The 134,760-nt window shown below is 31.5% G+C and overlaps 5 protein-coding genes across 5 annotated transcripts; 1 reads left to right on the plus strand and 4 right to left on the minus strand.

The window, feature by feature from the left end:
• The first annotated feature begins 16,752 nt into the window (after positions 1-16,752).
• On the plus strand, positions 16,753-38,856 carry LOC134720180 (uncharacterized). Its single transcript, XM_063582817.1, has 4 exons — positions 16,753-17,092; positions 26,301-26,517; positions 28,590-28,700; positions 36,944-38,856. The coding sequence occupies exons 1-4, from the start codon at positions 17,015-17,017 to the stop codon at positions 37,378-37,380; spliced, it is 843 nt and encodes a 280-aa protein (XP_063438887.1). The 5' UTR covers positions 16,753-17,014; the 3' UTR covers positions 37,381-38,856.
• A 5,038-nt stretch (positions 38,857-43,894) lies between these two features.
• LOC134706881 (plexin-B-like) lies at positions 43,895-88,737 on the minus strand. Its single transcript, XM_063566263.1, has 36 exons — positions 88,647-88,737; positions 85,346-86,777; positions 83,329-83,526; positions 81,877-82,008; positions 79,848-79,948; positions 78,971-79,094; positions 77,875-78,034; positions 77,277-77,373; positions 76,641-76,749; positions 74,907-74,954; positions 73,075-73,212; positions 72,347-72,457; positions 71,567-71,660; positions 70,721-70,899; positions 67,919-68,070; positions 65,855-65,951; positions 64,759-64,895; positions 61,971-62,144; positions 61,081-61,177; positions 59,910-60,170; positions 58,474-58,641; positions 56,382-56,625; positions 55,134-55,255; positions 54,646-54,779; positions 54,057-54,116; positions 53,535-53,612; positions 52,770-52,833; positions 52,362-52,535; positions 51,523-51,670; positions 50,390-50,610; positions 48,229-48,303; positions 47,123-47,283; positions 46,463-46,610; positions 45,806-45,943; positions 45,391-45,471; positions 43,895-44,912 (listed from the first exon to the last, which is right to left on the minus strand). The coding sequence occupies exons 2-36, from the start codon at positions 86,519-86,521 to the stop codon at positions 44,811-44,813; spliced, it is 5,703 nt and encodes a 1,900-aa protein (XP_063422333.1). The 5' UTR covers positions 86,522-86,777; positions 88,647-88,737; the 3' UTR covers positions 43,895-44,810.
• Positions 88,738-94,037: 5,300 nt separating this feature from the next.
• On the minus strand, positions 94,038-107,406 carry LOC134720164 (plexin-B-like). The gene is made up of 17 exons (XM_063582816.1): positions 107,245-107,406; positions 106,635-106,878; positions 106,260-106,381; positions 105,325-105,458; positions 104,959-105,018; positions 103,945-104,019; positions 103,658-103,724; positions 103,229-103,381; positions 102,508-102,655; positions 101,226-101,390; positions 99,910-99,998; positions 99,462-99,536; positions 98,461-98,621; positions 97,795-97,942; positions 96,864-97,004; positions 96,463-96,537; positions 94,038-95,857 (listed from the first exon to the last, which is right to left on the minus strand). The coding sequence occupies exons 1-17, from the start codon at positions 107,398-107,400 to the stop codon at positions 95,756-95,758; spliced, it is 2,115 nt and encodes a 704-aa protein (XP_063438886.1). The 5' UTR covers positions 107,401-107,406; the 3' UTR covers positions 94,038-95,755.
• Positions 107,407-107,653: 247 nt separating this feature from the next.
• On the minus strand, positions 107,654-118,057 carry LOC134706958 (plexin-A4-like). The gene is made up of 12 exons (XM_063566389.1): positions 118,040-118,057; positions 117,348-117,485; positions 116,649-116,759; positions 116,080-116,173; positions 114,881-115,059; positions 114,259-114,410; positions 113,890-113,986; positions 110,214-110,350; positions 109,304-109,477; positions 108,770-108,866; positions 107,937-108,197; positions 107,654-107,683 (listed from the first exon to the last, which is right to left on the minus strand). Exons 1-12 carry the CDS (start codon positions 118,055-118,057, stop codon positions 107,654-107,656), a joined length of 1,488 nt encoding a protein of 495 aa, XP_063422459.1.
• Positions 118,058-126,836: 8,779 nt separating this feature from the next.
• On the minus strand, positions 126,837-132,867 carry LOC134707015 (plexin-A4-like). Its single transcript, XM_063566522.1, has 4 exons — positions 131,593-132,867; positions 130,753-130,950; positions 129,519-129,650; positions 126,837-126,980 (listed from the first exon to the last, which is right to left on the minus strand). The coding sequence occupies exons 1-4, from the start codon at positions 132,802-132,804 to the stop codon at positions 126,837-126,839; spliced, it is 1,686 nt and encodes a 561-aa protein (XP_063422592.1). The 5' UTR covers positions 132,805-132,867.
• Positions 132,868-134,760: the final 1,893 nt, after the last annotated feature.

The following is a 134,760-nucleotide window of genomic DNA, read 5'->3' on the forward strand; positions in this document are numbered from 1 at the left end:
TTATTTTAAGGTCTTACTTTGCTGTACATTGTTGCTTTTTACAGTTTATCTCTATCTATAATAATATTCAAGATAATAACAAAAAAAGGCAAAATTTCCTTAAAATGACTAATTCAGGGGCAGCAATCTAACAGCACTTTGTCCGATCCATCTGAAAATTTCATGGCAGATAGATCTTGACCTGATAAACAATTTTATTCCCTGTTAGATTTGCTCTAAATGAATTGGTTTTTGAGTTATAAGCCAAAAACTGCATTTAACCCCTATGTTCTATTTTTAGCCATGGCGGCCATCTAGGTTGGTTGGCCGGGTCACGCCACAATATTTTTTTTAACTAGATACCCCAATGATGATTGAGGCCAGGTTTGTTTAAATTTGGCCTGATAGTTTCAGAGGAGAAGATTTTTGTAAAAGATTACCAAGATTTACGAAAAATGGTTAAAAATTGACTATAAAGAGCAATAACTCCTAAAGGGGTCAACTGACCATTTTGGTTATGTTGACTTATTTGTAGATCTTACTTTGCTGAACATTATTGCTGTTTACAGTTTATCTCTATCTATAATAATATTCAAGATAATAACAAAAAACAGCAAAATTTCCCTAAAATTACAAATTCAGGGGCAGCAACCCAACAACAGGTTGTCCGATTCATCTGAAAATTTCAGGGCAGTTAGATCTTGACCTGATGAACATTTTTACCTAGTCAGATTTGCTCTAAATGGTTTGGTTTTTGAGTTATAAGCCAAAAACTGCATTTTACCCCCTATGTTCTATTTTTAGCCGTGGCGGCCATCTTGGATGGTTGGCGGGGTCACGCCACACAATTTTTAAACTAGAAACCCCAATGATGATTATGGCCAAGTTTGGATTAATTTGGCCCAGCAGTTTCAGACGAGAAGATTTTTGTAAAAGTTAACGACGACGGACGACGACGGACGACGCCAGACGCCGGACGCCAAGTGATGAGAAAAGCTCACTTGGCCCTTCGGGCCAGGTGAGCTAAAAAGTTGATAAAATAGAAGCATTATGGTTTTACTATCAGAAGGAATTTTTATCAGCCCTAGGACAAATTATCAACCCCCGAAACAGAAGAATTGAGTAACGAATATGGCTGCTCATTAAATACCGTGTTTTGAAGCCGAAGTTTACCGATTGTCACCTAAAAGTAAATAAATAACAATAAGTATGGGTACAAATAAGTATAAAAAGTTGATAAAATAGAAGCATTATGGTTCTACTATCAGAAGGGATTTTTATCAGGCCTAGGACAAATTATCAACCCAGAAACAGAAGAATTGAGTATTAAGATCGCCCGAGAGCTCATGTTACATTTAATATGAAAATCTACATGCTAAAATCATGGTTGATCTTTTTATCATATACTTCAACTCAAAATATCATTGTATAAATGTACAAGCATGACCAAAACAAAGAAGTTAATTCATTATTTCCGTTTTGGTCATAAAGTGCTTCGCGAATTAAAGTACATAACATCTGGAGCTTTCAAATAAGCTTTTGAAGAAGTTATATAAAATTGTTTTATTTAAAACTTTTCAACTCAATCTCAACAACGCACTTTCTGCATGCTGGGTCGACGTCATAGTATATATTCAAGTGTATAAATACGTTGAATAAATAATTCGAAAATATTTATAAATGTTGGATACTAAAATGTACTTTAATAGCCAACTATACGGTATGGGATTTTCTCATGGTTGAAAGCGTGTGGTTGCTTAATAATGCTTAAATCCACTTTAATTGAAATTTGGTGGATAGTCGTCTAATTGACAATAATACAACACCCTCCTTATTTCTATTTTATTCTATATAAAATTCACAATGTTGTTTTAAGGCAGACTTTAAGTTGAAACAGGCCGAACTTTGCAAGATACGAATGTTTTAAAACAATGCATTTATTACATAATATTGTATTTGTTTTGATTTTTTTATAGTATAGTTTCCTGTTTCCTAATTCAATTGTCATCCATCCTGTTGGTAGAACTATATTTAGATAAAATATAAGCAAATCCGTATTTTTCATGAGGGATTTCGATGTGTTTTAAAAAAAAACTTTGTCTAATTGTTGTGAACCGCACAACAAAACTTATGTATAAAACAGAACACAGGTGTTGGATACTACACAACACAATTTCTGCATACCAAACAACATAATTGTTGTATACACACACCTCAATTGTTACATCCTACACAACACAAGAGTTGCATACCACACAACACAATTGCTGAATTACACACATGTCAACATAATTGATGTATACCACACAAAGTAATTATTCTATACTACAAAACACATTTGTTGTTTATCACACAACACATTCCATTCATAGAACATTATAAGTTAGTTGGCATACCAGTACCAATAGTCGACCGGCAGTATTGGCTCAGCGGTAATAAAAACTAGAGGCAATAAAGAGCCTGTATCGCTCACATTGGTCTATGTAGATAATAAACAAAGGACACAGATGGATTCATGAAAACATTGTGTTTTGGTGATAGTGATGGGTTTGTAGATCTTACTTACTGAACAGTCTTGCTGCTTACAATTATCTCTCTATAATGAAATTGGCCCAATAGTAAAAGAGGAAAATGTTTGGTAAAAATTTACAAAATTTATGAAAATTGTTAAAAATTGACTATGAAGGGCAATAATTCCTAAAGGGTCAATTAACAATTTTGGTCATGAAGTCTGTTGTTTCGGTCTTACTTTGCTGTACATTCATGCTGTTTGCAGTTTATCTCTATTCATAATAATATTCAAGATTATATTAAACCAAAAGCTGCAAAATTATCTTTAATTACCAATTTCAGGGGCAGCAACCAATCAACGGCAGTTTCAGGGCAGATAGATCTTTTAATCAGCTAATAAACAATGTTATTCTTGTCAGATTTGTTTGAGACTTTAGTTTCAGAGATATGGGCCCAAAACTACATTTTACCCTTTATACTATTTTAAGCCATGTCAGACATCTGGGTTCGCAAGGTGTGGGGGGGGGGGGGGGAATCATCGGACACATTTTTAAACACGATAACCTAATGATGATTGTATACAAGTTCGGTTAAATTCATCTAAGTAGTTTCAGAGGAGAAAATTTCTGTAAAAGATTAAAAAACAACACGATTGTCGAAAAAATGTTAAAAATTGACTAAAAAGGGCAATAACTGCTTGAGGGACCATTGACCATTTGAGTTTGGTCAGCTAATTTGTAGATCTTACTTGGCTGAACATTTTTGCAGTTTCCAGTTCATCTCTATCTATAATAATATTCAAGCTAATAACCAAAAACGGCCAAATTTCATTAAAATTACCAATTTAGTGGCAGCACCCTAACAACGGATTGTCTGATTCATCTGAAAATTTCAGGGCAAATAGATAATGACCTAATTAACAATTTTACTTCATGTCAGATTTGCTGTAAATGCTTTAGTTTTTGAGATAAATTTGTATAACTATAAGCCAAAATCTACATTCCCCCCCCCCCCTATGTTCTTTTTTTAGCCATGGCGGTCATCTTGGTTCGTTGGCCAGGTCATACGACACATTTTTTAATTAGTTATCAAAGGTACCAGGATTATAATTTAGTACGCCAGATGCGCGTTTCGTCTACATAAGACTCATCAGTGACGCTCATATCAAAAATATTTATAAAGGCAAACTAGTACAAAGTTGAAGAGCATTGAGGATTCAATATTCCAAAAAGTTGTGCCAAATATGGCTAAGGTAATCTATGCCTAGGATAAGAAAATCCTTAGTTTTTTCGAAAAATTCAAAGTTTTGTAAACAGGAAATTGATAAAAAATGACCACATTATTGATATTCATGTCAACACCGAAGTTTTGAGTACTGGGCTGGCCCTCGGGGACGAAAATTCCACCAGCAGTAGCATCGCCCCAGTGGTGTAAATAGTTATCAAAGGTACCAGGATTATAATTTTTAAATTAGTACGCCAGACGTGAGTTTCGTCTACATAAGACTCATCAGTGACGCTCATATCTAGATACCCCAATGATTATTGTGGCCAAGTTTGGTTAATTTTGGCCCAGTAGGTTCAGAGGAGAAGATTTTTGTAAAAGTTAAGGACGACAGTCACGGACGACGGACATCAAGTAATGTGTCAGGTGAGCTAAAAAGGATGTGATTAATCCACTCTTTGCCCTTTGAATTTGAAATATAAAAAAAATAACTATACACATATCTATCCAGATAATTACATATTTTTGTTTGTCAAATGTGAAATGTTATAGATATTGAGAAAAACATTTAAAATTCAACATGTGGATGACAACATACTGAATTATTTCCTTAATTACACCTTGTGTAAGAATCTTGGATTTTGATTGGTGGATAGCCAGTGTATTTTTCACCAATTTACTGTTATCAAATGAATATCGTTCATTTTTTAACGCCGCCGGGGTATTTGCCAAAAGGATATGCCTTTTTTAACCTCTCTTCCTTGATATTTGCCAAAGGTAGCAATAAACAGTTAGGAAAAAATATTAAAATTTGCCCTCATAAATTTTACCATCCCCTTTTCATTGCTTTCTTGCAATACTAAGCTTACTGTTTGTGTCATATATGTGCATATGTACGTAATCAGAATCTTCCATAGATTTTATATCCAGTATATAAAATGGTAAAATATAATTTCTTTTGGGTGTATCCATGGCAACAATCTGCACTTATTTGCTATAAAATATTGCAAAAAAGGGGGAAAAGATGTCACATATTTCCCCAAAATTTGGCTAAAAGTAGAATTTCAATCGCTTGAAGTAATACCTTTTCTGAAACTGTGTACATATATCATTCAGTAGATCCAATGAAAATCATATGTCTTTCGTCTCATTTTTTTGTAAAATTGCGTCAAAAACTTCGTGTAGAAAAAAAGTGTTTGTAAACATTACATTAATTTCTGGACCGATGACCGGTCAAGCTATGAAAATACGGATTGTCAAACAGAAAATATCCCATAAAACATGTTAAAAACAATCTTGATGCTCTTATAAACCATCTTTGAAGGCTAAATTAGTAGTCAGCTGTCTAAAAATGAATTTTATTACACACTAACTTTCCTATTTGAAAAATCCACAGGGGCCAAAATGCGAAACTAAACTCCTAACTGTGTATTGCTACCAAAAAATACTCTATCCGACTGGACGCTTGTAACGTCACGATCATCAATGCGTTTTTGAACATTAAAACTCGGTGTAATTAAACAGATATAGCATGTTCTTGAGGGGTATTTGCGTAAAAATACCAGTATTGCGGCTCGCGAAATTTAACATTCTCTAGACTGGTATTTTTCGCAAATACCCCTCATAAACAATATATATCTGTTTAGTAATTTATCATTATGCATTATTTTATTGTCTATATCATTAGTAGTGGCAGCGTTTCCAATTAACATATATTCTCGTGAGGAGTTGTCTCATTGGCAATCATATCCCATCTTCTTTTTATAAGTACTAGATGATAGTTTAATTAGGATGGGGAAAAGATTTTGCCTTGTGTATAGCTTTACTAGTTTTTATGAACAGTAGTTCAATGTAAAAAGAAACCCAGCATCGATCTGAATCAAAAATAATTTAAAAAAATAATAATAATAATAAATCGGTATTTAAGTTTTGTTTCAAAAAAAAGAAAGGTATTGCACCCGATAGCGTATCGGCATTGATTGCGACGTTGCTGTTTTAAATCTATTGTGAGGTATAACGCCCTAAATTCTATTAGTTTCATGAAGCATTATATATATGATACGATCTTTTTTTTATCATTGTTTCCATTGTGCAAAACGTTTGACCCGACAGTAGGTAGGTCAAACTTCAGTATACAACGACGTCATGTTTTAATCCGATGATATCAGTTTTGATCTGAAGTTATCGAGGCTTTGAACCAGAAATGGTTTATGTTTTATCAAAAACACTCTCAAAGCAACATGATTAACAGATTAACAGGTTTTCGATGTAAAGATATTGTTAATTATAGTAGGCTTATAAAAACCACATGTTTTTGTAAAGTGTCGTCCAACTGAATTTGAATTGATGCAGATTTACTGGATTCTCAAAAAAAAATCAAGCAATCAATCAAACAACGAAGTTTCAAAACTCAATAAAGCAATTAGTCAATAAAAGAATTCAACCCCAACATGTAGGACACACATTTAAACTATTATAATTAATACTTCAATATTGATATGATGAATCCTTGCTTTTCATTCATTGTGACAACCATATTGAAAAGCGTGTATTTATTTGCTGATGTGCAAACATATAATAAATGTTCAATTAATGAAATAGTATATGTAGATATTTACCGGACGAATAAGTACAAAAAATGTAGGTGAAACTTAGATAGTCAATGTATTCAAAAATATGAAAATATTGTGTATCTTGTTATATAACTTTACCTGTCTTTGAATTATAGGCATACATTTTAGTATTGATAAAAATAAAATATAGATTTATAAGACCAATTTGTGTTTCAATTGTTATTTGTGTTTCACTTGTTTTTTGTGTTTCAAGTTATTTGTTTTCAATTGTTATTTGTTTTTTAATTGTTACATGTTTTTCAATTTATTTGTTTTTCAATTTATTTGTTTTTCAATAAGTATTGTTATTTGTTTCCATACTTGTAATAGTTACAGCTTTAAAACAACCCTTCGAAGAGTTGGGGTAAAACAACAAAGACGACACCTGCGTTGCAATACAACCGGGTAGTTTATGCCAGCGTCGCCATAAGTAGGGTCAAGTGAGTTATTTGCTCCCTCGTTTCAATCTAGATATCGTAGAAAAAAACATCACAGTATAGGGTTGGTTGTGCGTTCGCCTTTAATTCAACGTGTTAAACATAACTATATACAATAGCCATACATGAATGAACCATTTTTTACCATACACAATCGATAAGAAACGATAAGGTTACTGTAATATATATAAAGGGTAAGGGAAGCGGTGGAGAATATTATACCAAACTTACCTAGTACTTAAAACATCTTGTAACGAGCGTCACATTGGTCAAACACACCACAAATCTTCCTTATATACTGACTGCCAAAAAGAATGCAATAGGTATTATCCTATCTTATTTAAATATCGAAAGACCGTTATATATAACACATAGGGCCGTAAACAAATGCACGGTGGGTATGGTTGTCCTGCGAGAGAACGTACTGTGCTGGTGATTTGGTCCTGACGGGTGCTGGTGATCAATGAAAAAATGTAAACAAAGACGAAAATGATGATTTTTGACGTTTTCACTAATAAAAAATGGAAGAAAACAGTTGAGATTTTTCAATTTTGTTTCTTATGGGTTCATATATAAACCATTGAAAAGTTGACCCTCTAAACTGTTTCAGTAAGCGTTACACAAAAATGCTCATTTTCAGAAAATCTCGGAACTGAAAAATAAAACAAAAATGCTTATAGAGTCCGCTTTCTATACCGCAATCCACACGACAAAACTATTTTGTAAAAAAACATTGCAATTTATAAACATCTAGCATTTTCTCAATTTACTCATGTCCTGATACTGTGCTGGTGGGTCCTGTCATTGTGCTGGTGGGTCCTGATACGGTGCTGGTGATTTTGGATTAGAAGTTGGTCATATTTGAAACAAATGTTACAAAATCAATAAAGTTGGGCAGATAATTGTTGTCAATAGGATCTATTACTCCTATTTAGCTCTTGTGCATTTATTTGGCTATTTAATATGTGTTTTCAAATGATCATAACTTGTATAACATAATTACATAAAAGGGCAACATCTTTCGTCCAATATCAGAGAACAATATATAGTATCTAAAATAAGAATAGTTTTATTAAGATATTAAATGCCCCTTACATTGATGCCTCAACAATGATCCAAGCCCATGCCGCATAGACATGTTTGTCAGCGCTCCGCATACCCCTCCACACTTCCACCCAACCAACCCTCCTTATTTCCTCCTTCATTGTAACAGTGGTGTACCAACACAACAATTTATCACATTAAATAATTACACAAAGACACACATTATTGAACAACGAATGCTCGCAGGTACTAAAAGCTAGTTCACAGCCACATTTTCAACTAATAGATAAACCATGTTCTCATGTACAAAAATCTCAATCGTGTCGATTAAAAGTCTCAAAACTTAAGTTCACATTTTAATGTTTGATGAAGCAGAACTTTAAAAGTGTGCAGTGAACATTGTGCTCACAACAGTTATTGTCATAATTATGTTTACATGAGACTTATAAAGGAATTAAGAAGGTACCAAGAAATGTTTTACAGTTCAATTCAATTATCATGAATGGAAGGTGAATGGAAACTGTGAGGGTCAAAATCTTAAATTGCTTATAAATGTTGCTAGACCCAGTTTCGTTGACTGATCTGAATGTTCTGAAATGTGCAAGGTAGAAAGACATTTTGATTTTTTTTACTCGGAAAGTTTTGCCCTAATTGCTTGAACTTTTGCAATATTAAAGCCGATTTCAATGAGTGTGAAGACAAAGGGAATATTTTTGGTTAAATTGCTTGATGAACGGAAAAGTCATTGTTAGGTTATGTAAACTACCCTACTTTAAGAGTATACTAGTCCGACAAATGACACATCTTTCTGTATATAGGACCAGGATTCTTCGAAAGGAGGGTACGGTTTCGCTTACAAGCAAGCTAACCAAAGATATTATGTTTGCCTATATACTCGATGGAATCGGCTGTAACTAAAAACTCGAATACATTTTAACAGACAGTGGTCATGTTTGTTGATGAATAATGTTTTTCCTAGATTCACTCTTGAAAAATCCTTTAGTAACATTTGGTCAAGTAATTTCAGAAAAGATCTGTTTGTAATTGCGGACGCCAAGACAATACATGAACCTCACACGACCCCTCGACAAAGGTCTTTTAGCGATTCAGTTTGATAACCATTTGCAATTAAGCCAGTTTTTGTTTGTGTGTAGATTTGTATTGTTTTAAACTGTTATGACCTTTTAAAGTTAAATGTAGGTGTTTAATCTAAGAATTTCTTTTTTAAACTCAATTGGTAGTATGAAGCTATTGATTGGTTGATTGTTGGCTGATTAACATCCAGTGGCAAATATTTCATGCATATTCAGGACGAGAACAAGTTCACAATAAATACAATAGGTAGGTCTTGTCATAAAAGAGGTCAATAGTCGTGGAATTTTGGACTGCCACTGGAAAATGAGGATGTATTGGATAGGAACAGAAATTTTGCCTTGCAGCAGGCCACCTACGGACCCCACAAAGAGTTGCTGCAAGGGTTATTAACGTGCAAAGAACGTGGCACTCTCTTTACACGAGACATCGGATTTAACGTCCCCATTCTGCCCGGACGCGACTGCGAACTTGGTACATCCCGCACAGCCAAACGGACGCCCCACTTCGGCAAGCGTTTTACTGCCGGTCAAGAGAAGACCAAGTGACCATATTTCTATTTCCCAGTAACCCTTGGGGAATTTTGAAATGCACAATTAACAAAGCAAACGTTAGTTTCAAATACTTCTGAATAGATTTTTAAGGATAGTGTACCCTTGCGTTGATCCAATGCTAAACATAACAAAAATCTCTTTACAAACGTCTGTGAATTTTCTACAAAAATTGTGATTTTCTTTTCACCAAATTCTCTTTTTCTACTAAAAACAGTAATGAACTATAAATAAGAATGCTTTGCAAGAAGTTTCCCCTTGATATATGTACAAAATCATGTCTCTATTATTCATTGTCTGTGCTGTTTTGATACTTTTGCAGTTTGCACATTTCGTAATTGACAAGCCACAGAAGGGGTCATAAACCATACACGAAAAGATAAAATATTGATTCGAGTACTTAATTTGCATCTCTGAACCCCCACCCCGGTTTGTTTTTTAGGAGCCGAGGGTGTCTAAAAATGATCGATTACAGACAGCCGAGTACGCATTTTACTTTCCAGGCGTGTTTACGTTGATTGTTACTGTTCTGAATACGGATAGATGGAAACAAAAATGTTTGATATATCTGGCTTTAGATTCGTTTTTTTTAAATATAAATTAAGGCTACATTTAGATATAATAATACTAAGAATTCACAATATAAAAAAATGCAGAAAAAAATGGATGAAGTGAAAAAAGAAGTAAGGAGTCATTACTACAGAGATGGTGTGTTTGACACACAAAACTTAAAAGCTTAGTGATATTACAAATATTAAAATAAAATTGTATTTTAGTCTGGTATTTTTTTCCATTTACTCATTTTCAATTATAATTAAGGCACATTTGATTTTTATTCAAAAAAATATTCAAATATAATAAAGTAGAACACATTGTTCACTTCCTCCCTCGTAATTCTTTATCAAAAATATTTGTTTATTTTGGAATTTTGAAATGAAAAAGCTAAGAAATCTTAGTTTTGTTAGTGGTCTCTAGGTTATCTCGTCTTCATTCTCTGACATATTCTAGTCTGCCTTTTCATAAAATAGTGATTTGTTTTAGTGTTCTACCGAACTTTCGAAAAAAAAACTGATAACCGTTCAGACAAAAAAGTTATGTTGAAAAAATCTTACAGATACAGCAAGTGATTCTTAATGGCTATAAAATACATTTTTCTTTTTAAACACAACTTTTTAATCTTACGGGAAACTATTCCAGGCTTAAAACTTTTACTGCAACCTCGCTTTTACTTATCCCCACCCCCCAGAAAAAAACCAAACAAACAAACCCGCAATACTATTGTCATCCTTATAGTCAGCACTCAATTGTTCACAAAAAAAAATGTGATTTAAGCTGCTAAAGACATATGATTCAAACGCTCAGAAAGTCTTTTGTTCTATATTTTTTCTCTCCATTTTTATGCAAAACGGTAACCTTTTACATTTTTATTTAATGGGTTATTGTTGAAGGTATTACGATGACGTATGGTTATTAACACATAGGGACATACTTCCTTTGGTTTCTTAAGAAAACTTGTCCATTGACAACAAACATACCACATCATCTACTTTACATGTATATAAGTATTGTATAAATTACAACGTATTTTGGTGTTCTTGAAAAATGATCGTAATCCCGAAAATCGTAAACATATTTTCTTATCTTAAAAGGGGACAAGAAGGGTTCCATTAACAGGCCAATAAATAAGATTACAGTTAATTTTAAAAAAATTAATTAAAAAATAGGGGTATTTTTTCTTGCATAATAACAGTAAACGGATTCAAAACAATGTCAATTTCAAGAAAGCAGGCAACAGTTAATTTGTCAATAACAGTACAGCATCAGTGATCTTGAATATATGCCACTTTTAACTGAAATATAAAGGCACAGAACCAGGACATCGGAGCACAGAACCAGGACCGTTTTTCTTATCACCAGCACCGCGTCAGGACAATTCCGTTAAACGAACTTGCACGACTTTTGCAATATAATATTGTTGTAATATACTTTGCATGGTACTTATGACGCATCAGAGAAAAATTAAGCAACAAAACAGTCGTTTTATTGCCGTTCTGATACAATGTAAACAAACCCACCAGCACAGAATCAGGACCCACCAGCACACGTCAGGACCGAATCACCAGCACAGTACGTTCTCTCGCAGGACAACCATACCCACCGTGAAATGTATCTATTGCCAACACACTTGGCGTCTGTTCACAGATATTTTCTCTGAAACTACGGAACCAAAACTTGTGGTTGGTAATCCTTATGGTATGTAGTATAAAGTTTTTGTGGGGTTTTCTTAGTCAATCAACAAATCTGGTCAAATATGTAAATAATGGTAAAATGCATTTATTGCAATATATCGAGTTAACGTAAATGAGACACACTTATGGCAGTGTAAAGATCTGCAATTGCTTTGTCTATGAATATCTATTAATCTTTCTTGATCTTTGCAGGTGACAATGTTGAGAAAAAAGAAAGCTGTATAATTATGTATGTTGTCTTTTTAATGAGTTATTGTTTAAACAGTGTGCAAAGCAATGCATGACATTTTTATCCCTCCACATTGAAAAGTTCATCTTTACAAATGTGAAAAGAGCGAACAATCTCAATAAGTCCACTTTTCAGATCATATGTGACCAACAAATCAAATACAGTGCTCCTGTTTTATTTCAAAATTTAGAGTTAAGAGATACGTTTTATAACTATTGCAGATTGTTTAGGAATTAAACAATCACCACAAAAGTAAGTAAAAAAAGTCAACCCATCATAACAAAAAAACGAAAGTCCATGTCCCAGCATTACACTTTTTTAAAATTTATTTATCGAAGATACAAAATATCTGGAGAGAACTAACAGCATCAGAACAAATGCAATTCGATTTCAGTTATAATTTTATATTACCAATGGGTTCAAAATAGATGATCAGGACTTATTTTCGCAATTGTCAAAGACATTGATGATGATACAAGTTTCACAAAAAGCTGGCAGGAATTGTATAAATGACAGTGCTAACAAGACCAGACGGACGCAGGCCGCCCGGTATTTCCATGTCTACTGCAACGCTTTAAGACGATTCATTTAAAAAAAAACATTGTGAGGCTTATATTCCACGAAAGGGGATCACTTCGGTTCCTATATTCCGAAGTTCCATGAACGCTGTTCTTGTTATATTTTTGTGATCTCAAGTGTGAAACTTTAAATATTTTTGAATTGAATGAATGTACTTTCGAGAAAATAATAAAATTCTGTTGGAAAATGAATATATATTAGTTGGTATTTTGAAATTAAACAATATCTAACTTGCAACAACAAAAATACTTCTAATCCTGTTTAAAATTGATAACTATTGGCAAACACATTTTGAAAAAGAAAAATGAGAAAATCTTGAGGTAATAAAGTCGCCTGATGTAAACGAAAGGGTAATATGGAGGTTTTTTTTTCATTTCTGTAGTTTTTATGTCATTTTTCTCTATTCTTTTTACCTTCTGTCAATTATTCTAAAAAAAAATAGAAGCTCGTTATTCTTTGTTCTTAATTTTGTAGTCCATTTTTCCTAAAAAAAATAATCATATTTTTACCCTTTATTCTCAATTCTGTAAACTCTCATCCACACCCTCATCCTTTGGCCGGACATATACATAATGTGGATGCGTTTAACTAGTTTAAAGGCGCTAGTACCCCTCTTTCCTCGACATAAACAGCTGTGTAACAGTACAACACAATAACACTGAGAATGGAAATGACGAATGTTTAACAGAGACAATTAACAATCAAACCAAAGATCAGAACAGCACAGGGCCACCAATAATCCCTATTAAAATCAGCTGAAAAGGGCTCAACGTATCAGTTTAATACAGAAGCAGAATTACATCTTACAAATACACTGAGTGGACATTAATTAGTACTTTTAAATCATCATATTATAACAAAAAGACACTACGTGTTATTGTCTTTGCACTAGCTGTCAGTAGCTACATACATACTCTCAGATCTGTATTTAGTGTCTTATTTTGTTGGGATGTATAAGTACTCGGTCACGTTCACTCTGTGTTTAAGTTAGATGTATTTCTATTTGTACCCATCTGATGAGTTAAAACTTTTTCAACTGATTTGTATAGTTGGTTTTTATGTTGTACTGTTACTCCACAGTCCCAGGTTAAGGGCGATCCCGCTCACATGTTTAACCCCGTCACATTATGTATGAATGTGCCTGTCCCAAGTCTTGAGCCTATATTCAGTGGTTTTTGTTTGTTGATATTTTACATATTTGTTTTTCGTTTATTTTTTGTACATGAACTATTGTGTCTAGACCGTTACTTTTCTCATTTAATGGTCATTTAGGGCTGACTATGCGGTATGGGGTTTCCTCATTGTTAAAGGCCGGTGACTTATAGTTAATTTTTTTTATGTCATTTGTGTTCCTTTGTGAAGAGTTGCATCAATGGCAATCATACCAGATTTTCTTTTTAATACTAAGTAAAGATTCGAGAGTACTGGCAGTAACTGCTAGATATATAGTTAAAACAGAAATTTAATTGTACACTGAGTGATGCATTTATGTGAATCGTTGAAAGTTGCTTTAAGTCCAATAGCAAATGGTTCTATATAAAAGTAATGAGATGTTGTTTGGTTATCGATGAGACAACTCTTCACAAGAGACATTACTATCCACCAATGTTCAAATGAAATATTAATGCATGTAAGCAGTAAACATATTCAACAAAGTAGCCCTTGCACCAACTTATCTTTTAAACTAATAGAAAATATTAGATATAATAAGAAGATGTGATATGATTGCCAAATAGACAACTTCACAATATCAAAATGACACAGAAATAAACGACTATATGTCACCGTACGGCCTTTAGCAATAAGCAAATCCCATGAGATAGAGACAGCTTTCAAATAATTTAAAGGAGAAACTGACAGCTTAATTCATGTACAAATAAATGTACGAAAAACAAATATGTAACACAGCAACAACAAACCCAAAAAACATAATCATGGCTTGAGCCAGGCACAAACAGAATGTTGCGGGGTTAAGCTGTTTTGGTGCAAAACCCTCCCCTAAACTTGGACAGAGGTGTAACGACAGAACAAAAGAACATCTATGCAAAACAATCAACGACAAAAGAATACGAGAAATAGCAAAAAAAAAAAGACAACCACTCAGTTACAGGATCCTGACTTGGGACAGGCACATACATAAAATGTCGGGGTTTTACTAGTTTGAAAGCAAACCCTCCCCTAACCTGGGACATTGATGTAACAGTACAACATAAGAACAAACTATAAAGTATAGGGATATAAGTCTTAGCTCATTAGAAGGTAACAAAGAGAAATACATAGATGCATGCTTATGTTTGGTATGAATTACATTTCAACGATGATATTTGATATTGATTGTTGGTTGCTTAATGTCCAGTGGCAAATAGTTCATGCATGTTTAGAACGAGAACAAGTTTACAATAAATGCAATAGGAAGGTCTTGTAATAATAAAGGCCATCAGGGATGATGGTCCAAAAATTTTGAACTGTCACTGGAAAATGAGGGTTGGGACAGAAATTGTGCCTTGCAACAGGCCATCGACGGACCTCTCAAAAAGTTGTGGCAACGCTTTTCAACGTGCAAAGAGCGTGAATTTATATACTCTGCATTGGATTTAACGTCCTCATTCTGACCAGACGAGACTGCAAACTTGATACCTCCCACACAGCCAAACGGACGCAACACTTTGGCAGACGTGTTACTTCCGGTCGGAAGAAGACCAAGTGACCATGATATTTCTATTCCCCAGTCACCCTTGGTTTTTTTTCAATGAACAACATTATGTGTGTATTGTCTTCTTTGAAATATCTGCATGTATACAATCTCTTGGATGAGTTTAATTTATTGAACATCAATCCGTCAACTATATCTACATTAGATATATCCCTTTCTAGGCTGGGTATTTGTCTTATTTTATTATTGTGCAATGTATATTATATAAATTGATAAACAATCTGTAGACAAGTATGTGACACTTTAATAAAATAAATTATTATTATTATTATTATATCAAAGGTATCGTTAAAAAAGCGCAAAGGTTTTGCAGAAAGAAATGTCTTTAAAAAAACCGGAAACGTCCTACGGCGGTATTCGAATATCATATATATGGCAACACTCAAATATCTTAATAGCCAATTTTGTTTTAAACATAAAGGAACCTATTTTCATAGTATAAGATCTTACTGGACGGGATAAGATTGAAATGCCCGACACTATATTACAAAACACGTTCTTTTGGAATGCTATAATATTTGAAAGTTTTGATAAGCATTTACAGTTTTAAATAAGTTTTGAATTTCTTAAAAAAAAGATGCACTTTTCGTTTTTTTTTTATGCTTTGGTGAATTAATGTATACATGGAATAGGAATGCATGTACGAATTACATTTGTGGAGAACAGTGGCACTTGTTTTGATAAATCTGCAAACCAAAAGTAATGGTCTTTCTGTATTTTATCATTTTGTTTCAACAAATATTCATGAGTTGCATATCAATATTTCTCGTAAATGTCATACAATGATATTTTCTTAATTTATTTATTTCAATTGATATTTGAACAATTATAGTTTATTTAGTAAATGAGACGGTCGATTGGTTGACAATATCACTGATTTTACAATACGTTGGTAAGTAATACGGATAATTTTAGAAGGTCATTGTCACCAACCTTTTCCTCTTTTCAATCTTTTAAATCATAGCAAATAGCTTGGTTTATGGTCTTACTTACGTGTTCACTAATTTCATTTGTAAATTCGAAGACGTGCTTTGTCTGAAATTGTCTGAAAGCAAAGTCTTGTATTAGAATATAAAATCCTATTATGTAGGGAAAATGTTAACGATGTTCGATGTCTCAGAGTAAATTTTCTTGATTGTCAATTTAGGAAAAAGATACATTACCGCATACGTCATGCAAAACAATAATCAGGAAATAGACATATATATATATGTTCTTTATAATCATAAATGTCCAAATTGTCTGAATACACAAGTAGAACAGTAAATATGTGTCATAACATATTTTGAAATGAAAGATATTATTCTTACTTAATAGTTATATAAACTATTAGGTCGAATTACTTGATTATTTAAGGAATTGATCTTATGTCATTTAAACCTTAAGGATAATTTAAACTGTTAAGACCATTAAACTGTCAGGACAATGGCTGTCTTAAGTTTGTACATTACCGTGAAATCGTAAGATTATACAATGTCTTAAAGAAGATTAATCATGACTTGTGTGTTATATATATATACTACTCCGATAGATTCATCAAGGGTTCAATAACTAAAGATATCATAGACTTTTAACCAAAAACTATCCAATTCAATTTCACGTGTACATGTCGTTCCGATTTTATTCAACCATTTCATTTTAAACGATTGATTGACAGTCGTTAATTTCAAGTGAATCATTAAATGAAACGTGAGGGCGGAAGATTTTCAAGCATTGATGTCCGGTAAATTTACATTTTAACTTGGTGTACTATTAACCGTATCAGTTATATTATATGGATATTTAGATGTTGAAATGCATTGGAAGGAACATTTTAAGCTGAAGGAATTCGGACTAGCCTATAGTCGTCCCCAAGATTTCGTAACTTTACAAGTAAGTGCCTTTTATTAAATTTTAATTCCGGTTTTTTTTCAATTTTCACATGAATTTATACTTATAATTCTTAAATATCTTGTTATACAAATTTGCCAAAAATATATCATACAAGCATTTTAAAGTTTTTTTTCGTCTCACTGATGTATAGTATGTTCTTTTATAAATACGGTGGCAGAATGCGGCCATGATGATGAAAGAAGAAGAAATATGATGTTCCCTCAAGATACTATGTCGTTCCTTTTAACATATTAGCCAGTGTTTGTTTTGATTTGTTGTCAAATTGAAATTTATTCTGTTTTCTGAAGAAGAACTACCATTTGTTATCTAGATATATATATCATGACTATAAAAAAATCTCTGAAAACTGTTACAACTAAAATAATATCAACAGTACGGTATCTATAAAAAAATATGTTGATTATTCAAAGAAAGAATTGCATTTGCGAGAAAACCGAAATCATATAAAAGGGAACGACCCTTTAACGTACCGGGGGGAAGGGGAGCCCAGAGTCTAAAAAAAAAATTTGATACCCAATTTAATGAAAACAAATATTCTAGTCAAGCTAATGACAAAAACAAAATTCTGAACCCTTATTTTTCCCATACCTTATAGTGTTACATATAGAAGAAAAACATTTGATTGACCGCGTTGATAGAGTAAATATTTTTTAAATTATGTTTGCGCGAAGCTCGAAAAAATTTCTGATTCAGACAAAAAATCATACCCCCCCTTGAAGTAATGTTTCTCTCAAATTGTTATCAAATCTTCCTGATAAAAAAAACACAATGATATTTTTTTGTTTTATGCGTTTATTATGTATTTGGAATTTCGTTATTTTTTATAGAAATTCTTCAATTTTAATTTAATTTTAACTCCCTTCTAAATTATAATCCTGGTACCTTTGATAACTACTATGACATGCATTGATTTTAATAGATAATGTAACTGCTTTGTAATTTTTTTCTCTTTCTTTTGCATAGTAATAGAAAAAAAATGTGTGACCAATTGTGAAACCTTGTGGGGTTCTGAATTCTTACAATGATTACAATGATTTTTAGTGGAAATGAAATAATAAAATACAACATAATAGAACACAATACAACATGTTTTGTTCAACTTTGTGGAGTCGTCTTCAAATTGGCCAATTACACAAAAAGCAATACGCAAGACAATATATCGTAGGATAAATTAATTTTCGGGGGGGGGGGGGTTAGATATATTTAAGTTTCTTTGGGGTTCAGAAATGTTTGAATGATAATTACTCAATAATTCAATCATAAAGACTGACAAAAAGTATAAAAACAATGGAATAAAAATAAAATATCTTAACAAAGCAGAATAAAAACCTCACCATCACAATAGAAGAAAATAGTTGATATTCCTTGGCAACCGACATACTAGTATACTGTTTAAAATTGCGGGTTTTTTTTATTGAATTTTGTTAATTATATCTTATGGTGTAGGATAATGAGGCCGTATTGAGCTGGCATGCGCAGTGACTACATAAAAACATCAAATCTATTTTATAATCTGAAGGGTTTACAATATAGTAATTTGGGATACTTATGTGCATGTCATGGTTTTGTAACCTCGTCATTACGACATACACCATTGTTGTGGTTACTGGACTTGTTTCGTGAATTGATGCACAATACCCTTTCTTTTCCTTAAAAAAATAGTCAAAATGACAAATAAGCAATATATTTTTGGAAATGAGGTTTTATCTGGGTTCGTTTCAAGTGCAAATATAGCTTACTTTTCTTTATAAGTTTAAAGAACTAGTCAGTAACTGCTAGTTTTCCTTTTATATTTATACGTCAAACTCTGATTTCTTTTGAACTGAGTTTTACTGGGCGTTTTGCTACATTTGTTTCTGACACATTGGCTGAGGTATAGGGAGGAGGATGCTCACAAAACTTGAATATCCCGTACCCGGAGGCGTTCATTAGTACGATTTGTATTTTAGTGTAGTGACTATTCCGCTGAACTATATACGTTGGCAGCTCTGTCTGTTAATAAATCTGTATTCAGAACTTTATAGACGCGGGCACATTTGGAACTTGGCATAGTGTACAGACACTCTGCGATTGGTGGAGACAGTATGTTGACCTCAACATATCTGTTAGTGTGAGAGGTTGAGTGGCAGTCATATTGGTGTTATACCAAAGTCTCTTCTTTTAAGTAAACTATAATAATTATTTGTTTATGACTATGAAAGCTTACTGCATTGCAAAAGCCCTTAGACTAAATTGTCAGCTTTGGACTGGTTGCGTATATATAATTGCAACTCTAGAACAGAGCATGCTTAACGATGGTGTTTAGAATTTTGACTTTTTGTAATAACTGAGTTTAAAATCAAATTAGAGTAGTATATAATCTCAAATGAGTCATAAAATTATTTGTATTAGGGAAAATTTCTAAAGTTTCCAATTTTTTTAATTCGGAAAATACATGTACCAGGTCGTTTTTTATTCATTCGTTTAGTTGGCTGATGTAGTCGAGGGGTTTGACAGACCTCTCCGTTTGAAATATACGTAGGAGGTCGGTATTTTTATTTTTTTCATTTCGTGACCGGATTGATAACCAACTCAACAGTATTTCTCAGAAAGCACTATATGCGTTGCTCAACTTCGAATGTCGTTGTCTACTTGTACATGTCATCAGTTGAAGGTAGGTCATTCATACTTGCAAACCGTTGAAGGTCGTTGTTTACTACAATGTTGCATACGGTTGAAGGTTGTTGTATGTTTGGACACCGTTGAAGGTCGTACATGTATACATATTGACCTAAGCAGACATCTTTTTCTTATTTATTAAGTTTGAATTTCTTCTTGTCAATTTTGTTTGATTTTGGCCCTTCATTGCATAGAGCTCTGCATATTTTATAAAATAATAACCAACTTACAAAACACGACTATAGATACCGTCATGCTTCGATTTCAGATGAGGGGTATACAATTTCTAGATATTCATAAGAAAATGACGTGATTTAGATCGGATACCAGAGTCATTAACATGCTTTAATGTTTTCGTGCGCTAATTTATGATACATCGAAATACTATAAAACTATAATTAACATTGAGCAGGGTGTAACCTCAATGGTCAGTACCTTTCACGTCACGTACATCAATCATTGTATAGATTATACAAACTGGTCGTGTTAAGCCTTGATCTCTTCTTGACGTGTTAGTAACATCATTAAATTACAAACTGGTATGTAAATAAATTATACCCTATAATTATCATCAATGGAATAAATAGTATTGACCTTCAGACGTAGATAGACATTATAAAGAACAAAAAGTTCAATGGCCGTGTACTGGTTATTTGTTATTACTATGAACACATTGCTAGATGGACGAGAGGGAAAATATTATAAGGACACAGTTCACTTTTGGAACTTTATGGAATTTTATTTCAACTTTATCATTAGACATAAAAATAAAAGCTGCAATTTGGTTCTTAAATGGGTTTATTTCAAGCCAGCATGCTAGGTAACAAACATTGAAAACTTGGGGGTTAATTCTAGCCCTAACTGAACAGATTCTTTTTAAATTCTATTATTTTGAGCAGGGTCTCATCATTTGTATAAATCAGGATGGTCTGGACGAGGGTGAGGTTGAGGGGTGGGGTCCCTCATTTGTATAAATCAGGATGGTCTGGACGAGGGTGGGGTTGAGGGGTGGGGTCCCTCATTTGTATAAATCAGGATGGTCTGGACGAGGGTGGGGTTGAGGGGTGGGGTCCCTCATTTGTATAAATCAGGATGGTCTGGACGAGGGTGGGGTTGAGGGGTGGGGTCCCTTATTTGTATAAATCAGGATGGTCTGGACGAGGGTGGGGTTGAGGGGTGAGGTCCCTCATTTGTATAAATCAGGATGGTCTGGACGAGGGTGGGGTTGAGGGGTGGGGTCCCTTATTTGTATAAATCAGGATGGTCTGGACGCGGGTGAAGTTGAGGGGTGGGGTTCCTCATTTCTGTATTCTTCAATTGTTGATGTCATTTTCTCTATTCTTCAAATTGATTGCCATTATTCTGTATTCTTTACATTTTGCACCTCATTATTCTCTATATAGATATAGGAAGTTAAGATGTGGTCTTTATTTATTTATTTGTCCTTTTTTACGATTCTATAGACCCCATCTACACCTTCATTTTAATTCCATAAACTATTTCCACTATTATATACAAACTTTGTTCAAATTAGTACTTCCTTGTTTCAACTAAAGCGAGAATTTTTTTTTAATTTATTTTGTAAAATTACATGTACATGTATGTTAGGTGTTATACGTGTATTAATTCATGAAAATTAATTTAACAAAATTTACTACATACTATAGCAATATGTGTCATATGATTTTTTTATTTTATTTAAGACTAATTTGAAAACTAATGGACCATATATTTCAACAACGTTTGAATATGTTCTATTAAGAAATGGTTTAATTTTGAATGTAAAGCGTCTTTTGATTGGCTGACGTTGTTTTGTTAATCAGCTCATAGACATAATTTAGTAAGGTGACCGTGACATTATCAACGTTTTTTCATGGTTTCCTCCAGTTTAAAATTGATTTAAGAATTGAATTAAAAGAAATGAGTGAAATACACCACATTTTTTTCTTATTTCGAATAGACAGAAAAAATATTACAGTCATTCCTTAATTAAAATTTGTTTTGAATGGACAGATGATCAAATTGGAGATTATTCGTTTTTAACGATCAAGGAACTCACTTTGGGATATAAAGAAAAAACTTCACAAGTTAATGTTAATTCAAACATGTTTATAGCCATATTACATTTATTTATACTCTGATTCTATACGAGACTCACACTATAGATCTGATTATAATTTTGGACAACTTGCATATGAGGGAATGGGTTTTTTTCTTACGCGAATATTTGATTGTATCTATCTTTTGATAAATAAGTAAGCTTGATAATATATTAAAAAGAGAACATATACACGCGAATGTTGATTGTATATAACTTTTGATGAATAAATAAGATTGTAAATACATTAAAAGGTGAACATACATTCATTGTGTAATCATACGTTTTTTGATTCAATGAATTACGTCTGCCAATTGATATTTTATCGTGTGTTTTTCTATGTTGTGATGTTATGCTATTGTTTCAGAAAAAGTGAGAAGGTTTGGATCCATTAAACCGTTTAATACCGCAGCAAATGTTTGCACCTGTCCTAAGTCAGGACTCTGATGTACAGTAGTTGTCGTTTGTTTATGTAATATATACGTGTTTCTCGTTTCTCGTTTTGTTTATATAGATTAGACCGTTGGTTTTCCCGTTTGAATGGTTTTACACTAGTAATTTTGGGGCTCTTTATAGCTTGTTGTTCAGTGTGAGCCAAGGTTCCGTGTTGAAGGCCGTACTTTAACCTATAATGGTTTACTTTTTAAATTGTAATTTGAATGGAGAGTTGTCTCATTGGCACTCACACCACATCTTCCTATAATATCTATGTATATACTCATTAAACTTGAAAATTAAGGAGACCTCAAATACAACTAGGACTGTTTAATGCATACATTGATTTCACCTAAATATCGACGGTTACAAAAGATTATTTTAATTTTCCTGTTGTGCACTTTTCATTCCTTCGTGGCAATCCAGTTGATACTCTTTTCTAGAGCTTTCTGTTTGTATCTTGCAATGAAGCTGTTAGAGCTGTTTACAAGCTTTCGAGATGCAATTATTACTTGTTAACACATGGAAGCAAAATCGACGTCAAATTATGACTTCCATTGACCATAACTGAAAATCTGGGTTATAGATGATGCATCGAAATATTTCATCTGTTATATATCCAAGATCACATCTTTCTCTCCTTTTTGATGAATTATCATCGAACACTACTTAATCCCATGATTGTAAATTGTTCCCTGTGGAGCAGGAATTAATCATCGGAACATTTGAGTTAACCTTTGTAAATTGTTCACTGTTGGAACAGTAATTATCTATCGGAACACTTGAGTTAACATTTGTAAATTGTTCACTGTTGGAGCAGGGATTAACTATAGGCACACTTGAGTTAACCTTTGTAAATTGTTCACTGTTGGAGCAGGAATTAACTATAGGAACACTTGAGTTAAACTTTGTAAATTGTTCACTGTTGGAGCAGGAATTAACTATAGGAACACTTGAGTTAACCTTTGTAAATTGTTCACTGTTGGAACAGTAATTAACTATCGGAACACTTGAGTTAACATTTGTAAATTGTTCACTGTTGGAGCAGGGATTAACTATCGGGACATTTGAGGTAACCTTTGTAAATTGTTCACTGTTGGAGCAGGAATTAACTATAGGCACACTTGAGTTAACCTTTGTAAATTGTTCACTGTTGGAGCAGGAATTAACTATAGGAACACTTGAGTTAACCTTTGTAAATTGTTCACTGTTGGAGCAGGAATTAACTATAGGAACACTTGAGTTAACCTTTGTAAATTGTTCACTGTTGGAGCAGTAATTAACTATCGGAACACTTGAGTTAACCTTTGTAAATTGTTCACTGTTGGAGCAGGAATTAACTTTCGGAACACTTGAGTTAACCTTTGTAAATTGTTCACTATTGGAGCAGGAATTAACTATCGGAACATTTGAGTTGGCTTGTTATGTCTAGATTCGTGTTCGATCCTTTGTTGTTGTAAGTGTTTTTTTAACTGTTTGTTTTCCTTCTGTTTACACTATATAGGTATATTTTATATGTGGATCAGGATCTGTTTATCTTTGGAGCACCTGATATCACTTGTTGGGTTCGTATTGTTTAGTCTTTAGTTTTCTGTGTTGTATCTTGTGTACTTTTATCTGTCGGTTTGTCTTTTTCTTTGTTAACCATGGCGTTGTCAGTTTTTTTTTGATCGATGAGTTTGACTTTACTTTGTACGGAAGAGTTTGGGGTTTCCTTTTAAATGCAGGTTAATAAATTACCAAAAAAAATTACATGATGTAAGCAAGATGACACTAGAACAATATGAATTTTTGAAATAGCAACACAGAAAAAGCAAAACAAATTTGTACAAACATTTATTTTAGATATCTAGTTAAGGGCATTAATAAACTTTTTGACAACAACTAAGTTAATAAAGAACGTAGTAATTTTCAATCATATGGTTTTACATTTGAGATATAAATATTTATGAATTATTATATTATAATATAAACATCCTTAAAGTTTTTCTTAAATTACCCATCCAGCTTCATAAGTTTATTATATGTCCCATTCAAGTGATGACATAAATAGTACAGGAAACTCCTCAAGAGACATATGTATCCGGATTATCTCATTCACTTATAATATACTGTACTAACGGTCAACACATGTAATACACGTGCCCCTTTTCTCGGTCAAGTTGTCCATAGGATTGACGCGGATTTAGTTTATTTTTACAAATAGCTTATATAAAATCTCCACTTTTAAAGAGATAAATGTATTTCTATCTTTTCACTACTTAGTTATCCGACTATATATAGGTGTCAGACCACCAATTAAAAGTGCCTTTCTTTTCAACCAAATTTTGCAATTTTCACAGCTTTCTAAATATTTTACCTTAAGTTTAACTTCATAGAAACCAGGTATATCCTGAATTGTACATGTATCAGTTTTCTACATATCAATTTTCAACATACCTTTATAATCATATAAGAAAGAAGAGGTGTACCGAATAGAGGTACCACTAAAATAACCCCTGGTTTTCTGGAAATCTTTAATTATTATATGGAGTGCATTAATCCTCAATGTTGAATGCAAACTCATAGACAAGTAAATGTTGGCCCAAAATGGTCTGAATATATTTCTCTTCCACCAAAAGTTTTATTTCTGCCAATTTGTTGGTCAGTAACAAATAAAGTAAAAGGAAACAATGACATCAAATGCACTTTTTTTTTGTCCGAGTACTAAGGAGTACGTTCTAATTGGAGGGAGTAATTGGTGGTCTGACACCTATAGTACTCAATGCTACTTGTACGCCACTGATTTGCTATCGTCAAAATAAATGCTCTACAACAAATATATATGTAAAATTAAAATTGAGAATGGAAATGGGGAATGTGCCAAAGAGACAACAACCCGACCATAGAGCAGACAACAGCAGAAGGTCACCAAAAGGTCTTCAATGCAGCCAGAAATTCCCGCATCCGGTGTATGTATTTTACACCCAAAGGTATCATTGCTATACAATACTACACTACTATAAGTGTATGCTGAGTTATCCGACTCTATATTGTTCTCCATGCAACATGTACATTGTACTTGACGTGTATTTTGGTAATTGCTATCATATCGTATAATGCTCTATAACAAACCTGTGTCATGTGTTTTATACCCGAAAGAGTGCACTTCACTGACATAGGCGAAGGGTGTACTGCATGCATGTATGTTAAACCGAGGAGTACCAAGGATTAAACCAGAAGGAGATGTGATTACTTGTATCTAAATGTGTTGTTTTTTTTATTTTAGTAAATACTCTGGTAAAAATGTGAACAATCCATGCTATTGCATGTATGAGAATGTGTTCATTCAAAAGTGACTTTAATTTAAGGTCCTCCATCTTAAAAAGGTACAAACATTTAATTTCTCTACGAAATATTTGGTATTTCGAAGACTTAAACACTTTTTTTTATCACAGTGACTCATTTTTTTGCACTATTGTACATTTGTATGATTGTAAGCCTTTTTCCTACACATGTAACTATCATTGTTTAACTGTTAAAAGTCCAATATTTCACATTCCCTTAAAACGGATATTAGTCTACACAGGGAACAGTATATCTCATATGTACCTGGTCTACATGCACATCAAATTGTTTGATCTATTACTCATTTTATTTTCTCCAAAAAAAAATATATTTTAGAAGCGCCCTTAATTGAATTTCTTAAGTCTGAATTATTTTTATCATTTCTGATTCGCTATTTTCGTGACAGATCGATGACAAACTTGGAAATAGATTTATTGATTAATCTCAGTGCCCAGAATGATAACAGTTTAATTGTCACTACAAGATGCTGAAAACCAAAACATATAAACATATCTTATCGATGTGTCAGTTACTAAAAGGCACTTTCAGTTTACATTATCTTTGATTAATGGTATTATACCATCTATCATGTCTGAAATAAGCTGGTGTACTGTTGTATAGACTTCGTTACTTATATTTTTTCTTACTTATATGTATTGTATTTTCCAGCATGGACCACAGATTTTATATGTTATTTGGGCAGCACTTTGGTTAGCCTATCATCTGATATGGATATTGATAGAAGCATACTGGAGTCTAACTAATGCACCTGGAAAATGGATGCTGCTGTTGACCAATCTAAGTTACCTGGCTTTGGCATTTTTGACATTGGTAGATTTTGTCTGCTGTCTATATGTATGCTGCTTGAGGCCAGACATAGCAAATGGTAAGAGGAGTTTGGTTAGGTTAAAATCTGAAATTTAGATTGTACATGTATATAGATGTATATTCCAATAAATGTAAATTTAGGGTAGATTTTGTTTTGCATATTTTTCCTGTTGGAAGAAGTCGAAGAATAATATTCTTGAAAAAAATACAGAGGCTTTAAAGTTTATGATTAAAAGATGGTAACAATTATAAAATTTGGGACCTATTTCAAATATCCGTAATTGGGACGTGGTAAACTGGACTCTTTTAACAAGATCTGGCTTATAAATTATAAATTATTTAACATAGGTATAAAGTTAATATTAATAGTATGAATGTATAATAAAATATTATTAAAATATTTTCTACCAACAGAAAGTATAAGTTAGAAAAATTAGTATCATTTTATCTTTATTTCCACAAATAAAATGCCATGCCTCTAAAAAGGAGAAATCAGTTAATATTGAAAAGGATTTGCTGATATCAATACAAACATCTGTTGAAAATTTCACACGACGTTTAATTATGAAAATCCTAATTATCGGAGGTGTCCCATATATATATTTTTTTTCGGTTTTTATAATACGACCACACATAATTGATCACGATCAATTATATATTTGAATAAAACCCGAAAAGGTTGGCGTTATATGGAAGATACAAAATGAACTTACAATCTCGTCGAATAAGGATTTCCTGTGCACCTTATGGCATGTACACTACATTGTTCATGTATCATATTCAAAATCTTAATTGAACGCTTACTTCCTCTGAAGGTCGTTTTCATTCGAATCAGCTGTTTTGTGCAATTAAATTACGTTTCCTGGCTTTAACGTTTTCCGCTTGTTCTTATTTAAAGACAGATTAATACGACCTTTCTTGAAAACGTACTTATTTTAAAGGTGAATATTTGGATTTTCGGATGCTGATTTTAACATGCAGCCATTTACTTTTTAAATAGAAAGTCCGTGTGTAATTAACATACATTTAGATATACTTATGTACTATGCTTACTTCCGTTATTTTTTTTGAAAAGGGAAGTTGACTTTTTTGTCTTAGTAATCTGACAAATACTGTACTTTTAGTCACTTCAAACAAAAATGCAGTCAGGTGCAATCGAATGCCTTCTTACTATCAGAAATAGAAAATTTGACATCCACTGGTATACATACATAAAGAAACAGATCTATATTGGAACAGTATAGGTTATTTATTTTAAATGTAAAAAATGTCAAGACTATATTTGAATCAAAATATTGAAGCCATGTTAAATGCTTATTTTTCTATTTGACGTTCTTTTCAAATCGTTCATTCTTTAATTTTTATCTGCAACTTTTTTTAAAAGAGGCGGCCCCAACCATTATTTTCCTCATACATGTATGTATACCTTGTCAATTCTATTTATAAGTTTGAATTGTAGATATATCTTATCGTTTGTCATCTGCACTTGTTAAAACTATTTTGTTTTAATAATCACTGGTACTTAAATTGCATTTTGACTTCTCAAGCACCACTAGAACCATGTGTAACCCTATTCAACGTATTTCATGGCAATGTTCATCAATACATGCTCAATAATCCAATATTTTAATATTGTACGAAATTCAGCCAAACATTTATCTTAAACCTTAAAATTGGGTTATCTCTTACCGATTGAGATTATTGTACAGTAATTTCGATTTTTCTTTGATTATGGTTGAAATTACAAAATCTGCAAAACTACTAATTAAAAAACAGATTTTTAAAATAAAAGTCCTAGAGCCAGAACACGTAAGTATTATCGTCAGATGCAGCATCGATGCTATTTTGTAAAATAGATACGTGTCATATTCATCTCTGAAATAATGATATTATGAAACATTCCTGTCAAGAAAAAAAAGAAAAAAAAGAATTACAAGCTTAACAGGGTTTTGATGGAACTTCAATGGAGATGTTTTATCGATAAAAGTTCTTCGACAATTATTTCGGCAAGAAGGTTAAAAGCGATAACCAAACAGAAGCACAGGTTTTTATTTCAACAGACTAATTAGAAATTTTAGCAAAAGAAAATGTTTTAGATATATGTATATAATAGTATTCATTTTTTTTCAGGTAGAATAAAATATTTGCCATGGTATATAAAAGTACAGTGGATAACTTTGAATATATGTGGACATGCAGCTGTACAAGTTACTCTACTTTATTGGGCCATGATAGCGACATGTGAGTATATTAGACTAGCATTGGGCCATGATAGCGACATGTGAGTATATTAGACTAGCATTGGGCCATGATAGCGACATGTGAGTATATTAGACTAGCATTGGGCCATGATAGCGACATGTGAGTATATTAGACTAGCATTGGGCCATGATAGCGACATGTGAGTATATTAGACTAGCATTGGGCCATGATAGCGACATGTGAGTATATTAGACTAGCATTGGGCCATGATAGCGACATGTGAGTATATTAGACTAGCATTACGTTAAATTTCTACTTTATTGGGTCATGATAGCGACATGTGAGTATATTAGACTAGCATTACGTTAAATTTCTACTTTATTGGACCATGATAGCGACATGTGAGTATATTAGACTAGCATTGGGCCATGATAGCGACATGTGAGTATATTAGACTAGCATTGGGACATGATAGCGACATGTGAGTATATTAGACTAGCATTGGGCCATGATAGCGACATGTGAGTATATTAGACTAGCATTGGGCCATGATAGCGACATGTGAGTATATTAGACTAGCATTGGGTCATGATAGCGACATGTGAGTATATTAGACTAGCATTGGGTCATGATAGCGACATGTGAGTATATTATACTAGCATTACGTTAAATTTCTACTTTATTGGGCCATGATAGCGACATGTGAGTATATTAGACTAGCATTACGTTAAATTTCTACTTTATTGGGCCATGATAGCGACATGTGAGTATATTAGACTAGCATTACGTTAAATTTCTACTTTATTGGGCCATGATAGCGACATGTGAGTATATTAGACTAGCATTACGTTAAATTTCCACTTTATTCACGGTGTATATTCATAACGCTTCCTTTCCGATAAAATCGGCGTTTTTGCTTCCTTTCCGATTCAGAAAACGCACCCTTTCTGATACTGTACACAGGAAATGATTACATCGATTGAATAGTAGTGTCCTTTTACTCTAATTTATCAATGAAATACTAATATTCTTGAAAGAATTGATAGGTGACGGAACAAAGTACACAAACAAGTATCCAAAATAAGATTTGCTAATGTCTACAATCGATTACAGAAAGCATGCGGGTTAACACAACAACAGCGTCGACGAGTACAACAAGTTTATCAAGAATAAAAGTCATGAATGCAAGAACAATTGACCGTTTAACACAATATACAATTTATTAGATTATAAAATAAATTCGGAGTTTTCGTTTTGTATATATTGTAAGATTCCTAACCTTTCAATGCATGCAATAACTGAGTTTTTTCTGAACATCGACCAAAACGCCTCCTTTCAGAGTTTGGAAACGCTTCCTTTAAGATTAAAGTTACTACGAAACGCATCCTTTCAGATAAAATAAAAATGTTTATACCAACGGTCAGACAGTGGATAAATGCAAATATGTCTAAACATTTTGATGTCCCGGGGCGTATTATTAAAAGTCAAAACGATAGATCTCACACTAGCATTGATGAGCATTGATTTTTCAGCATTATGTTGTAAAAATATTTTAAAATAAACATTTTAAGATTGTGGTGAAGGGCGGTACTGAACACAGAAACACGTGAAATAAAAATCGAAAAAACGTTGCACGAAAAGTAAAAATCGGGTAAAACGAAGCACGAGAAATAAAATCGTAAATATCAGGGAAAAAGTACCAGAACCGTAATTGGAGATTATGCAGCCATTATAAATGGACATGAAGACCTTGCGGTCTTTTAGCTCTTAGCGCCGGCTATACTTGCATCTTATTTAAAAACAAATATTATTCATAGTGATTTGATGGACTTCATTTATACCATACATATTGCAAAAGTAGAATGGTAACAATATACATCACCTTCTATTAGATTACACCAGTTTCAGAAGGTATTATAACACACAGTCTTTTTATCAAATGCGGTACATGCACGAGAATAAATAAAGAGCACCGACACGAAACACGGAAAATAAATGAGGGGAAACACGAAGCACGCATATTGAGGCAAACACGAGAAAACGATAAATAAAACGTCAAAACACGAAAATACGTGAAATATATATATATTTTTTTTCAAATTTGAGCTCTAGTTTCAGATTTTTGAACAAAGCGTCCTTCGTTACCTTGCACAAAAGAAGCGCCTGTTTCTCCTCTTGAAGACCTAGTATATAGTCATAACCCGTGACACCCCTCATTATTTTTCTGTAGAAGCCCTGAAATAGGCCAACCCCCTGTTTTTTTGACATTTTTTTCAAATTTTGAGATCTAGTTTCAGATTTTTGAACATAACTAAGGCCATCGATACCTTGCGCAAAAGAAGCGCCTGTTTCTTCTCTACAAGACCTTTAGTCAAAGCCCGTGACACCCCTCATTATTTTTCTCTAGGAGCCCTTGAATAGGCCGACCCAGTTTCTGCATATGTGTATGATAGATTAATAAAAAAATGACATTAAAAGTGCTATATTTTACAGGGTAGTACTACTTTCACACGCGTTCTTAATTGAATTGGTGCATTAATTGGTAGTCCTACACCTACAAATAATCCGATTATTAAACCAATATCTTCAAGCATGACTAAATTGTGTGAAAAGCTGATTTGCCGGACGGACAGACAGAGTGCAAACCTTAAGCCCCCTTCAACTTCGTTGGTAGGGAACTAAAAATATAAAGTAACATTATTCTGAAACACGTCTTAGAAATTCTACTTGCCTCTAGTCTGACTGAAATTTCGTGTATTAAATCTATGAGAATTTCTATAAAAAACAAAAACAAGATTATTTTCCTCTTCTGTTTCTTTCTCTCTTCGTGTAGTCGGAAAGTTCTCATATTTAGTTTAAAATACCGATTTAAAATAGTTCTTGGCGGGAAATAATGCGTAGTGGTGTCCGTTGTCCATTAACTTTCTACACTTCTCTGAAGCGCCTGGACCAAAAGAACTATTAAATTAATCTTGATATAAAGGCATCAAACTTTTCCAGATGAAAAACAACAATTTAAGCGTTGTTGTTGCATTTTTGTTGTCTTCCCGGCTAGCCAAAAGAACAGCCATTTCGTATATTGTATACAAGAATGATGAATACAATCTACAAGTTGTAGTAACCATTTATTGTCCTCATATAAAAAGCATGGAAATTCCGAAAGATAATTGTAGATAAATTCAGATATGTTTTCTTTTAAAATGTCTGATACATTGCACAGTTGATCTCTCAAATGATATAGTCCCTACACTGATAAGTTTATAAATTACTTATCATGTGAGAGAGAAAAAAAACAAATATATATGATCCTCTCATCCTATGTCCGAATATAAAAACTATATAAGTTAGGCCTTTTCAACTTATTTTAAAACTTTGTTCGTATGTTGCACTGTTACACGACTGACCCAGGTTAAGGGGGGGGGATGGGGGATCCCGCTAACATGTTTAACCCCGCCACATTATTTATGTATGTGCCTGTCCCAAGTCAGGAGCCTGTAATTTTTCGTTTCTTTTTTTATTAAAATAATGCCGTTTGTTTTCTCGTTTGAATTTTTTATCGGGGACTTTTATATCTGACTATGCGGTATGGGCTTTGATCATTGTTGAAAGCCGTACGGTGACCTATAGTTGTTTTAATGTCTGTGTGACTGTCAATTTGGTCTCTTGTGGAGAGTTGTCTCATTGGCAATCATACCACATCTTCTTTTTTTTTTATATATACCTGTTGTTCAGGAGAAAAAAATATACAAAGAGCTAAACGATTATTCTAATATCCTTTATGCAGAAGTCACCAAGGGTAGATACTTTAGGTTCTAGTGTTTGCGTATTAAGTGCCAGTCTACCTAAGAATCAGGCAGTGGTGAAAACATGACCAAAAAAACCCACACAATTTGACATTGTTTTCAGTTAATAAAATGTAGTGGACAAATATAACATTTATTTCCGTTTTCTGTTCTGGTAATAGAAGATACAATTTGGTTGAAATGCACTAGAAATTAACAAATAAGGGGAGATAACTCTGTAATTTGCTATAATTTGCTATCATTCTAACCAATTTTCTAACCAAGTTATTTGATATTACCAGACACGCACAAACGAAAGACCAATTATTTTTAACTCAGGACGATGGTTAGTATTAAATAGTATGATTAGCTCGGTGTTTTTTTTCTAATCATGTTTTGATATTTACCTACATTGCCTGATTCTGACAAAGACTGGTACTGAAATACACGGTTTTTCAATATCTTAATACTTTCACATTGTTATATGATCTGCAGAAATTTAGAAATTATAGGAATTAATTGTTATTCTGTATACAAAGTGTCCATTAGAAAGCTGTCTTCTCTTTATACCACAATCACCATTTGTAAAATTTGTGTTCTAACTAAACAAATTATTTAATAGGAGAGGGTTTGTTTTTGTCTAAATTCCCCTTTTCGTTCTTTTCTATTTTTAAATAATAGCATCCATCTAATTCTTGTTTATAATATGCTTGGGTACCGGAAATAATTTTCAAAGAGAACCACACAAGTCTAGTTGTGGGAAGAATTTTTTATAAGGTAAAAAAAGATTTGAACTGTGCAGTATATCTGAGGTAGCTATAATGCACACCTTTGCTGTGCATTATCCAGATTATAGCACAGTAAGAACAAAGAAAGTTTACCCATGTCATTTGTTAAAAACGTTTTTTAACTTTTCAATTAGACCTTCAATGACGAGTCTCCAGATGACGATAGATGGAGGGATATTTAACGTCCAGTGGCAAGTATAATGCAAAGCGTAGAGGGATTTTATATATACGTTGCAATAGCTTGTTTCCCAGTGCACTATAAATAAATATGTTTAAACTAAAGTAAGTCAGGTGCATATTCAGGAAGAAAACATGATAATGAAAAAGGAATATGAACCCCGCTTTGTACTAGGTCGTAATTTCAACGTGCTATCTCACAAGGTAACAGTTCGAATAATAGACATGTCAACATACGTCGAGCACATTATTCAGACCCCGGGGGTCGACTAGTCTTTTACTCTCAGAAGCAGATTTAGGGGGGCAGGGGGCCCGGACCCCCATTTTTGGGATTTTTTTTTTACTTATATAGGAAATCTCGAAGTGTGACTAGAGCGGGCCCCCTCTTAGGTCAGTCAGTGGGCCCCCACTTATGAAAATTTCTGGATCCGCCACGGACTCTAACTATTAAATGCCACGTGATAGGTTTCATTGATAATCTGCCCTTGTTCTTTAAATAATGCCAACATACAAAGTTGTGCCTAACAATGTTGCTTATGTATGAGAAAGGATATGGGAGGTGCAGCCCTCACTGAAAATATGATCATTTACGGTGACATTTTATCATGTTAAATATTAATGAAATGTTGTCTCAATGTTATAAATTCTATATCTTATACTTTTTATATCGTAAAACAATAAGCTAAAGTCGTGATTGTTTCTTAGCCTTGTGCGCACGGCTACATTTTTATTTGAAAATAGCATTACTTTTATGTGAATCTGAAAGGAGTCGTTTCCTTAGACTCCGAAAGTAAGCGTTTCCAAAATTGACGCTGGGACTGATTTATCGGAAAGGAAGTGTTTCCTTGATTTTAAAGAAAAAGAGATATACGGATGTTTCAGGTTAGCGGGACAAGGTAAAACCATTTGATAAGTTAAAATATAATGAAAAGCTTGCGAATCAATATGCTGTATGTTTTTTAAAATAGTTTCTGAGCAAACGAATGTATTTTTTATCTGTCATCGTCAACGACGCTGAGATTATGGAACTGTTTGAACTGGTTTATATTATTTTCTTAATGAAATCAACTTGGTATAAATTAAGACAAAACATTCAAATATTCCGTGAGCTACATATTTTTATTTAACTTAACTCTTGACGGTAGCATTATTCATTTTAATATCGTGATCCTGTGCGATGTCGTCATCGAAACTCCGAAAGGAAGCGTTAAAGTATCGGAAAGGAAGCAAAAACGCCGATTCTATCGGAAAGGAAGCGTTATGAATATACACCGTGTTATTGGGCCATGATAGCGACATGTGAGTATATTAGACTAGCATTACGTTAAATTTCTACTTTATTGGGCCATGATAGCGACATGTGAGTATATTAGACTAGCATTACGTTAAATTTCTACTTTATTGGGCCATGATAGCGACATGTGAGTATATTAGACTAGCATTACGTTAAATTTCTACTTTATTGGGCCATGATAGCGACATGTGAGTATATTAGACTAGCATTACGTTAAATTTCTACTTTATTGGGCCATGATAGCGACATGTGAGTATATTAGACTAGCATTACGTTAAATTTCTACTTTATTGGGCCATGATAGCGACATGTGAGTATATTAGACTAGCATTACGTTAAATTTCTACTTTATTGGGCCATGATAGCGACATGTGAGTATATTAGACTAGCATTACGTTAAATTTCTACTTTATTGGGCCATGATAGCGACATGTGAGTATATTAGACTAGCATTACGTTAAACTTCTACTTTATTGGGCCATGATAGCGACATGTGAGTATATTACTAGACTAGAATTACCTTAAATTTCTACTTTATTGGGCCATGATAGCAACATGTGAGTATATTAGACTAGCATTAAGTTAAATTTCTACTTTATTTGGCCATGCTAGCGACATGTGAGTATATTAAATGTTGATAGTACAGCGTCGCTGGGATTCCGAAATGTAGTAAATTACAATTTTTTCAATTAAAAAATCATTTTACAAACAGGCTTCGAAAGTTTGGTTGAAACTAATGCTTCCAAAATGTCGTATATGATCTGGAACATTTTTGTAAATGGCAGTGAAATGAATACTAGGACGTTTGTGGATTACACAAAGACTAAACTTTGTTTAACAGAAATAAAGAAATGTACAAGTATTTGATCCCAGAAGCCATTATAACACACTTTTCTTGTTTACATACAATCTTTTGGAAGCAAGCATTACAAGCAATTGAGATTTGGCAGTTTTGGCTCATGTCTTATTTCAAATCTTTTGATTGGTATAGCTGTATGCTCTTTTGTAATATCAAAGATTGCCTCCAGCCAAGATGATTTATGTGAAAAAATAATGTTAACATAAAAAGAAATATACAACATGTTGGAAGCCCAGTGACGACAGATCTCATGTGAGCAATCAGAATTAACTATAGACAACCAGTAATGACAAGTTTTTAAAACGAAGAAGAACAGCTTTTTAAAGGCTATACAACATGCACCCCCTTCGTTTCGCATAACAATTGTCATTTTGAGGTTTGAAATTGAAAATAAGGAGAAAATAAATAGGAGCAGTATACAATTTAAGAAAAAAACTGGTAGAATTGTATTACTCCAAAAAGGAGCGAAACCATGCGTATACAGGAAACGTGTCTGCTGCTAAGCATACATGTACACCCCGGCTTACACATCCAGACTCATTGCAGTCAATATCATTCGGGAAAATTCGTACGTTTTAAAGAAAAAGAGTAAATCAGGTAGTTTATGTTTCTTGGAGACTGATATACTAGGATCATTAATTTTACGAACAAGATCAAATTTGCCGGGTTACCGCTTGAATTAAACGGTGTATGTTTTAACCAAAAATCCTATCTTAAATTTTATCAAAAACTGTAGTTCATAGAAAAATTATATAAACAATACTAGTATACATAATGAGTCGAAACAATTTGATTTTTACTGAAAAATGGACAAAAAAGTACATGCAAAATGGGAAGATCTAAACATTTACTGAACAATCATAATGGATCTAAACAGGATTTTGTTATCTTTGAAACATGAGTGATTAGTTCCTTTTCAAATATTGTAACTACCGAAACACTGTAGAATCGGAGTCCTCTATCAGATGTTGTTTCCGGATGCGGTATAATACTTTGGTTTTGCATTATGTACAGTACACGTTGTTGCGTGGTCCAAACAGATAAAAACAAAATGTGTTTGTTTATATTTAATACAGTTATTGTTAGTTGTGTGTATGATGAAAATTGAAAGTTTAAAGATATAAAGCTTCCATCACTGTGACATCCGTTTATATAGCTACGTTTTCTAAAATTATACTTTTACATTGCAAACAGCGTCTCAATTGGTATTTTAGTAAATATATTGTGCGTTATGAGTCGTAGTATGGTTAGACATTATTATTATGTTTCAAACACATTTTATTATTAATTTAATCTATTTTGTTATGCTTTTAAACGCCAATGTCCTTGTCGGATCATTTCGTCAATGAAAAAATCTAAAATGAAATATAATTATTTTTCAGCTACAAAAGCCTCAACCATAAACAAGCACGGGATAAACCTTGTCCACATATTGCTGCTTGTAATGGTATCAGCTAAACCAATCAAATTTCAACATTTTTATATGGCAGTGTTGTCATCCATCTTTTACATCTTTGTTAACGTAATGTATTACCTGGCTAGTGGACGAATACTCTATCAGTTTTTAAACTGGACAAAGCCTGGAACAACTACAGTTCTGTCGTTATTATTTATATTTGTTTCAACTCCATTGTCTCATTTCTTATTGTTTGGCATATATAAACTACGTGTGTATCTTTATAAAAAGCTGGTGACTTCAAGATATGAAAATCGGTACCGGAAAGAAAAAGAAGAGGAAGATTTAGAAGAGATAACATTCGAAAACGGACTGGACAAAAATCGCAACTCAAAAGAAAAAGAAAAAACAGAAATCTTTTGACTGGATGATGAAAAACAATCGTAGAAACTAATATGCATTTATAAATACATATACAGATTGTTATGTTGATAGTGCTAGATTGAAACACATGCCTTTTTGGATAATGTGTTCCTTTTGTTATTATTATAATAGAAAGTAGAGGAAAATTACATAAGTGTTTTATTTAAGTAATTAATGTACTTTAAATTATGTTAACGTTTTTTCCACATTTATTTCTTGTGACTTTTAACTTTTTGGTTGAATCCCAACATATACCAGTTGTTCTATTTCCAAAGATGAAAAGTTAAATCATAAAAAACGACCTCCGAGGCAAAATTCAAAATGAAAGGTCTCTTATCAAACGAATGGATAACAACTATCATAGTCCCATCAATCTATATTATTCCAATGTTTTAGTGCACATATTTGGTATGCGTTATTTTATGATTTGATTATAAACTGTTTAAACAGCTAAAATAGGAATTATAAGTCAAACAGCTCCATCAATCGAAGGTTGTATAGTATCTTAATTATAATCATCATTATGAGAGAGCTGTTGTTATCTTAGTAAAACTTTATTTCTAGTCTTAAATGTGGACTTTTTATATAATCCGAGGTTGCATAGTTAAAACATGGAAAATGCATACTATACCATAACGTGCTATAAGTTCATCCTTACGACAATCAGTATACCTAAACGTAATCGCATAAACCTCTTGTTTAATTTTTTTTAGAATTGGGTTGATTTTTATGAATATAAATGAATTGTCATGCATAGATGTGCATCAAAGTACATTTTGTGAAGAAGAAGTAAACGTGATAGTGTTTTATTTTTTGATAGATTGGCTTAAAATACATGGTTTCCTTTTTTAATGCATATTTTTAGTGTTTCTGTTTTTATTAAATAATCGATATGATATGAGCTGGACTCTAGTTATTTTCGTTGATGTAGGAATTGACTGCTAGAAAGATGACCGTGTTGCCATATTGTCTAATTTTGATGCTTAATGTCGAATCGCTGATTTTTTGTCGCAAAAACAATCACATTCAATTCTATTAAGCCTAATAATGATATAAATCCCCCCCACCCCGATTTGAGATTTAATTTCTGAACCACATTTTAGTTATGATCCGTTTTAAGTCGAAGTCTTAAAAAAGTTAGGACAAGAAGTGTGTGTTTATTAAATTTTCCAAAATTTAGTGTTGAAATGTTCAGGGTATTTTGCGATTTTTTTTATAAAATATACCATATTTACAACTTGCAAGCTTTAATTTTTTTCGTTTTATACATGTAGTATTGAGTACACATTTCATTATATACACTATAACCTCACTTCAACACCATCTACTTAGTATGTAACTAGTGTAACTCTTATTACATCCACAGGATTCTAATAAGCTTATGTAACTTATACATGACTGTCATAATTTAAGGTTAACAGGTTTTAAAAATATTTTAAAATCTAAAGATTGAGAAAATAAATATTTTAACTGTAATTAGTTTTATTATATTTTGAATTAATTGGACGCATAGTACCTATTGTTAGTGACCTCGTCATGCTTTATTGGAAAACATTTGTCTAGTACAAATGTACATGTTCAACGTTTTGGAACAACGTCTTATAGAACGCAACATATCAAAGAGCATTAAAACCCATACTCCTCGGAGAACAAACACAACCTAGATTCATCTTTTATTTTGTCACATTAACATTGTTTATATGTAGGATCGATGTCAAAAATTGAAAGTTCATTTTCAAACATTGACACTGTAACTGTCATGCAAATGATGAGGGCATCTGTAGAACTTAAGACCTGGCAGTTTTTGTGGTCGTTGTTCTCTTTACTGGAAAAGTTGTGTTGTTGATTATGATTTTCTTTAAGGAATCACCACAATGGTAACCTGTCCATTATATCGCTTAACTGAGATATGTTAAACGAATGCTCAAGAAATCACTGTGGATGTTTCAGATAACTTACGTGAATTATTATCAAACAATATAATTTGATGTAACTGTACATGTCTATTGAGAAAGCACAGACGGACGGACGAACGGACGAACGAACGAACGGAGGCACAGACCAGAAAACATAATGCCCCTCTACTATCGTAGGTGGGGTATAAAAATGCCCATTTTCATTTTTTAAGAGTTTTATTTTCGATTGTGAAATTTATATGGTTGCTCAGGATGTCAATTTGAAAATTTTGCTTATAACAAGTACTTTTTAAATTTAAATGTGCATACTATATATCTGCAAGGTTTAATTTGCCTTTTAAAAAATTATTACGGGTCGTTCAAGTGTTGATATTAATAGAGATGAAACTACTTGACACAAGTACATGTATCTTTTTAAAATATCTTTTGCACTTATAATATTGTCTGGAGAGGAAACACTATTTCTCGTCAAAGACATTCGCAAAATTTATAAACTTTTAATAGTTTGTCTCGCACTCTCATCCCAGTCTATTGATAGGAAGAGTATCTAAACCTTATAAATACAAACGTTTGGTAGTCTCAATACCACTTCTTGAGGGGATCACAACCTTTGCTTTCGTACAATTAATAGTTAACTTGAAATTAATAAATAAAATGTATTGAATCTCGTGGATCACTTGTACATATATGCCAAGAAAGCCTGTTCCGTCTATGTATACATTATGTTGTGTACGTTGACAGTATAGTACATATTTTAAAACCGTTTCATGTAAGGAGTATAGCGTGTCTTATCTAAATGTTACTCGTTCGAATTATTCATTTTCCTGGGTAAAGACTGTTATCATTATATGTATCATAACGATATCCTTATCAGTTTGCAATGACGAAGAGCAAACTTTAAGCATCCATCAAAAATAACGAAGTAACGACAGAGTCCAAGTTTTGGATAATGGTAATCCTAATATAGTTTGGATTTAAACAATAGTATGGTACACAATAGAATCATATGTGGAGTATTAAGGAAAAAGTTGCAATCAATGTTGAAATAAAACAAAAAAAGCTAACTAAATGTGCAAACCGTGTAATCAAAAAGTGAACCCAAAGATTCATTTAAAGAATAAAGAAAAAATAGTCAGTGCAAAAAATAAAATCACAAAAATACTGAACTCCGAGGAAAATTCAAAACAGAAAGTCCCTAATCAAATGATAGAACACAACAAACGAATGGACACCAACTGTCATATTCCTGACTTGGTACAGGCATTTTCAAATGTAGGAACTGGTGAATTGAACCTAGTTTTATAGCGCTAAACATTTCACTTGTATGACAGTCGCATCGAATTCCAAAATATATTACAAGGATTGTGAACAAAACAGGCATAATAGGTAAAATAGTCACAATATGGATATAGCAGTCATCATTGCGTCACAATCTCAAAACAAATATTTATAAAAAAAAAACCACAAAAAGCATCTATCAGATTTGAAAACCACACTCATTGTATTGCGTGTCGACGTCAAAAATATAAACGTCACATAGGACGAATTGATCATGCACCCCTTTTGAAACCCGGGATATTAATGTTCGATACAGGATTTTTTTTGTAAAGCATGTATTGAATGCACCCAATGAGATCATTTCAACATGACTTATACATGTAGCCGAATATACTTTTATATACCATTTAACTTTGAGGATAAGCAAAAACGAAAATGTTTTAATTTCTTTCTTAAAATAATTAAAATATTTTTGAAAGATTTTGATGATTAAGACTTTTTTTAGTTTCTTTTTTTTAGAATAATTAAAAAAAACACACCAATGAATAGTTAAAACTCGGAGGACAAAGTCTTAAGAAAATACTGCTCCGCGTACTTTTCTTATGAAACATACATGTTAACGAGCACATTCATTCATTACTTCAAGAGATCTTTCCGTTTTAATTTTCAACCGGAACTAATTTCACGTAACATAAATTGTAATTAAAATGCAACTACCGTTTCCTGAACGTTGAACTTGCAATTAATTTTACTTGTGCCGTACTTGCTTTGGTCTCTAGTGGTTATATGTCTCTGACACGTCACAAGAGAAATGTAATGGTAAGACCCGATCTCCATTGTAATTTTGAAAAAAATATGTAGTTCTACAGACTACATATTTCGAGATCCATGATATGATCCCCAGGACTCCAAACGAGAGGCGGATAATACCATTGAAACATTTAAGCTTAAAAAATCGACAAAAGACCAACAAGGTCATAAAACTCTTTATTGAAAATTAAGATTCAGCAACACAAACCCAAACCAAAATTTTATGATTCTTAAAAAAGGTAAACAGGGATTCGTCGCTCCCGTTATGTTGTTCATACTCAAAAGAAGAGAGTTTAGGCTAGACCACTCGACAACTAGGCTCGACAAATATCAAGTTTTTGGTGGCTTGGTGTTACCTTTACTCGTCAGTGTTAATTTAGAAATAATTCCTTCATGTCATGCTCTATGCTCATTTTAACATGGGTAGGCATTATATTTGTCGATATTTTACACTGAGTAATAGCGAGTTGTAAAATGTGGTCAAATATATTGCCTACCCATGTTAAAATGAGCATAGAGGATGACATGAAGGAATTATTTCGATTCTAATAGGAAAAATACTTTATTTTGATAGGTCGAAGCGTACTTAAATACCGTAAAAACGTTTAGCTGTTCCCGTTTCCTCCCCGAGGAGTCTGTACATTACATTCCATATTTGATAAGTTTGAAAAATACGAGCAGGGTAAATATATGTTGTTCGATATAACATATATTATAAAAGTTTATGTAAAGCTACTTGAATTTATATATTTTATAGGATAACGATGGAAATAACTATAATATAAACATAAATTTGTGCGCATGTCTCAAACACATTTTGTGCTCATTAGAACACGGCTTTGTGTACAAAGCGTAATAAGGACGTCGTATTAGAATCTAGCATTGTAACACAGTACATGTTATATATGGCATGAAGATTGAATATTACAGATCAGCTGAGTTAGCTATTGTAGAGGATCGTACAAATTAATATAGAAATAATTATATTTTAAGTACGTCTGAACCAGTGACAACGCTACGACTGTCACAGCTTTTATCCATCGGATCACCAGTGATGGTAATATGAGGCTGAACCCATTATGTTTATATATAAATTTGTTTCAGAAGAGAGTTTTTTTGTCTTGAAAACGGACGACAAAAAACACATAAGGATGAGAATATCTCACTTGACCTAAAGTTTTTTAATTTTTTTATCCAAAAGGCTTCTTTAGTTTTTCTGTAAACTTCTGTCCCAAATACTTTTTCTGTGGCGGTAACTTTAATTTTAATTGAAAGATTGTGCTGATGGAATGGTTGGCTACCGGATCTTCTGTTTTCTTTGTTCGTTTTTTTTTAAAGTTCAATAGCATTCATTGATATAGTGTATCAATCGTTTGTCCTACATATATAACTTTTTATATTTTGTACAATTATTTGCATATACTACGCCTACGGTTTTACAATTAATTCTCCCTGAATGGTATATTCTTTGCCGGTGTTGTCATAAAATACCTTGGTTTCATTTATATGTGAGCATAATGCATAATGTTTACCACATGGTTCACATCCATAAGTTTGTTTATAAAATAGTAAATTATGCTTTTGTGCACTAAGATGTTTTTTTATGCTGTTATCACGTTTAAATGCTACGATAGGCGGATCGGGGAATATTTTCTTTAGCTTGTTGGATTGATAGAAAATTTACGATTTTTTTCTGTGAATTGAATGTATATTGGAAGCGCTTTGGAAAAAAGTAATTACTAAGGGTATTCTGTCGTTTTCTTTCTTCGGTTTGTACTTTTATAGATCTTCTTGGTTCGAATTGTCGACTTTTTTCAATCGAACTTCAGTGAACGAGTTATTGTATCCACGTTTTCTAAGGTGTGTTTTTGTTTCTTCTCTTCTTGTTTTGTAATTTTCTTCTGTTGAGCAAATTCTTTTTACACGAATATCGAGACCATATTGTAAAGCATATTTTACAGAATTTGGATGGCTTGACAAAACATGTAAGTACTGGTGTTTATCTGTGTATTTTGTATAACGATCTGTTTTGAATTGTCCGTTTTTTATGTGTACAAACACATCAAGGAATTCAGTTTATTCAGTTGAGTAACGCATTTCTGTTTTAATTCGCGGATGCAAACTATTTGCCATTTCGTGATGTTTTTTTAATTCATCTAAACCATGTTCCCATATTCCCCAGAAGCATCAACAGCAAGAAAGCAAAACAAGTACAAAATTGAAGAGCACTGATGATCCAAAATTCAAAAAACGTTGTGCCAAATACGGCTACGATGATCTATGCCTGCGATACAAACATCCCAAGTCTTTAGAACAATTTATAAGTTTAAACAATATATTTATGGTAATGACCATATAAATGATATTCATGTCAAACAGTTTCACAAGACTTTCAATTATTGTTTTGTTTTGCTTCTTCAGAAAAACGGTACTGAAATATTTGACTACATTTATTTTATAACAATTAACTATCAAGATGTATCATTGGTCCCGTATAAAATAGAAATCTAAAAAAATTTGATATTTAATATCAAATGTAGTGTAACATTAAAAAAGAAATCCTTAAGCTTATATACAAACCATAGATAAAAAATACTATAATTGGATTAAATGATTGTGCATGCAGGAAACAATTCTAATGCAAGTAATGTACATTGAAAAGCAATTATCAATTTGGATCATCTTACCAGTATAAACATTATTCAGAATGCTGAATATAAATTCAAAACTTGTATAGATTCAAAACTAATTATATGCTATGCAATAAATGTAATGTGTTCATAATATAACAATCATATCAAGACATATATGATGTATTTTTTAATATGACATTATGTGTAGACATGAAATGAATCATAAATGGAAAAGCAATGAACTCGTATGTTTGTTGCTTTTATATATTTATGAGGAATATCATTAACTCTGTTTGTTGAGCTCATACTAAATGATAAATAAATGGAAAATTCTGGTAAAACCAGTAAACACTACAGATTCATACATTCTAACACAACAATTTTAGCTTGACTAAAATCCACATTTCAATGAAAACAGTACAATTTTAACCTCACTATTTTAAGAACTCTAGGCTATATGATTGGATAGCAAATGAATCTTAATCAAATGGTACCAGTATATTTAATTTGCATATTGTTGGTTTTCCCGAACGAGGCTCCATTTCACACAGTTCTACTCGACAGAAATGATTATTCTTAATCAATATATTTTCGCGAATGCTTTAATTAAAGTTTTACCCTTTCTAATTTAGACCACTGCGCTAATATACTTGATGCCGTTTAAACAGGAAATATCCAAGGTATACAAATTGAAGACGATTTATATTTGCACAAACTTTTTACATGCAAAAGTTGGGAAAATAAATTGTTCTTGAAAATAAGTAGGTTCACAGTATCAATTCAAGTAGGCCATTCAAGCGTTGGAGGGACCTTCCGTATTTTCAATATCATTATCAGATCTATCTGGAACCTCTTCTGCTTCAGTCAAACTGTCAGCTACTAAAATTTCATTTATCTGAAAACATCTAACATATTTATATTGATAACAACTTTATTCCCTTAGTCTTATTGTTTTGGATATTCATTTGAATAACATACTTAAACTTAAAATGTGAACTTAGCAGCTAGAAATTTCCTTCTTGAGTCTCTTCTCTGTAAATTCGTTTAGTAGAAAAAAAACTGCTAAAAAAAGCTTAATAGGATGTTTCTGGCCTTTGATTATTTTAATAAACATCCTTAAAAAAGCTGAAGTGTTTACTGTTTTTACATGTATACATATTGTTTAACCGTCTTCAATTTTCTACCAAAACTTCTTATTGTCTTTCTTTGATAACTTTGTCCAGATATTTTGAAATTGAAAATATCATTTTCAAATGAATGTGTCTGCCTTACTTAATTTTAAAATGAACTTAATCATAGCTAAAACCTTATAATATAACAGTCATGACCGATTAAATTTTAGATGGGAAGAAGACTAAGTTATTGTAACTAACCTCGAGCTCATTACTGTATTTCTGTACATAGCTGTACAATTCAAGCAATGCATTGTCTTTGGTAAAGTGAGCTGTGCTCACCTGTAAAAGTTTTAAAATATGATAATGTTATATTAACATAACGGGTACATATCCAGAAAAACAAATAGAAATGTTTGTATAAAGATTTGCTTTTATAAAAGGAACATCATAATTCTCATCAATATGCCTATCCGTGGGAATCTTGTTATATATTTACATGATTAAAGAAATATATGTAATATGCCTTCGTTGTAAATATGTCCTTCCAGAAACTAATTCACACTTTTCATTTTGTTGTTTCAATTTCAATAACCATTTGCTACAAATGACTAAGCTTACAAAGGTTCCATGTTGACAAAATATATTGCAGTATATAGTATTTATATAACCCTACCTTAGACACTTCAGCTAGATAGGCATTGAGATCTTGGTCACTCACTGCAGGCATTCTCTGTATTTCCTCAAAATATTTTGAAACAGATTTCTTGAACTCTGGAATATCTTTGGCAAATAATTTATTAGATGAGGAATTCTGCAAAATATTGAAGGTTTGAATAAACACACTGCGCATGTTTATTGATCCATGGAAGAAACACCAATCTGTTAAAATTTCCCCAGTATAAACAGAAAAATGTGACATTCAATTGTATTCTAAAGAATGATATAAACCAGTGTTGCAGTACAGCACAGACTGCATTCACCCGCTAGAGTGAAAAATCAGTCAACTGGAACAAAAAGCAAACTCAATCTCAAGTCATGAATTATTTAGGTACCAAGTATAAAACTCAACAGACGTTACAAAACAAACAGTGTATGTATGTAAGTTCTCAGATTCAATGGTAATCATTAAAAAATCAACTTCACTAACCTGCAAACTAGATCTTAATATGTTTTCTTTAAACAATAACGTACACACTACTATTTCAGTGTCAACAGGCATACAACAAAAACATATCAGAATTAGAAACATGGCATCATTGTTAAACCTTCATGTATCTTAGTGATAACGGCATACAAATATCATCTAGCATTCAAGTTTTTTAAACCTTACCTTACTCAAATTTTGGTCTAATGTTTGGAAACTATCCATAAAACATTGAGCTACTACAGACATGCATGAATCTACAATATTGGTCTTGTGGATATCAAATAAAAAGTCTGGATTCTTGATTATATTCACCCAGAACCTCAGCAACAAACTGAAAAATACCTAAGTTTATAGTACATGTTATGCATATACTAATGTATCTACTAATGGTTAATCAGTTTAATGAATAATAATATCTTCATATAGAGATTTTTCTTCTTTTTAAGCAATGGTTTGTGATACCCGGATTTAGATGACATAGTTTTTATTTTTCAAAAAAGAATACACTTAAAACTGAATAAGTATTGTTTCATGTTGTACTAGTATACATTACATTACTAAGTCAGTTGTTCAGAACTCACTGTAATGACAGGCTCTAGACTGGTTGTATTTTCTTTTTCTTTCCTTTTACACAGTAAGCATGTCCAGTAAAATTATGCTGTCAATCTTACTCATGCACTGAGTACATTAAACTGATTTATTAAATTTTTATGCGATCTATTATTATATGTTGTCCCTCAAATTTACAAAGGTCATATATTTTATTTTTTTGCCTATTGAATCGGCAATAATTATGTTGTCACTTGTTTTGACAAATAACCTATATATCAATTTGATACTGACCTATTACATTTCCATGTGTATGCTACTTCTGGATTTGTAATATTGTTTTGTTTGGCTGCATCGTCCAAGAATTCAAACAAATATTTTATCACAGGAGGCATATTTTGACTGGCTGTCAGCACAGTTTTAATAAAATCATCAATATACTGTTTCAGAGTACCCTAAAAAATGCATTACGAAATTGTCAAATGGGATAATAAATAACCTTTATAATCAATTTTAGAACTTCTGTTTACTGTTTAAATACAGTATTTTACATCGACCAATAATAACATTGCATGGGTCCAGTGTATGGTCTGATGTCTTTTTTACCCCCTTTTATCAGTCAAAACAACAAAATAAGCTTTTTCAAGGATTGGTGTTTACCTTAAAAAATTAATGATTAATTTTGCAATCATATACTGAATTTATTGTGTTACAAATCATTATAACTATGAAGGTCTAAAACTACACTTAAAATACCACAATACTGTAAATTGTGTTCCCTATTTGAATTCCAACCCAAGATAAAACATGCTGCCAATTCATGCTCAACTAAACAAATAATAAATACACCTAATCGCTATTTATTCCATTCCGGATAAGTTCTAAAATTACACAACTTTTTCATCCAGTTGAAGCTATCTGGGACCCTGTTTAAACAATTCACCATGCATGATACTTTTTAATGAGACCTGTTTAAACTACCGTAAATACTTCAAACAAAATATTTTTTTACTTCAATTTTAATTTCGAAAAAAGTGGATCATACTTTATCAAAGTTTCTTGATGATCTCTGCCTAAAGTTTTTCCTCCCTCAGCTCACTGCTGATGACCTCCATTTTCGAGCCGCGTGACCTAAACAGGAAGTTGTATAAAAGACTGATTTTCCAGGAATGGACTAAATAGCGATAAGGTGTATTAAACAAGAGTGTGCATAATTTGTTGTTTTTATTAATATGTAATAAAATTGCTTGAAGACGAGAAATACTTTGGTTCTATCTTGGCATATCATAAATATTGTTTTCTCACTGCTAGATACAGTTAACACAATGTTATCAATCAAGTTCTTTTATTGCACATTTTGTTGATTTTAATCTTTCCTTAATAAAGGCATTACAGTTTACCTTTGTAGCTAACAATCTTGAATGATATACTTCTGAACTAAGGCATTTTGTCTGTGCATCATCAGGTTGTTTTACCTGTAATCATCATTATAAGAGTTAAACCAATGTACCGATTGTAGAAAATGACAACTATTGTATAAACGCTTTTTTTCAATTGATAATTTATATACAAAACATTAAAACGATTGAAATATAAAGTATAATATGCACATTTTGATGTTGTTCATGGAATGGGAGAAAAGTAGTAAGGGGTTACAAACTTTCAACGATAGTAGAAAAAAAAGTTTCATACGAATCTTTAACAAAACAACACACACCAGCACGTAGTTATTTTGAAACCTTTCTATTGAACCTGTAAGATGAATATGTATATCAACTTTTGTCATTTATACAAAATTATCCATCAAGTCAAACAACAGCGTATCGTCAGTTGTCATGATAATTTATAATACAAATAATCAACGTTTCAAACAATATTTTGAAATCACAGAATGACGGACAAAACTATATGTTTATTTTTTTGTACACACAATACTAGCTAAAACTAATTTTATATTGTCTCCTTTTTGTACCTACCAGATGCCAATACTGTGTGCTTGTTTCTCTGTCAGCGCTTGTAGAAGGTACAGACTCTGGATTGTAGCATTCTGAAGAATGTTAAGATCATGCTAATAAATAATAGTTAGGAAGTATATATAGATGTTAGTAGCACACCATCTATATTTTTTTTTAAATAAAAAGTACAGTAATGGTCTTGTTAAACATTCATATTACTTCTAAATCCATCTTTTCAATGAGTGTTTTTTAAATTTTCAGACTCAAATAAGGATATTTCAAAATGAAAATGGTATTGGTAAACATTCATATTACTTCTAAACCCATCTTTTCAATAAGTGTTTTCTTATTTTTCAGATTCAAATAACGATATTTCATTTTTTTTCAGATATAATTGTAGATTTAATTGTTCTGTCTACAAATAGTACATTAAGCTGTCATACACAAGTACAATTGTTTGCAGTTGCTCTTTATTGATTGCGCAGGTTTAAGTAAACAATAAACTAGTAGTGGAAGGTTATAGATACTAAAATGCATAGCACGGTAAAACATATTAAATCTCAGCCTGATAACAAATATCAGGAAGTTCTTTTGTGTTTCTCCTGAAAAATGTGAAGAAAATTGCACACATGGCAATTACGTGTAAGACTTTATAAGTATTCAATTAACATGAAGCTGATCAGCAATGCAACTGAAATCACATCCCACAGTTTTGCATGTTCAACTGAAGCCTGATTCGCATGCTGGAAGTTGTTGTTTTTAGTTACTAAGAAATGCTATGGAAATTTCATTCTACTGACGCGCAAATAGATAATCGGTGATAAAACAGTATACCCCTCTCTAAAAGCCAGGTTATTCAAACATATTTATATTTTTTTATTGGTCATAATTCAATGACGATAAGTCGATCTAATAAAAATCCCAAGATAACCTAATGATGTTTTTTTTTATAAATTCAAAGCAGAAATAATTGCCTTTTTTAACACCAACGTATATAAATGATATATCTGTAAGAAAATTTAAAACAAACTAGCAGATGATGGAAATGAAGTAATACATATTTCATTGATAAGTGATGAACTAATTTTATATCTAAGAAAAACAGATACAACACATGAACAAAAAATGCAATTTTATATTGTTCACAAAATATACATAAGCAAAACATTACACGGAATAACATATTAAGATAAGTTGCTCATTTAGAATAAACTTTCCAAAACTAATCTTAAATCTAAAAACAACAGTTTTGTTCGTATAGCATCTCTATCATTTATTTACTTCATGCCCGAATAAGATCTAAAATAACTGCACCATGCCTTCTTCTGTTCCCTAGTTATAATATAATATATGTGTATTTTCAAAAGAAAAGTTAATTTGTTGCTGTTAAAACAATAGTTATCAAAGGTTCCAGGATTATAATTTAGAACGCCAGACGCACGTTTCGTCTACATAAGACTCCTCAGTGCCGTTCATATCAAATATTATAAAGCCAAACAAGTACAAAGTTGAAGAGCATTGAGGATCCAAAATTCCAAAAAGTTACAATCTTAGATTCTTCTCACTTGAATTGAAATATAATTGTAAATGAAAAAACTATTCACACCTGACAAAAGACAATGATGTAAACAACCATCACGTTCCTATGAAAACATAATATCTTACTATTTTGAGGTCTAGGCAAAGGTCGACACTTATGATATTGTGAAAGCACCACGTCGGCACCATTTTGAAGTTTATAATCTTTTAGCATATTTAGTCTCCAACCATTATCCACCCACTTCATATTGTCTTCATCTTCTAATGTCTTGCTTTCATTTATTAAATCTAAAAATTAAAAGGAAGCAATAAAGTAATGTTTTGTTTTCATTTACTCGTTCTAAAAATGAACATGGTTAAAAAGTTATGTTTTTTTTTATTTTATCAATCTACAATTCATTGATACCGATGATAAAAGACAATTATCTAAATGACATACAAGTTTCCTGATAATCGGTATATATTATTAAATGAATCAGAATAGCTAGATTGTATTTGTTTTGGTAAATTGCATCATATTGGATGTAATTCATTTTACATATACACAAGTCCACTTCATTCTTATGATAAGGTTATAGATTAATATAAAGAAGGATAGCATAATCACCTATATTATTGGACAGTAAACCAATCACTACACATAGGACACTACATTGTATAATATATTGTAAAACGATATCAAAGGGCTATTTGTAAATATCATTTATGTAATATAAGAAATTATAATTTCAACTAATGACAAAACGAATCAAAGTGCATGCGAGAATTGTAGGGTAAAGATTGCTTTCATTTTGGCAATTTTGTGAATTTTTAAATAATAAAAAAACATTAGATTGTATTTTGCTAGGCTAGTCAATATTCAGAGTTGAAGTTATCCTTCTTTGATTATGATTGTTGTAAACTATTCTATAACAGATTCATTAAACATATGTTACTTATGCAGTTTGTAATAAAACAAAAAGTGTTTTCTTGACACGTACGGTAATTGAAATATACATCATGTTGTCCCTTTAATGCCAATATCTCATATTGCATGACATGTTCATTTCACAGCACTGTTGTGCTATCAACGCTAGTGATCTGCTTTGGGAGACATAGATATCAAGTCAGTCGCAAAGGTTGTTGATTGTATTTCATGGTATATATACCTCCAAAACTTATACCTTTATAGTTTATGAAATAACATTAAGTATGACTAACCCAGATCCAAATCTTCTGCTGCTGGTCTGGTAGAGTACGGCATGTTACGATATATTACATCCAACATTTTCTCTTTCGCCTGAGTAATGGTATCACAGTCCAGACAGCGACATTTGTATTGTTTTCCTTCAAATTCTACATTTAATGTCTACAAGTAAAAACATTGTTTTTTAATAATTGCTTTGCTTATTAGGTAACTATTACATTGTTGCAAACAAATATTTTTCCAAATGCAATTCAGTGGTGAATTAAGACATTTTCTCAAGTGAAGGGCCCGCTCCCGTCCTGATTCAACAAAGTCCTATACAATCAACCAATTTTTTTCCACAAAAGGATTATCTCGGGTTCCCTTGGGTCCCTCTTAATCCGCCTCTGCAGTTGGTCTTGTTAATCATTTTAATCACATGAGGAAGAATGCTTTTCTCGACAACATGCCTCACTTGTACTATCACATCCTGTTTATGTTTAAGTTTCAAGTTACTGTGGCAACCTTTTTAGTGAAAAGTACCTTAAACACATAATTTATAAAACTTGTAGGATGGACAAATGACTGAATAGATGTGCAGACAACAGCAAATAATACTACTATTGTATGGAATTAATTATACAACTTATTGCTTGCAATTCATCTAAATCGATATACCAATTAATAACGTTTCAAAAATAAATAAGAACTACAGCCACTAGTTATGCATCCTTTAAATAAGATGAAAGCACTGCTTCAACATATAAAAAAAGTGTTCAGCAAAATGAAAACAATATTTAAACGTCAGATTCTTTTGATTATAGCGATAAAAAAATGTACAATATTCATTTTCTTAAGTTACTTCAATACTAACTATGGTAACAGTATCTGGGATGTTTTCTGGCCTTAGTAACCTGTCTTCAGACAAAGAATACATTGCATCACCAGTGACAGCATCTACTGGACCTATCATTACATGGAATTTTATTGCTTTGTACAACATATACAAAGAAGAACCAGCCGACTCCTGATAATTTAAAGATGATATATGTATAAATCACAATTTTCATAAGATGACCAAGATAAACTTGTATAACAATGGTCCTGAATCTAAATACTTTGATACAGAAACTTTAAACTTAGTTATTAGTTAATATATGTATCATTCGTATATTGTAAAAATGTAGGATTTTGATAATAACATTGCTTATGCCTATAAAAGGACACAAATAAAAAACTACAAATAAAAAATATTTAGTAAATAAAAAGATAAACATACCTTTAAATGTTTATACATACAAAGAGCTAACCAATTAGCCAGCAAACTTTCTACCACTGATTCTGTCCTGAAATACAAAGAATAAATATTTTGGTAAATTTTATTTATTTTGGTCTTATAGATCTTCAACGGTTTCGGTACTTGTACATCCTCGGATTTCAAATGTTTGGCTTTGAGCGTTCTTGATGAAGGTAAATCCAGAAAAGCGCGTCAGACGCATTGAAATTATAAATAAGTTGTTTTCAATTTGTTTTTTTTAATACCTCTGCTGGTGGACTATCAGTCCTCGATGGTTTCATCAGATCAGTAATCAGTACTTCGGTACTGACATAATTTAACATTTTTTTCTAAAAATGTCCGTTTATAAATTTTGAAATTTTAAAGAAACTAAGGATTCAACTCCCTCAGGCAAGGTTGACTTAAGACGAATTTGGCTATCAATGTTAGGTATCTGGTTATATAGCTCTTCAACGTTTACGGTACTTGTACATCCTTGGATTTCAAATGTTTGGCTTTGAGCGTTCTTGGTGAAGGTTAATCCAGAAAAGCGCTTCGGACGCATTGGAATTATTAAACGTGTTGGTTTTTTTTATTTTTTAAGGAATCTGAAATATTTTCAGTATATTGTCTTATTCTCTGTAGTTGAAAAAAACAAATGCAAGACAAAATGAAAGAGTTATTTGTTAGTCACGGGTTTTGGCGCATATTTGTACTCATGTTTAATTCCACTAAGCATATTTTTTTATTTTGTCTAGTATAAATAATTACCTCAACAGCATCAATTTTGGATGTTTCCCTTCCACTGATGACTGTTCTACCAATTCTTTCAATAATGACTGGATAATACTATAAATTCAAACCAATACAATTTTCTTGAAACATTCTACTAGTAAATACTAAGTACTATACAAATCACATAATTTGTGCTAACTAAGAGAATTTTGCAACAAATATTCATTGCAAGAAATAGACAGCATTTATTGGAGAAAACAATTCTTCACTTCATCAATTAACCTTTCAATTTAACCATGAAAAGTTCAATATTTGTAATTTACATTTTCATCCTTTGTTCTGCTGTAAGCAACATCGACAATGGTTGTTTATTGATCAAATCAAAAGATACAAAAACTAAAACCTGTGTGTAATTTGTTTCTAGTAACGTTAATAAAGTGTAATATATTCAGAACATAAACAAAATGTAGGTTATTCTAAAATGTAATTGCTATTATGTATATAAATATTAGGTAAACATGAATATTCATTCAATTTATGAAAATAATGTATACTTACTCAGTGATATATTCCAAATTATTCTGATACAAAATTATCAATAAAGAAGCTACATTTGATCTGAAAAATAAAAAAAGGAGAGAAAATAAGTTAAGGTTTCTTCATATTGATGTCTTGAGTTTATCCATATTTTATTTCATTTCATTTCCTTTTATAGCTTACTATGTGTTATGGGCTTGCTAATTGTTGAAGGCCGTACGATGACCTATAGTTAACATCTGTGTTTTTTTTTGTCTCTTGTTGAGAGTTGTCTCATTGGAAATCATACCACATCTTCTTTTTTATATTTAATATATAAAAAAAGGGTAATACTGATCATAAATAATAATATTATGTAACATTTGTCTAATTCAAACTTAAAGTATCCATTCAGGAGACAAGTATCTCAGAATATAAATAACAAATTTTATTGCAAGAATCAATAGGTCATCAACTTAATACCACAAATTACCAAAAGACATGTAGAATTATTTCATCTGGATTATAACTCAAGTATAAAATCTGTTAGACCTTGAAAAGATTTTATTATTTCTTGGTCCATTTAATCTTACCAGAAATATATTCAAGGCTCTATATTACAGATACTTACTTATCTCGGATTCTAAAACTGTTTTGTCTTTCTAATGTGCGTATGAACTTTAATAAAAACTGTTTATGTTGTAATAGCTGTTTAAAATGACAAATTGCTTCATCTTGCTGTATATCATTGGTTCCATACTTTGTCTTAAAACAAAATGGTAAAAGAAAAGAAAGGTAACAGCACTTATAGGTATAGGGAGAGTGCCAATGAGACAACCCTCCATCCAAATAGCAATTTCAAATCAAACTTCATTATCAGTAGGAGGTGAATAAATCACAACATCATTCAACGTGTGATACATTTTCAAACTCTTGAGTTTTAATGAATTCACAATTCACAATTAATCTGATACTTTGTACTAATGTTAAAAGATAAATAACAATCGTGTACACAATAAATATTGACGAATCACTTATATGTGTAGATCATTTGTTAATACAAGTAATATACCTCTTTAAATTGTAAAAGTATTTAGAGCAACACAATCAAAGACTTACATTTGGAGGCTGAAGTATTACATGATCAAGCATATGAGGGAAAAGTATTTTGAATGCATAATCGTCATATTTGTAGCGAGGTTTCGTTCCATCTCCTATCTCTGCAGTCAGGTCTGACATATCTGTTTGTAATACAAAAGAGGGAGAAAATAAAAGCATGTACATGAAATGCAATGACATAAAGAAACATATACTTTTGATAAAAAAAAATCATTGAGTTGTTTGGTCTATGTATATATCATGGCTATTATAGTAAATGTTGTAGTCTATAAAGCAATTTCAATTTCATTGTCATCACTGTAAATTCAATTTTACAAGCATACACAACCGTTCATTCTTTTTTTGTTTAATTCTTTCTATCCACTTTATTATTGAAAAAATACAATTTGTATTTGCATTGGAAAAATTTTCTACTGCTAAAAAAAAACTATTTCAGAAGATTTAAATATAAAGAAAACTGTGTAAACATATTTCATGTGAATTCCGCTGACTAGAGGTACAGGATAACTCACTGCATAATTATTAAGACGTCTGTTAAATTCATGTCATTGAAAGAAATCTTAAAAACTGTACGCAATATTGGTTCACTGACAGCAATGCACTTAGATTTCAGCAAATTGGAGTACACTTAGTTACAAATTAACATAACTTTGTGTTCTGTTTACAGAATATAGATAATACATATTTCATTTTAAATAATTACATTAGATGTATGTTTCATTATAATACTTTATTTTGATTGGCTAAATGCATATCACATGTTATTCCTCAAGAAATTGCATCAGTCAATAAAACTTCATTCATGATAACACGTGGTCCCACAATAAAGTGCACAGGTGAATTGAATAAGAAAAGTTATAAAATTCGTGTTTTCATGATCAAAGCTTAAAAAATGTAATTATAAGTATTGAATGCTTCTTTTTGTAACTTCATACAAAATGTACTTCGGTCAACGCTTTTACACCCCAATGAATTTACAAAAAGAAGCATTCAATTCTTAAATATAATGGAGTTTTATGAAACTGTCAAGCAAGTGAGAGTTTTAGCTAGCTTCAAAACCAGGGTTATTCCATTATTTTCTACATTAGAAAATAGTCTGTTCCAAGTCAGGAATATGAGAGATTTTATCCATTTGATTGGTGTGTTAGAGATTTTTTTTTTTTTTGCCATTTGATTAGGAACTTTCCGTTTTGAATTTTTCTCGTAGTTCTGTATTTTTGCTATTTCACTTTTTATGTCTCTATTTACCTTCTATATTCTCAATAATGACATTACTTTCCATGTTATCTAGATGATACCTCATTTTGTAAATGTCTCGCTTGGATTTATTTTTCTGACGTTTATATATACAGGAACATATGATGATTGTCATGAGAATAACCAGTCCAACACCAGTCACTCCCCAAATAATGTAACCACGCGGTATACCCAATACCTTGGCAGATTCATATTCCAAGTAACCAACAAAGTATTTTGTATTCCCAATATAGACCTTAAACAATAATTTTATAATTCAATAAATATCTATATGTATTTTATGATATATGAATTATTGTGTTGCGCCGTATATATATTTTCCATTGGAATAGAAATTTCACCATATTGATTTTTCTGTTGTCGACTTTTATGTATAACTCTTAATAGACCTTTTCAACATCTCTCGACCTCTACAGTTGAGAACGAATATGACAGGTAAAATGTGAAGGGTCGTCTCAAAAATTAAAAAAATAATGATATTATTATTGATTTTATTGCTTTCAATCATTGACAATGATAAAACTTTCCTACAGAGTCCAAATGACAAGGTTTTTTTTAATTTATTATAAAGAAAATAATATACTTTAAGTCACATTTCATCTTTTAGACGTTTAGCTTCTAGCTGTCCTGGTTGAATTTGGAAAACGGAAAAGAGCAAATCATGTTTTATTGACGTAGTTGATATTTAATTAAACAATGATTATGTCGGTTGACAAGGGCGGCACATGTCTGTTAGTTTTGGCTTTGGATGCCTCCATAATGTACTTAATACATTGTATCATTTCAATTCCCCAATTTGGTGATCCACTTGAATTCTGTATTCACCAATCACTGCTTAAATGTTGTAACATTGAAACGAGGGGTCAATTATATATTTTTTTTTAAATTCGTCAAGGAAAACTTTAACTCGAACAAAATATCTTAAAGCGGGGAAGACCGTCGTTAATAAAATAAACAAAAAAACACCAAAAAAAACGTGATATTTCATCGACCGAAAAAATCAATATGTAATTATCCCTCCAGAAATTGAATATTACATCAACTAAGGTGAAGATCAGTGGAAAGGAAAAACACCAAGTTGGTCGTGTTTACAAGTGTTATACGGACGACCGGTCCAGTATTCTTTTTCATTTAAAAAAAAAAACCATAAAAACGTTTACACCAACAAATTTTAAATATCGTTATAGGCATGCGGCAAATATTTGGCGAAAGACTAACATAATCACAAAGGGAAGAGAAAATAGGTAAGGATTCAGAATGATTGGAATATTTGTTTTTAAATAATTCAACAGGAAATGTCGTACACATACATACAAAATAAGAATATTATATGACAGAGACATATATGTATCATGTGTAGTGTGGACGCATGCGGACGTTTCCCCTTTTCGTGTTGTTGGGGGAAATCGAGAAATCAAGAAATTGGGAAAACGAGAAATAGAGAAAGCAAAAATACATTTTGCGTTTTCGTGTTTTCTATTTCGTGTTCTTTTGCGTTTTTGCTTTCTTGCTTTCTCTATTTCCCTATTTCTCGATTTCCCTATTTCTCGAATTCCTAATTTCGCGTTTGCAAAATAAAAGGGGAAGCCAAGAAAACGCGAAAACGCGAAATAAATGGCCGCATCCGGCCAGCGTACATACATCTATTTATTTATTTGGTTTATATATGTTCTTAAACTATTTAGTCAAAACAGTATAAAACCGCCAATCCAATATGATACGTAATGATAGTCATGATGGAATTGTCTTTGAGACGACCCATCCATTTTACCTGTAAACTGTAGGTGTCATTAGTCGGTGTCGAGAGATGTTGAAAAGGTCTTATATTAAAGATGAAGTAACACTAACACACAATGTCTATACACGTTCATGGAATAATGCAGTGGTTGGTCTCTTCTTCAATTTATTTTTTAATTCTTGGATTAGTTTATTTTAATAACTTATGGTTCTTCTCTTCGCATCTTCTTCAATTTTTAACCCTCAAAATTGTTTTTAAAAAGGTCTATTTGATTCATCATATGACTCTTGACTAGTCGCAGAAACTTTAAAAGAATATATATTTCAGGATGTAAGGGTAACTTACCACAACTGCAGGTATATCATTCCTGCTATGTTCAGATGTTGTTTCCGGTTGTGATGTTGGAGGTTTACATATTATCTGATTTTCAGATAAATGTGTAACATTGCAATTGTCCTTTCCAATGGCAACTTGTATATCTCTTCTTTGAGCTGCCACCATCAAATTTTTTCCCTAACATTAGACATATCAAATCATCAATTACAAAACACGCTGCCAGTGTTCACGTATGACGGTGACACAAGCCAATATGTATCAGCCAACAAAGTCGAATATTCCCGTTTGAATGGGTTTTTTTTTGTGGGGGGACTTTATTGCTTGCTGTTTGGTACGAACCAAGGCTGCGTGTTAGAGACCGTATTTTTACATGTCATAGTTAACTGTTAAATGTTATGACTTGGATGGAGAATAGTCTCATTACCACTCATACTGCATCTTTTGATATCTATTAATTGCACTGTATACAGTCATTTTATATTTCTAGGAAGACCAGACTTCTAGTTACTTTTGTATTCTGATTGTTAAAATAAATATAGAAAAGCGGTAATTTTATTCAGACTTTTTCAGCAGGAATATTATACGGCCGTAAAGGCGATATGATATGTGATCTGGTATTCGAGTTTATAAATTCAGTTTTTTGAATATAGAATGTTATTGGGTTTTTTATCGGTAATTAGTATTAACCTATGTTTATGTGAACAACTAATTGTGAAGTTATTCTGAATCGCATGCATTTTATTGAACATTTTCGCAGGATGAACATGGAAACGAGGCGTCTAATATTTTCGAGGATCCAGTCATGTTCATGATTCAGAAAAAAGACATCTTATATTTTCGAGGATCAAGTCCAGTTCCTGATCTGAAAATATCTAAAGCAGCAAGATCGTATGGCACTGTAGAAATTGCTGATAAAATAAAAGGTAGTTGTCTGTTATCTTTATTCTTGCATTAAAAGATATTTTTCGTACCACACTGCAGGAAGTGTGATACGAAAAAGTTATACGAACATCTGTTATAAATTGATTTACTTGTCGCGTATAACATCAGAAAAGAACATATGAAGTCATACTGTAATGTGCAAAATATTATATCAACATTTTGCGGAATGTTTAATTTAACAGAATGAGAGTTTTGACCATAAAAGAAATAGGTTTTACAACTTGTTAGAGTTAGAAATCGCTTGATATTAACTCTCATTATCAAATTAAAATTGTTAAAATAAACTTGCCGTTCAATTATTATATTGAAGTTAGAAAACTCACTGATATAAAGCGATACCCCATTCTTACTCGTTATGAAACCTAAAATTATTACAATACAAAATTTGTTTACCAAAACAATAACATAATTCTATTCTTAATGTTACAAATATCCACACTTTCAATTTTTAAGCTTAGAATATGCGCTTTTGAAATCTGGATTCTTTCAAGTATACAACTTACATTTATGATAACAACTTCTGATTTTAAAAGTTTCACATAGTCGTTTTCTTCCTTCATTGGTTTAAATTTGTACACTAACGGATCTGGGTAGTACTGTAACTGACTGTTGATGCCAGTCAAATTTTGGACATTAACTGCATTATCCATTATAAATCCTATTTCTGCTGTCATTTTTCCTGTGGAGCGTTTGATGCGTCTGAACCTTGTCACGATTTTGGGTGATGGACAAAACATAAATGTTTCATTTTTGACCTGACAGTTCTGAAATGGCATAGTAAAATATTCTTTAGCAAATTTGCATTTACCTATGGAAAAACATCCGTTACAACTAATTGATTGGGGTAACGTGTGTACCAGAATATACGTGATATGAGTGATGAGTCGCACACCAAATATCAAAATGATTCACTTCAATTAGAGACAGGAAAAATCTGACGACATTTTTCCTTGTACAATGAGTGTTGTAAAATTTCAAACTATCAGCAGGTAGTGGCTATACGACAGATTAGAAATGACGTACTCAATATAACTAAACATTATCAAGCTGCAAACCAAATATGAAATATTTCCCTTTCATAAAAAGGAGAAACGCTTTGATGGAAGTTTTATATCAAACGGACTGTCAACATAGAAAAATTGACTGACTGATGTAGTCTTTAAGTAACTTGACCTTTTTCCGCTTTCGATGACGCAGAGATTATAATATGTATCATTGAATATTTCTTAAGACTATCTGATATGAAAAAAAATGGAGTATGAATAAATGAAAATGGTTTAGAGTCTTATACTTACTTATTTAAGAAGTACTGACAAAAAAGTTCATTTGTCGGATTCAAATATGTTACCAATCATATTTGATAGTGCATGCAATCTATGCTGGTGCTAAGTTTAAGAGGTTTAATTCCAGGACAAACGAATAATTAATGGACACTCGGAAGTGGATGAACAAATGTAACAATACTATATATTTTTCATCCACATTAATTGTTAACAGTCCATTAAACATGTTTTTCAACTGCTGGTATACTTGAAGAAACTACCTCAATCTTGAGGTATACAAAACTTCATTTTGTGTAGATCTGTGATGTTTATACAAAAGAATAATCCCAATAACAAGTTGACTTTTTTCGCAAAGATAAAACAATTTCCTTGGAGTCTAAGTAGAACTTACGGTAAGGTTTGACATGACAGAATTTATCCAGATGAACATTTTCGGTTGATCGATAATGTTAATATCAGTTCCCATAACTGTTAATCTTCTTCCTCCACTAAAAGTATTCATAAAATAATTCATTACACAAAGGGAAAATACTGTTAATTCCTTATACAATCCACCCTTTTTTAATTCAAAATACAAGAACTGGGTTGAGAAATTAACCTCTATGAATAATCAAACATCTAACTTGTTTTAAAAACAACTTGCTCCTAATTTCAAAACTGGTATTATAATTCAATCATCTATTAATGACCTTGGTTATTTTCTTCATTTTATAAATATTAAAACAACATATCAGCTCTATTTACAACGCATTATCTGCATTGTCAAGAGAAGGAGACTGGTCATTAAATACCGTATAGCGGGTTATTTTCTTCAGGTGTAAATTTTCGCTTATTTTTGAGGATAGAACAAAATCGCAAAAATAAATTCCGCCAATTTTTAAATGCACATCCAAAGATATTGATACAAGTTTTGAATCCGCCAAAATATTAACCGCCAAAATATATCGTATACCTTATTCAATGAAAATCGCGAAATGTTACACCCGCGAAAATAACCCGCTATACAGTAGTTCAAAACTTTGCTGTAAATAGTATTCATTTTGTTGTTATCAAACTATTCTGTCAATTGAATAGAATAACTTTCCTATTGAACATTGCACTTTATACTTATGTTGTTTGTGTAGATTTGGGAAGTACTGGTAAATATGGAATTTTCTCATGTTCGATGCAATTTGAGAGTCACAACGCATGACTAACTAAGGTATGGCCGACCCAAATAGGACAGTAAGGATGATTCATGGCAATACTTATTTCTTAAATTACTACATTACTTCTACCTACCTTTGAAAACTTTTTAATGGTTGTATTTTCGTGATTTCTGGATCTGCTACATATGTTAAACTTGTGTTGTCATCTATATCTTGCCGGATCTCATTGCCATCAATCTTGATTGAAATTTTAGCTTTACCCAATTTCCCAGGTGGCAGTCGACATTCGATTTGTGCTTTATTTTTACTTTAAATAAATTAGAAAAAACTTTAAACTTTGTGAAGTTTGTTAACTGCTAAATCCATTGCTTCTTTAAGTAACATATTTAACACGCGTCACTATTTACATTAATTTACCCTGGTAATTGTTATTTATTTCTATTGGTTCGGAGGGAAGTCAATATTTGACTATCTGATTTATACCTTCAACTCTGAAAGTGGTTTTACAAGGATTTAATTTCATTTCTATTTAGAAGAACTAGACTTTTCATTTGTTTTCATTTAAAACCTTTTTTTTCATTTCAGGATTTGTAATTCTTACTTTTGAAAAGTCTTTCTAGTCTACATTTGCTGGTGAATTTCATTAATATCCCAAGTACTAGTTATATCTATAAATATCTAGATGTGATGCACTGCTTTAGTTTTAAAACGATATTCTGTTGTATTGACCGCGTGGTATTTTAAATTATCTATCTCATAGCTATCAAGAATATTTTCCTTATCCCTAACCATACCCATTAGTTATAACATTTTAAAAGACAATAACTAATCTGACAAACTTAAGTGAGAAAATTTTAACAGAAGGATTTAAGATGAGTTAACATTTAACAAGAATGATAGGTGGACCTTAGCTGGTTTTATATTTGTTTTTTGTTGACCTCTTGACATTTGAAACTGTTTATTTTCTACCTATCAAGAGTTTGACTTCTTTGTGGAATTTTTCCTCGATCATACTTGTTAGTTCTAACATTTACAAGACAATATATAGCAGATGAACTGAGAAAGTTTCAAACAAAAATATATTTCAGACTGTTTTTAATTGAAAATATCATATATATTAATTTCAAATATTTTCATGATTAAAACTAGTAACCTGAATGATTTATCAATCAAATCTATTCATTTATAAAAATATCGGAAATGACGTGACGTCATTTTTTTTATTTCAAAGAATTTAAAAAAATTTCAAACATTTACCTGTATAGAGTTTGAATCGAGTTGTCCTTTTTGTCATTTATTGTGTCGAACACAATTGTTAACAAAAGGTTGCATTAACAAAATTGGAAAAAGTTACACGTAAAACAATGCACCGTCTACGCCAAAATGGAAGAGAACGAGCTATTGAGATGTTGGCAGCAGGAATGCAGGTTGCACATCATTTTAATGTCTCTAGAATGACTATTGCAAGGATTAAGACTCGTCTTAGAGATACTTGCACAACAAATGATCGCCCCGTAGTGGCAAACCACGTGAAACGACGTTACGTCAAGACAGACACATCCGCATCATTCATCACCGGAATCGATTTGTAAAGGCGTCACAAACTGCACGAAAAACCCAAGGAAGATATAACAACATAATATCTGCTAGAAAACCGATTGGGTCAAGTTGGTATAAAAGCTCGTCGTCCATTGAAGGGATATATTCCTACGCAGCGTCACAGGATGGCGTAACTTCAATAGACACTGGTACGGATTCGATGGAATAGGCAAACATGGAGACAGGTTCTTTTGACCGATGAATCTAAATTCAACTTGAAATTTAGCGACGGCAGTACCAGGGTCTACCGGAGACGCCCTGGACTATTTTATGATGCTTGCGTGCAGGAAACAGATCGGTTTGGTGGTGGCGGGAAATGATTTGGGGCGGAATTTCCTACCAGGAACGCACCGAGATCAAAATCATTGTTGGTAACCTAAATGCAACAAGGTATAGGGACGAAATTCTGGCTCCATGTGTTCTTCCGTTTCTCCGAATACATCGTTTAAACCACAGGCAGGACAACGCCCGTTGTCACGTGACACACATTTCGGTGACCTTTTTGGAGGATAACCATATTCGTGTGTTGCCTTGGCCAGCAATGTCTCCAGATTTATCACCAATTGAACATCTTTGAGACGAACTTGGACGACGTATCAGAAATAGCCAAAATCTATCGGAAACGCTAGCCCAGCTCCGAACAGCACTTTTCAGGGAATGGAACAACACCCCTCAAGATTTTATTCGACGTCTTATTGATACAATGCGACGGAGGTGTCAGTCGGTCATAAATGCGAGAGGTGGTCATACAAGGTATTGCCACGTTGACCGGAATTCTGTACTCGTCCTGTTAAAAGGTCCGAAAATGTGCAATAATGATTTCAATAAAAAAAAACTTGTTATTATGTTAGCTAACTATTTCATTAATTTTTTGTTATCATTTTTTTGTTATAAAATATTTAAATGATCTTATTAGCATGTAACGATTCTTTTTTTGCCTAGAATACATGTTTTGAAAATGATGAAATGATGAAATGCTGCACAGAAAGGCATGATATAAACTTATAAATAAAAGTATTTTTATACATATATTAGAGATGATGTTATATGATTGCCAATGAGACAACGATCCACAAAAGACCAAAACAGACATTAACAACTATATGTCACCGTACGGCCTTTAACAATGAGCAAAGCCCATACTTCGTAGTCAGCTATAAAAGGCCCCGATAAGACAATGTAAAACAATTCAAACGAGAAAAACTAACGGTCTTATTTAAGTAAAACATTAACGACAAACAAATATGTAACACATGAACAAATGACAACCACTGAATTTACAGGCTCCTGACTTGGGACAGGCACATACATAAATAACAAACCTTGTTATATTACACACTTTATCATTAACAGTGACCTCCAGTGATGTTCCTAAATAGATAGGATCTCCATGCAAGGTCAAAATGGCACCTCCAGATACTGCTCTTTTATGTGGTGTTACTCGTTGTAGTATTGGATTCTATCAATATATATGGGCGTTTTTCAATAAAAACGTATTGTTTAAAAAAAATGTGTTTGATCTTTGCAAGTAATTGTTTGTGCAGTCAGTACATTGAATTAGATTTAACATATTTAAGCAACAAAACAGTTTATTTTTAGAGCGATTGATAAGATATTGACTCCTGAATGGTCTAAAACAACCAAAATGGCATGTCCCTAGACCGACTGTTCAACATTCTTACTTTAAAATATCGTAAAAAAAATAAGAAATAAATGTTATTTTTACTTTACAGTATCTGTTTTTGTTTACAAACAGGTCTATAATAGAGGTCAAAATAACTCTTGAAATTAAATTTTAGACAAGTTGATTTGTCATTTTTTTTTAGGTCTGAAAGTTAGGCTTTTATTGAAAAACGCCCATATATAATATACTATATATATATAAATATAGGAAGATGTGGTATGAGTACCAATGAAACACCTCAAATATGTATATAAGTAAGGCTAATTGGTGTCTATGTGGTATTCAACTTATTGTATATAATGAACAGGTTCATAGACAAGGTTTTTTTTAAATTAAAGTTGATGTCCTATACATATAATAAAAAAGTACGGAAAGTCCCTAATCAAATGATAAAATCAAATCATAAAACACATCAAACGAATTAATAACAACTGTCATGTTCCAATTTTCCAATCCCTCAAAAGCTATTGTATCAAAAGTTCTTAATAAAATGTTCCTCTAGTATCTTTCGCCCCCTTTTTAGTGTTAAGTGCCTATGAATTTTATGATTTTATCGAAATAATCTGCATAGCTAAACTAAATGTGAAGACTAATAAGTGAGGAAAAACTTGTTGCAATGTATTTGAAAATTTCTTCTAATCCAAAAGACCATAATTTCAAATCTTTCTCATTTAAACCATCATCTATTTTTAACTGATATAAAATCTGAAATACTTTAAACGTTTACAACTTACCAAATATTGAAATTCAAACTTATAGAATGGTATGTTAAGAACCACTACATGTCCCTTTTTAACACCTGCATCACTGGGTCCAAGTTTACAAACTATCCTGTAAAATAAACAAAATGAATAAAATAGAAAATCGGTATAACAGATAAATCACCGAGTGTAGGAAAAGTAAAGTTATCTTCAGTTATCAAACACAACTATTGAATACAAAAATTATTGCTGTATATTCAGAAATCTATGTAGTTTTTTTTTAGGTAAATAATAAGATTGGGTTAGTACCACAATATTCGGAAATTGTACTCTGATATCGGATATTGATCTGTATGCAGAATTACTAATTTTCATTATTGACCATTCATCATAAATGGCAATAATAAATGAACGCAATAATTTCTGAATTTACAGTATTTTTCAGGTTTAAACTTTATAGTATTTAAGGAATGACTGTAATATTTTTTCTGTCTATGAAGAAATAACATAAAAAAAAATGGTGCATACTAAATAACGCGAGTATGTCTAATAATTTAATTCTAAATTCCATTTTTAACCGTAGAAAACCACGACAAAACGTTGATGATGTCATGGTCACATGACTAAATTATGTCTATGGGCTGATAACAAAATAACGTCAGCCAATCAGAAGACGAGTTACATCCAAAATTAAATTATTCTGTATTAATGATAATCAGAATCACCATCATAAGAAATAAGAAATGCAATGTAGCTTTTAATTTCATCTTTGATCACATATCTCAAAAACAGGTTATCCTTATTTTACTTTAGAATATTGCAAAGTATGACCAATGAAATTGTGAAATGTGAAGAATGTTCTTAGTAAGGGGTTATCATATTGTGCAGACTTACATAAAATTCAAAACGAAGAGTGTTTATAAATGAGTTACAAGTCCTCTGAAGAACATTTACCAGATTGAAAAGAATTATCACAGTTATTTGATTTGACTAAAAGATACATTGTGAAACAAATCAAAAGTCAAAATGTGGTGAAGTTTACTGCTGCAGTAAAATGTATGCCTATAATGCTAAGAAAATAAATAACTTCAATTGATTTACCTAATATACAATATACAATATACAATAGAGAATAATTATTTTCAATATTCCGATAAAAAAAAAACAGAAATTTAATTTAAGTTCAAACATTTAAAGGCATAATATATGAACATTTCCCAGGCATAATACAATAGCTTTAAAAGGCCAGACTGGGTTTTTGGCTGAGGAATACAATTTGTAACTGAAATTTATTTATTGATTCCTAACTCAAATATTATAAGATTTACTTTCATACTTACAGTCAAGAAACATTTTACTATTCTCAAAAGAACTGTCAGAAGCAGTTCTATGTAGAACTGACCAAATCAGTTCAAGTCCAAGAACTGTCAGCAGAACTTACTAAATCAGTTCTTACCGTAGAACTGTCAGCAGAACGGTCTAAAACTCTCTTAGTCGTATAACTGACTAACACTTTCAGGATTGTAGAACATTTCTAAATGAAGTCAATTCAGTTATATACATTTTCCGTAACAAGAAATGTTAAAACAAAGCTGTGGTGAGAATTTTTAATATATATTATATTATTTTGACTTATATATATATATATATTTAAGACAAAGAGTTCTTAAAATGGTTCTATGAATAGAACTGACTAAATCAATTATAGCCGTAGAACTTACCAAATCAGTTCTAATCGTAGAACATACCTATTCTAAGAACTTACTTACAATGTTCTAGCGTAGAACTGTCAGGATCTGTTCTAGGTAAAACTGTCTAAAGATGTTCTAGGTATAACTGACCGAATCCGTTCTAGGTAAGAACTGTTTTTGATAGAACTGTCTGAAAGGTGTCAAGATGACAGTTCTACATACTGTTATAGTTCACCTGACAGATTCTGACAGATTTGATGAGAGGTTAGAAGTGTTCTTCACTGTAGCTATTTTCAGTGACAAATGACTCTAAATAATTGACCTACTCTCTGGCAGGTTGGTTTTACTGTTAAGAAGTCAAGCATAGCTATTTACAGTGATAAACTAATCCGAGTAGACGACTTACTCTGTGGCAGGTTTGTACAATTCACCAACAGGTCTACAGGGTACTCCAGCAATTGTCACATTATTCTGTACATCAATGAACTCAGCTCCGAGATTGCTTCCTTTAATTGTCACAATTGTACCTCCATGAACATGGCCGAACCGTGGTAATACCTAAAATCCATACATTTCATATACTTATATGAAGTTGAGAATGTTGTTAATAAAGTGAAACTGCGGGCTACTGCTCAATGATAATACCCCCTCCCAAATGCATGACAGAAATTCAAAAGTTGTTGAGTGATGTATCTGAAAAACACAATATAGCTGACTAAAATAAATCCTGAAACCTAATTTCAGAAATCCTTGTTATGTAGGTCTTAAGAAAGATGCAACGAAACATATTCATGGAAGGGACATACGGACTGGTGGATTGACGGACGGATTGGTGAACGGACAGACTAAGGTACAGTATACCCAGACATTTTTTAAGCGGTGGTATTAAACTGTATACCCAAACTTTTATCAATTATCATACAAAAGAATCAAACAGCTACATTTCAGCAAGACCTTTTCAGTTAAAATCTATATATATGTCGACGAAAAAACATAGCTAGACACTTGTAGATAAAATTAGGAAGTTTTAGATGAAATCTTTATATCTGTCAAAGTAACAAACATGGCACCATGTAGATTTTAGTAAGAATATAGGAAATCTGTGTATCAGTGGAAGGGAATCTAGAAAGCAAGCTCATCTTCTACAATTTGCCCAATACCACCACATATCTATCTTAGATACAACCATTATCAAGTCATTATTTTCAAATAATCAAAATTTTAAGAAGAGAATAGACTTTCACAACAATTGAACAGTCGGAAACCAGGTTGAAATAGAACAAAAGAATCGAAGCTCTTTGTTAGAGAAGGCGATAAATGTTACTATAGTGACCAAATTTTTAAAAGTTAATAGAAACAAACAAAATAGCAATTTTCTTCTCAATAACGAGGTGTTTTATTTTAAAAACACCATTTGCATAAGTTTTCAATTTATCTAGTTCATAGTTAAGCAGAACACTTAGATATCAAGTCGACGACATGGGTTTCTTTCAAGTTGGATGACAAAAATACATAATCTCCGATTTTTTGGAAAAAAATACCACGGACGGAAAACATATCAAGTTATTAGTTCAGTAATTTTCGTGTCTGCCCTTCCATTATGTGACTGAAGAAAAAATCCCAAAAGTGGGTAACAATTGTATCGAAAAGAAAAAATCGAGTGCACCTTTTTATGTTAGGGCGTGTTTGAGTTGAGTTTTTTGTCTTGATATCGTACAAAGTAAAAATATTTCATACATCATCTCGCTCCAGATTCTATCATTTTATAGATTTAAGCTACAGGTTGACGTTATAACACAAAAAAATCACAGTACTAAAAGATAAAATATATGGGTCAAGTGAAATACCTATCTAATGAGTCACAAAAACAGAGAAGGTGTGTTCGAAAAGCTTTTTTTTTACTGAAAGTACTTGACGACAGTCTTTCAAGTTGGATGATAAAAATGCATATCTTCGAAAAATTCTAATTTTTTTTGTGTGTGATAACTAGAGTTTATAGTCTTCATACACTAAAAAAAATCTAGTCTGCCCTTCCACAAAATATTTAATTAGATTTTTTTTAAATCTTTATGAATTTTCGAAATTTCCACCTGACAACCGATCAGACATTAGTTTTAAGTTGAATCAATGTAGACAAGATTATTAATTAATGCTCCTTAGCTAGTTGATATATTGTCTTTAAAAATACAACTGACATATAAGGATCGTAATGGTGCAATGTGGATAAATTTATCGGTTTCCAAGAGCAAAATTGGTAGCGCGTCATCCCTACAATGGCTTTCATTTCTACGATTGTGAAAATGAACTGGCGTAATGGGGACATAATTTTGACGAAGTATGATCCTGACTGTGAAGGTGAAACAAAGTTTAAACAAACTTAAGCTTGAAAACAAGGCTTCAATTTCGTTTTTTTATATACTTTGGAATCATTTACTTTCGTGGGTACTGTAAACCAACCAATTGTTTTTTGAATATCAAATTTCGTATAACATCCTTTCTATTCAACTTTGCTGTAATTTATTTTAACCAAACAAATCTGTTTTAATGTATCTCAGAGATCTATACTCACGAAAGTTAAGAAAATAAATAGAATGTAACAAGTGGTTGTTCCTCAATATTTGATTTTGTGCTTTTGCCGAGGTCTGTAATCAATAAAATTGAGACTGTAAAGCCGGAATGTTTCAATGAGACAATAACCCGACCACAGAGCAGACAACAGCCGACGGCCACCAATGGGTCGGGTCTTCAAGAAGAGTGAGAAACTTTTGCACACGGTGGCGTCAATCATCTGGCCCCTTAACAAATTGTATTTTGATTAAATTGAGAAAGGAAACGGGAATGTGTCAAAGAAAAACAACCGACCATAGAGCAGACAACAGCTGATATTATGACTATTCATATTTATTCTTCACAAGTACCCCTAGAATGCATGAACATAAGTTTTCCTCAAAAGATATTGAATCTACAAAAAGTAATCTATTCATCATGAGCAGCTTAAATTTGAATGAAATCATCATCATGAGCAACTTAAATTTGAAGGAGATCAAAATAAAGAAAGGAGTACAAAATGTAGCTCCAAAGGACAACAATAGAATGTTTTCTATTTTTGGTATGAGTGTATATAACTGTGTTGGGATAAAATCTTGATGATCAATTATAAGTTACGTATTTCAATTGACTGTTAAACGCAATATTAAATTCAACTTACCTCATAAACATATGGACCTGGACAACTTGCTACTGCGGCCACTGAAGAACAGTGATCCTTGTATTGACAGTGCGATGGATTATCACACCACTGACAATTCAGCAACGCACGAGTTAACCCAAAATTCTTACACAGACTACAGTCACCATGAGCCTTTTTGGAACAGCTGTATATTTTTACTATTAATAACAAAATTAACTAAGATGCATTAAATTATTTTGTTTAAAGCAGTCAGTTTACTTATAATTTTGGCCCTTAATATTTGAAATAATTCCGACCTACACCCAGATAGTTTTGCTGAAAAATTCCTTATATACCATTTACTTAAACAAACTGTTAAATAGACGAGGGGTGATGTCACGTTCGAATTCATTAAACATTCTAGAAAAATGGACGAAAATGAAATCTTTTCCTATTTTAAGTTAATATCTTTATAAATTTAAGCAGATAGCAATTTTTCTAATTATACTGTAAAACATCATACATATAGCTATAAATACACTTTATATTTACTTAGTACTGGTATCTATGATGAGTTTATTTGACAAAAAACAACTATTTTTACATGTCTCTTTTTTGGGGTTCCTGGCTCTATTTTACAATACAATATCTGCGGAAACTATTACGGTAAAGATATTTGTTTGTATTGACATGTATGATTTATTCCTATGTCTCTGCATGTCATAGAATCAAATATTAATGAGATTTTTGAGCTTTGAAAAATGATATATCTCGAAATTAAGATCCAACTAAAACAAATTATTAATAAATTGATATTTTTTTCAAAGAAGTGTAAATCATTAGCTTAAAGTTTCTGCTATCAATTTGATTATGATATCATCCCACCTGTAGCCCCATCATTTTCTATTTCTGCTCCTCTACCCCATGTAATTCTGAGACTGGCTTTAATGATACCTGTATCTGGTAGTTCATATGATCTCTAAAAGAACGAAATCAAATCAAAATAACTGATAATAAACTACTGTCCACTCAAAGTCAACTTCTTAGCATTCAATAAATATTCTATATTCAACACTTTGCATAAATTGACCTAGACTGTTTATACACAGCAAAAAAAACATTTATAGAAGAGGGTTAAAATATACCAGGGATACATTCAAACTCATGAATAAACAAGAATGTGTCCATTGTACACGGATGCCCCATCTGCACTATCATTTTCTATGTTCAATGGACCGTGAACATGTGGAAAAAAAAGCTCTTATTTGGCATTGACATTAAAAAGATCATAAAATAGGGAACATGTGTATTAAGTTTAAGTTGATTGGACTCATCAAAAGTACTTCGAATAAATCAATAATGCCCATTAATGGGGCATAATAAATGTGGCATACAAATAAATTGACAAACTGACAGACAATAGCACATAAGACACAACATAGAAAACTTAATACTTAGCAACATGAAACCCACCCAAAAACTCGGGGTGATCTTATGTGGTCCAGAAGGTCAAGCAGATCCTACTCCTTATGTGGCTAATCTACGACCATTCTATTCCATAAACTTTTAAGTGGCAGATACAAAAGCATTGTTTTTCACGATCTTAGTCATTAAATTAAATGATAAAAAGAAAGATAGATAATATAGAAGCACCTTCATACATACCAATGGAACATGACACTTAAGCTCTGTACCTGACACTCTGGTAGCCACAGCCTCGATGTTCCCATTACTATAAGCACCGGTTCCAAGTATGCATTTATAACCGTTCCCATTCTATAAATATTATTTTCAAATAAGGTTAATCTATTAAATCAATACTGTTAAAAATTCAAGAATTGATAAAAAAAAAAACAACAACAAAACACACACACACACACACAAATTCTACAATTTGTTTTTTTTTAAACTAATCAACTTTTGTTTTATGACTTGATTTTCATCAAAATACATGTATAGTGCTGCAAATGTTATATCTATATTTTTCATATAAATCAAATACGAATACAATGACTATTTTTCCCAGGGTAAGAGTTCTGGTGACTGCTTTCCCTAGATGCAAATCTGCAGTGCTTTGGAAAAAGTCAGTGTCTCTGGGAAAGAGAAAATGTCTATATCCTTCATAAATCAAAAAAAGATAATTATATAACATGACTTGTCTCCCATTCGTTAATATACCATATGACTTACAGGTCAATACGTACCTTTAGTTATACAAAAACAAATGAAATAAGCGCAACCAAAGTGTATTGGCAGATAGTTCTGTCCCAATTTAAAACGCCAAGTAATATAGAAATATAAATGAAATGTTTGGTATCAATGGAATTTATAATTCCTCCAGGAAATTAACTGAATATAATCTGTACTATTTTGATTAATCGGTAAATACTTACCCTTATCTCAGGAAAAGAAGACCCAATGATGACTACGTCCTTGCTGGTATTGTTGTGTATGTAGACTTCACCGGTTCGGCCTTTGTCAATCTTTGGACAAAATGTTGGACCTCGTCGTATTCCATCACCATAGATTTGCTACAAAAACATTAAGTGAACTTATGAAATATAAAGAACATTTTTCCATTTGTATTTTGCCCTGAAATTTTGAAATTTCTTATTTGGTTATTAACAAATAGAAAAAAGAAGTATTTAAATAAGGCATTTCTTAAATTAACAAAAAACAGAAAAAAGTTAACGAAAATAGAAAAAAGAGGAATCAAAATAGAAAAGGAACTCACTTCAAAAATAGTGCTGAAACAGCTTATCTAAAATCACAAATTTAGCTAAGCTAATCTTTAGCTCTTATATTTTAACTCAGCTTGATGGTTATATATTTATAATTAGTATCACATCCAGACTACTTCGGTAACTACTGAACAAGCCACTAAGGTTGTTGTGAATTTTTCTGTACAAAAATTAATGATTGGATAAAGGATGGAGACTAGTTCTACTACTTGTAATGAAATCCATGCTTCTTTCACTTAATAATAGTCTTATTTATTTTGTATTTTTATTTAGTGAAAGCATTTAAGGAATTATAATTCAACTACAGTGGTTGAGCTCAAAGTGTATCATCTCTTGGTATCAAAGATCTAAAATATCATTTAGAATTATGAAGTATAGATCAAGCCATTAATCAAGCAAACATATTTTCTCGCAGACTAATGAAACTATTAAGCGACTGAACTGTTGTCAAACGTTTGACTCTTTCCGTTTGACAAAATTAAAAAAGTGCATATATGTTAACACCATCACAAACAAGAACAAACACATAAGCACTACTAAAGCCAATGCACTAATCTTTAGAATATTGATCTGATATTTTGTTTGTTTCAAGGAAGAGGCGTGGATGCTGACTCTAAGAATACCAAAAACTTTAACTGAAAGTTCCATTGGGAGATTTTGTTTTTCTTTCATATTTTATAAGTTGCGCACAACCTTTTGAAATACTTTTGAAATACTAGGTTGCAGAACAAACGTGCAAGTAAAAACAGCATTATATATTTTAAGCAGTAATGATACATTCTAAGCCATAATGAAAAGCTTTTTTACAAGCAGATATCTTGTCTTTTAATTTAAGCAGATAAAATTATCATGAAGATCAATCACTGTATATATAAATTAAGAAACCAAGCAGAACTTCAATCAATATTGATGAAACATTCCTTTATGGTGTCATACCACCAATTAAAAGTCCCTATCTGTTCAACCAAATTTTACTTTCACAGCTCTCTAAATATTTTACCTTAAGTTTAATTTCATAGAAACCAGGTATATCCTGAATCGCACATGTATCAGCTTTCTACATGCCAATTTTCAACAGGTGTTTAAAATCATATAAAAAAGAAAAGGTCTTCCGAATAGATGTACCGCTAAAAATAACCCCTGGTTTTCTGGAAATCTTACATTAGTATACTATGGAGTGCATTAATCCTCAATTTTGAATGCAAACTCATAAACAAGTAAATTTTAGCTCAAAATGGTCTTACCATATTTTTCTTTCACCAAAAGTTTCATTTCTGCCAATTTGTTGGTTAGTTTAAGTAAACAATGACATCAAATGCACTATTTTTGTCCGAGTAGGCCTACTTTCACATACGTTCTAAATTTGACGGAGTAATTGGTGGTATGACATCTTTATGCTCATCTCGTCTAGAAACATACGAGTGAAATCCCCAAATCCCTGTGTGCAGAGTATACTATTAATGCTTTATTATGCAAAAACTTACGTCTGTGTGGTTAGCAACGGTATCATGAGCGGGATCATATTCAAATATCTGTGAACGGGTTGAAACAAAATTATTACATTATTTGCTGTCTGCTAAAAAAAAATACCTTTCCTCGAATCTTCATATTATTTACATATCATTTATCAGGGAAAAAATCAAAAGATGGCTTTAACACTCAGATTTTACGAGCTTACATCTTATACTTGAATGTGTCCAACATGACTATTTCTAAATTGTCCATTTTTCATTAATCTTTTTTTAGAACTTATTGTATGAAAGAATTCATACGGAATGTACACGGAATAAAGTAGGAATATTGCTTCGAATTCCTACCAGAAAAGAGTGATATTCTAGTCGTACAGTAGTAGGAATCCACACGGAAAACAACCGAAAATTTTCATTTAGCAGGAATTTCTAAGTAGGCAAATTTATATTCCGACCAGGAATATGCAAATAAGCAGGAATAATTTTGTAGGAAAATAAAATTCCTACTAGAAAACCAGATAGGAATTTTTCAAATGCCACCAGAAACAATATTTTCTGGAAGGAATCTAAAAGTATACAAAATCTAAGTGTATATTTCTTATACACAATTGGGTCAATGATCTTAGTTTGAATCTCAACAACAAAGAACAAAGGAAATTCATAAAATAAATTCATTTAAAAAATGGACCTTTGAAATGTATAGGGAAACTGCAATATATGCACGATAGAAACTGGGTTATACATAAGCATGCAGATAAACCAAAAATATGCCTAGATGAAATAAAGAGTTATGAAAAAATAATGTATAAAAATTATGAACTTTTGTTGAGTTATTGATTAATAATTTTTTTCGGCAGGCAGAAAAAAAAATCATTTTGAATGTACAAGAATTTACTTCAGTCTTCATAAGCCATATGTTCTTAAATTTCTATATTAAAGTTGTAAGACCCTAGCTTGCTGCATTATGTTACAACACAACTTTTCATTCTTTTCCCTTCTAACTTTTGAATTTGTTAACTGGAACTTGCTTGCATTTAACACTTAAAATGTGTGTTTTTAGCAAATAGGAATCCAGTTCATGTTAACTTTACAGGTAGAAAGATTTTCTAGTAGGAATTTATAAATTAATTCTGATAGGAATCTTGTTCATATAGTAGAAAAATTTATAATCAAATAAGATTGTCAAAAGAGAAAAAAATCCATACTGACTTTTAAAATACAACCTCAGTAGTAGGATTTTGTTGTAGGAATATAAAAAAAATCCAGTCAGAATTTTGTTCATTTTCCATGTACGCCTACTTTCTATATGGAAACTTTGATTCTAGGTAGAATTCTACTTCATTCCTACTAGTGTCTAGGTGGATTCCTACTACTTATTTCGTTCGGGAATTATGAACAAGACAGAATTCTTCAATATCATACAACAAAATAGAAAATAAAAACGTAAATACATACTTATGTTTATACAAATTGCAAAACATGATTTTTTATTAAATATGCTAATATTCTAATTCTTTACCAACCACAAACACGACAAAACACATTTGATAAATTTCTAAAATGTGTATTTATAATCTTTGAATTGATAAAAAATTTTGGACTTGGCTATTTAAAACAAGTTATGTTAGTATGAAAAAACAACACATATAATGTATATATGTACACATAACATTAGATACTGACACAAATACAACATCAACATAATAAACATACATACACATCAGATATAAATGTGTGCTTTATACATACATTACGGCTAAAAATAGTCTGACTATTGCAAGGGTTGGTCCTGAATGTACACATGTTCGCATAGACACACCAGTCACAAGCATAATTATTATTTGTACATGATGTGCAACTGAAATGTAAAAAATCAAACACTTAATTCAGCTTCAGAGAAAGTCAATATTCTGGTCACTTCACTTGTACTAAATTGTGATACCTTCTTAACTGCATTAAACAATCTTACTATTTCTAAAAGAAAGTTTGACCTCTTTTCGTCCTTGTATACATTAAAACTTGATTTTCAAATTACAATAACTATCTTGCCCTGACACTTGCAATAATAATATATACATATGAAGCAAATCATAGGGACACTACTGATTTGCATTTTGCTTCACCTTTTTTCGTTGTGTTGAACCTTACATTTTTTTATTCACATATATAATATAAACTGATATCCACCCTATTCAATATATATATATATATATTTTCAAAAACATAAAATTAAATCACCGTAAGCCAGAAATTTTTATATTCGTAAGTTCTGTGTTTATAACAGTGATTGATAAGTTAGTTCAACAACACTGAAGAATTGGAAGAGAGAAGTTAAAATCTATATTTTTACATTAAATATTCATGGACATATCATGCTATTACTACCTTGAAAAACTTCCACAGTTATAAAATGTGAAGTATCTTGACACAAACAGCTTCCTGGTTTCTTCTGATCGTATCGACAATGTGGCATTCTTGCTGCCTGAAAAGAGAAAATATATTTTCTATATCAATTTAATGCTTGTTATTAACTATTCATAATGCTTTATCAACATTCATAGTAATGTTGTGTTTTTTTTAACTGGACTGGTTATTATTTTTCAACTATTCTCAAATCTGTACCTTAAATGCAATGTGCTTATAGCAGAGAAAAAGCAAATACCCAGACCGAGTTCTCAATAGAACATTTAGACAGATTTAAACCAGATCTGTGTGTTCTTTTTTAGTTGGGTATTTTTTTTTCAGGAACCGCAGCATTTCTTCATGTTGGGAATTCCTTGCTACAGTTTTTTGTTTCAAATGGGTGAAAACTGCATGAACCCCAGTATGAAATTTGAACTTGTGATTTTTGTTGTGTGAACGCAGTGATTCAGATCAGACCGATAGAGATCTTTAATGATTTAACTGGTTTTTTTTTAGATCGACAAAAAAGCAAGTGTGAACGGGATCCAATTTGATGCTTAAAAAATGTCCTATAACAAACCTGTAGGTCCAAAGTCTACACCAAGAGAAAATATCTGAGGAGTTTTACAGCTGATACCAAAGTTCCAGGAATTAACAGGAGTGGCTTGTTGTTTGTCACCAAAGTCAAACACACAGCTATAGTTTGAATCACGAGGTATATCTATGATTGACATGTATAGCTGAAATCATATGTATATATATATATAAATGATATATTATTAGGCATATAAGTGTAATTCAAGAAACACACTTAGCAAAGTGTTCACGACAATTCATTTATTATTTCTTATTCACAATTTTACTAGACTTGGGACAATTTAAAGCTATATATGTATACATAGAAACCTGTCAATTGTGAATAGATATAGGAAGATGTGGTGTGAGTGCCAATGAGACAACTCTCCATCCAAATTACAATTTAAAAATTAAACCATTATAGGTTAAAGTACGGCCTTCAACACGGAGCCTTGGCTCAAACCGAACAACAAGCTATAAAGGGCCCCAAAATTACTAGTGTAAAACCATTCAAACGGGAAAACCAACGGTCTGAAGTATGTTTATTCTTTAGAAAAGTGCCTCATTCACCTAATTGAAAAATTTCTTTTTATTCATAATTATTTGTTATGCATTGAAGATAAAACATCTTTTTAATGTTATTGTTAATGAATATCATTTCATAAAAAAGCATCTATTGCACAAAATAAATATCTATGATTTTCCTATAGATTTAGTTGTGTAAATTTCATATTGAACTTCTGCATTTAAGTGAGATTGTAAATGCATCTGATATTTTGTCATTCAGAAGTGAAAAAAGTTATAATTAGCAGTAGGCAGAGTTTAACTAGTAGCATATATGAGTAAATTGCATAAAAAATATTGCCATTTAAGCAGCATTACTAAATCTGATCTACAAAGGTATCAATTGTGTGACCCTTTCTATTCTACAGTTAAAGAGATACCACTCTAATATTCATTTTATCAACTACCAGAATACTTGTAATGATTCTTTCTTTTCAAAATATTGGTTTACTGTCTGATCCAGTATTTGTTTTCAATAATAGGTAGATGCATGCAAAACATATATATCACCTAGCCTTCACATTTTAAAAAATTACCGTAATATTCTCTGTTGAAGACGCCATTGGTGGAGAGATGTTGTCAATAGCAGTACAGTCAGTCAGAATTTTCCATCGATCTGAGCTTTGGTCTGCCATGGAACAGTTTGATTTCAAGGTACATCTAAAATACATATTATTGACTTAGAAATAAAACAGAAAAAAGAAAGAAAATTGTAAATTATAATAATTATATAAAAAAAAGGTGACAGTGAAAAAACATGCAGTATTGGTTTTTTTTATACATTTATCAACACTATTAAAAAAATTAACCAATGGCTTGACTTAATTAAGTGATGAGTAAATTATTTCATGATTGGAGTACTCTTTTAAGAATGGAGAAACATAATGAATACTTATTGGCGGAATACTTCTCTTTTGATTATAATGATGCTGGTGACAATCATGTGGAATAAAAAAAAAAGGATTGCTTACAATAATTTAAACCTTTTCATCTTAATGAATCTTGACCAGTGTGATTTACAATGTCTGCCGTTCTATTACTGTACACAAAATTGACAGTATACAGTAGTTAAAATATTGATGTATGACTTATATACTAGCAAACGTTTTGCACCTAAATATGAACAATGGAATGGGAATTAATTTTTATTGGTTTTTAAACATTGACTCTAATGATGTTATCTCCTAAAGAATCCATCTTATTCTATAGTTTTGCTAGCTGAATATCTTGTGTTTTAGAGATAGATGGCATAGATATCTCATAGAGTATGATAAGCTCAAAGATAAGCAGCATCTAATACTGGTTCTATTTTGAAAGACAAAATTGTGCAAGCTGAACTTCTTGTGGCGCATAGTAATTAAGGAAATAAAATCAGTGATATTTTAAATTGGGTTCCATAAAATCATGCAATACCTGTTTTCCAAGGTGCACCAGCCACAAAATGGATCTTTACTGGCTAAACATGTCGTACAACTGGCGTACTGTCCACAATTTTCTACAGGTACTTTAGCAACCTGAAAAGATAATTTGAAGTATCAATGAACGCATACAATTTCATAAATTCTTGATGCAATCAACTGGTTTCATATTTCGAGAAGAAACTCAATATTGTATAATGGGATCACAATGTACTTTGCATTGTTGAATAATATCAAAACTGACTGTTAGACATCCACATATACTGTAAATTCAGAAATTATTGCGATGTTTTTATTATTGCAAAAATGCTACAGAGTTATAATCCCAATCTATATGATTGGTTCAGGAATATATATATTTTATTATTCTAAAAATTACATTAAATAAACTCTAGTCATGTAAATTTACCAAAGTGCAATTCCAAAGTGCAATTATTTGTAATGTATCAGGTACCAGTGGTGTGCCAAATTTTATTTCTACTAATCTAGAGAACTACATAAACTACAAAAAATATGTAGCAGTTCCGTATTCTATAAATGTAAGCATTGTATAACAGCCAAAAAAATACACGTGGTCATTATGAAGGCAAAGACGAGTAAAATATAGATGAAAAAAATGTTTTTTGTGTTCATAATGAAAAAAGACAATTTTTCTAATGACTCCTATATACAGAATTTCAAAATTTGTTCTACTTCGGTAAAATATTTTGATAATTTGTAAAATATGAATTCGAATAGATTTTCTTGATTTTGTTTTTACTTAAATGTATCAGCCTTCAATTGAAAGTAGTTCCAATCCTGTATAATCTATTCAGAAGCAGCACATGATTCTATTTTGAGTACCATTTTGGCTTAAAAAACACATGCCAGTAAAATGTAAACAAACAATTGGGCTCTTGTAATAGAAAAAATGATGACGAAATCATATTTTTTGTCTGAAATGACATCGTCCTTCGTTCAAACATAGATTTAGGAAAATAATATCAACTCAGTTAAGTATCCCCTCATAGAGGGTTAACCCACTTTTATGGACATTTTTGAAACATGGGAAGTATCTTAATATCTGATCTTATGATGCAAACCACTTTACATTTCTAAAAATCATTATGTAAATTTCAATCCTCAAAATTCTTATCAAGATATTATTAAGTACTTTATAACAGATTCTTATTCGTATCCTTGTCATTCCTTCGTTCCTTCCTTCCTTAATAATACTACTTAACAAATAAATAAACAATGTCATGGCTAAATAAAAGCTTACATTGTTAAAGTTAAAGATACACTAGTACAAATGTAATCGCTTATTACTTCCACTAGTAACAGGAAACATAGAAGAAACCAAAAGATAAATTGGGATAATATAAAACAATTTTATACCTAAACTTTATTATAATGATAAAACACAAGCCATACCTCGACACCTATACTTGTTTGCAAATCAAACGTGTCACATTTAAATTGCTTTGATTCAATATAAAAACCTAGAAAAACATGGGACTATACAGTTTTGGTTATGCTCTTTTTTTAAAGACTGAATGGTCACTTATAGTTGTTTATATACACTTTGTTTGGACTTTTGGATTGCGCTATTGTTTAAAAACACTACGTTACATTATTATAAGTGTATGCAGTCATCACAAATTTGTCATCTGTTCAATAATATACTTCAAATGAAATGTTCTTAAACCTGAAATTTCTATTGAAAGAATTCAAAAGTTATGCATGTGATCAACTTAACTTTTGGTGACACTTCCACTTTTACGAGTTTACTTCTAATAGTTTTCTATGAAAAATCAAAAATAAGGAAAAGCTGATAATTTTTTTAAGCAACTTGTTCTGGACAAGTGCAGGTTCAAAAGGTAGACCAATTCCTGCACTAAATCTGTTCAAAAACATATTATTTACTGATGAAAAAAGTTTGTGAAACTAACATCAAGGAAAACAAATTTTGAAAATTTCAGAAAACAGGACACATCATTGGTTTAAAAAAAGGGTAATGGAAGTTGGCCGACAACAATACCTACCAATCTCTGACTTGTTAGATACAGATTTCTATTGTCAAAGTCATAGAATGTATCCTGGTTTATAGGACTTCCCTCGTCTATAACCAGCTCTCGATCATATTCTTTTGCCATAGTCTTGTTCTCTATCACTATCTACAATGTAGGAAATAGAAATAAGTGCATTGCCGGGTAACATCCTTGTCAAGTAAAATAGAAACTAGTGCATTAGCATTAAATGTCCTTGTCAAGAAAAATAGAAGTGCAACATTCTACTTAATTAAGTAATATTAAGTGGTTTCTTTTGCTACATTTCTGAATCCAAACGTATCAGTGAGTGTTTTATGTTTTTCTTGTTCCTGGTTCTGATCTGCATTAAAAATCAAATTAACAAGAGGAAATATATTTATAATTAAGCAAAAAAACAAGAAAAAAAACCTTGCAAATATTTATTACTTTCATTGACTTTACAGAGTTGAAAGAAGACACTAAAAAAAATCAGTATCATTAAATTTTTTTTTGAAACATTTAAATATATATGCATCTAATTTGGTATACTTTCAAATACTATCAATAAACAGTTAAGATAAGATTCTGTCAGACAGATATGTTCAGTTACACCTTACAATAATTGCACACACCAAATAAAGTTGACCTATTGATTTAAGAACTGAAAAAAAACAATCAAAATACAAGAATTAAAATTGCCTTAATGACTAATCAACATAAGGTCACAGTCAAATGAAACTTGCCAGACTGACAAGCATTACATGGACGAGTTGACCTATTGCACAAAGTACTTGAAAACACAACTTAAACACAAAAAAATAGCTTTGACCATTAAGCCATGAAAATGAGGTGAGGCTAGATCAAACCTGCCAGACAAACCCCTTACAATTGTTCCATACACAACATATAGTTGACCTATTACCTATCATTATTGTAGTGTTTGAGAAAACAAACTTATCATGTAACTTTAACCTTGATCACTGATTATAAAATGAGGTCTATGTCATGTAAAATCTGTTTGACAGACATGTGCATATTGCAAGGAACCTATTTACCAAATCAAGTTATCCTATCACTAATAAAAATTCATATATTTTTTTTTCTTTTCAAGCAGTTATTGAACCATGGAAATGAGGTCAATGACAATGGACACATGATAGACAGAATCTTTGTAACAGAAGGTATCGACAAACAAGGTATGAAGCATACAGGTCTTCTACCTTCTAAAATATTTTAAGCTTGATACAAATAGTTTACGCTGCCGCTGGACAGCAATATCTGTCTTGCATGCTGGATGTATGTGTTCATAATGTTAATTAAGGGGTCATGATTAATACCGTCTTTTGAAACTTACTCCTATGAAATGTGTTAGTTTTTTTTCTACCAAATAATTCCAATGGTATCACTACAAATCATTTTGGGTGATATTTGCAATATAAAACATAAATTGATACTAAAAAATGTTACCTTTTTCACATGTCCATTTGATGTACCAAGGAAAGCTACAGTGAAGTTAGATGTTGTGGTAAGTGTAACGGAAGTCAAAGCAGTATTTTCAAAGACAATGGCAGGTTGCACTTGAGCACCAACCACTCCAGATATTCTTCCTCCGTAAAGACTTTTCCTGGTAATGCACAGTGTAGATAGACTTCCTATTACTGGTCCCTTTTGCAATAAAAATTAGTATTTGAGTACACATATAAAACATCTTCATTGTAGAGTTTTAAGAGTAAATAGTACTCTGAAGGATTAGTCTTGTCAGGTTTAGGATTTATTTTAGATGTCAGACTCCTTATTTATTTCCCTTTGATACAGGGTAAAACAAATTGCCTGACGTCGTCAATTTTCTTTTCATAAAAGACTTTAATAGCTCATAAAATGCACATCTGGTAAATCGGATCCCTTTTTCTTGCATGTTTTTACATACTCATTTTGTTGCATTTCTATCCATTTCCGTTTCCTTTCTATATTATATCATTTTTCTTATTTCCCGATGCTTTCTTTGTCGCAAAATTTGTAATTAGTTAAATAATTTGGATTCATGTTTTTCTCATTTCCCTATTTTTGTGGCATTGCGCATATGTCACTTGTTTTATTATAATTGCCAGCAATGGTTTTTGTCTATTTTATTTTATTAACAAAAATATTATGCATGTTGCTTTTGATGATTTAAAACTTGCAGATAGACAGCGTTCCTTGAATAAAACAAATGTCATGAATGTGCTGAAAAAAACTAAGATCCCAATATTTTGTATATCAATCTCATTTGTTCAATATATAAATTCAAACTTTAACTTTTCCTTTATAAAACATTGGTTATAATATATTTTTATTTTCAATCGAATAAAACTGTAAACAAATCATTATGTTATAAAATCAAAAACACGAGCATGATATCAATTACGTTTTGTGAATGTTGGGATACAACTGCTATACTTTTTGAAAGGATCTAAAGTAACCTTGCTGTCTATCAAAAAATGTTAAACACTTTATTGAAAAAAGAAAAGGAAACAAGAATGTGTCCCTAGTGCCCATCTGCACTATCATTTTCTATGTTCAATGAACCATGAAAATGGTGAAAAATCACTAATTTGGTATTCAAATTAGAAAGATCATATTATAAGGAACAAGTGTACTAAGTTTCAATTTGATTGGATTTCAACTTTATCAAAAACTACCTCGACTTAAAACTTTAACCTGAAGCAGGACGGACGAACGGACACACGGACGGACAATCTAACAGAGACAAAGACCAGAAAACATAATGCCCATAAATGTGGAATAAAACTTTTACCGTCATATTGTATTTTCTATGATCTAACTATCATGACTATGCTTATTCAATATACAGCCGGTAAAACCTCAATTGTAAAGAAAATGCAGCGGTTTTTTAATTGAGTCAAGATGGCTATGTTTTTTGAAGTCATTGCGAAAGAAACTATAAGCATTTCTCTCAAAAAAAATATCATGAACTAGAAGAAAAGTAGAAAAACTTTCAAAATATCATAAATATTTTTCCTCTTTAAAGGAACATTATCATGATAATTAGAATTGAACAACTAGGCCAAAATAAACTGATATGCTGTTAAAAAAAATCGTAATGGAACCCAGTGTCTCGCTTATTTTTGCTGTTAATCGCACACTCAACAAAAATGAGGAAAAACATCAATAAAAATATTCCTATCGATACTCTCATTTGATTGAGCTAGCTTCTGTCCGAGTTTGGTATAAATACAGGATAGTTTATAAGTCTAATAATGTTTTTAAAACTTTAACTGCAGGCTGTATTTAATGTTAAATGGAATAAAAACTAAGTCCATTTATAAGTTAAATGTGGAAAAAATGGAATTTTATTTTTACAAAATTTACTTCTGAATACTATCTTATGAACATAAACAAGCATTCTGTCTACGTTTGGTAGAAATCCGTGAATAGATGATGACACTATATATGGCTAAAGGTTTAATTCATAATGTATACAAACCTGATGTGTACAAGTAGCACCATCGTCAAAATTTTCTCCTTTCATTGCTTCACTTCCTTTCTGACATTCTTGTATATTAAACTTCATTTTCTTTTGTATTTCATCAATTGTGTATATGCAAACTGCAGCATCTGTTTTTCCATTATGCCGATTTTCAAACAGAGAGACAAGAATTTCCTTGCTTTCAATGTCTACACTGTTAAGTCCAAGTTTATTCAGTAAATTAAGACCAGGTATGATAGTTTTTCCGGCTCGCACTATTTTATAATTTGTAGTACTAGTATTTCCACAAGTAAGCGGTATATCAATATATGAATAAAAGTGAGTATCTCTATTGCATGTGAGAGATATCATAGACTGTGAGGGTTTTGGGTTTGGATTAGTTTCACAATTTTGAATTAAATCAGACGGCTGATAGGATACAAAATATGTATATTCCTTAATTGAAAAAGCTGATACAAAATCAATAATATATTTATTGATTTTATCATAAAGTAATTTGAGAGCAGACTGTGGTTCAAAAAATGAGGCTTCTTTATATAGTGAAAAGGCGCTGCTATTATTGTTCAGTTTTCTCATACTTAGAGCAGGTATATCTCTACGTATAAGAGAAAACACATTCTTATTAACTTCATCCTTGCAGTGAAGACTGATTGGGTATGATGCTCCAATGAATAAAATATTTTCATTCAGGTTTTGCTTTACAATCAAACCCACAGTAGTATCACTTTTTGAATTAGCTACAAGGCGTGTATGCATTTTCATAGACAGTTTCCTGCTTATATTTTGTAAGTCCCTAAATTCACAAAAACCTTGAAATATACTGCCACATACAACAAGACGATCGTTTCCATTTGTTACGGTTTCAATGAGTAAAATTTTGTTGTAATTATCGGTCAATTCTTTCGTCTTTCCATAACATTCAGATCCAGTACATAAGTGATTATCTGGTTCAGGGCCTGTCACTAGTTGTTGCTGAACTTCCAACGATTGACTCAATTTGAAAATACGATTTACAGCACCAACATAAAACATGTTGGTGACGTTATCATGAATTAAGTGGGTGATGGATCCATTCAAATCCTTTTCATCCTTTAGAATTTGTTTTTCAACTTTATAAGATATTGCACTAACAACATGTATAACACTTACTAAGAATAAAAGCAGTTTTTCCATTTTGTCACTTCATATATATTTATTGCTTCCGAGGGCTTAAATCAGTTGGCAGGTTATTTCAGAATTACAATTGTCACAAGGATACAGAGTCAGTATGATTTTTTTATCTAAAAAATATTAGACAGAATCATCAATTTTCAATATTTACTAAATAATCAGGGTTGGTTACTCCTTCCAATTGATTGACAAGAGAGTCTCTATGCATCCCTATCGTCATCCCACCTTCCAATGTCATAAGTCTTCCGATTTCTTCTTTCTGAAATGCAGTTCCTTTTTCTTAATTTTAATTTTTTTTTTGTCATTTCTCCTGCATTTAACTAATTACCAAGTTTTACCTAATTATAAACTAAATGATCGTATGATGATACATAATTGACATAAAAAGACCCTATGAATGAATTTGATTTCTTTTCCATTTTATTTTTATGCATTTTGTTTTGCATGTTTCTGTTTAAATAAGTTTATCAAACATTCATTTGTGAATGCAATATTCATTTTATATATCGATAAGTTCAAATTTGAAAACTTATTTAAAAAGAAGTCATCGAATTTACCATATTCACTTTTACAGTTGCTAAAAATGGTTACTTCTTTATTTTATTCTTCGATATATTTTATATAAAATGTCCTAACGTGAATTAACAAAATTCATGTCAAAATCTATTACAACCATTTAACCATAAATGTGTGATTTCTTACAGCGTAAGACCTACGACGCGTTGATTCCAGTAAAAGAAACCTCGTTAAACGAATAGGCTGACTCCCCGGAAGTGGTTTCAATATTATAAACTCACTGTTATGATTAGAATTGATAATCGCATGCACAGTCAGGCACAAACTTGCAACTTCTCGTCCAACCAAAATTAATATAATTTGCTTTCTAAGTTCCGTGTACATAACATTCCTGTGTACTATGTAACAATTGTGCATGGATAGAAGAAGAAGTGGTATGAGTGCCAATGAGAGAACTCTCTCATCCAAGTCACAATTTGCAAAAGTAAACCACTATAGGTCAAAGAACGGTCTTCAACACAGAGCTATGGCTAAAACCGAACAGCAAGCTACAAAAGAGCCCAAATCAACATGAAAACAATGATAAGATTTCAGTATATCGCAATCAAGATAAACAAAACAAAACAAAAATTGCTACTAGCTATTTCAGAATAAAAAAAAATTATCACAAATTTAAATTAAAAAGAATTGTAATTATTTTTCATATTGATTTTTATTTATCCTGCCATTTGAATTTCTGGTTTGAAAAAACTATTTTTAACAATTGCAAGTATCTATCATTTTAATAAGAATAACTGATATGGTTCTCAACACCTTGCATAGAATACAACACTTGCTTAAAATCTTGGTAATTTCTGTGTACTTAAAAATGTCAACTAGAGGCTCTAAGAAGCCTGTGTCGCTCACCTGATATTTTTGCTTACAATAAATGCATGAAATAATGCAACCATTGTACTTTTTCTTTAGTTTTAGTGATATAAGCAAAAAGCTGCATTTTATCCACTGTGTTCAATATTTAGCCATGTTAGCTATGTTGGTTGACAGGCAGTATCATCAGACACAATTTTAAACAAGATACCGAATGAGAATTGTGGCCAGCTTTTGTTAAATTTGTTTGAGTAGTTTCAGGGGAGATTATGTTTTGAAAACTAATGTTAATGAGCCAGCTGAAGGACTTCTCTGGGTACAGGAGTTTCTCGCTACATTCAAGACCCTTGGTCTGTTGTTTGCCTCATGGTGGGGTTATTTTCTCTTTGGCACATGCTTAATTTCCTTTTTTCAATTTTATTGTGCCTCTTGTATGTGTCAAAAGTAATTTAAATTTAACATCTGTTAAAAATCTTATCATAAAACTAATCAAAGTTAACATATTGTGATTGTCATGGTAAATTGAGTTTGATTTCATATAGGGTTTATTTGTGTTCATACACGGGTGCCACAGTTTTTCGTAAGTCAATAAAACACTGTGTTAATTAAAGATCATAATTCAAAACATGCAATACTATCTTTCATTTCATTAGAAAATATCTTTTAGCTAAGACTTTGCTTGTACGTTTTTCTTTAGCAAACTTTATTATGTATGTAAATGGGAAAAATTTATAACATTGCCTACCTTACATGTTGTAGAATTATTATAAAGAAGTGTTTATACGTATGTTGTTTATGTCATCTCATTATTACAGGATGTCACTAATCCTCACTTCTTTATTATAGTATGAGTAATTCTATATTCAGGTCATTATGTATACTGGTGGGAAGTACAATACACAAAAACAAAAGATTTATTTTGGCATAATGTAACGTTGTATGTTATGATGGTAGAAATGCCCTAATTTTAACATGATATGATATTAAAATTAAGCGATAAGTAGTAGGTATATATTTTGGTCACCAAATGCGCATTTTCAAAAGCATATGTGTTCCTGTATTGATGTGTGCCACATGTAAGGCAAATCACCTTCACATTTCGTTGAAAAACTTAATAACACCAGTCGTTAACTTGATAATATGTTTGATGTAAATAATAAAGAATTGTTCAAAGATACTTTAAATATTTACCCACGGTAACTTGCTTTCAATAAATATAATATTAGCAGCAATTGTCCTTTTCTAGTTTTGAATATGTCAGTTTCATTGAATTAAAAAAAATGTTCAAGATAAAGGAAACAAATTTTGCATTTTTTTATTCCATTTTTTGTCCCTTTTTTCGGTGTTAGCATTTGCTAACTTGATAGCTATGGTCGTGTATTTATTGACAAATTATAACGTGATGGATTTCTTTACCATCCATTATTAAAACTATCCCAAATTCTTTCACCGGAATGTTGAGTGCTTACAAAAATAAGATTCATCTCACCTCTTTTTATATGTGGATGCCAAACTCACTAGCATTAAATTTAGTGGTTACCATTCGTATATGTTTTTTGTCATTTATTTAGTTGTTTTGCCTTCTCGTTTAAATTGTTTTGACGTTTGTCATGTCGCTGTCTTTCGTGACTGACTTCATAATATTTGTGTTGCACATTGGTAAGGTCTTACAGTTACTTATAGTTGCTTCATTTGAAAACTTGAATATACACAATATTAGGTCAATGTCAGAAAAATATCATCTTTTTTTATGAGGCTGAAAAACTGGAGAAGGGCGAGGTTCTACCGAGTACTTAAAAGATGACATTTTTCTGACCTTGACCTAATATCGTTTTTATACTGAAACTTAAATAAACAAATTCATATCTATTTAAATTTTAACACAAATTTCCAAAATTATTTCCATCCCTTATTGAACCCCTGACTGAGGAAAAAGTATCCCATGATGAAATTGACATTGCACAAAATAGAGCTGTGTTACTATATTTAGGAAATAAACACAACTAGTTGCAGTATAAAGTTACTTTATCAGATTCACAGATTGTTTAGAAATTCAATTTGCTCAACCAGTTTATATCAGATAAAGCACTCTAAAATCTGACAGTCAGTGTCGCATCAAAAGCTGATAGTATTTTTTTTTAACGTTCAGCGGCAAATTCGGAATGTAAAAAGTAAAATCACAAAAGTACTGAACTTATAATTAGAGGAAAATCAATTCGGAAAGTCCATAATAACATGGCAAAATCAAATAACAAAACGCATCAAAAACGAATGGACAAGAACTGTCATATTCCTGACTTGGTGCAGGCAAAATGTAGAATGTAGAAAATGGTGGATTAAACCTGTTTCTATAGCGCTTACTTCTCACTTTATAATGACAGTCTCATCAAATTCCGTTTATTTTCATTGATGCGTTAAACAAACTGACACAATAAACAAAATAGTCAAAAAATGGGTACATCTGTCAAATGAGCACAGGCACTTGTTTCTATCCATACGAAGGTCGACTATGCATATAAATAGAAGAAAGTGACTAACGAATGAGCCCTTAATGAATATACATTAAACAACACGCTGAGTCGGAGTTTCAATATTTTAGCTCACAAGAGTACATTATGCAGAAAGTAATAGTACACATTATGCTTGCTCAGGTACACAAGCCTATGTCTTGACTTCAAATGACGGGTGCAATTCAGTGAAGCAGTAAATACTGTTTTCATTTTTTACTTGACACGTCCGATGATTCTATAACATACCTCACTCAATTCTATCGTTAAAATCAGGTTCTAATTCTAACAAAAGCAACAAAATAAATGAAAATACTTTTCATTGTATTCATAAGTACTAATATTATGCGTATGATTCTAAATGTATAAGTAATTTCAAGTCCCTTATAATAATAATTCACTAAAATGTGCAAAATGTGAGCATGTGAGAAAATGTCTGTATGCGAAATGAAAAAATACAATATAGTAAGATTTCCATATGTGATAAATCAGCTCCGAACGCGTTCTCATATGTAATCACGAATTCGATAAAACAATGAGACATATTACTCCATATGGAGATTGGTATATCTCCTTTAAAAGAGGGGCGAAAGATACCATAGGGACAGACAAACTCTTAGATAGAAAATAATCTGACAACACCTGGCTAAGAAAAAAAAAGACAAACATACAAATAAAAGTAAACAAGACACAACATAGAAAACTAAAGACTGAGCAACACGAAACCCACCAAAAACTGGGGTAGATCCCAAGTGTTCCGGAAGGGTAAGAAGTTCCTGACACCAGTCGTGTTGCTAATGAAATAACATACCCGGTAAGTAGTCTTATTTAGTAGGTCACATTCTTGGTGAAAAGAGAAGTAAATTGCAGTTACGACAAACGGAACATATTCGATATCATCTGTGAAACGTTTATTCCATTACGATCAATCAACTCGTAATGGTGTCCTTGGAGTTTGAAATTTTCAGATTTATGTTCCATGTGAACATAGTCATGGCTCGATTCATTTTAATTACTTATTCTATCTCTTTACAAATTTTATCCCTTTTTTTAATTTTTAACGGAGCGTTCCACTGTTGACATCAGTAGCGATGATACTACTTGACACAATTACAAGTATGTTTCTTAGTTACATCATGCACGTATTACACTTACTTGAAAAGGAAAGAACATTTCTCGTTAAAAACGTTTGAAAATTGATAAATATTTAACATGTTGTTTCGTACTCTCACTTTCTCATTCAACCCCAAAAATGTAAAAATTGATACATACGGGACGCTTTTAATTTGTAAGAGAAGCTTAACATTATTAATAACACACGTTTGGATTTCACAAAACGTACCTTGTTTCAATTGAGAGTTCATAAACTTACAGTTTACAAATAACAATTTGATAAGTAAGCTGTTATCTCATGGACCATTTCGGTAAAAACAAATATGCAAATATCCTGTTACATACAAGTATACATCGACAGTATAGTACATATTTTGCAAACGGGTTCCATGTTAGAAGTATGTCTTCTGTTTGATTGAAACATAAATATGGTATTTGATCACGTTTTAATTATTCATTTCATAGGTAAAACTAATGTCATTGTATACTGCATGATATACTAGTAAAATAACAATGCAGAGCAAAACATCTCCAAAAGAAATAAAACAAAAGTTCTTGCTCTTGAAAAGGTTACCGCTAAAATGATTCGGAAAAAGAAATAAGAAGTACACAAAAGCATTTTATGTGGATTGTCTGAAACCAATCAATTGAGTAATAAGAAGATACGGCGGAGTTCCATACAATGAACCAAATAATGTGCACATTAGTGTGCTAGCTTGTATGTCCGTGTCATTCAAAATTAACCCCAAAACCCATTCAGATTCTGGTCTTAGTCTTTATGGCTCTTTACTTCATGTCTATTGATTACACTGCATAGAGAAAGGTCTATTCTCATGAAATGGCACAAGAGAAATTGTATAAATGCGTGGTTATTGTTGATTCGATTTTTGTCTGCTACCAAAAGCAAATTTACTCCTTTTCATGTTTCCCAGTTTGGGGGTCTTGTTCAAGAAGATGCTTATCAAACTGATTCGAATACTAAACAATAGATGAAAAAACACCTTTCGTTCAATGGCACGGGCTGTTGTTTACGTCAATAATGCAAAAGAATCTTCTATTGAACCGGATACGATAAAACAATTTAATGGAAGATGGTTGACACTAACGAAGGATGCCATGTCCATAATGAATTGTGTCAAGGCCTTGTCTGTAATAAAGGAAAATTTATATGCACAAATTAATGTGTTGGTTTGAGCAGAAACTTTCTTGTACAGACCTGAGTCCATGCCAGGCGAGTGAAATGTGTAGAAATATTAATACACGTCTTGTAATGGTTGATTGAAAAGAATTTGATGGAGATCAGGATTGATTTTATAGCTTATTGTACTGTTACACATTGTCCCAGGTTAAGGGAGGGTTGGCGCGCCTTCAAACTAGTTTTTCCCCGCCACATTTTGTATGGGTCTGTTTCACGTCATGAGCCTATTATACATGTTATACAGGGTTTGTCGTTTATGTTCTGCATATTATGTAGTTTTTTAATTCATGTAATTATTTTGTACAATTATCAGGCCGTTATATATTTAGTTTGAATTGTTGTACATTTGTCATTTCGGGAAATGTAGAGCTGCGGTTTTACTCATTGTTGAAGGTCGTATGGTAATATATGGTAGTTAATTAATGAGTCAGTTGGTCTCTTGTAGAGAGTTGTCTCTATTGCAAGCATACCACATGTTCTTACTTTTATATTGAATACCTCTGAAGTGTGAAAAAGGGTGGTTGGGATACATAAAAAAAAATTGTACTTTAATTTCTGTTATTTCGTTGTTTTCTCCTTAAATTTTATATGTTTCTCTCAGTTTTAGTTTGTAACTTGGATTTGTTTTTTCTCGATCAATTTATAATTTTAGTCTATAAAACAAAAAGAGTATCCGCAAATTCAATTTGAGGTCCTATCTGACTGTACTATTGCTTCTGGTTTGTTACCGCACCATATATGCTAGTTAAAAAATATTTTTGAAGTATTTTCCTTCATGGCACTTGATTTTTACATTATCTCTAAATATTTATTGGGTTAAAAACTGAATAATTACAGTTTTGTATATAAAACATCGATTTGGAAAATCTCTGATAAAAATGTAAGGTTAATGTATTAAAAAAAATCGAAAAAATATGCCTTCAGTCATCGCACTTTAACTAAAAACTCATATTTCACTTTCCTAGAAGTAACTACTAATGATCATAGATTATTCGGGATTTTCATCCCCTAATGGTTTTTTAATGTAAAATTAAATATTAGGTTGTTTTAAACTGGCAACATTAAACTGGAACAGACTCATTTACACTTAAAATTCAATAATGTTTAACAAAAACAAACATGTATGTATCACTGTCCTGAAGAGAAAGAAATATCGCAAATTGTAATATCAAATAAAACTGATAAATTAAAAAAAAACAAAAAAAAATAATCAAATTATTTTTGGTACATGGTAACATACAAATTAAAGATTGAAGCTGTGCATCAGGTTAAATATTTCTTAATTTTGCGTAATACCCATTAAAAAGGTTTAATCTGCCATGGATTTTGCCATTTAATTAGGGACTTTCCTTTTTAAAGTTTACTCGGAGTTCAGTATTTTTCTGATTTTACTTATTTTTATGTGTATTTTTGAAACACTTACATCTTATAACTGATTCAACTTGGTCATCCAAGCCATTAAATCCTTTATAATTGAAACAGTTACAGACAAACTATTCTTAGGAAAAGGCCACATATTTAATTCTTTTTCATGTAATTTTTTATATCTATAGTTTATGATGATTTCTTATCCGTTTATATTATAAAATCTCTAAATTCAATGGGAAACACTTCAATTATCAGACAAAAATAAGGGAACAACAAAAAACCTGAACTGCAAAAAAAAAACAACACAGGCAAGCATTACATATAAACATCTATTTGATAACAACTGCCGTATTCTTGATTTGGTAACACAAGCGTTGGACCTAGTTTTATGCCTTGCCAAACCTCTTGCTATCCTATGAGAAACGAAACTACCATACCATTATAAACCACTATGAACCTTTCTATGATCATAACTCTATCTTCATATCAATATAACAATGACTAAGAAAAACAGATGAACACATATTTATTTAAAAAAAACGACTATAAAAATGCGAAACCATATACAATTTGAATTCAAACTCTTTCACGATACTTTTGATTTTGATTTGTTATTCAAGAAAAAAGGTACCTGAAATATTTGACTACATGCATATCATAATAATAAACTATATAAGCTATATTATTGATCCTGATAGAAGATTTCAAAAGATAGGATTTTATATAAAATGTCTAAAAATATAAAAAAAAAAGTTACATACACAACATAAAGTATTACAATTGTATTTAATGTATTTGCATATAGGGCACAATTCTAAAGCAACAGATGTACTATTATGAAAAGCCATTATAAATTTGCATCATATTTGCCATTATCAACTTAAGACAGTATGCTTCATATGAATTCAAAACTTGTACGGATTCAAAACAAATCAAACTAATAATTTGTTACGCAAAAAATGTAATATTTTCATTATATAACACTGACAGCACAACAGACATGATTTACTGAGTCTGATTTGTTTTGCCATTTCTCGAATATGAAATTTTGTGCACACTTGAAGTAAATTATAAATGCAAAAGCAATACATTCAGATCATATTGGTTTCTTTCATAAAACAAATCTCTCCTCTATAGGAAATATTATGAACTCTGTTTTATAAGCTCATACTAAAGGATGATAACATGTATTATTCTTGTAAAACTAGAAAACAATACCCACTCTAAATTTTTCAACACAATATTTTTAGTCTGACAAAATCCACATTTCAGAGAGAAAAATAGTAATGTTTACTAATACATTTTAAGAATTCTAAACTTTATGGTTACTCCATATATTAGTCCAATAGTTCATTAGATTGAATTTGCATACTGTTGGTTTTCCCGAACAAGGTTCCATTTCACATAGTTCTGCTCGAAATAATTGCTTACTGTAAATCAATTTATTTTCGCGGATATTTTATTTTGTATTTTACCTTTTCTAGATTTAGACCACTTTGATACTATTTTTAATTCTGCGATTTACTTGATGTCCATTGATAAGGAAAGATGCAGGTTTTCCAAATTCGAGATAATTTATATTTGCGTTAATTCTTTACTTAAAAAAGCTACGAATATAAATCGATCGCGAAAATGAGTTGGTTTACAGTATTATTTCAAATATGTCATTCAAATGTTGGAGGGACCTGCATTATTTGTAATCACATTATCTTGTCTCTCTGGAAACTCCTGTGCTTCAGTCAAACTTTCAGCTTCCAAGCTTTCATTTATCTGAATAAAATATCAAACATATTAATATTGATAACGACTTTATTCCCTTAGTGTTATTGCTTTGGATATTGTCTTTGAATAACATACTCAAACTTAAAATGTGAACTTAGCAAAAGCTTCAAAGCTTATAGACCATGCATAAAAGGGGAGGACCAAAGTATATGCATGCTAATAAGATATTTCAATGTTGATACGACTGAATTAAACATATCATTGTCATTCTAATAGAGATTCCTCCTAAACTAACTTAATCACAAACTGTTAGAATGGTTAAACTGAGGTTGACACTAAATATTGCCTACCTGAATCTCGACTCTGTGACTTTATTGAGTAAATTGATAGGATGTTGCGCGCTATTTTCATTTTTTTTAAATAGACCCTAGAGTAAACCGTGTCTAATTTTTCATTTGCTTTCAAAACTACTTTTTTGTTTTTATTAATTAACTTTATCAAGATAGTTTTAAATTAAAAATGTTATTTTCACCTGAATCTGTCTGCCTTACAAAACTTCATCATGACCCTTATCATAACTAAAAACTTACCACTTACCATTAAACAGTCATTACACCGTAAATTACGTATGTTAAGTAATTAATGTTACTTACTTCATTACTGTATTTCTGTACATAGCTGTACAGTTCAAGCAATGCATTTTCTTTGGTAAAGTTATTTGTGCTCATCTGTAACAAATTAAAAAAAAATATAGTGAACTAAAAAAAAATCTGAGATGAACATAAATATAGCATAAAATTTTGTTATGAAGATTTGTCATGTTTGTATTCATCAACAAAAAGATTTATTTTATTATCAAGGTACTTAAGCAAAACTACATCTACAATTATGAATAAAGAGATTTGTTGCAAACACGCTGTATTTCTCTCATTCTAGAAATAATTTCACACCTATTGTCCAATGTAAACCATCATATTCCGAAAATACAATTGCTGACAAAAGTACCATGTTAAAAGAAAACATATTGCAATATATAGCATTTATATAAACCAACCTTAGACATTTCAGCTAGGTAGACATTGAGATCCTGATCACTCACTGCAGGCATTCTCTGTATGTCATCAAAAAAAGTTGAAATAGATTTCTTGAAAACTGGAATATCTTTTGCAAATAATGACTTATTTAATGGGGAATCCTAAAAAAAATATTGAAAGTTTAAAGAAATCCACTGCATATGTATTCAAAATATTCATTGAAGAAACATTTGTTAGAAATTTGCACAAAAATGTTTTGAACTGACAGAATAAAGTTAACTGTGAAATGTAATTGTATTCTAGAGAATAATATAAACCAAGTGTGCCAGTACAGCACGAACTGTACTCACTCGCTAGAGTGAAAAATCAGTCAAGTTGAACAAAAAGCAAACTCAATCTCAAGTCAAAAATTATTTAGGTACCAAATATAAGATATAGCAGACGTAAAACAACACAGGTCCCGACAAATTGTGTATGTATTTAAGTTCTCTGATTCAATGGCAACAATTTAAAGTAACTAAAACTCACCAAAATGCAAATCAAATTTAAATATATTTTCTTTAAACAATTACGTACTATAAAACCGTTGTCAATATAATGGAATTTGATGCGACTGTCATAGAAGTAAGAGGTTTAGCTAGCTTTAAAACCAGGTTCAATCAAACTTTATCTACATAAGAAAATGTATGTACCAAGTCAGGAATATGACCGTTGTTATTCATTCGTTTGATGTGTTTGAACTTTTGATTTTGCCATTTGATTTTGGACTTTCCTTTTTGAATTTTCCTCGGAGTTCAGTATTTTTGTGTTTACTTTTAATCATTCCAGTTTTCAGATTCAAAGAAAATAAATATTAGAATGATAAACATGTAGCCATGGTTAAAGCTTCATTTATCAAAAGGTTAAGGGCATACAGATATTAACTCTTATCTGAGTTTTTGAATACCTTACCTTACTCGAGTTCTGATTTGATGTTGAGCAACTATCCATAAAGCATTGAGCTACCATAGACAGGCATGCATCTACTATACTGGCCTTGTGGATATCAAATACAAAGTCTGGATTCTTGATTATGTTCACCCAAAACCTTAGCAATAAACTGAAAAAATCATTTATAATATATTAATTGCATAAGAAGATTGATTTACTAAGCTTGCTGGCATCAGTTTAAGAAATAATTAATATCTTGATGTAATTTTTGAGAATTTTCTATTTTATCAATGGTTTGTTATAACAGGATTTTGATAATATAGATTTCCTTTTTTTTAACAGTCAGAGCTAGATAAACAGTGTTTCCTGTTGTACTAGTATACGTTTCATGACTAATTCAGTTGATCAGAGGTCTCTATAATTGCAGGTTATATGATTCCTGTGTTATCGTTTTCTTTCCTTTGTCACTGTAAAAGATATCAAACTTGTAAAATTATGTTCTCAATTATTTCATACCCTGGGTGAATTAATAAATTTCCATGCATGTGAATTGCATTTCTTTATCTTTTATAATATGTTGTCCCGTAACATTTTAAAGCTTATATCATTAAATGTTTGTCATTTCTAGATCTGCAAAATCATGCTGTCACTTCCTTCGACCAATAACCTTATCATGAAGATACTGACCTATTACATTTCCATATGTATGCTACTTCTGGATCTGTAATATTGTGTTGTTTGGCTGCATCGTCCAAGAAATCAAACAAGTATTTTATCGCAGGAGGCATATTTGGACTAGCGGTCAGCACAGTTTTAATAAAATCATCAATATACTGTTTAAGAGTACCCTGAAAGTACATACAGCAAAAGCAAAAGGGGGAATTAGCTATAGAAGCAATTTTAGAACATCTATTCACTGTTTAAATAGAGTATTTGGCATCGACCATTATTAATATTACCTGGATGCTATGTATGTTGTAACGTCATGTGTATAACTTGGTATCAGTAAAAATATCGAATGTGTATTATACAAGGATTGTAAGTTTAAGCAAATTTTAATTGCGTAAATGTGCATAAGGGATATGACACAAGTTAATCAAAGTTATAAAGTCTTCTCCCATAACAATTTATAACAATAGAATATTTACAAAGCATGCATACAAACAATACGTTATGTATATTTATATAAAATATTTGAACTCTGAAAAGATGGTGTGTGATGATGTGAGTGGTAATACACAATATGCATGTATTTGCACTTTATAATGTACAAGGATTGTTTCCTGCGGTTAAGCAATATATCTAAATATTTGCTTTGTTCTTTTACAAATCATTCTAATAATAAAAACCACGTCAAAAAAATATAAACCTTAAATTAACCAATACTGTAAAATGTGTTCCTTAATTGAATTTCTACTCAAGAAAAAAAAATGCTGTTTAGCTCAAATCAAATGACAAATAAAACAGGAGTGTGTACAGTTTATAGGTGTCATAATACTATGAAAGTAAATGTCTGAACACACGAAATACTGATTTTGTTCCTATGTTGGCCTATCGGAAATATGTTCTTTCTTTCCGTCAGATACAGTTAACACAATTTCTTAAATTCTTCGCTTTTTACACAGTCTTATCGATTTGGATATTCATCTTTATAAAGAAATTACAAAGATTCCATTGGCACCGCTTACCTTTGTAGCTAATAATCTTGTATGATAGTTCTCTGAACTAAGGCCTTTCGTCTGGGAATCATTCGGTTGTTTTACCTGTAATTATTTTTAGTGAATTATGTTTTTAAAAAGCAATGAAGGAGGTAGTTTCATTAGAAGAATATAAAAAAGAAGATATGGTATGATTGCCAATGAGAAAACTCTCCACAAGAGACAAAAGTAACACAGATATAAACAACTATATGTCACCGTATGGCCTTCAACAATAAGCAAAGTCCATACCGCACTAGTTACAGATACCTATGTCCTATATATGTTGCACGTCTTCTGATTCCATCAGTAAAAATTTTAATACATAAAAGAATACCCTTGTGCAAAGACTTTAGAATGTATAAATCATTGAAAGGTTTTTTTTGTACACACAGTACTAAGCTATACTAATTTTGTATATTCTCCGTTTTGTACCTACCAGATGCCAGTACTGTGTATTAATTTGACTGTCAGTGCTTGTTGAAGGGACGGTCTCTGGATTGCAATATTCTGAGGCATTCACAGCTCCTGTTAATAAATTATTGTTAGGAAGTATATATAGATTTGTTGATGTGGTTTATAAGTGTTTATTGTTTTTATAGATAATACCGTTTGTTTACCCGTTGGAATTGTTTACCGCAAGATTTTTTTGGGGCCTTTTTTTTGGCTTGCTGTTCAGTTTGAGCGTAGGCTCCGTGTTTAAGACTGTACCTTTATCTATAATTGAATACTTTTATAAATTGTGACTTGGATTGAGAGTTGACTCCTGACTTGGATGGAGAGTTTTCTCATTGGGACTCATACCACATTTTCCTATACCTATATAGAAGTAAGTAATTCACCATATATAAATTCAAAATAATGACTACTCTAGGTACATTAATGGTCATGATCAACATTCATAATCAATCATTTTAAATCTAAAAAAAGAGAAAATCAACGGACTTAGACTGTTTTCGGAATTTTCAGTGTCAAATAAGGAAATTATAACATGCTAAATTTTATTGCTGAAATTGTTAGTTATCATTGTTTGTGTCACCTAGAATTGTAGAATTTTTTCTTCCAAAAGTACTTTAAGCTGTCATAAACAAATACTACTGTAAGCAGTTGTTTTTTCATGATTGTTTTTAGTAATTGGTAATCAAGCAGTCGGAGGCTAATATATAGTAGAATGCAATCACGGAAAAGCACGTGAAATTAAGCCTGGTAACAAATATCAAGAATTTCTTATTTGTAATTCCAATGAAAAACACAACAAAAATGTCATGCATGGCAATAATGTTTAAAAATATATAAGTATTGAGTAAACAGGAAGTTAATAAGCAATGAATCTGAAATCGCAGTGAAGCCTTTTCAAAACTCTTGACGAATTTACTTGTAGTTACTCAGACAAATGCAATGGAAATTTCTTTCTGAGGACTTACGAATATAAAGTCGTGAATAAAACAGTATAACCCCTCTCTAAGGGCCATCTTTTTCAAACATATTTTGTGATTAGGCAGAAAAATATGAAGATAAGTTGATATAATCCAAATCCAAAGTAAACCTGCAGTAACGTCAATTTTAAAAAAATCGAAGTTGAAATAATTGACATTTATTTTTTTAGGTACCACCGTATATAAATAATATATCTGTAAGAAAGTATAATACCAATATGAATATATGAAAATGTGGAATGATTGTCAATGAGAAACTATTAACACGAGACCAAAGAACAATGATGAAAGTTCTTATGAAAATACAATAATATCTTACCACATGGAGATCTAGGCAAAGGTCGACACTTCTGATATTGTGAAAGTACCACTTCGGCACCATTTGGAATTTCATAATCTTTTATCATATTTATCTGTCTCCAACCATTTTCCTTTAACTTCACATTGTCTTCATCTTGTAAAGTAAGGTTTTCACTTACCCAATCTAAAAATAACAATGATCTTTAAAGTGATGTTTTGTTTTTAATTTACCCAATTTAAAGATTCACATGGATCAATAAAGTGATGTTTTGTTTTCATTTACCCAATCTACAAATTCACATGGATCAATAAAGTAATGTTTTGTTTTCATTTACCCAATCTACAAATTCCCATGGATCAATAAAGTAATGTTTTGTTTTCATTTACCAAATCTAAAGATTCACATGGAGCAAACAGTGACGTTTTGTTTTCATTTACCCAATCTAAAGATTCGCATGGACAAATAAAGTTATGTTTAGTTTGTATTTAACCAAAATAATACACATATACATACCATAGCTATTGTGTAAATGGCATACAAACTACATTAACTCGAATCTAGTTAATCATTATAGCTGGGATATATAATGTTTTTGTACATTTAAATCATATTGGGTATAATTCTTTAAAAAAATTGCCCAAACCACATTAACCTTATGATAAGGTTGAATAATTAATTCAAAGGAAGATAAAATAATCACCTATATCTTTAGACAGTTACTGTACACCAACCACCAACATAAGACACTTAATATGATGTAAAAAGATATCTCAAATATGTGAGAAAATATCTTTTATGTAATTTAAGAAATTATAAGTTAAACTGATTATAAAACTAATCAAAGTGATTGAGAGAACTGTGTGGTACAGATTGCTTTCATTTGACAATTTTGTAAATTTTAGATAACACATTGAATTGTAATTCCCTTATCAATTAAAATTTTAGGGTTGAAGTTGAACAATTTAAATGATTCATAACCCATTCATTGCTTGAAAAGTTTGTAATAAAAAAAGAGTGTTTGCTTGAAAAGTATGGTAATAAAAATACAGACCACAGTGTTCCTTAAATATCAAAGTATAATAAATCATTAATAAATTGCATGACATGATATGGATTGGATCTAAACAATGTTCATTTCACTGGACTATTTTGCAATCAACACCAGTGATCGACATTGGAATATACAGAGATCAAATCAGTACCAATGGTTTTTAATTTCTTTCATGCTACCTGTACCCTAAAACTGTGAGTCGTTCCAACTGAAAGTTTATTAAAAACAAATACCATTAATTATCCTTACCCAGATCTAAGTCTTCCCCTAATGGTCTGGTTGAGTATGGAATGTTACGGTATATTGCATCCAACATTTTATCTATCGCCTGAGTAATGGTATCACAGTCCAGACAACGACATTTGTATTTCTTCCCTTCATATTCTACATTTAATGTCTACAAGTAAGCAAAACATTTTTCTAATAAAATCTTTACGTATTATCTGTTATACACTGATATATAATACTATTTTCCTATTGCAGTTAGTTATGTTTATAATTTCAATCGTACAAAGAAAAACGCTTTTCTCGACACCGTTTCCCCCTTGTACTATCATATCATTTATGTTCAAAGAACAGATGAAATCTAAGACAAAACACAAATTTGCCTAATTTTTATAAAGTTTCACACCCTGATAAATATATTTAAGTGTCAATGTAATGGAACTAAAATATTATAAACTGTGTAGGATAGACAGATTGCTGAATGGATGAAGAGACCAAAAACATACTACTATTGTAGGGGAATAAAACACACAACTTATTGCATGAAACTCGTCTCAATTGATATGTGAATATACTTCTTTAATATTATACAAGCACTACAGCAACCAATTGTACATCCTTTCATAAGACATAATAACGGTTTCAAAATATAAAGTGTACAGCAAAAAAACAACAACAGTAAAACGTCAGATTCTTTCGATTATAAAGATTACAAAATGCACAATACATGGACTGCAACGCTTACTATAGTAACAGGTTCCAGAATGTTTTCTGTCAGTAGTAACCTTTCTTCAGACAAAGAATACATCGCATCACCAGTGACAGCATCTACTGGACCTTTCATTACTTGGAATTTTAGTGCTTTGAACAACACATACAAAGAGGAACCAGTCGACTCCTGATAATTAGTAAATAATTAATAGATAACATACTTAACATACACAATTTTGTTTAGATGACCAAGATAAACTTGTATTAGAATGATCCTGAATCTAAATATTGGGAAACAGACACTTTAAAATAATTTAATGGTTGATATATATATCAATCATATATTGCTTGAATGTAGTAACTTGATATAGCATTACGTATACTATCTCAATAAACAATTAATTTATTTCAGTGAAAAAATATCCAAATGAGAAAGAATTACGTACTAAATAGATAAACATACCTCTAAATTTTTATACATACAAAGAGCCAACCAATTAGCCAGAAGTTTTTCTACCACTGATTCTGTTCTGAAGTACAATGAGTAAATTTTAAGGAATATTTAATATTTTCAGTATATTGTTTTATTCTCTGTCCTTTTGGAAAAAAACAAAATGAGATTCAAATGCAAGATGGTTTGTTATTTATCTTTTTATAAAGGTTTGGGGAATATTTCTTATCATATTTACGTTGACTAAGCACGAACGAGATAGATTACACTTTCTTATAATGTTAAGTTTTCACAATTACCTCCACAGCATGTCTTTCTGGCATGTTTCTTCCACTGACTTCTCTACCAACTCTTTTAATAATGACTTGATAATTCTATTAAATAAAATATATACAATTTTCAAATAATATACTTAATTCTTAATACCATTCAAGTCACTTGATAACTGAAAACATATTGTAACGCATTTGTTTTGTAAGAAAAAGACAGCATTTTTTTTTTAAAACAATTCTTCACTTTATCAATAAAACGTTTAAATTAACCATTAAAAGTGTAATATTTGTGATTTACATTTTCAACTTCTGTTATACTTTTAGCAACAGCAAACAGTTTGTTTATTGATCAAATCTAAGGATACAAAAACCTTTGTGTAATTTGTTTTAAGTAACATTAATATAGTGTTATTTATTCAAAGAAACATTAACAAAATGCATGTTATTCTAAAATTGAATTACTATTAGGTACATAATAAAATCAACGGTACCAATTTTGTTGCACCAGATGCGCAATTCGACAATACATGTCTCTTCAGTGATGCTCGTGGCCAAAATATTTGAAATCCAAAGCTTATATAAAAGATGAAGAGCTATAATCCAAAAGGTCCAAAAAGTATAGCCAAATTCGTGAAAGGAATCAGAGCTTTGCACGAGGGAGATACATTCCTTAATTTATAATTATTTTTAATATTTTGTAACAGCAAATTCTAATAACACAACAAATCCGTATTTTCATGCCAGTACCGAAGTACTGGCTACTGGGCTGGTGATACCCTCGGGTACTAATAGTCCACCAGCAGAGGCATCGACCCAGTGGTAGTAATAAAATCAACGGTACCAATTTTGTTGCACCAGATGCGCATTTCGACAATACATTTCTTTTCAGTGATGCTCGTGGCCAAAATATTTGAAATCCAAAGCTTATATAAAAGATGAAGAGCTATAATCCAAAAGGTCCAAAAAGTATTGTACATAATGTATATAGGTATAAGGTAAATATGAATATTCATTCAATTGATGAAATTAATGTATACTTACTCAGTGATATATTCCAAATTGTTCTGATACAATATTATCAACAAAGAAGCTACATTTGATCTGAAAAAAAAATAGAAAAAAGGAAAGAAAAACTAATAATACTGATCATACATAATAATATCATATAACTTTATTTCCAACTCAAAGTGTCCATTTAGCAGACCATTACCTTAAAATATAAAAAAAATTGTGGTTATAATCAATGAGACATCAACCTTATGACAAAAATTAGCAAACGACGTGTAGAAGGATTTCATCTTGATTTTTACTCTAGCTAAAGATCTATTAGACCTTACAAATTATTCGTTTCTCTTCCTAGAAATAAATATACGGCTACGCATCATAGAACAGATTTCCAATACTTACTTATCTTGGTCTCCAAAACTTTGTTGTTTTTCTAATGTGCGTATGAATTTTAATAAGAATTCTTTATGGTGTAAAAGCTGACTAAAATGACAAATTGTAATATCGTGTTGTCTTTCATTGTTCCCATTCTTTGTCTGAAGAACAAAATGATTGAATAGAATAAAATTAGCTAAAAATTCTTATGGTTGTTGTTTTAAACTTGTTTATGAAATTAATAATCTGTAGGAGGTGAATAAATAAATAAAGCATTCAACATTTTCTACCTTTACTAATTTTCCAATGGTTGAAATTGAAACGGTTTTTTTTTTTGTGCAAAAATTTGGTTTAAAACATATTAAAACGTATACTAATATCCATATTACAAAAAGTATAGAATAAACAATTTACAATGCATTGGCTCGATGATATGATCCGCAATTCATGATTTTAATTTAGACGCCATCTAATCAACCACTGATGTGACCTCCAAAGACTGCTATTGGTCATATGACTCGATATGAATAATGATATAAAGATGTAAATCATAGCGAACAATTGATTTGTCTAGGTCTGTTTGATTTCATATTTTAGGTTAAAACAAATGTTGATTATTGTGTTTACCTGTATAAAAAGGCTTGTTTTAGATCGAGTTTGTGAATTACACGGTTTACTCTTGTTTCAGTTTCAATGCTGGCATTTCTTACTTTAAATAAACGACCATGCATAATCATTCGTATCCCATCTCTAAACAATGAGTTATATTAAAGTTCACATGAATATGGACTCAAATAGGTGGAATTATTCATTTGCAAGGGCCTCTTTAAAATATAAATAAAAAATTTAAATGTATTTTTAGAATGAAACTAATCTATGATATTTGTTAATACAAGGGAGATAATCTTCAAATTATATGGGCATTAGTTTTAGTACAACACAATCAGAACTTAGGAACTTACAATCGGAGGATGAAGTACAATATGATCTTGCATCTGAGGGAAAAGTATTTTAAATGTATAATCATCATATCTGTAGAGAGGTTTCTTTCCATCTCCTATCTCAGCATTCAGGTCTAGCATCTCTGTTTTCAATTAAAAAAAAAGGTAGCAATTGTAAAAAGTATATGAATTTCAATGACATTTAATAACATGTACTTTGTATATTACTTATAAAAATATTGTTTTGTCTTGTTAATGTATATATCAAAGTTGTTATGGTAATTCTGGAAGTCTTTAAAAAAAATCATTTTATTATCACCACTGTCAACCCTATTTTACAAGCTTTAAATACCTCATTTTATTACAAATTAACAATATACTTCTGACATTATTCACCTTCTATACACTCAACTATGAAATTACTTTCCATGTTGTCTAGTTGGTACATCAATTTTTCAAACTCTCGCTTTGATTTATTTTTCTGACGTCTATATAAACAGGAACATATGATGATTGTGACGACGATAAACAATCCAACACCAGCCACTCCACCAACGAGGTAGTCAAGTGGAATACCCAATTCCTTGGCCGTTTCATATTCCAAGTAACCAACAAAGTATTTCTCATTCCCAATCTGGACCTAAACACAATACATTTTATAATTTAAACACATCTATATTTATTGATGATTTATAAAATTATTGTTTTGTTCTACATAATGTCTGCCTCAAGGAAAAAATAATACACCTATACTTTTTCTGCTGCCGTCTTTTATGTATCAAAAAAAATGATTATGCTCTTTCATGAACTAATGCTATTTTTTTTAATTTTTGAATTATTGGTTTAGAGAACCTATAATGAGTGATGGTTCCTCATTTTTGCATTTCTCCTTTTTTCACATGAACTTATAATTCAATAATCCTTCTGGCTCATCATGTGACTCTTGACAAATACACTGAATTTGAAATCAAGCGAATGTATACATCAGACTACTCGAGAAACTTACCACAACTGCAGGTATATCACTCCTGCTATATCCAGGTGTTGATTTTGGTTGTGAAGTAGGAGGGTTACATACAATCTGATCCTCTGATAAATTTGTTACATTGCAATTAGCATTTCCAATAGCAACTTGGACATCTTCTCTTTTAGCTGCCACCATCAAGTTTTTCCCCCATCATTTACAAAATATTAATTGCAAATAACTAGGTTTACATCTTCTAAATCACAGCTGTCATATTATGTGGTATGAGTATGATACAAGGCAAGTTAGAGGTTGTAAATTGGAATAAAATAGATAAGATAAGTGAAATATTAAAAAACACAATAGCCTTACAAGGAAATACTTGTAAGCTTTTCTTACATTCTTTAAAATTGTTGGCTAGTTTTTACATTATTTTTTTTGGGGAAAAACTCTAAATCAACAACAGTTTTTGTTCCTTCACCTTGCAAGGATATAATCAATTCCTTACAAATTTGATTCAGTTCTTTTTTTTCTAGTAAAAAAATAGTCCAATGAAAATAAACTCCTGGTACGCTTAGCTTAATCTATTGGACAGTAATTAAAATAATAGGTTATGGCATTTTTCACCAATATTAAAACATTTTTTCATTCAAAACTTTCTAATTATAATAGCAAAAACATGGCTTCAAGTTGCTATATTTTGTTATCTGCAATCTTTTAAGTTTACAACTTACATTTATGATAACGATTTCGGATTTGAAAAGTTTCACATTGTCCTTGTCTTCCTTATTAAGGTAAAACTTATACACTTTAGGATCTGGGTAGTACTGTAACTGACTGTTAATGCCAGTCAGATTTTGGACTGTAACTGCATTATCTATTATAAATCCAATTGCCGCTGTCACCATTGTTGTTGATTGTCTAAGTCCTCTGACTCTTGGCAAGAGTGTTGGTGATTGACAAAACATCAATGTTTCATTTTTGATCTGACAGTTCTGAAATAACATATTTTAATCTAATTAAGCAAGCTTGTCATTACTTTATAATAGCTAATCACCGACATTTACAATATAAATGTTTCATACAAGGTAAAGATGGAGTTTAAACTAATGAAGACTTTTAGGGTAACACACTTATTTCTCATACAGAGAGTACTGAAAAAAGAGTAACTTCATCTGTAATTCAAATATATTGCCAAAATTATTTCATTCAGGCAAATCTTCATATGGTGTTCAACATAACATAAAGTATTCCATCAATCATAAAAAAAAAATTGTGTGATACACTTAATAATAATAGTGTAAAGTTAAATCAACAGTTTATGAGTTGTGCTGTACAAACTGAGAATCAATGGGACAAATTGAGGATGAAAAGGTTAAATCTTAAATCTAAATATATCTTCACTCCAAAACATGGTTAACAAACTATCTATATTAAATTTGTTTTCATTACAAATCAAGTTCCAGAAATTCTTTTAAATTTATACAGAACGTCATGATATTAATGACACAGTTGAATAACAAGTCTTTTTTATTACAAATAATAAAAAATGTCCAATAAAACTTACCGTAAGATTTGACTTGACAGAATTTGTCCAGATGAACATTTTTGGGTGATCGATAATGTTAATATTAGTTCCCATAACAGTTAGTCTTCTACCTCCACTAAAAGTATTCATTGAAATTATGCATTACGCATACAAATAAATTGATACGATTTTACAACTGATACAGAATATGTTCATCTATCCATTTTAAGAAATTTACTTGATTCATAATGAAATAGCTTATTACACAGTATAAAAAAATTGTCAGTAAGTATCGTAAATGTTCTACAAACAATTTTTACAACATTCAAAACTAGAAGTATAATTCACTCTATCTGCATGGTTAATTTCTTAACTTTCAAATTCGAGTGTAAAATTTTCACCCACTTTTTTTTTGTATGAAACTGGAGGTGAGAAGTATACCTAAATAAGCAATTTTCTTATATTTGAGGCAATTTGAAAGTCACATGGTCTCAGTCACATATGGCAAATCAAACTGATCAATTTAGAGTCATGACTTATAATTATAAAATGACTTCAACACTTTTTACCGACCTTTTGAAACTTTTCAATGGTTGTATCTTTGTGATTTCTGGATCTGCTACATATGTTAAACTTGTATTGCCAACCATATCCTGTCTGATCTCATTACCATCAACTTTGACAGAAATTTTAGCTTTACCCAATTTACCAGGTGGCAGACGACATTTGATTTGTGCTGTACTTTTACTTTAAATAAACAAGTAAAAAAATCAAACCTTGTGAGTTTGTAAACTGCTTATCTCCTTTAAACTAAATATTTTTCTATATACAAATGCACTATGAGTTTCATTTCTTTACCCTGGAAATTGATACTTTTTTATGGGTTCTGTGGGGTAGTATTTAGTCATCTGGTATATAACTGCAACTTTGAATGTACATTTTTTTAAGGATTCATGTTGTCCTTTTTTTAACATTAAAAACCTGCATAATTAACCATTTTTATAAGATGTTTTCCTAACTTATAAAAGTTTCTGGAGTCTACGTTTGCTTAATATTAGTCTCATGTATATTTATGATACCAGTATATCTATAAATAGCCAAATGGCATTCATACACTGCCTTTGGATTTGAACAATATTATCTTGTGTTGACCTGTTGACATTTGAAATTGTTTATTTTACTTCTTTGTGGATCTTTTTCCTGATCATACTTTTTAGATCTATAAACATTGAAAAGGTACTGAACTAGTGCACAATTTTCAAGGGACCGTCTGGGTGCAGAATATACTCACCGTGTTGAAACTCCATTGTTTTCCTTTTGCTATAGTCTGCCTTTTGGTTTGATTGTTGTTTTTTTTTTTGGTATATTCCAATGTTCTATAATTTTGATTTTCTGATCAATCATTTTATAACAGATGAGAATTATATTAGTTTAATGTGCTGCACACGGAGCACCATTTCATTTCGTGTATGTTTATACATACCTTGATATATTACACATTTGATCATTCACAGTAACCTCCAGTGAGGTTCCTAAATAGATAGGATCACCATGCAAGGTCAAAATTGCTCCTCCAGACACTGCTCTTTTATTTGGTGTTACTCTTTGTAATATTGGATTCTATCAATAAATATATCACTACTATTACATATCTATCTACCAATAGTTCTAACAGTAAATAAGTAAGGTTTATGCTCTTCAACTCTGTATTTGTTTGGCTTTTTATCAATATTTTGATATGAGCGTCACTGATGAGTCTTATGTAGTCAAGAGACGCATCTGCCGTAATAAATTATAATCCTGCTACCTTTGATAACTATTATGTGCTTTTAAACTTATTGTATATGTAGGATTCTAAAATGCGATGGGGACGCTAAAGTACAATGGTCACGCTAAAGTGCGATGGTCTACGCTAAAGTGTGATTCCTCGACACGCTAAAGAGCGATAGTATGCGAAAGTATAGACGTTAGAAACGTAGATGGATTACGACGTTAAAAGTCGTTTATACAAATCAAAAATATACATATATTTCATGAACAACTGTCATGTCCATGACTTAATTAATTCAAACCTAACCGTTTTTGTCAGCTGTTATAATATTGTGAATTTTATGGAAAAGTAACGTCTATAAAACAAAGGTACATGCTTTCAAATTCATGCATAAATTATAGATTGTCAGCTAAATCACTAGTTTGTACATTGTAGGAAAATATAATATCTTCATGTACTCGCTACGAAAAAAAAGAGAAAACATCCCTTTTCTCTCTCATTTTATTAAAAGCTTATACAAATACATGTTAAACATTCTGACAATGAACGAATTTTTTAAGTGTAATTTTCAATGGCGCCTGCAAGGGAGGAGTTCAAATAATTGATAGACTGTGTGAACGGTAATTAAGCTACACCAATGATCCAAATATTTGATACGACCGAATAGTTCAAAAATAATTTGCATGAAATATAGTATTTTGTTACCTAATATACCTTTTAAGCAATAAAAACGTCGGTCTTAAAAATTAAGGAACAATCACTTCAGGATGTACACCTCTGAGGAGCCAAAAATCTATAGAATTAAACTTTTTTTTCTTAACTGTTTTTTGGTTTATAAGACTGTGACAAAATAATTGGTGAAGAAAAAATCATATGATGGTGCACTTCTTTTTTTTCTATGAACCTTTGAAAATCCCGAATTTTGATGATTTACCCATTTTTCATCGATTTTTACCTATTTTGGGGCAATTATTTTGAAAAAATCACAGTTCCACATTTAAACTTTTTTTCATACTTTCTACAAAGATGAAGTGGACCAATCTGAATAAATTTTACTTAAAAAAACTATAGGTAGGTGTTAATATAAGAAAGTTTTATCATATTGTGACGCTTTTCTTGTGTAAAATTAACCATGCTGTCAATTTTGTATTTTTGTGATTTTTCTCAGTTTTAAGAACACAATGCATATTATTTCACCTTTTTTGTTTGATTGAAAAATTACATATCTAACAAATTTGAAAAGACCAAAATGATATGGGATGTACATGATTCCGGTAAAATGTTTTTTTTTGTATCCCTCACCCATTTTTCAAAGTTTTGGCTAAAAATTCAGACTTGATTGGTCTTAAAATTTGAAAACTGGATTACTAAAAAAACGTTCATTATGAATACACACTTTTTTCACAGATTTATGTTTCGTTAAAATATTTTTCATTGATATTTTCCACTTGTATCACACGTTTTGGAAATAATTCAAGAACGAGTTTCAACGAGACTGAACAAGACTAAAAAGTCAGATTTAGCCACAGATATTTATAAAGCCTATTACAAAATTATAGCTTAGAATTTTAGCTCTGCAAAAACACAATTTTTTAACATCCATATACTTCCATCTTTTAGTCCCAAAATCTAACACTTTTGGTCCATCGCACTCATATACCATCGTACTTTAGCAAACAAACAGCCATCGTACTTTAGCGTGAAACACCATTGTATTTTAGCGTAGACCATTGCACTTTAGCGTGACCATCCTACTTTAGAGCACCATCGCACTTTAGAGTCCTACATATACAATTAACAATTTCCATCTCATTTACAATTTTAAATCAATGTATAGCAGATGTCCTACGCAATTTAGCCCATTATTCAATCCCTTAAAATAAGAAAGGATCCTATAAAACTGATTCTAAGTGTCTATGAGTTTTATAATCTTCATCAAATTAGTCTGCATAGCTAAACTAGATGCGAACACTAACAAATTAGGAAACAATTGCTACAATGTTTGTAAAAGCTTCCTCAAAATCATGAAAAATACAATAACATCAAAGTTTTCTAACTATCATTAATTTCAGACATGAAATCTATACACATGGAAAAAAGTATTGCAACACCTTGATTTTTTTAAACTTGAACCATTAGCCTTTTATTTTGGATGGAATATGATAAAATATTTGTAAAATAATATTGAAACATAGTTTATGATTACATTGGCATTTTAAAGAACAAAAAATGTTTGAAAAAAAGATTTATCTAACCACAATTTTATAAACAAAATGAAGTGTTTTGTACAAAAAACTGCATTTTAAAACTTTAACTGTAGTCGAACTTCACAATGTCAGACTTTTCAAAATTAACCTTAAGATGATTATTCACATCATGGTTGATCGTTATACGCCAAAGAATTAGAACTTTGTGCATAATCTCCATTCAAACGGTCAACCGCCACTTAACGTCTTATAATTCCTGCCATAAATCGACTAATTTGTTGCAGCAACCATTTCCGATGAAGGGTATTGTTTATTTCATCACGGGACTTGGGTGTCCTTTCGCGCACATTACGCCCAATAGTGTCCCATATATGCTCGATATGGTTCAAATCCTGGCTGTGATCGGGCCAGGGAAGATAAACAGAATTCCATTTAAACAATGGATCTTCCTCCACGATGCTTATTTCCAATTTTGACGACGAGCTCTGCACTACATTGGATACGGATAACTGTGTGTCTGTTCGTACGCAAAGGTCCCCGAAATGGTATTATCGTACAATAGCCAGTAGAGATGAGTCAATCTCGAACAAATATTGTTAAAAGGCTCCTGTATGCCCACCACTCTCTTTTTAGGATTGTATTATATTCAATGGGGTTTTTTCTGACTAAGCTTCATCATGTTTGATTTGTCATAGCAGATGGCATTGGGGGTCTTTTTGATCTCGGATAGTGTTTTGTGTCGTTTATTGTCTGATTTTTATTCTCAAAACGATTAAAAGCGGAAAAGTGATGACCGAAAATACGTGCGGTTGTCACAGCGACTTTCCTACTTCTCTCATGCTGATAATCTGCCATCTTGCTGCGGTAAAGAGTTGTGGAGGACCCATTACAAGGTGTCAATCACAAAAATTATACACTTGGTTATCTAAAGTGTTGCAAACAATCAGGATAAAAACACCTGTTTTGCTGTTTACGGGTACAGTAGCTGCATGTGCAGATAAGAACTTATCGAGTCGATAATTATTGATCAAACTAAGGTTATATGTAAATAATGTTTAACTAGTTCTATTCCAACAAATTATATTAGAAAAAAATAAAGAGTGTTTTTTAATTTCAATTTCAATTTGGTGTTGCAACACTTTTTTCCATGTGTATATAATACTTTAAAGTTTACAACTTACCATATATTGAAATTCAAAATTTTTGAATGATATTTTAAGAACCACGACATGTCCCTTTTTATCACCTGCATCACTGGGTCCGAGTATACAAACTATCCTGTAAATTAAACAAAGTTCCATATACCATGGAAAATAAGTTCCTTATAAATCTGATGATTAGTTTTAAGTTTCTTATAAAATGAAAGCATTTGCTTCCATTGAATAGGGATAACCTAATCATCAGATTTATAAGGAAGTTATGAAACTATTGATATTATAGTCTCTGCCCTTCAGTGCTTTTCTTTAGTACTAACATGTTGGTTTATAGAGTTGACTAGTTAATAATAATAGCTATTTACAGTAATAAATGACTCTAAGTAGTATACTTACTCTCTGGCAGGTTGGTACAGATCACCATTAGGAACACAGGCTACTCCAGCAATTGTCACATTATTCTGTACATCAACAAATACAGCACCAAGATTTCTTCCTTTAATTGTCACAATTGTACCTCCATAAACATGGCCTACCCGTGGAGTTACCTACATTGCAGACATTTCATATAGCAACAAATTATTAATTATGTAAAAACAGTTTCCACGATGATTCCAAAGAAATACATAAAGCGACATTCATATTTAAGTAAGGACATAATTATGAAATCTGTTTATATGTTGAAGGAAAATAAGAAAGCAACCTCATGTTCTTCCTGGCCCAACATAACAAAAAAGATGAATTGCTCAATATAACCATCTATAATAAAACGATTGTCTAGTCTAAAATCTTATATAATAAAATTTCTAAATGTTTTGAGGTCAACTTTGCTGTATTTATAAAATTAATTCACAGTGATTCATACTCGTAAAATGGAGAAAATAAATCACATGCAGTTCAGTCACATCAATGGGATATTTGATGTTTTTGGTATAAGTGGATTATATTGTATTAGGCTGAAATCTGGATGATAACTTCAGTTGAATGTTAAATACAATGCTCATATTTTAAAACTTACTGAATCAATATGTGGACCTGGACACCTTGCAACTGCTCCAACTGCAGAACAGTGATCCTTGTATTGACATTGCAATGGGTTATCACACCACTGACAATTCAGCGACGTACGAGATTGCTCAAAATTCTTACAGAGACTACAGTCACCATGAGCCATTTTGGAACAGCTGTATATTTGCACTAAAAATGAAAAATTAAAACTCTGATTTGTGAAAAAAAAGGTTTAAAATTTGATGAAAACATATGCTAAAATGTCTAATGGTTTTTTTTTTAATTGCATCATTTGTGACTTCCTATTGTCATTAAAGGGAAATCATAAAATCCAGATTTTGTTTTCAGAATTCTGCAAAATTTTTGACAGTTTTCAGAAGAAAAAAACAGTGGCACCAGCCTTTGCACAAATATTTTTGCTGTAATATTCCTTATATACCATTTCTTTTAATTTAAAAAAAAAATTAATGGGTGATGGGTGAAGCCGCATATAAATTCATGAAAAGAGGTGGAAAAAAATTCTAGACAAAATGAACGAAAATGTAATAATCTTATATAGGCTTTATATTTTAATATAAAGCAGACCATCAATTTTTCAAATTAAACTTCAGAATATCATACATTTAGCAAAACATACACATAAGATATACTTTGATAATTAAAGTTAGAATAATAGAAGACATATATAACAGAAACTATACAGGTAAAGGCAGCAGTTTTGTATGTACATAAATATGTGAATCGTTTAAATCTCTGCCAATCATGAAATCAAAAGTGATCTTTAATTATTAAGAAAAATGCTTAATAAAAAAAAATGTTAGATAAAACCTTCATATTAGGTTTCCACTAAAAAACAAATTATTAATCAGTTGATATTTTTTAATGAAGAGTAACCCATTTGTCAGGAGTTTACTGCTACAAATTTTATACTTCTATCGCTATTTTACAAAATTTTCCTTTGATCCTACTGACTGATAATTTCCTTTCTCAACACAGTAGAGTGATATGAAAAATTATTCATAGAAAATAAGGTATCACTTGCACGTTATCAATGAAATGTACAACTTGTTGTAGGTAAATTAGAGATAAACAAATTATCATTGGTCATCTCAACTTGATTGCTTTTCTCACTTTCGCCATTCAGGCTCAAGCAAGTAAATCAATCTTGTTGAGATGATCAACGATAATCTATAAATATCATTATCTTACCTATAGCCCCATCATTTTCAATTTCTGCTTCACTACCCCATGTCACTCTGAGACGGGCTTCGATGATACCACTATCTGGTAGTCCGTATGATATCTAAAAAAGAAAAACAAAATCGTATAATTTAATTTTGGATATAACGCGTCTTCTGATTGGCTGACGTTATTTTGTTATGAGCCCATAGACATAATTTAGTCATGTAACCGTGACGTCATCAACGTTTTTTCATGGTTTTCTACGGTTTAAATAGGAATTTAGAATTAAATTAAAAGAAATGTCTGTAATATTTTTTCTATCTATGAAGAAATAACATAAAAAATTTGGTGCACAATGAATAACGTGCGTAATGTTTTTTTTCTCAAAGTCAACGTTTTAGCTTGCAATAACTATTCTTTATTACACACATTATATAAATTGATCAAAGCTGTTTATACATAGAAAGATGTACATTAATCTTATCTATCACCTTCCATATACTTCTAAGTGGTAGATAAAAAATCCTTTTTCTGCCATCTTCATCTTCAGTTAATTGATGAGCATATTGCAGATTATATAGCACTTTAATACGTACCAATGGAACGTGACACTTAAGTTCTGTCCCTGACACTCTGGTAGCCACAGCCTCGATGTTCCCATTACTATGAGCACCTGTTCCAATTATGCATTTATAACCATTCCCATTCTGTAAATATTTAATCAACACTGGTCGAAATTCAAGAATGTTAAAAAAGAAGGACAAATTCTACATTTTTTTTTTATTAAAACTACTCAATATTTGTTTTGTGACTAGATTTTCATCAAAATGTAGTGCTGAAAATATTAAAGCTTTATTTTCTTTATAAATCAAATACGGATAAAATGACTTTCCTCAGGGAAACAGTATCAGTGACTACTTTCCCTAGGCACAATAGTTTTCCAGATGCTAATCTGTAGAGCTAATGAAATAGTCAGAGTCCCTGGGGGAAATAAAATTGCTATATCTTTCAGAACTAAAAAAAATGTAATTGTATAATATGATTTGTCTCCCATTAATCAATACACCATATCACTTACATATCAGTAAGGTTACTTTAAAGTATCTTTAGTTGCACAAAAACAAATAAAATATGCTCAATCTAATATAAGCAAATAGTGACCAAATATGAAATGCAAAGTGATATAGTCATAATGAAATGATTGGTTTGAAAATGATTAACAATATCCTTCTGACAATTTACCTTAAATCGTATGTTCTATTTTATTCTATTTTAATTATTTGGTAAATAATTACCTTTATCTCAGGAAAATAAGACCCAATGATGACTACTTCTTTGCTGGTATTGTTGTGTATATACACATCACCAGTTCGGTCTTTGTCAATCTTTGGACAAAATGTTGGACCTCGTCGTATTCTATCACCATAGATTTGCTACAAAAACATTTGAAGAACTTATGAAATGTTTAGAACAATGTTCCATTTGTATTTTACCATGAAATTAATATTCCCTAGAAACAGAAAATCATAAATCCTCCCATTATTTAACTAGTTTCATGCTCATATCTAATTTAGTTGATCCATTAAATGTACAAATATTGTTAATCGCACAAAAAAATATGCAGAATGTTTTAAATGGAATCTGTTAATACAATAATGCTAACGCAATATTGAGCAGTTCTTTTCAATTCTGAAAATTCTTACTTGATGATTTACAAAATAGTAAAAAGAGCTTGTATAAAAATAAAGATTTTTTTTAATAACAAACATAGAAAAAAGAGCAGTTAGGATAGATTAAATTCACTTCAACATTAATGCTGAAACCACTCAATTTAGATGACATGAATCTTAAAAACAGTGGTACAAAGCATTATCTACATAAGTATTTGAGTTTACATTTGTAATAATTTTGTCATAAAAGTTTAACTAAAGAAAAGCAAAGATGTAATGAAGAGTTTTTTAAAAGATGGCAAAAACTTTTTTGTTACATCAGAAGGTACTGACATTGTTACAAGATGAAGTTTAAGGTTTTGATCATTTCTGTACCTACTGGATAATTGTACCAAGGGGGTAAAAAGGGGATACTTTTCATCTAGAAATATATACGTTACAAGCTTTATATATACATGTATGTATGATTATTAGCATGAATGGTAGAATTGACAGTCCTTGTAAAGAAAATACAAGTTAACTCTTACACAAAATTAAAGAGTGTTCTATAATCCTGGTACCTTTGATAACTATTTACACCACTGGGTCGATGCCACTGCTGCTGGACGTTTTGTCCCCGAGGGTATCACCAGCCCAGTAGTCAGCACTTCGGTGTTGACATGAATATCAATTATATGGTCATTTCTATAAATTTTCTGTTTACAAAACTTTTAATTTTTCGAAAAACTAAGGATTTTCTTACTCCCAGGAGTAGATTACCTTAGCCGTATTTGGCACAACTTTTAGGAATTTTTGGGTCCTCAATGCTCTTCAACTTTGTATTTGTTTGGCATTTTAACTGTTTTGATCTGAGCGTCACTGATGAGTCTTATGTAGACGAAACGCGCGTCTGGCGTATTAAATTATAATCCTGGTACCTTTGATAACTATTTACACCACTGGGTCGATGCCACTGCTGGTGGACGTTTCGTCCCCGAGGGTATCACCAGCCCAGTAGTCAGCACTTCGGTGTTGACATGAATATCAATTATATGGTCATTTCTATAAATTTTCGGTTTACAAAACTTTTAATTTTCCGAAAAACTAAGGATTTTCTTACTCCCAGGAGTAGATTACCTTAGCCGTATTTGGCAGAACTTTTAGGAATTTTTGGGTCCTCGTTGCTCTTCAACTTTGTATTTGTTTGGCATTTTAACTGTTTTGATCTGAGCGTCACTGATGAGTCTTATGTAGACGAAACGCGCGTCTGGCGTATTAAATTATAATCCTGGTACCTTTGATAACTATTTACACCACTGGGTCGATGCCACTGCTGGTGGACGTTTCGTCCCCGAGGGTATCACCAGCCCAGTAGTCAGCACTTCGGTGTTGACATGAATATCAATTATATGGTCATTTCTATAAATTTCCTGTCACAAAACTTTTAATTTTTCGAAAAACTAAGGATTTTCTTACTCCCAGGAGTAGATTACCTTAGCCGTATTTGGCACAACTTTTAGGAATTTTTGGGTCCTCAATGCTCTTCAACTAGGTATTTGTTTGGCATTTTAACTGTTTTAATCTGAGCGTCACTGATGAGTCTTATGTAGACGAAACGCGCGTCTGGCGTATTAGATTATAATCCTGGTACCTTTGATAACTATTTACACCACTGGGTCGATGCCAGTGCTGGTGGACGTTTCGTCCCCGAGGGTATCACCAGCCCAGTAGTCAGCACTTCGGTGTTGACATGAATATCAATTATATGGTCATTTCTATAAATTTTCTGTTTACAAAACTTTTAATTTTTCGAAAAACTAAGGATTTTCTTACTCCCAGGAGTAGATTACCTTAGCCGTATTTGGCACAACTTTTAGGAATTTTTGGGTCCTCAATGCTCTTCAACTTTGTATTTGTTTGGCATTTTAACTGTTTTGATCTGAGCGTCACTGATGAGTCTTATGTAGACGAAACACGCGTCTGGCGTATCAAATTATAATCCTGGTACCTTTGATAACTATTTACACCACTGGGTCGATGCCACTGCTGGTGGACGAATCGTCCCCGAGGGTATCACCAGCCCAGTAGTCAGCACTTCGGTGTTGACATGAATATCAATTATATGGTCATTTCTATAAATTTTCTGTTTAAAAAACTTTTAATTTTTCGAAAAACTAAGGATTTTTTTACTCCCAGGAGTAGATTACCTTAGCCGTATTTGGCACAACTTTTAGGAATTTTTGGGTCCTCAATGCTCTTCAACTTTGTATTTGTTTGGCATTTTAACTGTTTTGATCTGAGCGTCACTGATGAGTCTTATGTAGACGAAACGCGCGTCTGGCGTATTAAATTATAATTCTGGTACCTTTGATAACTATTTCTACATTTTTAACCTCAGATTGATTTGAAATGTATGTTTATACTATAAAAGGGTCTGACATACAAATAATTTGCAATCATACCACGTCAACTAATTTTATACTGACCTAATATCCCAGATAGGTGGATGATCACTTACAACTGCCTTACAATGTTTCATCAATTTGAATGTATTGCAAGGTACCACTACAGCTCTTATACCTTAACTCAGCTTGATGGTTATATATTTAGTATCATATCCTCGACTACTTTGATTTCTACTGAACAAGACCACCAAGGTTACTGGGATTTTTTCTGTACAAGACATTTATTATTGGATATAGGATGGAGACTAGTTCTACTACTTGGCATTACGTCTATGCTTTTTTCAATTAATATATAATATAATTCATTTTGTATTGTTATTTAGTTAAAGCATTGGAGGAACTTTGAGGTCAACAACAGGGGTTGAGGTCAAAGTGTATCATCTCATGGTATCAAAACTCTAAAATACAGTTTAGAACTATGGAGCATAGATCAAGCCCCAATTAAGCAAACACATTGCTGTGCAGACTTATGGAACTATCAAGCGACTGGATGTTTGCCAAACATTTTATTCTTTTGGTTTGATAAAATTCAAAACAGTTTATATATGTTCACACCATCAGAAACAAGAGCACACACGCACTACTGAAGCCAGTGAACTAATCTCTGGATCCGATGTTTGTATTAATTGTTTCAAGGAAGAGACATAGATGCCGTCTCTCAGAATATCAAAAAGAAACTGAAAGTTCTATTGAAGGATTTCCTTTTCCTTTTTTATTTTCCAAGTTGCACACAACCTTTTGGAATACTGGGTTGCAGAAGAAACGTGCAAGTTAATACAGCATTATATATTTCAAGCGGTAATGATACATTCTATGCCATAATGAGAAGCTTATTGCAAGCAGGTATATTTGTTTTTCTTTTAAACAATGCAAGCAAAATTTTCCACAATAGCATACACTGTATATATAAATTAAGAAACCATGCAGAATTTCACACAATTTCAATCAAAATTGATGAAACGTTCCTTTATTCTCATCTCGTCTAGAAACATACGAGTGAAATTACCACCAAATCCCTGTGTGCAGAGTATACTATAAGTGCTGTTTTATATAAAAACTTACGACTGTGTAGTTAGCTTCGGTATGGTTAGCGGGATCATATTCAAATATCTGTGAACGGGTTGAAACAAAGTTATACTCATAATTTGCTTTCTTCTAAAATACCTTATCTCAAATCTTTTTATTATTCACATAGAAGTGTTTTTATTCATCAGGAAAAAGTTCAGATTAAGGCTTACACACTCAGATTTTAGAAGCTTACATCGTATACCTATATGTGTTCAACATGACTATTTCTAAATTGATCATTTTTCTTTTTTTTATTTAAACTAAATGAATAAAACAGAATTCTTCAATATAATAATTGTTCACATGAAATAGAACATTAAAATATGTAATATTTACTTTTGTTAATACAAATTGCAAAAACATGGAATTAATCAAATATCCTAATATTCTAATTCTTCACCAACCACAAACACAAAAAAAAAACATTTGATAAATTCTTAAAACGTGTGTATTTATAAACTATCGATTGATGAAAATGTTTGGACTTGACTACCTAAACTAGTTCTGTTAGTATAAAAAAAACACATATACTGTATACATGGGATCTGTGTGCACATAACTTTATACTGACACAATTACAACACCAACATGACAAACATCCATACACATCATATATAAATGTGTGCTTTATACATACATTACGGCTAAAAATAGTCTGATTATTGCAAGCATTGGTCTTGAAGGTACACTTGTTCTCATAGAAACACCAGTCACAAGCATAATTATTATCTGTACATGATGTGCAACTGAAATGTAAAAAAAATACAATAAATCAGCTTCAGAGAATGTCAATATTCTTCTCACTTCCATGAAATGAAATTGTTGTACCTTCTTAACTGCATTAAACAATTAGTTGTAAGATAAGTAAGTTCTTAGTATTTTAAACAACGTTTTAACATGTCCTTGTATACATTAAAATTACTTTTTCAAATAAATTCATACCTTGTGCTGACACTTACAATGATTATCTATACTATATACATGTACAACTCGTCTAAACATCAACCCAACAATGTTAGATCTGTAAATTTGCTTTCGCAAACTTTTGATTCTTCCCTCGCCAGGATTCGAACCAATGCTACTGTGATATCGTGACACTAAATCGCTTGCACTGCAGCCGTCCCGCTAGACCACACAACCACCTGGGCTTCACAAAAGTAAAGCTTCCGGTGGGCATGTGTTACCTTTCCACGTCAGTTTTAATCTAGCGGCGTACTACAGTACATGATATATAAGGCATGTAGATGTTATTGTTACAGATCAGCTAAATTATCTATAGTAAAGGATCCTACAAATTCATGTAAGATACAGTCACAGAAAATAATTATATTCATAAGTACGTCTGAGTCAGTGACAACTCTACAACAGATTGATCCATCGGATCGCCATCAATGATGGTGATATATGGCTGTGTACATAATGTATATACAACTCGTCTAAACATCAACCTATATATATATATGTGTAGCTTATCATATGGACACACTGATTTGGGTTTTGCTTGTTTCATTGTTGTATTAATCCTTACATTTCTTTTTATTCACATATGCAATATGAACTGTAAATGAATTAACTACCTAGTTCAAAAATGGTTAGAACATATGCAACATTCCCCCTATTTAAAATATATGCATGTTTTTAACACCATCAAATTACAATTAACGATAAGCCAAATATGTTTCTGTTTGTAAGTTCTGTGTTAATAACATTATTTATTCAACAAAACCAAAGAATTGGCAGAGAGAGGTTAAACTCTTTAAGTTCTATAGACAATATTCATGTGAATTGCACAAAATTACTACCTTGAAAAACTTCCACAGTTATAAAATGTATAGTATCTAGACACAAATAGCTTCTTGGTTTCTTCTGATCTTATTGACAATGTGGCATTCTTGCTGCCTGAAAAGATCAAAGTCATTTTTTTATAAACTATTCATAGAAGAGGGACGAACGATACAAAAGGGACCGTCAAACTCATAAATCTAAAACAAACTGACAACGCCATGGCTAAAAATGAATAAGACAAACAGAAAAACAAAAGTACACATGACACAACATAGAAAACTAAAGAATAAACAACACGAACCCATCAAAAACTAGGGGTGATTTCAGATGCTCCGGAAGGGTAAGCAGATCCTGCTCCACATGTGGCACCCATCGTGTTGCTTATGTGATTACAAATCCGGTAAATAGTCTAATTCGGTAGGTCACATTCATTAAAGGGAAGGGGATTGTAGTTACGACGTACGGAACATATTCGATATCATTTGTGAAACGGTTATTCCATAACGGTCAACCAACTCGTGACGTTGTCCGTAAAATTTACGAAGGGATGATTTCATCTTCACCATTTGGAACTCTTGGTTTAATAGCTTCCTAGTAAGCAGCAACTCTCTATCAAGAAAATCATGATAGGAAATGCAAGCACAGGAATATTGTATCAATTGGGAGATATAACATACTGCTTTATCAGAATTCATAGTAATATTGAATATTTAGGAGGACTAGAACACACCTGTAATATTGCGGGTCCTTGACTGAATTAAAGTATATAGCTACACGTATGCGTAAGTTTTATTTTAGTTTTGGGATTGTCATCTGATAAAGTCATGCCGATCATAAGATGCACAGTTTTCTCTGCTTTCAAAATCTGTCTGTTTGAACCTGTCGACCTGGAACTTATCAATTATTAGTAATATTTAATTATTTGAAAACAAAAAGGTCCTGGAATGGAGAATTTTTTAATCAACAGTATTGTCCTATATTAGTTATAAATAAAGTTGAGTTCTTTGATTCACTGTTTTACGTCAGTTGAAAACTGTACATATTCGCCTGTTTTAAGTCCAGATTTTTAGTATTCGTCATCTTGGAATGTCTTACTGATTAAAATACTACAATAGGGAACAATCTGACAACCATTGAATTTATTAGTGTCAACCCTGAGATTATGACCTATATATATATCGAAATCCGAAATGCACCGTTTGGTGGTACGCTTGTCAGATTGTTAACGTACAGATAAGTTAATAGGTAACAGGTGAATATACTATTGGTATCGGTATCGATTTGACTCGAAACTTGTTAATTATTGGCAATATTAATCATGTGGATAAAAAAGAGTGCTGTAGTTTTTAATCAATACCATTTCCTATATTGGCTATATAGATGATTTGTCGTTTTTACCGCATGACGGCTGACAAATTGGACCTCATTGTTTTAGTATTATAGATAGTAATTTTACATACACTGGCTACAATTTTTCAATTATTTTCAAATTCGGTTTCATTTTTTCTGGGTTATATTCGTGGAGTGAACAGAACCGCCACACTGAAAGTGTACATGAACAGGTATTGATAAATGTTTTAAATCCGCCAAAACAATAACCGCTCAATATGGTTTGTAGACCTTATTCACTGAAAATTGCAAATTTAAACCTATTAATAGTAAATATTGTGAAGACTTGTTTTAAGACAAATTGGATTTTTCATATATAAAGATTGAAGATGAGGCTGTAATATAATGGTTATGTGCAAATTTAATGTAGAACATCACATATTATATGAAAATTAAGGACATAAAAACTTCTTTCGTGTTTGACATACAGATTAAAACAAATTTTAAATGTGCTATTTCACTAGGAAAGTCTACAGGAATGATTACAACACTACCAAGACATTTTATTTGATTTAAGAGTCAGCAAGTTTTTTTTTCTAGCTCTTAAATGTAGTCTGCTAAGTAAATAATGCAAATACTAATGCTAAAACCTTAGTCTTATAGCAAACCTGTAGGTCCAAAGTCTAAACCAAGAGAAGATATCTGAGGAGTTTTACAGCTGATACTAAAATTCCAGGAATTAACAGGAGTGGCTTGTTGTTTGTCACCAAAGTCAAACACACAGCTATAGTTTGAATCACGTGGTATATCTATGATTGACATGTACAGCTGGAATCATATATGCAGGTATATAAATGTCGTGTTATTAGGTAACAAGTGTAAGTCAAGTTTTTACAGCAAATCTTTTGTTTTTTCTCATTCACAACTTCCCGAGACTGGGGACAATTTTAAGCTTTTCACTTTAACATAGACACCGTCTGTGTGTTATTCAAAATAGTATATCAGTGACCTAATCGCAACATCTCCTTTTATTCATAATTATATTTTTCTGCATTGGAGATACATTTTGTTGTTGTTATTGTTCTTTAAAGTTCAATGATAAATTATGCATCTTAAAATTCACCATTTAGCTGTGAATATCAGACTAAAAAATTGAAATAGTTACTAGTAAAATTGCATGCAAATATTGACAATTAAAGCAGCATTAGTTGTGCGATCGTTTCTATTCAACAGTTAACAAAAAGAGACCACTCTGAATTTCATTTTGTCAGTTCATGTTTTTTGTTTGTTTGCAACGACCAGAATATTTTTAATGAAAAAAAAATTAATTACTGTATGTTACTTATTCGTAATCAATTATAGATAGATGCATGCAAAAAATATTTCTACAAGCATTCACATTTTTAACACATAAGCATTAAGTTACCGTAATATCCTCTGTTGAAGAAGCCATTGGTGGGGATATGTTGTCAATAGCAGTACAGTCAGTCATAACTTTCCATCGATCTGAGCTTTGGCCTGCCTTTGAACAGTTCGATTTCAAGGTACATCTTAAATACATATCTTTGAATAAGATATATTCATATAAAACTAAGAAGTTGAATAAAATGGTAATTTGTAATAATCAAATAGTGACAGTGATAAACATGCAAACAAATCAACCTCAAACAAACAAGACGACTGAATGCACCCATTGAACCGGAAAACCAACAATATTTTACTTGCATACAGTAAAGAAAAAATGAGATAAACAAGTAATCTAACATAATAATTTCAGTTGTTATGAAGTTCTGTAGAAATTTAACCAGTTAACAATACAACTTATCAACGAATTGGTAACAATAATTTCAACACTTTTACAGCAAAATGCATTGAGTGTGTAGGTAATGGTTATATCTTTGGTTAGCTTGCTTGCTAACCGAACTTTGAAGTCATTATCAGGTAAAGTATACCCTCCTTTAGGAGTAGTTTAGTCTTAAAAACATTTATCTTCAAGAAGGGTAGTATACCAAACTTAAGAATGACTTCACAATTCAGCTAGAAAGCAACCTAACCAAACGTTTTACCTTTACCCACACAGTCAATGCATTTTGCTGTTACTAATTAAGATTTTTGACCAGTTTGTTTTGTACTGTCTTCTGTTCTATCAATGTACAAAATATGGACAGTGTGTAGTGGTTATAATGTAAGGATTATATAACTATCAAATGTTCTGCACCTAGATATGTACAATTGAGTGGGAATTTGGTTTTGTTGGTTTTCAAACCTGAACTCTATTGATGTTATATCCTAACAAATCCATCTTATACTATACTTCTGCTAGCTTTTAACCTTGCGTTTTAGACAAAATTGGCATAGACATCACATAGTATATGATAAGCTTCAACATAAACATTATCTAATACTGGTATTCTATTGAAAAACAAAATTATGTAGGCTGAATTTCTCATGGCACAAAGGCATTTAGTAAATAAATCAATTGTCAATATCAGTGATCTTTTAAACTGTGTTCCATAAAATCATTGCAATACCTGTTTTCCAAGGTGCACCAGCCACAAAATGGATCTTTACTTGCTAAACATGTTGTACAACTGGCGTACTGTCCACAATTTTCTACAGGTACCTTAGCAACCTGAAAAGATAATTTGAAAAATCGATGGAAGTAGAAATATCAGAAATTCTTGATACAATCAACTGGTTTCAGATTTGTGTATAAAATTTCAATTAGGAACTCTAGATTGTATAATGAGATGGCAGTGTACTTTGAAATGTTGAGTTGATCAAAACTGACTAACAGACATCCATATGATCTGTTTATTCAGAAAATCAATGGTTTTATTTTTGAGAAAAAAAGAGCAACAGTGTTAAAATTACAATAATTTTAACTCACACTTTGAAATTATTTATACAAAACAAACAGGACTTTTCTTAATTATTGCAAAAATTAAAACGGTATTTCAGTCTAAAATGACAAAATCGTAATAATGAATGCACACAATAAATACTGAACTTACAGTACAATACTGTCTCAATCTCATATACAAGTTGAATATATCTACTATTTGTGATTTACATTGTGTCTCTCTATTTATTTTTTAAAGTACATTGACCATCTATAAATGTCATGAGTTGTGAGTTTTTTTTCATAATTCAAAATTATTATGTATGCCCATTATCTCTCATAGGTGGATGTGAAAATATGTCCACACTCTTGATTGTTTAAGTCCATGTTGAACTGTCTCTAAGACTGTAGAAGATATAATGTAAAAACACTTGAAGCAGAAAGAGAATACCGTATAGCGGGTTATTTTCGCGGGTGTAAAATTTCGCGATTTTCATTGAATAAGGTATACGATAAATTTTGGCGGTTTTTATGTTGGCGGATTCAACAATTTTAACATTTAACTTTGCATGTACACTTTTAAATTGGCGTAATTTATTTTGGCGATTTTGTTCTATCCGCGAAAATAAGCAAAAATTTACACCCCGCGAAAATAATCCGCTATATATATGTATGGTTGATTCAGGAATATACTTTTTTTTTTATATAAAAAAGACATTTAATAAACTCTACTCATGTACGATTACAAGGGCGCAATTATTCGTAATGCATCTGGTACCAGTGGTGTTTCACATTTTATCTAAATTAACTACAAACAAATTAGTAGCAATTTCTTTTTCTTTAAATATCTTAAGTATAACCATTTTATAGAAATAGTTTTAAAAGTAAAATTACATTAATACAGAACACTGAGGAATTCAAAGCGGAAAGTCCCTAATCAAATAGCAAATTAAAAAGCTCAAACACATCAAACGAATGGATAACAACTGTTATATTCCTGACTTGGTACGGGCATTTTGATATGTAAGAAAAATTGAATTGTACTTGGAATTAACTAAATTTCTTACCCGAAATTACACATTTAAACAAAAATTATTCCATGTCGTTCAAAAGAAGCAGTTATAAAGATATAATAAATCACAAAATTGGTATGAGACTGGGATCTGTGACACTATGAAATTCTCTTATTACTGCCTTTCTCATTTTCTTCCTTCCTAAATGGTCCGAGAACACAATTATTTCGTAGTGCATTTCTTTTAGAACATAAATGAAAATTAAAATAATCCCATCTGCGCTTTATCAAAGAAATTATTACAGTGTGTTGTACTACTTTTGGGACAAACTATATCAAAATTATAGAAAACTATAGGGCGTCTTGAAATCTTTTGATATCTTCCGAAGTGCTAATTTTTAACATTTTTCCGCTGGACTAATTCACTACTTTCCTTTAAAATTATGGACCCAAAAACTGTGTAGTTTCACTCCCCTACTTGCAATTTGAACATGGAGAAATAAATTTGGAAGGGGTATAACAATTAATGGCAAGTTCCTCACTGTCAACACTAAGGAATATATTCATGAACAAAATTAGGGACGACAATTCTTGTCTCGAACCAAATCATATTAATAAAAAAGAACAATGCCATGGCAAATAATAACTTAAATACATACAACTTCCAAAAGGATATATCGAAGAAAAGTAACCAAGTGATGAATTAAATCCGAAAAGACTATTATATACGTGCACTTAGTCATTTTATCACTTATTAAACACACAACATACCAGGATATCATTCAGCTTTATTTACAATATAGAGCCCAATAAAACACGTAGGACTATCCAATCCAGATTATGCTCCCTTTTGAAAGGAAGATCTGTCACCAATAAGGGTAGAGATATAGAGGAAGGGTTGAGATCTCACAAGACATATTGAACCCCGCCGCATGTATACATGCACCTGTCCAAAATCAGGAACCACTGGCCTTTGTTAGTCTTGTTTTTGTTTTGCTCTCTCTCTTGAAGACTAATTGGTGGTTTTATGCTTTTTTGCACTTTGGTCGAATATTTGTCCCATTCCCCGTTTGCAATCTCTATTTGTGATACCTGTATTTGCTTAAGTCAGTTTCATATAGACACTATTGAATAGTATGTGTTATTTTGTAGTTGACCTCATTCTTTTATTAACTAATGGAAAATGCCCAAAAAGTATTTGGTAAGATTATTAGAATTTAAAAACAACAAGGTGTTTTTTTCAAGAGAGTTCAAACTACAAGATACAACTTGGGATTTAAGACAGAGAATAAAAGGTAACAGCCAAGAATACCTACCAATCTCTGACTTGTAAGATACAGAATTCTATTGTCAAAGTCATAGAATGTGTCCTGGTTTATAGGACTTCCCTCGTCTATAACCAGCTCTTGGTCATATTCCCTCGCTCTAGTCTTGCTCTCTATCACGATCTACAAAGTCAAACATATAATAAATACTACACCAGTTTACATCCATGTCAAGAAAAGTTGAAATAAGTGCAATATTCAAGTTAAGGAAGTATATTTAAGTGGTTCATTTTTTTCCAACCCATTACGGAAATGTTACTCTGATGTTTTTCTTGTTCCTAGTACTGATTTTCCTTCAAATTCAAGAGGGTATTTTTTAGTCTTAATAGTGACATTACCAACACACAAAAAAACATGTAAACATTTACTATTTTACAGAGTTTAAAGAAAACAAACGAGGAAAACATTTTCATTGGGTTATTTTTGGTTAGATGATCACAATATGCATCCAACTCATTTGTATACATATATTTTCAAATACTTTCAATAAACCGAACAGACTTATTTGTAAAGGAGCCGGGAACAAAGCTGTTGATGCAACAGAGATTTTAAATACCAATTTTTACTTTTATTTCAATAGTAACATGTACTATCGTCATGATAATAATAATGATAATAACTATTCTATTGGATTACATCCAAAAATTACAAGTGTTTGAAGTCCATGGTCGAATTCTCCTTAAGTCTTCAAGATACTATAGAAAAGAACATTAGTAAACAATACTATAATAACCCATTATCATGTCACCAAATCTAAAACAAATCCTGACAAATAATGAATGGGATATGCTACTTTCAGATATACTTAAAATAAAAGTTTACAAAAAAGGTAAAAACATTCAATTGGAAACTTTGTTGAATAAGAGGGGTGAAAGTTTCCAAAGAGACATTTAAACTCATATATCGAAAATAAACTGACAACACCATGGCAAAAAAAAAAAAAAAAAAGACAGACTAACTCGTCTAAACATTAACCGAACAATGTTAGATCTGTTCATACCCTTCCGCAATTTTTTGTTATTCCCTCGTCCAGATTCGAACTCATGCTTCTTCGATATCTTGACACCAAATCGCCTGCATTGTATCAGGCGCGTTAGACCACTCGACCATCTTGGCTTCACAAAATAAAGCTTTTGTTGTAAGTGATTATTTACCAGAAAATGCATATAAATGCTATCACTAAATATTGGGGGGATTTGCAATAAACAACACCAAATAATGATACCCTTTTCACATGTCCATCTGATGTACCAAGGAATGCTACAGTGAAGTTAGAAGTTGTGGTAAGTGTAATGGAAGTCAAAGCAGTATTATGGAAGACAATGGCAGGTTTCACTTTAGCACCAAACACTCCAGATTTTTTTCCTCCGTAATAAGTCTTTTGGGTAGTGCACAGTGAAGGTGGAACTCCTTTCACTGATCCCTTTTGCAATGAAACAAAACATTTAATACATATATAAAATAACCACATTGTCGAGTTTTTCAATTTCAGATAGTTCCCTGAAACAACCATTAAATATTATAGTTAATAAAGATATCTTGACCTTTAATTAATAACAATACTTTATTTCATAGGAAAACTTGCTCAATGGTAGATATTAAACATTTAAATTTATAAAATGGAGGTCAAATAAAAATGTTTAGAAAATAGATAACACGTTGGCTTACTTATGATACCCTTGTTTTCAAGTAATCAGTTTACTGGATGTTGAAGATCAATGGACAGGAAAAGGAACCACGCGGTAGGTCATGTCCAGATGAAGCCTGTCAACTTTTGAATCTGTATATGCATCATACTGCTATTAAATTTAATGACCATCTTATGGGCAGTTTTCTAGAAAAATGGTGACATAATCATAGCAATATCAGAAGAAAATATAAGAAATTTGGCTTCAAGGTGAATTTCTTATTGTGGCTTTGAGATGAAGAACAGTTTCTTTGCTTTTGAAATTTTTATAATCGTGTTGTGATTTTATGTCATGATATGGAACACCAAATTCTCCAGTTCAAACATCATTTAGTATGCCACTTTTGGCTAGAAGTATAATTCATAATGTATACAAACCCGATATGTACAAGAAGCACCATCATCAAAGTGTGATCCTTTAATTGCTTCCCGTCCTTTTTGACATTTTCTTAGGGTTTTCTTCATTTTCCTTTGTATTTTATCAATTGTGAATATACAAACGGCAGAATCCGATTTTCCATTATTGTGATTTTCAAACAGAGCTACGAGAATTTCACCGTATAATCCATGTATAGCCCGTAAATATTCACTAGGAATGATAGTTTTTCCTGCACGCACTATATTATAGTTTGTTTTATTTTCAAAACAAGTAAGTGGTATATCAATATATGAATAAAAGTTAGTATCTCTATTGCAGGTCAGAGATATTCTAGACTGTAAGGATTTGGAATTTGTATTGGTTTTACAGTTTTGGTTTAAATCAGATGGCTGATTTGATAAAAAGTAAGTATATTCATGAATTGAAAAAGCTGATACATAATCAATTATATATTTATTGATTTTATCATAAACTATTTTTAGTGCAGAAGGAGACTTTTGTTCAACAAATGAGGCTTCCTGATACAGTGAGAAGGCAGTACCATCACGAGTAAGTTTCCTCATACTTAGAACAGGTATATCTCTACGTATTTGAAAAGACACTCTCTTATTATCTTCATTCTTACAATGGAGACTAATTGGGTATGATGCTCCAATGAATAAAATATTTTCTTTCAGATTTTGCTTTACAATCAATCCCACTGTAGATGCAGTTTCTGTATTTGCTACAAGTTTTGTATGCATTCTCATAGACAGTTTTTTGCTAATATTTTGTAAGTCTCTAAATTCACAAAAACCTTGAAATATACTGCCACATATAACAAGACGATCACTTCCATTCGTGTTGGTTTCAAGCAGTAAAATTTTGTTGTAATTATCGGTAAATTCTTTCGTCTTTCCAAAACATGAAGAGTCAAAACACAAGGGATTGTCTGGTTCGGGGCCTGTCACGTGTTGTTGTTGAACATCTAACGATTGACTCAACTTGAAAATACGGTTGACAGCACCAACATAAAACATATTCGTTAAATTATCATGAACAAAGTGATTGATGGATCCTGACACACCATTTTTATCCTTTAGAATTTGTTTTTCAACTCTATAAGATGACCTTGCACTAACCACATGTAAAACAATAATTAAAAATGAAAGCATGTTTTCACTTCTTATATAATTGTTGTCTGTTTCGATTGCATAAACATTCAATATCATTCATAGACAAAAAAAATAGTCTAACTGGTTTTTTTTTCTGAATTAATTCTGTCACAAGGTCGCTCTTTATCTGAAAATAAATCAGGATAGTCAATTTTCATTTTTTACTATTGGCTCGGGTTTGGTTACTCCTTCAAATCAAGAGAGTTTCTTATCACTCTTGCCTTCTTCCCACCCTCCCATTGCCTCTGAATTTTATATAGAAAATTTCCTGTACCAAGTCAGTAATATGGCTGTTGTAATAAATTGGGTTCGTTTCTATGTATATTGGCCTTTGTTTATGTTGCACTTCAGTGTTTCTGTTGTTCCGTTGTTTTCCTCTTGGTGTGTTTCCCTCGGTTTTAGTTTTAAACTCGAATTAGTTTTCCCTCAATCGATTTATGACTTTGAACAGGGGTATGCTAATGCTGCCTTTGTTTAAATGATAAATGTTATTCGTAATTTGCGAAATTTACAAAATAAAACATATTCGAACATATTTTTAAGTAAATATAATAAGTTTGTAACAGAAATTTCTTTTAATTCTAGGCATACCACGATTTATTTGTATAGGATTTTGCAAACAAACATGTGTTAAGATATTAGGGACAAGTATGTGTCCTAAGTCCATGGATGCTCCATTCGCCCTATCATTTTCCATGTTCAATGGACCGTGAATTTGGATGAAAATATAATTGGGTATGAACATTCGAAAGATCATACCATAGGGAACATGTGTACTAAGTTTTAAGTTGTTTGGTCTCCAACTTCATCATAAACTACCTTTACCAAAAACTTCAACCTGCAACTCCCACTTTCCTTTTCTATGTTCAGTGGACTATGAAATTGGGGTCAAAAGTCTAATTTGGCTGTAAAATTAGAAAGATCATAGCATAAGCAACAAGTGTCCTAAGTTTCAAGTTGATTGGACTTCAGCTTCATCAAAAACTACCTTGACTAAAACTGTTAACCTGGAGGGAGACGAACTGACGCATTGACGAACGAAAGGACGGACGCACGGACGGACGCACGGACGGACGAACGAACGAATGAACGAACGGAAGCACAGACCAGAAAACATAATGCCCCTCTTCTATCATAGGTGGGGCATAAACACAGATGAAATCATGCTATATATAAAAATCAAAAGTAGACAAGTTGAATGTAATAATTTTTTTTTTCAAATACGTAAAATAGCTAATAATAATCCAACAATGAATGGGAAATTCGTGTGTTATTACTAAAATCTCAACAATAACATACAAAAAAAACGTTTAAAGGGACCAAAAAAAAGAAAATAGAAAGCAGTAGGTCCGGAAAGGGTCTCATATTTCAGCTTCAGCTAACGAAAGATTTTGAACATTTTTTAAACACTTAAGTGTCTATTTCAGTTGATTCAATTTATGCATGTGAAAGATTTTAACGGATTAACTCATTTAAAACGCTCTGATTCCGATGAAAAATCTATCTAATATGCTAAAAAATGTCACTTTTTAGAGGATTTTTGTCAAAAATGAAAGTGGCCGCCACCGTGTTCATCCTCAACCGTTATATATGTGATGTATTATCATTATATACAACTTACATTTTAATTTTAAGAATAAACACAATTGCAGCCACGTTCATTTGGACGGTAACCGTATACAATTTACCTCAAATGCTAAAATTGTGAAGATTTCAATAATTTATCCTGACTTAATGATACTAGTACCTGATATATGTGCATTGTATTGTCAAAAACAGTATATATTTATTTAGCAGAGGCATTCTACTTTCAAATAAATAACGAAACGTTTAGATTTTAACAGTTTTGTAAAACTGTTACATTTTGGGGCCGAAAAGGGGTTTTATCTGACCTACTCCTTTGAAAACTAAACCGACAAGTCTCTACTTCTTACTTGTCTATATAATATATTGATTGTAACCTCACGGCTACTAACTTATACTACGATTGTCTATATTGTATATATAAAGGCA

Source organism: Mytilus trossulus, chromosome 1 (assembly GCF_036588685.1).
Source record: "Mytilus trossulus isolate FHL-02 chromosome 1, PNRI_Mtr1.1.1.hap1, whole genome shotgun sequence".
Classification (NCBI taxonomy): domain Eukaryota; kingdom Metazoa; phylum Mollusca; class Bivalvia; order Mytilida; family Mytilidae; genus Mytilus; species Mytilus trossulus.

Coding starts and splice junctions, on each gene's coding strand:
- LOC134720164 (XM_063582816.1), bottom strand. CDS start 107,400: ATGGTGGCAGCTAAAAGAGAAGATGTCCAAGTTGCTATTGGAAATGCT. Junction 105,019..105,324: donor AGTTTTGGAGACCAAGATAA/GTAAGTATTGGA, acceptor TTTTTTTTTCAG/ATCAAATGTAGCTTCTTTGT. Junction 102,656..103,228: donor TTCTGGAACCTGTTACTATA/GTAAGCGTTGCA, acceptor GCTTACTTGTAG/ACATTAAATGTAGAATATGA.
- LOC134706958 (XM_063566389.1), bottom strand. Junction 110,351..113,889: donor ATTTTGAATTTCAATATATG/GTAAGTTGTAAA, acceptor ATTTATTGATAG/AATCCAATATTACAAAGAGT. Junction 107,684..107,936: donor CCGAAATCGTTATCATAAAT/GTAAGTTGTAAA, acceptor TATCCTTGCAAG/GTGAAGGAACAAAAACTGTT.
- LOC134720180 (XM_063582817.1), top strand. CDS start 17,015: ATGCATTGGAAGGAACATTTTAAGCTGAAGGAATTCGGACTAGCCTAT. Junction 17,093..26,300: donor AAGATTTCGTAACTTTACAA/GTAAGTGCCTTT, acceptor TGTATTTTCCAG/CATGGACCACAGATTTTATA. Junction 26,518..28,589: donor GAGGCCAGACATAGCAAATG/GTAAGAGGAGTT, acceptor ATTTTTTTTCAG/GTAGAATAAAATATTTGCCA.
- LOC134707015 (XM_063566522.1), bottom strand. CDS start 132,804: ATGATATTGAATGTTTATGCAATCGAAACAGACAACAATTATATAAGA. Junction 130,951..131,592: donor GTGCTTCTTGTACATATCGG/GTTTGTATACAT, acceptor TCATTGCAAAAG/GGATCAGTGAAAGGAGTTCC. Junction 129,651..130,752: donor CAGATGGACATGTGAAAAGG/GTATCATTATTT, acceptor TTGACTTTGTAG/ATCGTGATAGAGAGCAAGAC.
- LOC134706881 (XM_063566263.1), bottom strand. CDS start 86,521: ATGGAAAAACTGCTTTTATTCTTAGTAAGTGTTATACATGTTGTTAGT. Junction 77,374..77,874: donor TGTAGACTTTGGACCTACAG/GTTTGTTATAGG, acceptor TTCTCTTTTCAG/GCAGCAAGAATGCCACATTG. Junction 52,834..53,534: donor CCAAAATTGATGCTGTTGAG/GTAATTATTTAT, acceptor TTTGTATTTCAG/GACAGAATCAGTGGTAGAAA.